Source organism: Engystomops pustulosus, chromosome 1 (assembly GCF_040894005.1).
Source record: "Engystomops pustulosus chromosome 1, aEngPut4.maternal, whole genome shotgun sequence".
Lineage (NCBI taxonomy): Eukaryota > Metazoa > Chordata > Amphibia > Anura > Leptodactylidae > Engystomops > Engystomops pustulosus.
In genome coordinates, this window is record NC_092411.1 from 306,019,686 (window position 1) to 306,163,864 (window position 144,179).

Consider the following 144,179-nt stretch of genomic DNA (forward strand, 5'->3'; position numbering starts at 1 on the left):
TACGGATAAACAACGAACAATATAATGGGGAAACAACAATAACAATACCATGAGCAGCCTGCTGACCACGGAATCCCCGGTAGGTAGTGAGCTAGCTGTGAACTATGCCATTACCCACCCCACCACAACCGTATATTATGCATTATGAAAAAGGAAAGTCAGGGAGAGGAAGAAGGGAAGGAGAGGAAAGGAAAGGAAAGGAGAGGGAAGGAAAAGGAGGAAGAGAAGAAAAATGAGAACTAGAACTTGAGGAGGTAGCCGCAGTTAGAGGCACAGGGCTAAAGCAGACAATGTGAATCTCCTCAGTCGAACAATTATTAACAGCAGCATAGGCCTCTAACAATGTCAATAATATCGACTATAATGGCAATATCGACTTCTCTGACTTGAAGGAGGCCTCCATTCGTATTGTGCAACAGAGCTATCGTCGCGGCCCATATTGTCTCCTCCACACCCGGGTCCACGCCGGGCTCGACGTCTGGGGAGTCTCCCAGGGAGGGTGGGCACCCCCTGCAACAGAACAGGGAAACCTGACCATTCCACTATATCAGGAACAGGAATCTCCAATGCTGCAGCTAGGGCCGGAATCTCGCTCTGATGGCGGATACTAAATCTCCGATCCACTCTCCTTATCTGCAGGCGGAATGGGAATCCCCACAAGTTGATCCTGTGTGGATCGATGTGCCCTATCCAGCTCTAAGGGCGAGTCCACTGGGGCCTCTAGTATGGAGTTAAAGATGTGGCGTAGCGTTTCATGAAGCTGAGGATTTTCCACTGTTTCTGGAAGGCCACGCACCCTAATGTTGTTGCGGCGCCCCCTGTTCTCTGCGTCATCCATCTGATCATTCAGATATTGTAATTGATAAGCATGAGTAGAGAGAGTAGCGTAGTGTGAGTCTAGACATTCGTAACAGCCTGATGAGCCGCTTCCACTGCGGTGACCCGACCTCCAATCTGCCGAACCTCCTCTCGCACGCCATTAAGTTCATTAGCGTAAGATTGCTCTAATCTTGCCATGTAGCACTCCATATCATCTCTGGTAGGTATAGTGCGGAGATAAGAGCTCAGGGCGCGCAACTCAGCAAGAGCGCCCAATTCTTGTGAAAGCAACATATGCTGAGACCCAGGGGTGTCCCCTGGAGAGAAGACTGGATGTGATGCCTGTTGGCCATTATGGGAATTAGGACCAGAGTCCATTCCTAGAAGTTGAGAGGGATCAGGAGTCATGGAAGATGGAGCAGGAGAATGGATCAATGGAGTATTTGGGGCATCGGGGGTGTTGTGTCGTGCTCCTCCGGTGTCTGCTTGAGTCGCACCTGCGCCCATCACAGGGCTTCCGGCTGGAGTGTGCGCTCCTGCGCCACATGTTCCCCTTCACCGAAGGCCCCCGAAGCGGCCGCCATCTTGGCCACGTTTGTCTCCGGCGGGATCCCGGCAGGCCTGCTTCTTCCGACCTGTGGGTCCTGGCTTGTCGGGGATTCCGAGCACCGCTGTGGTGCCGATTCCGACGCCGACTCCTATCTTTTCCCAGCGGTGGGGAGCCCCGGCTGGCTCTCCTCTCCGGGCGTTGTAGCGGCCACCATCTTGGAAGCCTGGGTCCCGGACAAATCGGCCAGGTATCTGCCTATCCCTTGGACACCGGCTCTTCCTGCCGATACCAGGGGTGGCTTCAGTTGTGCCCTCCGTTTAGCACCCATCAGGAGTAAGGGGAGTCGCTGGATACCGATGCTGTACCTGAAGATTGTGGGAGCGCTGTCAATGTGCAGCCATCACTGTCTACAGCCAGGCCACGCCCCCCTCATGATACTGTTATGCTCAGGTCCTGCGAGACCCCTCATATTTCGGAAGCAATTTTATTTTTGTAATTGTTGTTTATTTCTTTCAATAAATGTGGATTAAACTTACTACCTAGCAGGCCAGTTGAAGTTTCTGGGCCCTTGGCTGTGCACCAAGAATACTGACCCCACTGAACAACATTTGGCCTCCTACCTGAACATCCAGTCCTTATGTGAAGGGCTTGAGGGTTCTAATTCATATGAGGGAAGACTCCTACCCGCACATCAAACGGCACGTAAAGTGTGGCAGGCAGCCAAAAAGATTGCCGCGGTTGAAGGAGTCATAGCCCAGACCCCATTATGGGGAAATAGCACACTAACACACTTCTTGTTGGGTATAGGGATAAAGACCCTAGAGGATATATATATTAATGATGTACTGGTCTCCTTTGACTATTTGCGGGAAAGATACGATATCCCCCACAGACAATTTTATAGGTATCTCCAGATCCGTCATGCCCTATCCGCACAGTTCCCAAACCCCGATCTGCATGTCACCAAATACCCATTAATTGGGGTGATATAATCCCAGGGCCTCGCAGGACTTATTTCTTTGATATACTCACATTTGATCAATGCTAAAGCATCCTCCACTCCATTGCAAGCTTTGGATAAGTGGAAATCTTTAATGCCCAGCCTTGACGAGGAGCAGGTGGAAGAGCTGTGTCAGTCACACCTCTTTGTCTCACCTGCTGCAAATAATAGAATGATACAATTGCATGTTATACACCTGAGTTACCTGACACACTATGAAAGGGTATTCCTGAGAGAAACTTTATTTTTAGCTAGGAAAGCCACTGTACTGTGGTGGATGGATCCTAGACCCCCCACGTGCAGCATGTGGAAGGGCTTGGTGAATACAATACCTTATGAAAAGGTGATATACAAACATAGAAACTGTCCTGCGAAATTTCACAAAATATGGGATCGATGGTGCAACTCTTCCATCACAACCCCAGGGCCTGGTGACATGGCAGCCGCTACTGGGAACCGGGTTTAACTGATGTAGGATATATATGTCAAGATACAGACCGAAGATACACTCAGCACAAACTCCCCAAGATGTGACCACATTATATAATCCAACAAGAAACTAGGTCTTCTCAATTGTCTTCCATATTTCATTGACTGGAATGCACATAACAACGTTTGTAAGCAGCAGGTTTGTTAAGATGTTTTATTGTAAAAGGTACAAATCACAATCAGTAGCATTGTTACATGTAATTGCACGTCATATGGCAAGTATACTTGTAATCACTTATTCAAGCTTATTCAAGCTTGTTCCAAGACCTACACGTTTCGGATAAATCACATATCAGTCCTTAGTCATGGTCTAAACTCCAGAAGATATGATACAAACTCACCTGTCCAATCAGACCTGAACAGTCACGCGCAAAAGTCTCTACCAATAATGTGACTCAAAACCAACAAACTGCTAAGCCAATGCCGATACACAAATGTTACTATAACTACATGGTGTCGGTCCGATTATTTAGACCTTCGGGATACCTGGTTTCCAGTTGAAGTATCCAGTATACTTCTCATTTACGTAAATTATGGGTCCTATCTCCTCCCCTTTTTGGGGCTGTCACCCTCTCTATCACTGTAACCCGGATATATCTCCACCATGTGTGGCAGAAATGTTTGGGATATGATCCCACAAGTGATAACCAAGTAGATTTTGGTGTTTTACTCCTACTTGTATATAATGCAGGTGAAACAATGTTGTCTATTGTGCAGGGCCTCCGGGCAACAAGACCGCCATTGCGTAATATCACGTATTGTGTTGTTAGTAGTAAGAATGGGTAGATATTTTATCATGTAAATCCTGACTGTACATGGTGGAAAAACAACTCTGTTCTGTATATTATTATCTGTTCCACTTTTCTTTCGTGACCCCATGAGAAGGAAGCTGCGTTCCGTTATGGTGGCTCTTCCCTGCGCTTTTTCAAATTGTGTTTCATACAACCTCTCCGGGACAGCCTCTATTTAATCCTATCATACTCACGAGAAAAGTTTCTTGATCACTACAACTTTGTCTTGCCCGAATAAACTCACCATAAGACAAATTCTGGATAACATGTCTCGGATGGTTACTGGTAGCATGAAGAACTGAATTACCGGACACAGGTTTCCTATACCTTACATTTATCCACATTAAACCTTGGCAAATGAGGTTTAATGTGGATAAATGTAAGGTTATGCACCTGGGGGCCAATAATCCAAAGGCAAAATATGTCCTTGGGGGAGTAAATCTGGGAGAGTCCCTTGTTGAGAAGGACCTGGGGGTACTAGTAGATCATAAATTGAGTAACAGCATGCAATGTCAAGCAGCTGCCTCTAAAGCTAGAAGGATCTTGTCATGTATCAAAAGTGGTATGAACTCTCGTGATAGGGATGTAATATTACCACTATACAAGGCATTGGTTCGGCCTCACCTGGAATATGCTGTCCAGTTCTGGGCACCGGTCCATAAAAAGGAGGCCCTGGAGCTGGAGAGGGTTCAACGTAGAGCCACAAAAATGATAAAGGGTATGGAGGGTCTTAGATATATATATATATATATATATATATATATATATATATATATATATATATATATATATGGAGGGTCTCAGTTTTATATATGGGGGGTCTCATATATATGGAGGGTCTCAGTTATATGTATGGAGGGTCTTAGTTATGAGGAAAAATAAAACAACTAGATTTATTTAGTCTGGAAAAGAGACGACTACGAGGGGACATGATTAATTTATTTAAATATATGAATGGTCCATACAATAAATATGGTGGTAAGTTGTTTCAGATTAAATCAAATCAAAAGACGAGGGGGCACTGTCTCCGTTTGGAGAAATCAAGGTTTAATCACTGGGGACGACAGGGCTTTTTTACTATGAGAACAGTCAATCTGTGGAATAGCCTGCCTCAGGCGCGGGTCACAGCAGGGACAGTAGAGAGCTTCAAGAAGGGTCTAGATGCCTTTTTAAACCTAAATAACATTGATGGTTATGTCATATAGAATTGTTTCCCCTAAATCCCTTCCTCATCCAATCCCTTCCCTTCCTTGGTTGAACTTGATGGACAAGTTCCTTTTTTCAACCATATAAACTATGAAACTATATAGGGAAGTGTCTACACTGCTGTTTTTCACTGAACCCATCAAGTGAACATATTAAAAATGGCATATTAGTCTGTTCAATGTTGTAAGTAACACACAAGTTATAGTTATTCTGATTAATGTACTTGTATAGACTCTATATTTGATGCGGACCCCCGCCAAACAATGAGGGTATAGTTTATATACCTCCCATACCGTTGTATATGGCAATGGAAGGGGTTGTCTGCACCATGCATCGACAGCTAACCAGTGCATGCTGTGTGGCACTCAGCACTTGTGTCAGAGTGTACTTCTCCGGCTTCATAGTGCACGCTCTGTGCCCTCAGCGCTTGTACCAGGGAGTACTATGGCTTCATAGTGCATGCTGTGTGCCCTCAGCGCTTGTGTCAGGGAGTACTACTCCGGCTTCATAGTGCACGCTGTGTGCCCTCAGCGCTTGTGCCAGGGAGTACTACTCCGGCTTCATAGTGCACGCTGTGAGCCCTCAGCACTTGTGCCAGGGAGTACTACTCCGGCTTCATAGTGCACGCTGTGAGCCCTCAGCGCTTGTGCCAGGGAATACTGCTCCGACTTCATAGTGCATGCTGTGTGCCCTCAGCGCTTATGCCAGGGAGTACTACTCCAGCTTTATAAAGCACGCTGTGTGCCCTCAGCGATTGTGTCCGGGTGTACTACTCCAGCTTCATAGTGAACGCTCTGTGCCTTCAGCGCTTGTGCAAAGGTGTACTACTCCAGCTTCATAGTGCATGCTGTGTGCCCTCAGTGCTTGTGCCAGGGAGTACTACTCCGGCTTCATAGTGCATGCTGTGTGCCTTCAGCGTTTAAGCCAGGGTGTATTACCCTGGCTTTATAGTGCACGCTGTGTGACTTCAGTGCTTGTGCCAGGGAGTACAATTCCGGCTTCATAGTGCAGGCTGTGTGCCCTCAGCACTTGTGCCAGGGAATATCACTCTGGCTTCATAGTGCATGCTGTGTGCCCTCAGCGCTTGTGCCAGGGAATACTACTCCGGCTTCATAGTGCAGGCTGTGTGCCCTCAGCGCTTGTGCCAGGGAATACCACTCTGGCTTCATAGTGCATGCTGTGTGCCCTCAGCGCTTGTGCCAGGGATTACTACTCCGATTTCATAGTGCACACTGTGCGCCTTCAGCGCTCGTGCCAAGGAGTACTACTCCGGCTTCATAGTGCATGCTCTGTGCCCTCAGCGCTTGTACCAGGGAGTACTATGGCTTCATAGTGCATGCTGTGTGCCCTCAGCGCTTGTGTCAGGGAGTACTACTCCGGCTTCATAGTGCACGCTGTGTGCCCTCAGTGCTTGTGTCAGGGTCTACTATTCCGGCTTCATAGTGCACACTGTGTGCCCTCAGCACTTGTGCCAGGGAGTACTACTCCGGCTTCATGGTGCACTCTGTGTGCCCTCAGGGCTTGTGCCAGGAAATACTATAGCTTCATAGTGTGCGCAGTGTGCCCTCATTGCTTGAGCCAGGGTGTATTACCCTGGCTTCATAGTGCAGGCTGTGTGCCTTCAGCGCTTGTGCAAAGGTGTACTACTCCAGCTTCATAGTGCATGCTGTGTGCCCTCAGTGCTTGTGCCAGGGAGTACTACTCCGGCTTCATAGTGCATGCTGTGTGCCTTCAGCGTTTAAGCCAGGGTGTATTACCCTGGCTTTATAGTGCACGCTGTGTGACTTCAGTGCTTGTGCCAGGGAGTACAATTCCGGCTTCATAGTGCAGGCTGTGTGCCCTCAGCACTTGTGCCAGGGAATATCACTCTGGCTTCATAGTGCATGCTGTGTGCTCTCAGCGCTTGTGCCAGGGAATACTACTCCGGCTTCATAGTGCAGGCTGTGTGCCCTCAGCGCTTGTGCCAGGGAATACCACTCTGGCTTCATAGTGCACGCTGTGTGCCCTCAGCGCTTGTGCCAGGGAGTACTACTCCGGCTTCATAGTGCATGCTGTGAGCCCTCAGCACTTGTTCCAGGGAGTACTACTCCGGCTTCATAGTGCACGCTGTGAGCCCTCAGTGCTTGTGCCAGGGAATACTACTCCGGCTTCATGGTGCATGCTGTGCGCCCTCAGCGCTTGTGTCAGGGAGTACTACTCCAGCTTTATAGTGCACTCTGTGTGCCCTCAGCGATTGTGTCCGGGTGTACTACTCCAGCTTCATAGTGAACGCTGTGTGCCCTCAGCACTTGTGCCAGGGAGTACTACTCCGACTTCATAGTGCATGCTGTGTGCCCTCAGTGCTTGTGCCAGGGCGTACTACTCTGGCTTCATAGTGCATGCTGTGTGCCTTCAGCGCTTGAGCCAGGGTGTATTACCCTGGCTTCATTGTGCCCGCTGTGTGACTTCAGTGCTTGTGCCAGGGAGTACTGTTCCGGCTTCATAGTGCACGCTGTGAGCCCTCAGCGCTTGTGCCAGGGGATACTACTCCGGCTTCATAGTGCATCCTTTGTGCCCTCAGCGCTTGTGTCAGGGAGTACTACTCCAGCTTCATAGTGAACGCTGTGTGCCCTCAGCACTTGTGCCAGGGAGTACTACTCCGGCTTCATAGTGCACGCTGTGAGCCCTCAGCACTTGTGCCAGGGAGTACTACTCCGGCTTCATAGTGCACGCTGTGAGCCCTCAGCTTTTGTGCCTGGGAGTACTACTCCGGCTTAATAGTGCATGCTGTGTGCCTTCAGCGCTTAGGCAAGGGAGTACTACTCCGGCTTCATAGTGCATGCTGTGTGCACTCAGCGCTTGTGCCAGGAAGTACTACTCTGCCTTCATAGTGCACGCTGTGCGCCCTCAGTGCTTGTGCCAAGGAGTATTACTCCGGCTACATAGCGCAGGCTGTGAGCCCTCAGCACTTGTGCCAGGTTGAACTACTCTGGCTTCATAGTGCACGCTGTGTGCCCTCAGCGCTTGTGCCAGGGAGTACTACTCCGGCTTCATAGTGCACGCTGTGAGCCCTCAGCACTTGTGCCAGGGAGTACTACTCCGGCTTCATAGTGCACGCTGTGAGCCCTCAGCGCTTGTGCCAGGGAATACTGCTCCGACTTCATAGTGCATGCTGTGTGCCCTCAGCGCTTATGCCAGGGAGTACTACTCCAGCTTTATAAAGCACGCTGTGTGCCCTCAGCGATTGTGTCGGGGTGTACTACTCCAGCTTCATAGTGAACGCTCTGTGCCCTCAGCACTTGTGCCAGGGAGTACTACTCCGACTTCATAGTGCATGTTGTGTGCCCTCAGTGCTTGTGTCAGGGAGTACTACTCTGGCTTCATAGTGCATGCTGTGTGCCTTCAGCGCTTGAGCCAGGGTGTATTACCCTGGCTTCATAGTGCACGCTGTGTGACTTCAGTGCTTGTGCCAGGGAGTACTACTCCGGCTTCATAGTGCACATTGTGAGCCCTCAGCGCTTGTGCCAGGGGATACTACTCCGGCTTCATAGTGCATGCAGTGTGCCCTCAGCGCTTGTGTCAGGGAGTACTACTCCAGCTTCATAGTGAACGCTGTGTGCCCTCAGCACTTGTGCCAGGGAGTACTACTCCGGCTTCATAGTGCACGCTGTGAGCCCTCAGCACTTGTGCCAGGGAGTACTACTCCGGCTTCATAGTGCACGCTGTGAGCCCTCAGCGCTTGTGCCAGGGAGTACTACTCCGGCTTCATAGTGCACGCTGTGAGCCCTCAGCTCTTGTGCCTGGGAGTACTACTCCGGCTTAATAGTGCATGCTGTGTGCCTTTAGCGCTTAGGCAAGGGAGTACTACTCCGGCTTCATAGTGCATGCTGTGTGCACTCAGCGCTTGTGCCAGGGAGTACTACTCTGCCTTCATAGTGCACGCTGTGCACCCTCAGTGCTTGTGCCAAGGAGTATTACTCCGGCTACATAGCGCAGGCTGTGAGCCCTCAGCACTTGTGCCAGGTTGAACTACTCTGGCTTCATAGTGCACGCTGTGTGCCCTCAGCGCTTGTGCCAGGGAGTACTACTCCGGCTTCATAGTGCACGCTGTGAGCCCTCAGCACTTGTGCCAGGGAGTACTACTCCGGCTTCATAGTGCACGCTGTGAGCCCTCAGCGCTTGTGCCAGGGAATACTGCTCCGACTTCATAGTGCATGCTGTGTGCCCTCAGCGCTTATGCCAGGGAGTACTACTCCAGCTTTACAAAGCACGCTGTGTGCCCTCAGCGATTGTGTCCGGGTGTACTACTCCAGCTTCATAGTGAACGCTCTGTGCCCTCAGCACTTGTGCCAGGGAGTACTACTCCGACTTCATAGTGCATGTTGTGTGTCCTCAGTGCTTGTGTCAGGGAGTACTACTCTGGCTTCATAGTGCATGCTGTGTGCCTTCAGCGCTTGAGCCAGGGTGTATTACCCTGGCTTCATAGTGCACGCTGTGTGACTTCAGTGCTTGTGCCAGGGAGTACTACTCCGGCTTCATAGTGCACACTGTGAGCCCTCAGCGCTTGTGCCAGGGGATACTACTCCGGCTTCATAGTGCATGCAGTGTGCCCTCAGCGCTTGTGTCAGGGAGTACTACTCCGGCTTCATAGTGCACGCTCTGTGCCCTCAGCGATTGTGTCCGGGTGTACTACTCCAGCTTCATAGTGAACGCTGTGTGCCCTCAGCACTTGTGCCAGGGAGTACTTTTCCAACTTCATAGTGCATGCTGTGTGCCCTCAGTGCTTGTGCCAGGGAGTACTACTCTGGCTTCATAGTGCATGCTGTGTGCCTTCAGCGCTTGAGCCAGGGTGTATTACCATGGCTTTATAGTGCACGCTGTGTGACTTCAGTGCTTGTGCCAGGGAGTACTACTCCAGCTTCATAGTGCATGCTCTGTGCCCTCAGCGCTTGTGTCAGGGAGTACTACTCCAGCTTTATAGTGCACGCTGTGTGCCCTCAGCGCTTGTGCCAGGGAGTACTACTCCGGCTTCATAGTGCACACTGTGTGCCTTCAGCGCTTTTGCGAGCTTGAACTACTCCGGCCTCATAGTGCACGCTGTGTGCCCTCAGCGCTTGTGCCAGGGAGTACTACTCCGGCTTCATAGTGCACGCTGTGTGCCCTAAGCGCTTGTGCCAGGGAGTACTACTCCGGCTTCATAGTGCACGCTGTGAGCCCTCAGCTTTTGTGCCAGGGAGTACTACCGCGGCTTCATAGTGCATTCTGTGTGCCTTCAGCGCTTAGGCAAAGGAGTACTACTCCGGATTCATAGTGCACGCTGTGTGCCTTCAGCACTCATGCCAAGGAGTACTACTCCGGCTACATAGCGCAGGCTGTGTGCCCTCAGCACTTGTGCCAGGTTGAACTACTCTGGCTTCATAGTGCACGCTGTGTGCCCTCAGCGCTTGTGCCAGGGAGTACTACTCCGGCTTCATAGTGCACGCTGTGAGCCCTCAGCACTTGTGCCAGGGAGTACTACTCCGGCTTCATAGTGCACGCTGTGAGCCATCAGCGCTTGTGCCAGGGAATACTACTCTGCCTTCATAGTGCATGCTGTGTGCCCTCAGCGCTTGTGTCAGGGAGTACTACTCCAGCTTTATAGTGCACGGTATGTGCCCTCAGCGATTGTGTCCGGGTGTACTACTCCAGCTTCATAGTGAGCGCTGTGTGCCCTCAGCACTTGTGCCAAGGAGTACTACTCCGACTTCATAGTGCATGCTGTGTGCCCTCAGCGCTTGTGCCAAGGAGTACTACTCCGGCTTCATAGTGCACGCTGTGAGCCCTCAGCACTTGTGCCAGGGAATACTACTCCGGCTTCATAGTGCATGCTGTGTGCCCTCAGCGCTTGTGTCAGGGAGTACTACTCCAGCTTTATAGTGCACGCTATGTGCCCTCAGCGATTGTGTCCGGGTGTACTACTCCAGCTTCATAGTGAGCGCTGTGTGCCCTCAGCGCTTGTGCCAGGGAGTACTACTCTGGCTTCATAGTGCACGCTGTGTGCCTTCAGCGCTTGAGCCAGGGTGTATTACCCTGGCTTCATAGTGCACGCTGTGTGACTTCAGTGCTTGTGCCAGGGAGTACTGTTCCGGCTTCATACTGCACGCTGTGAGCCCTCAGCGCTTGTGCCAGGGGATACTACTCCGGCTTCATAGTGCATGCTGTGTGCCCTCAGCGCATGCGTCAGGGAGTACTACTCCAGCTTCATAGTGAACGCTGTGTGCCCTCAGCACTTGTGCCAAGTTGAACTACCCTGGCTTCATAGTGCACGCTGTGTGCCCTCAGCGCTTGTGCCAGGGAGTACTACTCCGGCTTCATAGTGCACGCTATGAGCCCTCAGCACTTGTGCCAGGGAGTACTACTCCGGCTTCATAGTGCACACTGTGAGCCCTCAGCTCTTGTGCCTGGGAGTACTACTCCGGCTTAATAGTGCATGCTGTGTGCCTTCAGCGCTTAGGCAAGGGAGTACTACTCCAGCTTCATAGTGCACGCTGTGTGCCCTCAGCGCTTGTGCCAGGGAGTACTACTCTGCCTTCATAGTGCACGCTGTGCGCCCTCAGTGCTTGTGCCAAGGAGTATTACTCCGGCTACATAGCGCAGGCTGTGTGCCCTCAGCACTTGTGCCAGGTTGAACTACTCTGGCTTCATAGTGCACGCTGTGTGCCCTCAGCGCTTGTGCCAGGAAGTACTACTCCGGCTTCATAGTGCACGCTGTGAGCCCTCAGCACTTGTGACAGGGAGTACTACTCCGGCTTCATAGTGTACGCTGTGAGCCCTCAGCGCTTGTGCCAGGGAATACTACTCCGCCTTCATAGTGCATGCTGTGTGCCCTCAGCGCTTGTGTCAGGGAGTACTACTCCAGCTTTATAGTGCACGCTATGTGCCCTCAGCGATTGTGTCCGGGTGTACTACTCCAGCTTCATAGTGAGCGCTGTGTGCCCTCAGCATTTGTGCCAGGGAGTACTACTCTGACTTCATAGTGCACGCTGTGTGCCCTCAGCGCTTGTGCCAGGGAGTACTACTCCGGCTTCATAGTGCACGCTGTGAGCCCTCAGCACTTGTGCCAGGGAATACTACTCCGGCTTCATAGTGCATGCTGTGTGCCCTCAGCGCTTGTGTCAGGGAGTACTACTCCAGCTTTATAGTGCACGCTATGTGCCCTCAGCGATTGTGTCTGGGTGTACTACTCCAGCTTCATAGTGAGCGCTGTGTGCCCTCAGCGCTTGTGCCAGGGAGTACTACTCTGGCTTCATAGTGCATGCTGTGTCCTTTAGCGCTTGAGCCCGGTTGTATTACCCTGGCTTCATAGTGCACGCTGTGTGACTTCAGTGCTTGTGCCAGGGAGTACTGTTCCGGCTTCATAGTGCACGCTGTGAGCCCTCAGCTCTTGTGCCAGGGGATACTACTCCGGCTTCATATTGCATGCTGTGTGCCCTCAGCGCTTGTGTCAGGGAGTACTACTCCAGCTTCATAGTGAACGCTGTGTGCCCTCAGCACTTGTGCCAAGTTAAACTACTCTGGCTTCATAGTGCACGCTGTGTGCCCTCAGCGCTTGTGCCAGGGAGTACTACTCCGGCTTCATAGTGCATGCTGTGAGCCCTCAGCACTTGTGCCAGGGAGTACTACTCCGGCTTCATAGTGCACGCTGTGAGCCCTCAGCTCTTGTGCCTGGGAGTACTACTCCGGCTTCATAGTGCATGCTGTGTGCCTTCAGCGCTTAGGCAAAGGAGTACTACTCCGGCTTCATAGTGCACGCTGTGTGCCCTCAGCGCTTGTGCCAGGGAGTACTACTCTGCTTTCATAGTGCACGCTGTGCGCCCTCAGTGCTTGTGCCAAGGAGTATTACTCCGGCTACATAGCGCAGGCTGTGTGCCCTCAGCACTTGTGCCAGGTTGAGCTACTCTGGCTTCATAGTGCACGCTGTGTGCCCTCAGCGCTTGTGCCAGGGAGTACTACTCCGGATTCATAGTGCACGCTGTGAGCCCTCAGCACTTGTGACAGGGAGTACTACTCCGGCTTCATAGTGTACGCTGTGAGCCCTCAGCGCTTGTGCCAGGGGGTACTACTTTGGCTTCATAGTGCATGCTGTGTGCCCTCAGCGCTTATGCCAGGGAGTACTACTCCAGCTTTATAGTGCACGCTGTGTGCCCTCAGCGATTGTGTCCGGGTGTACTACTCCAGCTTCATAGTGAACGCTCTGTGCCCTCAGCACTTGTGCCAGGGAGTACTACTCCGACTTCATAGTGCATGTTGTGTGCCCTCAGTGCTTGTGCCAGGGAGTACTACTCTGGCTTCATAGTGCATGCTGTGTGCCTTAAGCGCTTGAGCCAGGGTGTATTACCCTGGCTTCATAGTGCACGCTGTGTGACTTCAGTGCTTGTGCCAGGGAGTACTACTCCGGCTTCATAGTGCACGCTGTGAGCCCTCAGCGCTTGTGCTAGGGGATATTACTCCGGCTTCATAGTGCATGCTGTGTGCCCTCAGCGCTTGTGTCAGGGAGTACTACTCCAGCTTTATAGTGCACGCTGTGTGCCCTCAGCGATTGTGTCCGAGTGTACTACTCCAGCTTCATAATGAACGCTGTGTGCCCTCAGAACTTGTGCCAGGGAGTACTACTCCGACTTCATAGTGCATACTGTGTGCCCTCAGTGTTTGTGCCAGGGAGTACTACTCTGGTTTCAAAGTGCATGCTGTGTGCCTTCAGCGCTTGAGCCAGGGTGTATTACCGTGGCTTTATAGTGCACGCTGTGTGACTTCAGTGCTTGTGCCAGGGAGTACTACTCCAGCTTCATAGTGCATGCTGTGTGCCCTCAGCGCTTGTGTCAGGGAGTACTACTCCAGCTTTATAGTGCACGCTGTGTGCCCTCAGCGCTTGTGCCAGGGAGTACTACTTCGGCTTCATAGTGCACACTGTGTGCCTTCAGCGCTTGTGCGAGCTTGAACTACTCCAGCTTCATAGTGCACGCTGTGTGCCCTCAGCATTTGTGCCAGGGAGTACTACTCCGACTTCATAGTGCAAGCTGTGTGCCCTCAGCGCTTGTGCCAGGGAGTACTACTCCGGCTTCATAGTGCACGCTGTGAGCCCTCAGCACTTGTGCCAGGGAATACTACTCCGGCTTCATAGTGCATGCTGTGTGCCCTCAGCGCTTGTGTCAGGGAGTACTACTCCAGCTTTATAGTGCACGCTATGTGCCCTCAGCGATTGTGTCCGGGTGTACTACTCCAGCTTCATAGTGAGCGCTGTGTGCCCTCAGCGCTTGTGCCAGGGAGTACTACTCCGGCTTCATAGTGCATGCTGTGTGCCTTCAGCGCTTGAGCCCGGTTGTATTACCCTGGCTTCATAGTGCACGCTGTGTGACTTCAGTGCTTGTGCCAGGGAGTACTGTTCCGGCTTCATAGTGCACGCTGTGAGCCCTCAGCTCTTGTGCCAGGGGATACTACTCCGGCTTCATAGTGCATGCTGTGTGCCCTCAGCATTTGTGTCAGGGAGTACTACTCCAGCTTCATAGTGAACGCTGTGTGCCCTCAGCACTTGTGCCAAGTTAAACTACTCTGGCTTCATAGTGCACGCTGTGTGCCCTCAGCGCTTGTGCCAGGGAGTACTACTCCGGCTTCATAGTGCATGCTGTGAGCCCTCAGCACTTGTGCCAGGGAGTACTACTCCGGCTTCATAGTGCACGCTGTGAGCCCTCAGCTCTTGTGCCTGGGAGTACTACTCCGGCTTCATAGTGCATGCTGTGTGCCTTCAGTGCTTAGGCAAAGGAGTACTACTCCGGCTTCATAGTGCACGCTGTGTGCCCTCAGCGCTTGTGCCAGGGAGTACTACTCTGCTTTCTCTGCACACTGTGCGCCCTCAGTGCTTGTGCCAAGGAGTATTACTCCGGCTTTATAGCGCAGGCTGTGTGCCCTCAGCACTTGTGCCAGGTTGAGCTACTCTGGCTTCATAGTGCACGCTGTGTGCCCTCAGCGCTTGTGCCAGGGAGTACTACTCCGGCTTCATAGTGCACGCTGTGAGCCCTCAGCACTTGTGACAGGGAGTACTACTCCGGCTTCATAGTGTACGCTGTGAGCCCTCAGCGCTTGTGCCAGGGGATACTACTCCGGCTTCATAGTGCATGCTGTGTGCCCTCAGCGCTTATGCCAGGGAGTACTACTCCAGCTTTATAGTGCACGCTGTGTGCCCTCAGCGAAGGTGCCAGGGAGTACTACTCCGACTTCATAGTGCATGTTGTGTGCCCTCAGTGCTTGTGCCAGGGAGTACTATTCTGGCTTCATAGTGCATGCTGTGTGCCTTCAGCGCTTGAGCCAGGGTGTATTACCCTGGCTTCATAATGCTTGCTGTGTGATTCAGTGCTTGTGCCAGGGAGTACTACTCCGACTTCATAGTGCATGTTGTGTGCTCTCAGTGCTTGTGCCAGGGAGTACTACTCTGGCTTCATAGTGCACGCTGTGTGCCTTCAGCGCTTGTGCCAGGGGATACTACTCCGGCTTCATAGTGCATGCTGTGTGCCTTCAGCGCTTATGCCAGGGAGTACTACTCCAGCTTTATAGTGCACGCTGTGTGCCCTCAGCGATTGTGCCAGGGAGTACTACTCCGACTTCATAGTGCATGTTGTGTGCCCTCAGTGCTTGTGCCAGGGAGTACTACTCCGGCTTCATAGTGCATGCTGTGTGCCCTCAGCGCTTATGCCAGGGAGTACTACTCCAGCTTCATAGTGAGCGCTGTGTGCCCTCAGCACTTGTGCCAGGGAGTACTACTCCGACTTCATAGTGCATGTTGTGTGCCCTCAGTGCTTGTGCCAGGGAGTACTACTCTGTCTTCATAGTGCATGCTGTGTGCCTTCAGCGCTTGAGCCAGGGTGTATTACCCTGGCTTCATAGTGCACGCTGTGTGACTTCAGTGCTTGTGCCAGGGAGTACTACTCCGGCTTCATAGTGCACGCAGTGAGCCCTCAGCGCTTGTGCCAGGGGATATTACTCCGGCTTCATAGTGCATGCTGTGTGCCCTCAGCGCGTGTGTCAGGGAGTACTACTCCAGCTTTATAGTGCACGCTGTGTGCCCTCAGCGATTGTGTCCGAGTGTACTACTCCAGCTTCATAATGAACGCTGTGTGCCCTCAGCACTTGTGCCAGGGAGTACTACTCCGACTTCATAGTGCATACTGTGTGCCCTCAGTGTTTGTGCCAGGGAGTACTACTCTGGCTTCATAGTGCATGCTGTGTGCTCTCAGTGCTTGTGCCAGGGAGTACTACTCTGGCTTCATAGTGCACGCTGTGTGCCTTCAGCGCTTGTGCCAGGGGATACTACTCCGGCTTCATAGTGCATGCTGTGTGCCTTCAGCGCTTATGCCAGGGAGTACTACTCCAGCTTTATAGTGCACGCTGTGTGCCCTCAGCGATTGTGCCAGGGAGTACTACTCCGACTTCATAGTGCATGTTGTGTGCCCTCAGTGCTTGTGCCAGGGAGTACTACTCCGGCTTCATAGTGCATGCTGTGTGCCCTCAGCGCTTATGCCAGGGAGTACTACTCCAGCTTCATAGTGAGCGCTGTGTGCCCTCAGCACTTGTGCCAGGGAGTACTACTCCGACTTCATAGTGCATGTTGTGTGCCCTCAGTGCTTGTGCCAGGGAGTACTACTCTGGCTTCATAGTGCATGCTGTGTGCCTTCAGCGCTTGAGCCAGGGTGTATTACCCTGGCTTCATAGTGCACGCTGTGTGACTTCAGTGCTTGTGCCAGGGAGTACTACTCCGGCTTCATAGTGCACGCTGTGAGCCCTCAGCGCTTGTGCCAGGGGATATTACTCCGGCTTCATAGTGCATGCTGTGTGCCCTCAGCGCGTGTGTCAGGGAGTACTACTCCAGCTTTATAGTGCACGCTGTGTGCCCTCAGCGATTGTGTCCGAGTGTACTACTCCAGCTTCATAATGAACGCTGTGTGCCCTCAGCACTTGTGCCAGGGAGTACTACTCCGACCTCATAGTGCATACTGTGTGCCCTCAGTGTTTGTGCCAGGGAGTACTACTCTGGCTTCATAGTGCATGCTGTGTGCCGTCAGCGCTTGAGCCAGGGTGTATTACCGTGGCTTTATAGTGCACGCTGTGTGACTTCAGTGCTTGTGCCAGGGAGTACTACTCCAGCTTCATAGTGCATGCTGTGTGCCCTCAGCGCTTGTGTCACTGAGTACTACTCCAGCTTTATAGTGCACGCTGTGTGCCCTCAGCGCTTGTGCCAGGGAGTACTACTTCGGCTTCATAGTGCACACTGTGTGCCTTCAGCGCTTGTGCGAGCTTGAACTACTCCAGCTTCATAGTGCACGCTGTCTGCCCTCAGCACTTGTGCCAGGGAGTACTACTCCGGCTTCATAGTGCACGCTGTGTGCCCTAAGCGCTTGTGCCAGGGAGTACTACTCCGGCTTCTTAGTGCACGCTGTGAGCCCTCAGCTTTTGTGCCAGGGAGTACTACCGCGGCTTCATAGTGCATGCTGTGTGCCTTCAGCGCTTAGGCAAAGGAGTACTACTCCCGCTTCATAGTGCACGCTGTGTGCCCTCAGCGCATGTGCCAGGGAGTACTAATCCGGCTTCATAGTGCACGCTGTGTGCCCTAAGCGCTTGTGCCAGGGAGTAGTACTCCGGCTTCATAGTGCACGCAGTGAGCCCTCAGCTTTTGTGCCAGGGAGTACTACCGCGGCTTCATAGTGCATGCTGTGTGCCTTCAGCGCTTAGGCAAAGGAGTACTACTCCGGCTACATAGCGCAGGCTGTGTGCCCTCAGCACTTGTGCCAGGTTGAGCTACTCTGGCTTCATAGTGCACGCTGTGTGCCCTCAGCGCTTGTGCCAGGAAGTACTACTCCGGCTTCATAGTGCACGCTGTGAGCCCTCAGCACTTGTGCCAGGGAGTACTACTCCGGCTTCATAGTGCACGCTGTGAGCCCTCAGCGCTTGTGCCAGGGAATACTACTCCGGCTTCATAGTGCATGCTGTGAGCCCTCAGCAATTGTGACAGGGAGTACTACTCCGGCTTCATAGTGCACGCTGTGTGCCCTCAGCGATTGTGTCCGGGTGTACTACTCCAGCTTCATAGTGCACGCTCTGTGCCCTCAGCACTTGTGCCAGGGAGTAGTACTCCGACTTCATAGTGCATGTTGTGTGCCCTCAGTGCTTGTGCCAGGGAGTACTACTCTGGCTTCATAGTGCATGCTGTGTGCCTTCAGCGCTTGAGCCAGGGTGTATTACCCTGGCTTCATAGTGCACGCTGTGTGACTTCAGTGCTTGTGCCAGGGAGTACTACTCCGGCTTCATAGTGCATGCTGTGTGCCCTCAGCGCTTGTGTCAGGGAGTACTACTCCAGCTTTATAGTGCATGCTGTGTGCCCTCAGCGCTTGTGTCAGGGAGTACTACTCCAGCTTCATAGTGCATGCTGTGTGCCCTCAGCACTTGTGCCAGGGTGTACTACTCCGACTTCATAGTGCATACTGTGTGCCCTCAGTGTTTGTGCCAGGGAGTACTACTCTGGCTTCATAGTGCATGCTGTGTGCCTTCAGCGCTTGAGCCAGGGTGTATTACCGTGGCTTTATAGTGCACGCTGTGTGACTTCAGTTCTTGTGCCAGGGAGTACTACTCCAGCTTCATAGTGCATGCTGTGTGCCCTCAGCGCTTGTGTCACTGAGTACTACTCCAGCTTTATAGTGCACGCTGTGTGCCCTCAGCGCTTGTGCCTGGGAATACTACTCCGGCTTCATAGTGCACACTGTGTGCCTTCAGCGCTTGTGCGAGCTTGAACTACTCCAGCTTCATAGTGCACACTGTGTGCCCTCAGCGCTTTTGCCAGGGAATACTACTCCGGCTTCATAGTGCATGCTGTGTGCCCTCAGCGCTTGTGTCAGGGAGTACTACTCCAGCTTTATAGTGCACGCTATGTGCCCTCAGCGATTGTGTCTGGGTGTACTACTCCAGCTTCATAGTGAGCGCTGTGTGCCCTCAGCGCTTGTGCCAGGGAGTACTACTCTGGCTTCATAGTGCATGCTGTGTGCCTTCAGCGCTTGAGCCCGGTTGTATTACCCTGGCTTCATAGTGCACGCTGTGTGACTTCAGTGCTTGTGCCAGGGAGTACTGTTCCGGCTTCATAGTGCACGCTGTGAGCCCTCAGCTCTTGTGCCAGGGGATACTACTCCGGCTTCATATTGCATGCTGTGTGCCCTCAGCGCTTGTGTCAGGGAGTACTACTCCAGCTTCATAGTGAACGCTGTGTGCCCTCAGCACTTGTGCCAAGTTAAACTACTCTGGCTTCATAGTGCACGCTGTGTGCCCTCAGCGCTTGTGCCAGGGAGTACTACTCCGGCTTCATAGTGCACGCTGTGAGCCCTCAGCACTTGTGCCAGGGAGTACTACTCCGGCTTCATAGTGCACGCTGTGAGCCCTCAGCTCTTGTGCCTGGGAGTACTACTCCGGCTTCATAGTGCATGCTGTGTGCCTTCAGCGCTTAGGCAAAGGAGTACTACTCCGGCTTCATAGTGCACGCTGTGTGCCCTCAGCGCTTGTGCCAGGGAGTACTACTCTGCTTTCATAGTGCACGCTGTGCGCCCTCAGTGCTTGTGCCAAGGAGTATTACTCCGGCTACATAGCGCAGGCTGTGTGCCCTCAGCACTTGTGCCAGGTTGAGCTACTCTGGCTTCATAGTGCACGCTGTGTGCCCTCAGCGCTTGTGCCAGGGAGTACTACTCCGGATTCATAGTGCACGCTGTGAGCCCTCAGCACTTGTGACAGGGAGTACTACTCCGGCTTCATAGTGTACGCTGTGAGCCCTCAGCGCTTGTGCCAGGGGGTACTACTCCGGCTTCATAGTGCATGCTGTGTGCCCTCAGCGCTTATGCCAGGGAGTACTACTCCAGCTTTATAGTGCACGCTGTGTGCCCTCAGCGATTGTGTCCGGGTGTACTACTCCAGCTTCATAGTGAACGCTCTGTGCCCTCAGCACTTGTGCCAGGGAGTACTACTCCGACTTCATAGTGCATGTTGTGTGCCCTCAGTGCTTGTGCCAGGGAGTACTACTCTGGCTTCATAGTGCATGCTGTGTGCCTTCAGCGCTTGAGCCAGGGTGTATTACCCTGGCTTCATAGTGCACGCTGTGTGACTTCAGTGCTTGTGCCAGGGAGTACTACTCCGGCTTCATAGTGCACGCTGTGAGCCCTCAGCGCTTGTGCTAGGGGATATTACTCCGGCTTCATAGTGCATGCTGTGTGCCCTCAGCGCTTGTGTCAGGGAGTACTACTCCAGCTTTATAGTGCACGCTGTGTGCCCTCAGCGATTGTGTCCGAGTGTACTACTCCAGCTTCATAATGAACGCTGTGTGCCCTCAGAACTTGTGCCAGGGAGTACTACTCCGACTTCATAGTGCATACTGTGTGCCCTCAGTGTTTGTGCCAGGGAGTACTACTCTGGCTTCATAGTGCATGCTGTGTGCCTTCAGCGCTTGAGCCAGGGTGTATTACCGTGGCTTTATAGTGCACGCTGTGTGACTTCAGTGCTTGTGCCAGGGAGTACTACTCCAGCTTCATAGTGCATGCTGTGTGCCCTCAGCGCTTGTGTCAGGGAGTACTCCTCCAGCTTTATAGTGCACGCTGTGTGCCCTCAGCGCTTGTGCCAGGGAGTACTACTTCGGCTTCATAGTGCACACTGTGTGCCTTCAGCGCTTGTGCGAGCTTGAACTACTCCAGCTTCATAGTGCACGCTGTGTGCCCTCAGCATTTGTGCCAGGGAGTACTACTCCGACTTCATAGTGCAAGCTGTGTGCCCTCAGCGCTTGTGCCAGGGAGTACTACTCCGGCTTCATAGTGCACGCTGTGAGCCCTCAGCACTTGTGCCAGGGAATACTACTCCGGCTTCATAGTGCATGCTGTGTGCCCTCAGCGCTTGTGTCAGGGAGTACTACTCCAGCTTTATAGTGCACGCTATGTGCCCTCAGCGATTGTGTCCGGGTGTACTACTCCAGCTTCATAGTGAGCGCTGTGTGCCCTCAGCGCTTGTGCCAGGGAGTACTACTCCGGCTTTATACTGCATGCTGTGTGCCTTCAGCGCTTGAGCCCGGTTGTATTACCCTGGCTTCATAGTGCACGCTGTGTGACTTCAGTGCTTGTGCCAGGGAGTACTGTTCCGGCTTCATAGTGCACGCTGTGAGCCCTCAGCTCTTGTGCCAGGGGATACTACTCCGGCTTCATAGTGCATGCTGTGTGCCCTCAGCGCTTGTGTCAGGGAGTACTACTCCAGCTTCATAGTGAACGCTGTGTGCCCTCAGCACTTGTGCCAAGTTAAACTACTCTGGCTTCATAGTGCACGCTGTGTGCCCTCAGCGCTTGTGCCAGGGAGTACTACTCCGGCTTCATAGTGCATGCTGTGAGCCCTCAGCACTTGTGCCAGGGAGTACTACTCCGGCTTCATAGTGCACGCTGTGAGCCCTCAGCTCTTGTGCCTGGGAGTACTACTCCGGCTTCATAGTGCATGCTGTGTGCCTTCAGTGCTTAGGCAAAGGAGTACTACTCCGGCTTCATAGTGCACGCTGTGTGCCCTCAGCGCTTGTGCCAGGGAGTACTACTCTGCTTTCTCTGCACACTGTGCGCCCTCAGTGCTTGTGCCAAGGAGTATTACTCCGGCTACATAGCGCAGGCTGTGTGCCCTCAGCACTTGTGCCAGGTTGAGCTACTCTGGCTTCATAGTGCACGCTGTGTGCCCTCAGCGCTTGTGCCAGGGAGTACTACTCCAGCTTTATAGTGCACGCTATGTGCCCTCAGCGATTGTGTCCGGGTGTACTACTCCAGCTTCATAGTGAGCGCTGTGTGCCCTCAGCGCTTGTGCCAGGGAGTACTACTCCGGCTTTATACTGCATGCTGTGTGCCTTCAGCGCTTGAGCCCGGTTGTATTACCCTGGCTTCATAGTGCACGCTGTGTGACTTCAGTGCTTGTGCCAGGGAGTACTGTTCCGGCTTCATAGTGCACGCTGTGAGCCCTCAGCTCTTGTGCCAGGGGATACTACTCCGGCTTCATAGTGCATGCTGTGTGCCCTCAGCGCTTGTGTCAGGGAGTACTACTCCAGCTTCATAGTGAACGCTGTGTGCCCTCAGCACTTGTGCCAAGTTAAACTACTCTGGCTTCATAGTGCACGCTGTGTGCCCTCAGCGCTTGTGCCAGGGAGTACTACTCCGGCTTCATAGTGCATGCTGTGAGCCCTCAGCACTTGTGCCAGGGAGTACTACTCCGGCTTCATAGTGCACGCTGTGAGCCCTCAGCTCTTGTGCCTGGGAGTACTACTCCGGCTTCATAGTGCATGCTGTGTGCCTTCAGTGCTTAGGCAAAGGAGTACTACTCCGGCTTCATAGTGCACGCTGTGTGCCCTCAGCGCTTGTGCCAGGGAGTACTACTCTGCTTTCTCTGCACACTGTGCGCCCTCAGTGCTTGTGCCAAGGAGTATTACTCCGGCTACATAGCGCAGGCTGTGTGCCCTCAGCACTTGTGCCAGGTTGAGCTACTCTGGCTTCATAGTGCACGCTGTGTGCCCTCAGCGCTTGTGCCAGGGAGTACTACTCCGGATTCATAGTGCACGCTGTGAGCCCTCAGCACTTGTGACAGGGAGTACTACTCCGGCTTCATAGTGTACGCTGTGAGCCCTCAGCGCTTGTGCCAGAGGGTACTACTCCGGCTTCATAGTGCATGCTGTGTGCCCTCAGCGCTTATGCCAGGGAGTACTACTCCAGCTTTATAGTGCACGCTGTGTGCCCTCAGCGATTGTGTCCGGGTGTACTACTCCAGCTTCATAGTGAACGCTCTGTGCCCTCAGCACTTGTGCCAGGGAGTACTACTCCGACTTCATAGTGCATGTTGTGTGCCCTCAGTGCTTGTGCCAGGGAGTACTACTCTGGCTTCATAGTGCATGCTGTGTGCCTTCAGGGCTTGAGCCAGGGTGTATTACCCTGGCTTCATAGTGCACGCTGTGTGACTTCAGTGCTTGTGCCAGGGAGTACTACTCCGGCTTCATAGTGCACGCTGTGAGCCCTCAGCGCTTGTGCTAGGGGATATTACTCCGGCTTCATAGTGCATGCTGTGTGCCCTCAGCGCTTGTGTCAGGGAGTACTACTCCAGCTTTATAGTGCACGCTGTGTGCCCTCAGCGATTGTGTCCGAGTGTACTACTCCAGCTTCATAATGAACGCTGTGTGCCCTCAGAACTTGTGCCAGGGAGTACTACTCCGACTTCATAGTGCATACTGTGTGCCCTCAGTGTTTGTGCCAGGGAGTACTACTCTGGCTTCATAGTGCATGCTGTGTGCCTTCAGCGCTTGAGCCAGGGTGTATTACCGTGGCTTTATAGTGCACGCTGTGTGACTTCAGTGCTTGTGCCAGGGAGTACTACTCCAGCTTCATAGTGCACGCTGTGAGCCCTCAGCACTTGTACCAAGGAGTACTACTCCGGCTTCATAGTGCACGCTGTGAGCCCTCAGCTCTTGTGCCAGGGAGTACTACTCTGGCTTCATAGTGCATGCTGGGTGCCCTCAGCGCTTAGGCAAGAGTGTACTACTCCGAATTCATTGTGTACGCTGTGTGACTTCAGTGCTTGTGCCAGGGAGTACTACTCCGGCTTCATAGTGCACATTGTGTGCCTTCAGAGCGTGTGCAAGTGTGTACTACTCCAGCGTCATAGTGCAATCTGAGTGCCCTCAGCGCTTGTGCCAGGGAGTACTACTCCGGCTTCATAGTGCATGCTGTGTGCCCTCAGCGCTTAGGCAAGAGTGTACTACTCCGAATTCATTGTGTACGCTGTGTGACTTCAGTGCTTGTGCCAGGGAGTACTACTCCGGCTTCATAGTGCACATTGTGTGCCTTCAGCGCTTGTGCAAGTGTGTACTACTCCAGCTTCATTGTGCAATCTGTGTGCCCTCAGCGCTTGTGCCAGGGAGTACTACTCCGGCTTTATAGTGCACGCTGTGTGCCCTCAGTGATTGTGTCCGGGTGTACTATAGCTTCATAGTGCACGCTGTGTGACTTCAATGCTTGTGCCTGGGAGTACTACTCTGGCTTCATAGTGCAGGCTTTATGCCCTCAGTTCTTGTGCAAGGGTGTACTACTCCAGCTTCATAGTGCACGCTGTGTGCCCTTAGCACTTGTGCCAGGTTGAACTACTCTGGCTTCATAGTGCACGCTGTGTGCCCTCAGCGCTTGTGCCAGGGAGTGCTACTCCGGCTTCATAGTGCACGCTGTGAGCCCTCAGCACTTGTGCCAGGGAGTACTACTCCGGCTTCATAGTGCACGCTGTGAGCCCTCAGCTCTTGTGCCTGGGAGTACTACTCTGCCTTCATAGTGCACGCTGTTCACCCTCAGTGCTTGTGCCAAGGAGTATTACTCCGGCTACATAGCGCAGGCTGTGTGCCCTCAGCACTTGTGCCAGGTTGAACTACTCTGGCTTCATAGTGCACGCTTTGTGCCCTCATCGCTTGTGCGAGGGAGTACTACTCCGGCTTTATAGTTCACGCTGTGAGCCCTAAACACTTGTGCCAGGGAGTACTACTCCGGCTTCATAGTGCATGCTGTGAGCCCTCAGCGCTTGTGCCTGGGAATACTACTCCGGCTTCATAGTGCATGCTGTGTGCCCTCAGCGCTTATGCCAGGGAGTACTACTCCAGCTTTATAGTGCACGCTGTGTGCCCTCAGCGCTTGTGCCAGGGAGTACTACTCCGGCTTCATAGTGCACACTGTGTGCCTTCAGCGCTTGTGCGAGCTTGAACTACTCCGGCTTCATAGTGCACGCTGTGTGCCCTCAGCGCTTGTGCAAGGGAGTACTACTCCGGCTTCATAGTGCACGCTGTGTGCCCTAAGCGCTTGTGCCAGGGAGTACTACTCCGGCTTCATAGTGCATGCTGTGAGCCCTCAGCTTTTGTGCCAGGGAGTACTACCGCGGCTTCATAGTGCATGCTGTGTGCCTTTAGCGCTTAGGCAAAGGAGTACTACTCCGGATTCATAGTGCACGCTGTGTGCCTTCAGCGCTTGTGCCAGGGAGTACTACTCTGCCTTCATAGTGCACGCTGTGCGCCCTCAGTGCTTGTGCCAAGGAGTACTACTCAGGCTACATAGCGCAGGCTGTGAGCCCTCAGCACTTGTGCAAGGGTGTACTACTCTGGCTTCATGGTGCACACTGTATGCCCTCAGTGCTTGTGCCAGGTAGTACTATAGCTTCATGGTGCACGTTGTCTGCCCTCAGTGCTTGTGCCAGGGAGTACTACTCCGGCTTCATAGTGCACGCTGTGTGCCTTCAGCGCTTGAGCCAGGGTGTATTAGCCTGGCTTCATAGTGCACGCTGTGTGACTTCAGTGCTTGTGCCAGGGAGTACTACTCCACCTTCATAGTGCACGTTGTGTGCCTTCAGCGCTTGTGCAAGGGTGTACTACTCTAGCTTCTTAGTGCAATCTGTCTGCCCTCAGCGCTTGTGCCAGGGAGTACTACCCCGGCTTCATAGTGCACTCTTTGTGCCCTCAGGGCTTGTGCCAGGGAGTACTATAGTTTCATAGTGCACGCTGTTTGACTTCATTGCTTGTGCCTGTGAGTACTACTCCGGCTTCATAGTGCACGCTGTGTGCCTTCAGCACTTGTGCAAGGGTGTACTACTCCGGCTTCATAGTGCATGCTGTGTGCCCTCAACGATTGCACCAGGGAATACTACTCCGGCTTCATAGTGCACGCTGTGAGCCCTCAGCACTTGTGCCAAGGAGTACTACTCCGGCTTCATAGTGCACGCTGTGAGCCCTCAGCTCTTGTGCCAGGGAGTACTACTCCGGCTTCATAGTGCATGCTGTGTGCCCTCAGCGCTTAGGCAAGAGTGTACTACTCCGAATTCATTGTGTACGCTGTGTGACTTCAGTGCTTGTGCCAGGGAGTACTACTCCGGCTTCATAGTGCACATTGTGTGCCTTCAGCGCTTGTGCAAGTGTGTACTACTCCAGCTTCATAGTGCAATCTGTGTGCCCTCAGCGCTTGTGCCAGGGAGTACTACTCCGGCTTTATAGTGCACTCTGTGTGCCCCCCGTACTTGTGCAAGGGTGTACTACTCTGGCTTCATGGTGCACACTGTATGCCCTCAGTGCTTGTGCCAGGAAGTACTATAGCTTCATGGTGCACGTTGTCTGCCCTCAGTGCTTGTGCCAGGGAGTACTACTCCGGCTTCATAGTGCACGCTGTGTGCCTTCAGCGCTTGAGCCAGGGTGTATTAGCCTGGCTTCATAGTGCACGCTGTGTGACTTCAGTGCTTGTGCCAGGGAGTACTACTCCACCTTCATAGTGCACGTTGTGTGCCTTCAGCGCTTGTGCAAGGGTGTACTACTCCAGCTTCATAGTGCAATCTGTCTGCCCTCAGCGCTTGTGCCAGGGAGTACTACCCCGGCTTCATAGTGCACTCTTTGTGCCCTTAGGGCTTGTGCCAGGGAGTACTATAGCTTCATAATGCACGCTGTTTGACTTCATTGCTTGTGCCTGGGAGTACTACTCCGGCTTCATAGTGCACGCTGTGTGACTTCAGCACTTGTGCAAGGGTGTACTACTCCGGCTTCATAGTGCATGCTGTGTGCCCTCAACGCTTGCACCAGGGAATACTACTCCGGCTTCATAGTGCACGCTGTGAGCCCTCAGCACTTGTGCCAAGGAGTACTACTCCGGCTTCATAGTGCACGCTGTGAGTCCTCAGCTCTTGTGCCAGGGAGTACTACTCCGGCTTCCTATTGCATGCTGTGTGCCCTCAGTGCTTAGGCAAGAGTGTACTACTCCGACTTCATTGTGTACGCTGTGTGACTTCAGTGCTTGTGCCAGGGAGTACTACTCCGGCTTCATAGTGCACATTGTGTGCCTTCAGCGCTTGTGCAAGTGTGTACTACTCCAGCTTCATACTGCAATCTGTGTGCCCTCAGCGCTTGTGCCAGGGAGTACTACTCCGGCTTTATAGTGCACGCTGTGTGCCCTCAGTGATTGTGTCCGGGTGTACTATAGCTTCATAGTGCACGCTGTGTGACTTCAATGCTTGTGCCTGGGAGTACTACTCTGGCTTCATAGTGCAGGCTTTATGCCCTCAGTGCTTGTGCCAGGGAATACTACTCCAGCTTCATAGTGCAGGCTGTGTTCCCTCAGTTCTTGTGCAAGGGTGTACTATTCCAGCTTCATAGTTCATGCTATGTGACTTCAATGCTTGTGCAAGGGTGTACTACTCCAGCTTCATAGTGCATGTTGTGTGCCCTCAGTGCTTGTGCCAGGGAATACTCCTCCGGCTTCATAGTGCATGCTGTGTGCCCTCAGTGCTTGTGCCAGGGAATACTACTCCGGCTTCATAGTGCATGCTGTGTGCCCTCAGCACTTGTGTCAGGGAGTACTACTCCGGCTGTATAGTGCACGCTGTGTGCCCTCAGCGGTTGTATCCGGCTGTACTACTCCAGCTTCATAGTGAACGCTGTGTGCCCTCAGCGCTTGTGCCAGGGAGTACTACTGCTACTTCATGGTGCACTCTGTGTGCCCTCTGGGCTTGTGCCAGGGAGAACTATAGCTTCATAGTGCATGTTGTGTGCCTTCAGTGCTTGAGCCAGGGTGTATTACCCTGGCTTCATAGTGCACGCTGTGTGACTTCAGTGTTTGTGCCAGGGAGTCCTACTCTGACTTCATGGTGCACACTGTATCCCCTCAGTGCTTGTTCCAGGGAGTACTATAGCTTCATAGTGCTTGTTGTGTGCCCTCAGTGCTTGTGCCAGGGAGTACTACTCCAGCTTCATAGTGCATGCTGTGTGCCTTCAGCGCTTGAGCCAGGGTGTATTACCCTGGCTTCATAGTGCACGCTGTGTGACTTCAGTGCTTGTGCCAGGGAGTACTACTCCGGCTTCATAGTGCACGCTGTGAGCCCTCAGCGCTTATGCCAGGGGATACTACTCCGGCTTCATAGTGCATGCTGTGTGCCCTCAGCGCTTGTGTCAGGGAATACTACTCCAGCTTTATAGTGCACGCTGTGTGCCCTCAGCGATTGTGTCCGGGTGTACTACTCCAGCTTCATAGTGAACGCTGTGTGCCCTCAGCACTTGTGCCAGGGAGTACTACTCCGACTTCATAGTGCATGCTGTGTGCCCTCAGTGCTTGTGCCAGGGGAGTACTACTCTGGCTTCATAGTGCATGCTGTGTGCCTTCAGCGCTTGAGCCAGGGTGTATTACCCTGGCTTTATAGTGCACGCTGTGTGACTTCAGTGCTTGTGCCAGGGAGTACTACTCCAGCTTCATAGTGCATGCTGTGTGCCCTCAGCGCTTGTGTCAGGGAGTACTACTCCGGCTTTATAGTGCACGCTGTGTGCCATCAGGGCTTGTGCCAGGGAGTACTACTCCGGCTTCATAGTGCACACTGTGTGCCTTCAGCGCTTGTGCGAGCTTGAACTACTCCGGCTTCATAGTGCACGCTGTGTGCCCTCAGCGCTTGTGCCAGGGAGTACTACTCCGGCTTCATAGTGCACGCTGTGTGCCCTCAGCGCTTGTGCCAGGGAGTACTACTCCGGCTTCATAGTGCACGCTGTGAGCCCTCAGCTTTTGTGCCAGGGAGTACTACCGCGGCTTCATAGTGCATGCTGTGTGCCTTCAGCGCTTAGGCAAAGGAGTACTACTCCGGATTCATAGTTCACGCTGTGTGCCTTCAGCGTTTGTGCCAGGGAGTACTACTCTGCCTTCATAGTGCACGCTGTGCGCCCTCAGTGCTTGTGCCAAGGAGTACTACTCAGGCTACATAGCGCAGGCGGTGTGCCCTCAGCACTTGTGCAAGGGTGTACTACTCTGGCTTCATGGTGCACACTGTATGCCCTCAGTGCTTGTGCCAGGTAGTACTATAGCTTCATGGTGCACGTTGTCTGCCCTCAGTGCTTGTGCCAGGGAGTACTACTCCGGCTTCATAGTGCACGCTGTGTGCCTTCAGCGCTTGAGCCAGGGTGTATTAGCCTGGCTTCATAGTGCACGCTGTGTGACTTCAGTGCTTGTGCCAGGGAGTACTACTCCACCTTCATAGTGCACGTTGTGTGCCTTCAGCGCTTGTGCAAGGGTGTACTACTCCAGCTTCTTAGTGCAATCTGTCTGCCCTCAGCGCTTGTGCCAGGGAGTACTACCCCGGCTTCATGGTGCACTCTTTGTGCCCTCAGGGCTTGTGCCAGGGAGTACTATAGCTTCATAGTGCACGCTTTGTGACTTCAATGCTTGTGCCTGGGAGTACTACTCCGGCTTCATAGTGCACGCTGTGTGCCTTCAGCACTTGTGCAAGGGTGTACTACTCCGGCTTCATAGTGCATGCTGTGTGCCCTCAACGCTTGCACCAGGGAATACTACTCCGGCTTCATAGTGCACGCTGTGAGCCCTTAGCACTTGTGCCAGGGAGTACTACTCCGGCTTCATAGTGCACGCTGTGAGCCCTCAGCTCTTGTGCCAGGGAGTACTACTCCGGCTTCATAGTGCATGCTGTGTGCCTTCAGCGCTTAGGCAAGGGTGTACTACTCCGAATTTATAGTGTACGCTGTGTGACTTCAGTGCTTGTGCCAGGGAGTACTACTCCGGCTTCATAGTGCACATTGTGTGCCTTCATTGCTTGTGCAAGTGTGCACTACTCCAGCTTCATAGTGCAATCTGTGTGCCCTCAGCGCTTGTGCCAGGGAGTACTACTCCGGCTTTATAGTGCACGCTGTGTGCCCTCAGTGATTGTGTCCGGGTGTACTATAGCTTCATAGTGCATGCTGTGTGACTTCAATGCTTGTGCCTGGGAGTACTACTCTGGCTTCATAGTGCAGGCTTTATGCCCTCAGTGCTTGTGCCAGGGAATACTACTCCAGCTTCATAGTGCAGGCTGTGTGCCCTCAGTTCTTGTGCAAGGGTGTACTATTCCAGCTTCATAGTTCACGCTGTGTGACTTCAATGCTTGTGCAAGGGTGTACTACTCCAGCTTCATAGTGCATGCTGTGTGCCCTCAGTGCTTGTGCCAGGGAATACTACTCCGGCTTCATAGTGCATGCTGTGTGCCCTCAGTGCTTGTGCCAGGGAATACTACTCTGGCTTAATAGTGCATGCTGTGTGCCCTCAGCGGTTGTGTCTGGCTGTACTACTCCAGCTTCATAGTGAACGCTGTGTGCCCTCAGCACTTGTGCCAGGGAGTACTACTCCTACTTCATGGTGCACTCTGTGTGCCCTCTGGGCTTGTAACAGGGAGAACTATAGCTTCATAGTGCATGTTGTGTGCCTTCAGTGTTTGTGCCAGGGAGTCCTACTCTGACTTCATGGTGCACACTGTATCCCCTCAGTGCTTGTGCCAGGGAGTACTATAGCTTCATAGTGCACGTTGTGTGCCCTCAGTGCTTGTGCCAGGGAGTACTACTCCAGCTTCATAGTGCACGCTGTGTGCCTTCAGTGCTTGAGCCAGGGTGTATTATCTTGGCTTCATAGTGCACGCTGTGTGACTTCAGTGCTTGTGCCAGGGAGTACTACTCCAGCTTCATAGTGCATGTTGTGTGCCTTCAGCGCTTGTTCAAGGGTATACTACTCCAGCTTTATAGTGCAATCAGTGTGCCCTCAGCGCTTGTGCCAGGGAGTACTACTCCAGCTTCATGGTGCACTCTGTGTGCCCTCAGGGCCTGTGCCAGGGAGTACTATAGCTTCATAGTGCACGCTGTGTGACTTCAATGCTTGCGCCTGGGAGTACTACTCTGGCTTCATAGTGCATGCTGTGTGCCCTCAGCACTTGTGCAAGGTTGTACTACTCCAGCTTCATAGTGCATGCTGTGTGCCCTTAGTGCTTGTACCAGGGAATACTACTCCGGCTTCATAGTGCAGGCTGTGTGCCCTCAGTGCTTGTGCCAGGGAATACTACTCTGGCTTCATAGTGCATGCTGTGTGTCCTCAGCGCTTGTGTCAGGGAGTACTACTCCGGCTTCATAGTGCACGCTGTGTGCCATCAGCGATTCTGTCCGGGCGTACTACTCTAGCTTCATTGTGAATGCTGTGTGCCCTCAGCACTTGTGCCAGGGAGTACTACTCTGACTTCATACTGCACTCTGTGTGACCTCAGGGCTTGTGCCAGGGAGTACTATAGCTTCATAGTGCATGCTGTGTGCCCTCTGTGCTTGAGCCAGGGAGTACTACTCTGGCTTCATAGTGCATGCTGTGTGCCTTCAGCGCTTGAGCCAGGGTGTATTACCCTGGCTTCATAGTGCTTGCTGTGTGACTTCAGTGCTTGTGCCAGGAAGTACTACTCCGGCTTCATAGTGCACGCAATGTGCCTTCAGCGCTTGTGCAAGGGTGTACTACTCCAGCTTCATAGTGGATTCTGTGTGCCCTCAGCGCTTGTGCCAGGGAATACTACTCCGGCTTCGTAGTGCACACTGTGTGCCTTCAGCGCTTGTGCGAGGTTGAACTACTCCGGCTTCATAGTGCACGCTGTGTGCCCTCAGCGCTTGTGCCAGGGAGTACTACTCCGGCTTCATAGTGCACGCTGTGAGCCCTCAGCACTTGTGCCAGGGAGTACTACTACGGCTTCGTTGTGCACGCTGTGTGCCCTCAGCGCTTGTGCCAGGGAATACTCCTCCGGCTTTATAGTGCAGGTTGTGTTCCCTCAGTGCTTGTGCCAAGGAGTACTACTCCGGCTTCATAGTGCACGCTGTGTGCCATCAGCGATTGTGTCAGGGTGTACTACTCCAGCTTCATAGTGAATGCTGTGTGCCCTCAGCACTTGTGCCAGGGAGTACTACTCCGGCTTCATAGTGCACGCTGTGAGCCCTCAGCACTTGTGCCAGGGAGTACCACTCCGGCTTCGTTGTGCACGCTGTGTGCCCTCAGCGCTTGTGCCAGGGAATACTACTCCGGATTCATAGTGCATGCTGTGTGCCTTCAACGCTTGAGCCAGGGTGTACTACCCTGGGTTCATAGTACACGCTGTGTGACTTCAGTGCTTGTGCCAGGGAGTACTACTCCGGCTTCATAGTGCACGTTATGTGCCTTCAGCGCTTGTGCAAGGGTGTACTACTCCAGCTTCATAGTGGATGCTGTGTGCCCTCAGCGCTTGTGCCAGGTAATACTACTCCGGCCTCATAGTGCATGCTGTGTGCCCTCAGCGCTTGTGCCAGGGAGTACTACTCCGGTTTCATAGTGCACACTGTGTGCCTTCAGCACTTGTGCGAGGTTGAACTACTCCGGCTTCATAGTGCACGCTGTGTGCCTCTAGCGCTTGTGCCAGGGAGTTCTACTCCGGCTTCATAATGCACGCTGTGAGCCCTCAGCACTTGTGCCAGGGAGTACTACCCCGGCTTTGTGGTGCACGCTGTGTGCCCTCAGCGCTTGTGCCAGGGAATACTACTCCGGCTTCATAGTGCAGGCTGTGTGCCCTCAGTGCTTGTGCCAGGGAGTACTACTCCAGCTTCATAGTGCACGCTGTGAGCCCTCAGCACTTGTGCCAGAGAATACTACTCCGGCTTCGTGGTGCACGCTGTGTGCCCTCAGCGCTTGTGCCAGGGAGTACTACTCCAGCTTCATAGTGAATGCTGTGTGCCCTCAGCACTTGTGCCAGGGAATACTACTCCGGCCTCATAGTGCATGCTGTGTGCCCTCAGCGCTTGTGCCAGGAAGTACTACTCCGGTTTCATAGTGCACACTGTGTGCCCTCAGCGCTTTTGCGAGGTTGAACTACTCCAGCTTAATAGTGCGCACTGTGTGCCTTCAAAGCTTGTGCCAGGGAGTACTACTTCAGCGTCATAGTGCACGCTGTGAGCCCTCGGCGCTTGTGCCAGGGAGTACTACTCCGACTTCATAGTGCATGCTGTGTGCCTTCAGCGCTTAGGCAAGGGAGTACTACTCCGGATTCATAGTGCACGCTGTGTGCCCTCAACGCTTGTGCCAGGGAGTACTACTATGCCTTCATAGTGCACGCTGTGTGCCCTCAGTGCTTTTGCCAGGGAGTACTACTCTGGCTTCATAGTGCACGCTCTGTTTTGTTCACCGACTTCTAAACTGTTTTGTTCACCGTTGAGTGCTGTGCAACGCTTAATGGTCCAGATGGATGGAGTTGAGGATGGCTGGCTGATGGACACCCCATGCAAACACGGCTACGGCGCCAACAAGAAGCAGGTGGAGTAATGTTTTGGCTGGAATCATGGGGAGTGAGATTGTCGGCCCCTTTAGGGTCCCTGAAGGAGTAAAGATGAACTTCATAATGTATTTGGAGTTTCTCAAACAGCACTTCCTGCTATGGTTCAAGAAGAAGAACTGTGCAATCCGCAGCAGATCATTCTCATGCCTGATAATGCAGCGTCTCATGCTGCAAATAACACATCTGCATCTCTGGCTGCAATGGGCATAAAAGGGGACAAACTTATGGTGTGGCCCCCATGTGGCTCCACTGACCTCAACCCCATTGAGAACCTCTGGAGCATCATCAAAAGGAGTGTCTATGATGGCGGGAGGCAGATCACATCTAAGCAACAGCTCTGGAAGGGAATCCTGTCCTCATGCAAAACAATTGAAGCAGAAACCATCCAAAAACTGACAGATTCAATGGACGAGAGAGTTCAGAAGCTCCAACAAGGATCCAATGTGCAAATGTAGCATCACCTAGAAGACATTTTTGACTTGAAAACTGTTTGATTTCACTTTGTAATAACCGTCCGATGCTTATAATGACACAAATGACCATTTTTTTTGTTCTTAATAAAAATGAAAAGGTTGAAAACTCTGCTGTGCATAATAATTAAGAACAAGCATTTTGAGTATTTATTTTTTAAAAATATATATATACTGTTATCATAGGCTGTTTGTTCAAAAACATTTCAATTATACTCGAATAGATGATGACTGGAAAATTACAATGACTGCAATTCATATAGGTGCGAGGGTGGCTCAAAAAGTCCCTGTGTTTGACGACAGAGGGCGTTACTGAGGGAAGTTGGTGTTATCATCGGGTGCCATCTATCAAACGACGGCAAAACAAATTGCAGACTGATTGATTGGTTGGTTTGGATTTGGCCGCCATTTGTATAAGACGTGTTTTCCGTGACTTTCTCTAAGGTGGAAAAAGCGCAGTATCGTTCAGTAATTCGCCTTTTGTTTTTGGATGGGAAAAAATGCGAGGAGATAAACGCAAAGTTGGAGGCTGTTTATGGGGACACTTCGCCATCTATGACGTCAGATATTGGTTCAACGAATTTAAACGTGGGCGATCATCCGTTTTTGATGAGGAGCGACCAGGACACCCGGCAGACGTGGTTACCGAAGAAATCATTCAAAAAGTACATGACATGATACTCACTGATCGACGATCGAAAGTGCGCGAAGTAGCAGAGGCCGTAGGTTCATCGGCTGGAACTGAAATTAATATTTTACATGATAAGTTGGTGATGCAAAATTGTCCGCCCGATGGGTGCCGTGATTGCTCATGGTGGACAACAAGCGAATGAGGCTGTTGACTTCGGAGCTGTTTTTGGAGCAATTTAAACGAGATCCGAAGGAGTTTTTGCGCTGAGTTGTCACTGTTGATGAAACCTGGATTCATCATTACACACCACAAACTAAGCAACAATCAAAACAATGGATTTCTCCCGGTGAATCTGCTCCAAAAAATGCAAGGACGAAAGGTCATGGCGATTTTTTGGGATGCGAACGGTGTCATCCTCATGTATTTTTTAGAAAAAGGATGAACGATCACTGGACAATACTACAGCGACAGCTGTTGGACAGCTTCAACAAAAAATTGAAGGAGACACGGCCGCATTTGTCGAAAAAGAGGGTTTCACCACGATAACGCACCAGCACATTCATCCTGAGTTGTCGTCGCCAAACTGCATGAATTGCGCTGCACCCCCGTATTCACCCAGTCTGGCACCTTGCCACTGCCGCTCCCCTATATTTACCCAATCCGGCTCCCTGCCACTGCCGCTCCCCTATATTTACCCAATCCGGCTCCCTGTGACTGCCGCACCCCCGTATTCACCCGATCTGGCTCCCTGCGACTGTCGCACCCCCGTATTCACCCAATCTGGCTCCCTGCGACTGCCGCACCCCCGTATTCACCCAATCTGGCTCCCTGCGACTGCCGCACCCCCGTATTCACCCAATCTGGCTCCCTGCGACTGCCGCACCCCCGTATTCACCCAATCTGGCTCCCTGTGACTGCCGCTCCCCCCGTATTCACCCAATCTGGCTCCCTGTGACTGCCGCTCCCCCCGTATTCACCCAATCTGGCTCCCTGCCACTGCCGCTCCCCTATATTTACCCAATCCGGCTCCCTGCGACTGCCGCACCCCCGTATTCACCCGACCTGGCTCCCTGTGACTGCCGCTCCCCCCGTATTCACCCAATCTGGCTCCCTGCGACTGCCGCACCCCCTGTTTTCACCCGATCTGGCTCCCTGCCACTGCCGCTCCCCCCGTATTCACCCGACCTGGCTCTCTGCGAACATGAAGAAATGGCTTTTGGGAAAAAAAATTAGCTCAAACGAGGAAGTCATTGCCGAGACAGAGGCGTATTCTGGAGAGTTCGACAAATCCTATTTTTGGAAGGGTCAAAAATTTAGCAGGAATGTTGGGAGAAGTGAATCTTTCTAAAAGGGGAATGTTGAAAAATAAAAAGTTTTGAAAAAATGGTGTCTTCATTTCCTTTCTGCCATCTTGATGATGTCAAAGACCATTCTGTAACATTTGGCGATACTTCCACTTGTTTGAGAGCCGATTTTGCACTCTCTTTGTTTTGCACCTTTTTGTTTGTGCTCTGTTCTGGTTTGTAAAATCGGAATAAACTTTAGTGTGAAAAAACCACACAACACATTTTTATAATATAATTGGCTTCTCCTCTGTGTGAATCTTCTGGTGTCTCTCGAGATGACCTAGAAGCATGAAGCGTTCCCCACACTCCGGACACGATAATGTCTTCTCTACTGTGTGGCTTCTTAGATGTTCCACAAGTAAGTCTTTATTCATGAAGGATTTTCCACAATCCAGGCATGAAAATGGCTTCGCTCCCGTGTGAATTCTCTGATGTAGGAGAAGACCAGATTTCTGTCTAAAAGATTTCCCACATTCTAAGCATGAAAATGGCTTCTCCTCTGTGTGAATTCTCTGATGTAGGAGAAGACCAGATTTCTGTCTAAAACACTTGCCACATTCCATACATGAAAATGGCTTCTTCTCCAAGCTACTTCGAAAAGGTTCCACAAAACTGGATTCATTGCTAGAACCTTTTGCTCCAGGATATGAATGGGGATGCTCCCCTGTGTGAGTTCTTAGATGTTTAACAAGACCTGATTTCTGGATAAAACATTTCCCACATTCTGAACAAGGATATGGCTTCTCCCCTGTGTGAATTCTCAGATGTTTGATAAGGCTTGATTTGTTAATAAAACATTTCCCACATTCTGAGCATGAATACGGCTTCTCACCTGTGTGAGTTCTCTGGTGTTTGACAAGATATGATTTATAGATAAAACATTTTCCACATTCTGAACATGAATATGGTTTCTCTCCTGTGTGAATTCTTTCATGAGTCAAAAGGTGAGTTTTCTTTTGAAAACATTTTCTACATACAGAGCATGCATATGGCTTCTCCCCTGTGTGAGTTCTCTGATGCTCAACAAGCTTTGATTTGTTTATAAAACATTTCCCACATTCTGAACATGAATATGGTTTCTCTCCTGTGTGAATTCTCTCATGACTTGAAATGTGACTTTTCATTTGAAAACATTTTCCACCTATTGAGCATGAAAATGACTTCACTCCTGTGTGACTTTTTTGATGCAATACAAGATATGATTTCCGAGGAAAACATTTCCCACATACGGAGCACGTGAACGGCTTCTCCCCCGTGTGAGTTCTCTGATGTATGACAAGGTGCGATTTCCAGAGAAAACATTTCCCACATTCTGAGCATGAAAATGACTTTTCTCTTGTGTGATTTCTCTGATGTATAACAAGTTGATGTCTTTCATGAAAGCTTTTCCCACATTCTGTACATGAAAATGGCTTCTCCTCTGTGTGACTTCTCTGATGTATAAAAAGTTTATACTTTTGATGAAAACATTTTCCACATTCTGGGCATGAAAATGGCTTCTCCCCCGTGTGGCCTCGGTGATGTATGACAAGTTTATGTTTTGCATGAAAACATTTCCCACATTCTGTGCATGCAAATGGCTTCTCCCCTGTGTGAATTCTCTGATGTAGGACAAGATGTGATTTCCGGGCAAAACATCTCCCACATTCTGAACATGTAAATGGCTTCTCTCCCGTGTGGCTTCTCTGATGTCTAACGAGATCTGATTTCAAGGTAAAACATTTTCCACATTCTGAACAAGAAAATGGCTTCTCCCCTGTGTGAGTTCTCTGATGCTTAACAAGCCCAGATTTGGAAATAAAACATTTTCCACATTCTGAACAAGAATATGGCTTCTCCCCTGTGTGAATTCTCTGGTGTTTAACAAGCTCTGATTTGAAGGTAAAATGTTTTGCACATTCTGAACATGTAAATGGCTTCTCCCCTGTGTGGCTTCTCTGATGTCTAACGAGTTCAGATTTTTGGAGAAAACATTTCCCACATTCCGAACACGAATACGGCTTCTCCCCTGTGTGAATTCTCTCATGAAGTGAACAGTTACTTTTCTTTCTAAAACATTTCCCACATTCTGAACATGCAAATGGCTTCTCCCCTGTGTGAGTTCTCTCATGTATTACAAGCTCCGACTTATAGGTAAAACCTTTCCCACATTCTGAGCACGTATACGGCTTCTCCCCTGTGTGAGTTCTCTGATGTGTAAGCAGATCTGATTTGTAAGTAAAACCTTTCCCACATTCTGAGCATGCAAATGACTTCTCCCCTGTGTGAGTTCTCTGATGTATGACAAGGTGGGATTTATAAGTAAAGCATTTCCCACATTCTGAGCATGTGAACGGCTTCTCTACTGTGTGAGTTCTCTGATGTATAACAAGCTCTGACTTATAGATAAAGACTTTCCCACATTCTGAGCATGTACACGGCTTCTCTCCTGTGTGAGTTCTCGTGTGTTTGGAGTTTTTACATCCCCCTCTACAATGTTCCCCACACTTAGTACATGGAGACGTTCTCTCCTGTCCCTTTCTTCCAATCCATAGCTGATTATCTTCTACTTTATGACCGGGAAGTGGAAGGAGTTGTCTGCCGGAGCCTCGGATCTGGCCGTTACCTGGAAAAGAAAGAAAACGAGTCCCAGAAATTCTATAGACATATAAGGAGACATATATCCATGTATCATAACTGACTGTGTATCACTGCTAGCGCTGCCTCTACATGGCGCCAATGATGAGGAAGGACCCCATAGTGATGATGAGTAGGACACAAGATGCAGATGAACCTGATGGTAAATTATTTTTGGGGGAGAGAAAGGAAACCAAATGGTTATTGGGTTCATTACAGGAAAGGGAATTTCGAGGAGGGGAGGTAACCTGATCGGGATGGGGGGAGGGGGATTCTCTTTGCAGGTTAGAATTTTGACCTGGAATATCAGAGGTTTAGGAGACTACATTGAGCGCAGGGGGTTAGTCGGTGTCGGGCTGGTATGCCAAGGGCCCACTGGTAAAATTCACTCTTGGGGCCATTAATCACATGGCTGCATGTACAGTTTGTTACACCTTCTATCCATAAAATTGAGGATACTCTGTCCAGCACTAATGCAGGGGGCCACCTCTCTCCAGGACCCTTCACCCGAGAACATTTCCACTTTTACTTCACAGAAGAGGCTGGTTAGTTACTTGTCTGCAGGACACTTTCCTTTCCCTTTGTACTTCATTATTGGAGCAGAACATCTGCCCAGTTATTATTCGGGGCGACTGATAAGCAATTGTAACAAGACGGATCTTTTTGTTTCACCAACAGAACTTTTTTATATTAAAGGCAAAGAAAAATCAAAGCCGTACATTTTCCATTTTTTAAAGGAAAAAGAAACACAATGCACACACACATTGGCATCTCCACGGAGATGGGGAGTCCAAAGACTTGCAAAGAAATGCTCTCCTGACCCAGCCGAGAGGGCCCCATGTGCCCCACCCCGATCCCTGGTTTGTCACTCCTACACCTGTGAAAAGGCAGAACATTGAAGACCCCGGAGCTTGTGCCATTCTATTGGGGATCCTCTTCTACAAGACTGTGATCTCAGTTGTCCCCCGACAGTCTGCACCTCCTATCAAGTCAGCAAACAATGCTCCAGACCATAATCCCAGTGTTGCCAAACAGCAACCCAATATTGCTTCGAATATTTTTATGGCTTTCCTCTTTAAATAGACCTGATATGCGAGGCTAATAATGTTATTCATCTGGTTTTTATATTACATATACATTATATCTTTATCTCCTGGTACAGGGCTCTTTGGATTCTTAGACTAACTGGGTTGCTTATTTCCAAGCAAGGCATAATACCCAGAATACAGGTGTCCACACGAATCCCACGAATCTGAAATTCACCAGACACTAGGGTTACCACCCCTTTAAATAATTGCCCCACTACATGCCCAGAGCGTATGCAGCAGGGTGGCTTTATCATTGTCAGCGAGGGCATTGAGACGTTGATGTCCTGTCTGCTCTATAGATAAGGAACAAATGACTTAACCTTTGGCTCTCGCTAGGGGACAGTTTCAGGTCTTACAGATCATTTCACTGGTCATCTGGAATGGAGACCATGTCCTCTTCCCATTTGTGTCAGAAGGGAAACTGGAATTTGTCTAAATATTTCACCAAAAGAAAGATGTACAGGAACAAGATTCTCCCGATGTCTCTTCTCTTTTGGCAATGTACGTTGACAGAATATTGTTGTCTATTGCAATGGTTCCCCACCCCAAATTGGGCTGTGCCACAAGCACAAATACTGATAGAAGAACCAGTCCTCAAGTCAAATTCATTGTTAATGTTTTCAAGTGTCGCTCCTGTATAACTTGAGCTATAGTAACTACACCTTTTTGTTCCAGCTGGAATAGTTCTGCTAGGTTAGGATTGTGCCACAGGGGCCTGTATTCTGTTACTGGGCCCAGTCTCGTAAGGTCCTTTAAATAAGGCCCAAATACTGGACAGCAATGTAAGGGTAGGTAGTGTGATGGAGCTCGTCAAGCCCAGCTTCTAAGGCATGCAGGAGAGCAGGATACACCGACCAGTGGCCAACCAATCTACATACAATCTTTTCCCCCACCCCTTAAGATGTTGTAACTGGGATGAAATAAAATATAGCCAGGGGTTAGGGAGTGTTAATCTCCCCGCGCACCAGTTCCTTTGTCGGTACTAGTATTTTTTGGGGGCCGCACCTTTTTTCGACACTAGAAATCGGAAAAGACCAAGTGCCTTGTGGAAGTTTATCTTAGGAACCCATATTGGGGAAAATTGGCCAAGTGGCACCAAGATGTCTGACAGATACTCTTTTGGTGTTGCCGAGACTTGGACACTCAGGGACTTAAGCTTACAAATGATCTGAAGTTTTGCTAACGCTAAAACCAAAATTACGGCCTCTTGTATGATGCTGACTATCTCCCCCAGGCACTTTTTCATTGGGAAGGGAGGCCAGTGCTGTCTCCAATTCTTCCAATGTTAAGGAAGTGCAGGTCATTACACTATGACGCTAGGCTAGGAGGTGTGTAGCTTCTTATAAAATCCATACATAATATCCTATATGCCCTCATCTTGCACAGAGTTATTGCATATATAGGTATATATATCTCAACAGACCCATACGGGAGAAGAGAGTACGTTCATAGGGAAAGCGATGCATGCGCGAGGGAGCCATGGGAGCTGGAATATCACGAGTATTGTTTACCTTGGGGGTGACACAGGCACCAGATGTAGCACCAGCCTACCTTGTCCAGGAGTCTAGCCATACTAGTATTGTGGTGCTAGGGTACTACCCCTCTGGTGCAAAATTTGTCCAATTCTGGCCACAGATAACTATTATAATCCCCCACAGAGACGACCGGGACCTGGGGAGACGCTGATACAAACGTCAACACCTTCAGCATGACTTTGCAGTTAAAAGGTGGAGGCACATCGATTGCTGCAATAATAAATAATACCTTAAAGACACAAGAAGCAGCCAACAAATCTCGCAGACCTTCTCAGTCCTTCAAAGTGGAGTTGAGGTCTGGCTTTCCACTAAGAATCTGCAACTTTATTTACCTTAAGTAAAACCGGGCCAAAAATGTGTCGGTCATTTCAGGATTATTGGACAAGCTAACTCTGTAGCCATCTGTCTTAAACTCCCAAAAACATTGAGGGTGCCTCCAGTTTTTCATGTATAATATCTGTTGTTCCTAATCCTTTTCCAGGGCATCGGCTGCCCCCCCCCCCTCCTGACCCTATTGTAGTGGGCCGACAGGGACATTACATTGTTGGAAAGATCCTGGACTTTTCAGAAATCCAAAACAATATCCAATTAAGTGGCAAGGATATGGACCTGAAAATAATTCTTGGGAAACGGTTAACAACACTTGTCCCCCCCAACTAATAAAGGAATTCCACCAAAGATAAACCAAGTCAATCAGCGTCCAGAGGCAGAAAGGAGGAAATGATGTCAGAATCTGCAGAATCTGATGTACTTTTATTATGGACTAGTGGCTGCTGTTTCCCTGTCGTCTTGGGCTGCACTTCTGCTCCTCACCACTGGAGGCTGCAGTATTTGCCCTTCACCCAAGTTGCTGGATTGAATGCATTATGGGGGCCAACTTGTTTCCTGTTTGGGGGCCATCTTGTTTCCTGTTTGGGGCCATCTTGTTTCCTGCTTGGGCCTATAAGAAAACCATGAGGCAATCCTAACATTTCTTGGGTATTGTGACTTTTTCCAGTCTCCTGCTCCCTGAAACGTCTCACCCAGACTGTTCCTACCTACATGTATTATACCTGATCTACTCCAGTACCTGCACCACTGTTACTCAGTCCATACTTGTGCCTGGCTCCCTCCATCTGGCTACTGGATTCCAGACGTGTTCACCAGCATCGTAACAACTACATCCCCCCTAAGAAACAAAACACTTGTCTTGCTCATAGACCCACTGGCTGCTTTAGATACATATCCTGCACATACATCAACACACGTACACACTGCCACAGCAATAACCTGGGCCGAAATGTTGTCATCAGGGCTTTATAAGCTGATGGAGTGATTTACAAGGCGACCTACATCTGTGGGGCAGAATATGTGGGCAAGACAATACAGGGATTCCGACGTCGATAGGAGAACATCTGAGGAATATACAAAACTCACAGGACACCCCCATCGCCAACATGTCCATACTTTTCATCAAGGACAATCTTCTGTCCTCAAGTTCATGGGTATAGATGTGGCACCACCTCTCCCGGCGGGGGGAGAGGGGACTGGGACACAAAGGGGCTACAGTGAGAAGCCAAATGGATATATTCTTATAATTGTATGCATGGTTTAGAGCCACTACCGAACAGAAATCTTCTATGTGGTAATGAGGCACCACTTGTTATCCAGCCCATATGTAGCCTGAATAGATATTATGTTCCCTCTCTCATTTCCTTCATGGTGTAATGATCCTAAATCACGTAATAGCCACTAACTTGCTGCTTTGTAGGTGTAATAATAACAGTTGTCCCTACACTGGACTGTTTACCATGCATTTAAACTGATGCCAAGAGCACTGCTGAGTTAACCGGGAGAGGCCGTGTCCTGCTGCCAAGGCACAACTCTACTTTGCACTCCGCGTCCACACTAGAAGGATATAGTGACTACTTCCTGGAGGTGTGCCCTTCTTCCTGGGGTGGGGTTAGTACACATGGAAAGCGGCCACCTGCTACTAGTGTGAACACTGCCCTGCAGCGAGCAGCCCGAGGGAGGTGGCACTTCTCTCCTCTACCTCCTGCCACAGCTCTTATGCGTCAAGTACCAGTTTCATAAGACTCCATTAAAAGTTACAACGTGCAAGGGAGGAGCGAACTCTATAGGCGAAAGCTCCGTCCCTCCACTGAATATCCCTGGACTACCCTAGAGGACTGACCGGTATGATCCAGCCTTTATGTCTGATATAATGGGATTGTATGTGTGACTGATCTACAGGCAGGAGGCTATTCCCGTCGTCCAGATGATGCTGCCATTTGTATTTGTGCAGTGTTTTTTTGCTTTCTATGTGTATGTATAATAATTTATCTTTTTAAAAATGATTAAAGAATTTTTACTGCGCTTTTCTGCTGTTCTCTAATGAATTTAGTGCAGATCCATCTGAATGCTCTCTTTGTGTGGTTTTAATGACCACATTTACTAAAATGTTTGCACCAGGGATCACATCACTTGGCTATCTCCTATGGCCTAAAAAAAGCTCCAAATCCCTTATGTCATGTCACAGTCACAGTGGAAGTGGTCTCTAATCACCCCGGATGGCCCCTTCACCTTAATTACTGGTAATCCATCATGGGAATGTCTATGGGTTTCTTGGAGGGATTCATCAATGACCCCCGGCAACTTTCCACTTCATGACTACCCCCACGGACTTACGCAACCTGGAGGCTCTTCAGGCTGGTCAGTCTAGCTCCCCCAAGGTAAGTGGGAATACCAACATCTCACTCATTTCTACAAAGTTTCTCAATCTACTCTGAATATCCACAGTAACCTTTCTGATTTTGAAGAGCAATGCCTTAACTCCCCTCCCACGAAGGGTGACATATCACAGATTTATGATATTCTTATTGACATTACCACTTCCACCATTTGCTTGGAGTTGGGAGCTTGAGCTGGGAAAGTCCTGTAGGGCACAGGAAACCAATTATAAGGTGCTGTCTCGATGGTATAGAGTTCCGGCAAAACTCCATGCCCCCTTTCCCTCCTTTTCAGACCAGTGTTGGCGTTGTTCCCAAGACAGGGGCACAATGCTACATATCTGGTGGGGCTTCCCCCGGGATCAGCTGTTTTTGGGACACAGTCCTTGCTCTCACACAATAAATATTGGATGTATAACTGGATAATTATCCAGCTATTGCCTTCCCCTCTCTTTTCCCGTTTCCGCTTAGGAAACCATTGCGCCACCTACGGGTTGCTGTGAGGTCAGTTGTCCCGAGGCGGTGGGAATCGGCGCTGACCCCCTCTTTTGACAAGTGGTTTGCAGAGGTCTCCCGCATTTAGATGCTGGAGAAGCTGACAGCTGAGCTGGGTGGCTCATTTGCTGCCTACCAAGAGTGCTGGATTCTCTTCCAGCAGTTCCCTGCGTTTAAATCAGCAACATGAGTGTCCCTCTTGCCCGACTGGTGCACATAATGGACGAAGTCACTATCCTGTTCACCTTCTTTTCTTACCCATTGTATCCTGTCCTAGTCATGTCCTTTTATTCTGTTGTATATACATTCTCTGAACCCCCACGTGGTCCCATCACCCCCTTATCTGCTATCTCCTATTTTCCATGGAAATATATCCCTATATACATCCCTATCCCTATATACATCTTAAAGGTTAATCTCTGGGCTTTCCTTCTGAAAGGGTATAGTTTCCACCAATGCCCTTCCACCAATATTGATGAGCTGTCACTTAAAGGGAGAGGATATCCGATGCCCCTCATTAAACAACATAGAGATAGGACCATAAACCTTAAGAGATCTGAGTTACTCCAATGTAGTCTGAGAAATAATCTCCAAGTGTATTCCCATAGGTAGCATTATTTTAAAATTTGCCACCTCTGGGGGCGTGGCTAGCTGGCGGGTTAGGACGCACGATCTTAGGCTCTGCTAAGGCCCAGGTAGGCTCAGGGAGGCCAGACACAGTGACAGAAGCCCCCGCATAGCGCAGCCATGCCACAGGGGTGGACATGGCGGCCCGCTAGAAGCAGAGAGACCTTCTAACTACTCAGAGAGAGGACACATAGCTTATAGCCACCACATCTCCTCCTCTCCAGGTTTACAAGCCGTAATAGGGGCGCTCAAGATGAGTCCCCTTCGTGTCATCTCCCAAGAACGCGTGTCATCTCCCAAGGGGCCTTATTTTCTTCAAGGGTTCGGTGCTAATGCACGACCATTAGTTTTATCAGTTCCCACGTAGGGTTGGCAATAGTGTCAGAGGGAGGAAAGGGAAAAAAAAATTTGGCAATAAAAAAAGTTGGCAATAGTGTTGCTTGGTGTATTGCACCTCAGTGTAGATTAGTATTATAGTTGTTGGTAGACCTGGTAGACCTCCCATTCATACGGGGAGCCTAGTATACGGACTGATTTTTCTTTCTTGTTGGAAGTTGTAGTGTGTGGCTTCCCCTTGTCTGTTTTTTCTGTCTTGTTCTGTTTTTTTCTCAGTTCAAGTCCTGTCCTTGTCTACCTTATCTTTTTTTTATATCAAAGAGACTCCACTGTTAATTTGCCTCATTTAATGCTAGGGGCTTAATCAGCCCAAGGAAAAGAGGACAAATTTTATACGGGTTCCATAAAAAACATGTACAAATAGCCATGTTCCAAGAAACCCATTTTAAGGCTTCTTGTGTGCCCAGGTCAGAAGTCCAAGGGAGTCTCCGTGGCATTTCACTCTTCCTTCTCCCCGCAGGTCTTGGACTCCAGGGTAGATCCGGAGGGTAGATTCCTCTTTCTTAAGATCTCTATTGCAGGTTCTATATATACTTTGGCTAACGTTTTATTTCCCTAATTCAGGGCAGATTGTATACAGTATCCGACTATTGGAGGACCTGATAGACTTTGCTGGAGGTTTGGACATCATATTAGGAGGAGACATGAATGTACCACTTTATTCGATCTTGACACTTCTGAAGGTAGGTCCTTAATCTCATATGCAGCCAGCCATAGATTAAGGCAAGAGATAGCTAAATTAAATCTAGTTGATCTCTGGAGGATACTGCATCCAGCACAAAGGGATTATACTCTAATTTATGGTCCGACCACGCGCGTGTGTTGGGTGTTGTTTGGCCTTATTCCCACAAGAGGAAGACATTTTCCTGGCGGCTTAACGATCATTTATTAAAAGACGCCCTCTGCCTCACTGAGATTAAAAATGCCATAGGGGATTTAAAGTCGGCATTTGCATTGACCACTTTAATGCCCCAAACATGTGAACGGGACTAAAATGCGACCTGCGTAGAATATTTATGTGTCTCGGGGCCAGGCTCAAGAGGCAAAATGCCCTTAAACTTAAAAACCTATTATCCACTTTGAACTCTCTTGAATCTGCAAGCAAACGTCAAAGGACTGATGTATTGAGAGCAGAACTGTTCTCTGTTAGACAACAAATTTTGCAAATCTTAGATCAGGAAACCTTATGTGCTAGGGATCGTTTACACTATGGCTTCTTTGAATATGGCAATAAATTTGGGAAATGGCTCTCTAGGGCCCTTCATCCTAGGCTCCTCTCCTCACGGGTCATGCCTATCAATTCCCCCTCCGAAGGTGCACTACACAACCCATCTGAAATCCTTGAGGAATTCAGGGAATTGTACGAATCTCTCTATAATATACCAACGCTCATAGACGCAGACAAGAGGGAGGCCATAGCTACATACTTGTCCAAGTATGCCCCCAAGCGCTTCTCACAGACACTAGCTCAGGGCTTGGAGTACGACTTTTCACCGGAGGAACTCGCACAGGTGATTAAAGAGCTGAAAGTGGGCAAAAGTCTGGGCCGTGATGGCTTCTCTCCACGTTTCTATAAAATGATGAGAGGGGATGTCATAGAGCCCCTCTTAGCCTCCTATAACGCAATAGCGAAAGGGGCCACATTTCCTAATCAATCATTAACATAGCACACATGTCTGTGATTCCAAAACCCGGGAAAGATACCACCCAATGCACCAATTTCAAACCCATTTCACTGATAAATATAGACATAAAAATTTACTAGTTGCTAGCGCAGCGTCTACAAACCTTAATTTCTAGTAGGAGGATTTGTCCTGTGCAGGGAGGCTAGAGACAACACAATTAAAACAGTGTCTCTGATGCATGCTGCTCGGCAAAAGATCCCTTTGGGTTTGCTTTCTGTCGATGACGAAAAGGAATTTGTCAGAGTGAGCTGGGCTTTCATGGAAAAGACACTACAGCAGATGCCTTGGTCCACACATGCTAGCACGCACTATGGCCCTATACCAACATCCGACTGCAATGCAGTAACCCTAACCTTACTGCTTCATTTGCTATAAGCAAACTCATCAGGGGTGCCCTCTTTCGCCATTACTATACATATTGGTGATGGAATCTTTGGCAAATGCTATTAGAGCTGATGGGACATATTTATCAGGACCTCTGCGCCACGTCAGGCACTGAAATAATCGTAAATGCTATCCTATTGCTAGCACTTGCGACTATTTAGCCCTCTCCGCCACCTTCACGCCAGTGGGGCGTGAAGGGGCCTGTGGGGGGGTGGGCGTGGCCGGCCGGGAGTGGGCAGGCGCGTTACTGTCCCCACGCCAGCGTACAGGCCCTGCCTGGCGTAGAATAAACTCAGAGCAGCCTCCTGCCCCGATACATCAAGAGGCTTCCGCTGTGAATATGCGCACAATATGATAAATGTCCCCCAATGACTCTATCAAGGGTCTCCACCTTGGCGGGTTCCTTCACAAAATGGCCATTTTCGCGGATGACTTACTGTTATCCATCAAGCAACTGCATACTACACTCCCAAAAATTATGGCGTTCAAAATTTTTTCCGTTTGATCCGATTTTAAGGTAAATCTCACCAAGTCCAAATTACTCAATGTTAACCTTCCCGACTTCTTGGTGGGAGACATCAAGGCTGAGTTTCTCTTCCGCTGGGCTGAGACTGCCATTACATACCTGGGAGTACAAATTCCAACGGACTTGACTAGTCTTTTTCAAGTTAATTACCGGCCTCTTCTAACTTTCATTGACAAGGAACTTCTTGCGTGGAAGTGGTTACTGCTTTCATGGTTTGGAAGGATTAGCGTGATTAAAATGGACATACTCTATTTCTTCCAAACTATTCCCTTACACGTGGCGCCTCCTTTCTTAAACAGACTTAAACGGGTGATATCTGCCTTTATCCAAACTAAACCTCCTCGCCCGAACTAAAGAGTTAGGAGGGTCAGGATTGCCTGACCTGGGCCTGTATTATGAAGCCTCCTTGTTAGCCTGTCTAGCAGATGCAGTCTTGAGTTCATCCTCCAGGCTCTGGGTGATGCTGGAAGCATCTCTAAATCTGACACCCTTCTTAGCGTCTCTCTGGCTTCCCACCGTGAACCGCAACGTGTCTTCTCCCCACACGCCCTTATACAAAGCACTACTTGGTGGATGGGACAAGATGAGGAAAAGACATAATTTCACCTCCATACCCGGCCCTATGTCACCTATATTTACGGATTCTAGGTGTCCTTTGCGGGATGTAAACCCTGAACTATTTGGGTGTCCCCCCGCCTCGGTGGTACAGGTACGACATACACTCCCTTGAAGGGTGATTCCCCGCAGATTTGAGAGGTGGCAGATGGTTTTTGGCCAATCAATTGAGTAGCTTTTTACAGTCATTAGGTCCCACACAGTCCCTCACACGGGATCTGACATTCATAGAACAGATATTCACGAACGCTACTACTCCTAGGCATATGATTTCTGCAATCTATGGGTGGCTGTTGAGAGAGAGGGCTAAGATAGTGTCAGTCCCATACAGATAAGCATAGGAGAGAGCATTGAATAGAACATTTTCTGAGGAAGAGTGGGATAAGGCGACGGTCTTGACCCATAAACTCTCAGTCTCAACACAATTACAGGAGACTTGGTGGTACCGAACTCCAGCAAAGTTACATAAGATGTTCCCATTGGTATCTGATACCAATGGGAGATGTAGCCAGGAACATGGTTCCATGTTGCATATTTGGTGGTCCTGCCCTGGGGTCAGAGACTTGTGGGGTGAGGTCTTTGCACTCTACAATAAACTATGGTCAGATACTATTACACCTCTTCCAGAGCTTGGGCTGTTGTCTATGATTCCTGGCTCAATTTCAACGATAAAAAAGGGCTTTTTGAGGCACTGCCTTCCTGCCACACGGGAGATAATTCCCAGACTCTGGAGGTCCCAGAGACATTACTATCTAATGTCCCACCAGGGCTCAGTGGGTAGAAGCCCTAAATCACATTGTGAGAATGGAGGAGATGAGAGCCACGGAGGGGCTGGCCGATTCCCAGTTCACTAGATTCAACAAGAATTGATCCCCGTGGATAGATTTCCGTAGCTTGACGGACTTTGCCTCTTGGGTAGTTGGACGTTGACCTCAACCGCGTCATTTGCTTTTTAGGTACAAATAAGCAGTGGACATCTTTGAATTAATTATGCTTTAGTATTTTTCTCTATCCCCCCTCCTCTTCCTTATGTGTTTCCCCTGTAGTTAGTTATTTCCATTTCCCGACCATTCCCGAGTGTTACCCTTTGTCGTTGTGTGTCTTATATGTTTAGTGTGGTAATTGTTGTTTAATATTTGCTCATCAGATGACACAATCTCTTATATATCTTTTATATATCTTTTATACATTCCCCAAAGAGAGTAAGCCCCATTCATTGGCATGAACACTGAAATGTATATTACGAGATTCTCCATATCTACTCCGAGGCTCTTGGATCTGCGATGTCTTTATTTGTATGCTTTAAAATATTTGAGTTTATAGCAACTACCTTAACTCTGTCATTGACTCATTTCAATAAATAAACATAAAAATTGCCACATCTATAGTGATGCATTTCCTAATGTCCCTCAATCCAATTACCTACGCCTTCTATCTATTAGACGTGCACCGAGTCTAGAGGATACATTGGGTAAAGCTGATATAGTTTTGTGCTACTCTTACATTTTCCACTTTATTTCTAGTGACTACTATTGAGCTATTAACTCAGAGTGTAGCTGGAAGAGGTTCCTCACCTATAGTCGGAAGTACTTACCTTGACTATGTAGATTTTCCAAAACTGTTACCTCCTAAGGATCTGATGCCACTAGTACAATCACTATATATTACTTCTCCATTACACAAGATGGTGTGGAATTACTCGCTGTTCTTGTTGGTCCCATTATCCATTAGCTTCAATATAAACCAGGTTTTCCCTGTATTACAAAAACTTCTCCCTCTTACCTTGTGATGTAAGTGACCGGTCCTCCATGATGTCCTGGTACAGATCCTTGTGTCCCTCTATATACTCTCGCTCCTCCACGGAGAAATACACAGCGATGTCCTGACGCCTTATAGGAACCTGAGACACACAATGACACAGTCATCACCCAGACCCCTCCAGTGCCGTTACTGGATCATTTCCCAGAATTCCCAGCAGTGTCACCTCTCCAGTCAGACCGTCTGAGATCTTGTCGATAAGTTCTAGAATCTTCTTCTCATGCATCATGGGTGGAAGGGAAGACCCTTTGTTAGACCCTTGGCTTCTGCTCCATCCTCCTCCTGGCTCAGTGATGGGGCCTGGACTTCTGCTCCTTACTCCTCCTGGCTCAGTGACGTGGCCTCGGCTTCTGCTCCATCCTCCTCCTGGCTCAGTGATGGGGCCTGGGCTTTTGCTCCATCCTCCTCCTGGCTCAGTGATGGGGCCTGGGCTTCTGCTCCATCCTCCTCCTGGCTCAGTGATGGGGCCTGGGCTTCTGCTCCATCCTCCTCCTGGCTCAGTGATGGGGCCTGGGCTTCTGCTCCATCCTCCTCCTGGCTCAGTGATGGGGCCTTGGCTTCTGCTCCATCCTCCTCCTGGCTCAGTGATGGGGCCTTGGCTTCTGCTCCATCCTCCTCCTGGCTCAGTGATGGGGCCTTGGCTTCTGCTCCATCCTCCTCCTGGCTCAGTGATGAGGCCTCGGCTTCTGCTCCATCCTCCTCCTGGCTCAGTGATGGGGCCTGGGCTTCTGCTCCATCCTCCTCCTGGCTCAGTGATGGGGCCTGGGCTTCTGCTCCATCCTCCTCCTGGCTCAGTGATGGGGCCTTGGCTTCTGCTCCATCCTCCTCCTGGCTCAGTGATGGGGCTTCGGCTTCTGCTCCATCCTCCGGGCACACGGGGTGTCACACACTCATCAGGTGGCGTCATCATTACTGTGTCATCCTGTGTACGGGGAGACACTGATCACTACATAGATTCTAAGTCTCCATCATCTTTCAGCCATTTACCAGTTGTATGAACAGAGATAAGAGAGATATTATGTAAGACTCTCACCTCTGCAGTTATCAGGTCCATTATCTCCAGGGTGAGGTGTAAGATCTCTGCAGCCATGTGGTCTCTGTCCTCCTCCATCCTTGGTTGGTGGTCCTCCATCATGATGTCCTGGTAGAGATCCTTGTGTCCCTCTATATACTCCCGCTCCTCCATGGAGAAATACACAGCGATGTCCTGACACCTTATAGGAACCTGAGACACACAATGACACAGTCATCACCCAGACCCCCCAGTGCTGTAACTGGATAATTTCCCAGCATTCCCAGCAGTGTCACCTCTCCAGTCAGAAGCTCTGAAATCTTGTTAACAAGTTCTAGGATTTTCTTCTTATGCATCATGGGGAGAGGGAAAGACACTCTGATGAAGCCTTGGCTTCTGCTCCATGCTCCTCCTGGCTCAGTGATGGGGTCTGGGCTTCTGCTCCATCCTCCTCCTGGCTCAGTGATGGGGCCTGGGCTTCTGCTCCATCCTCCTCCTGACTCAGTGATTGGGCCTGGGCTTCTGCTCCATCCTCCTCCTGGCTCAGTGATGGGGCCTGGGCTTCTGCTCCATCCTCCTCCTGGCTCAGTGATGGGGCCTGGGCTTCTGCTCCATCCTCCTCCTGGCTCAGTGATGGGGCCTGGGCTTCTGCTCCATCCTCCTCCTGGCTCAGTGATGAGGCCTTGGCTTCTGCTCCATCCACCTCCTGGCTCAGTGATGGGGCCTGGGCTTCTGCTCCATCCTCCTCCTGGCTCAGTGATGAGGCCTCGGCTTCTGATCCATCCTCCTCCTGGCTCAAAGATTGGGCCTCGGCTTCTGCTCCATCCTCCTCCTGGCTCAATGATGGGACCTGGGCTTCTGCTCCATCCTCCTCCTGGCTCAGTGATGGGGCCTGGGCTTCTGCTCCATCCTCCTCCTGGCTCAGTGATGGGGCCTGGGCTTCTGCTCCATCCTCCTCCTGGCTCAGTGATGGGGCCTGGGCTTCTGCTCCATCCTCCTCCTGGCTCAGTGATGGGGCCTGGGCTTCTGCTCCATCCTCCTCCTGGCTCAGTGATGGGGCCTTGGCTTCTGCTCCATCCTCCTCCTGGCTCAGTGATGGGGCATCGGCTTCTGCTCCATCCTCCTCCTGGCTCAGTAATGCGGCCTTGGCTTCTGCTCCATCCTCTCGGTACACGGGGTGTCACACACTCAAAAGACGACGTCATCATTACTGTGTCATCCTGTGTACGGGGAGACACTGATCACTACATAGACTCCATCACCTTTCAGCCATTTACCAGTTGTATGAATAGAGATAAGAGAGACATCATGTAAGACTCTCACCTCTGCAGTTATCAGGTCCATTATCTCCAGGGTGAGGTGTAAGATCTCTGCAGCCATGTAGTCTCTGCCCTCCTCCATCCTTCTTGGGTCTTTGATGAATGGAACCAGTGTGTTCCTAAAGAGACTTTAGTTGGGAGAGTCCTATACCTCAGGAACCTGAAAGACAAGAAGAGGAATGACATGAAATGTTACTCCATTGTGTCTCCAGGCTCTTTGATTGTCAGAAGAAGTCAGTGGAAAGGAATAAAATGTTAGAATTACAGAGAAACATGTAAGAGAAGTCATGTGCATGTGGCCCAGTCCTGCCTACTATCTGGAGTCTTCTTTGAGAGTAAGGCGACTCGACCACTCGAATCATTAGAGATCCCTCACAGGATGGACGGACCTTCTTGGCTACCAAAGTGGACCTAGGACCTATTGGGCAAGCTGTGTGCAGTGCTGCAGAATTTGTAGGTGTCTGGGCCTCACAATAGGTCCTGGCATAACATGCGCCTCACAATAGGTCCTGGCATATCATGCGCCTCACAATAGGTCCTGGCATATCATGCGCCTCACAATAGGTCCTGGCATAACATGCGCCTCACAATAGGTCCTGGCATATCATGCGCCTCACGATAGGTCCTGGCATATCATGCGCCTCACGATAGGTCCTGGCATAACATGCGCCTTACAGTAGGTCCTGGCATAACATGTTCCCCTTGCAGGGGGATCTCATAGAAGTTATATTGGATAGATGCATTGCCAGCTATTGTATTAAACAAACTGAACAAATGAATGGGGGAGGAGGATGGGGGAGGGCAGAGGGTTGGGGAGTCTGATACCTTCATTTATTTATAGCATCATGGGTTTTTGTAACAAAACTCAATGTCATTAGTCACAAAAATAGTTTGATTTTATGATTCAAAAAATGTTTGGCCTCTCTAAAGTATGCAGAGTTATCACCAAGATGGCCGCCACTGGAAACTACAATTCCCATGATCCTTTAGTTCTCAGTAACTCCTCCTCCCTCTTATGCTCTTCTCCCAGTGATGATGCAACAGACGATCCTGCGCTGTTACCATAGTTATGATGTGTAACTGCTATCACCACATGCTGGCCATACTGGATGCACTGCAACCAACCAACTACAGCCTAACATAGTGGTGATCACATGACCTGCCCAGGCTGGTGCAGGACATGTGATGTGGACATGTGACCAGCGGCCATCTTCTGTCCCGTGTCTTCTCCGCAACAGACCGCGCTGAGAAAATTAACGGACTGATTGAAGGGCCGGGAGCATATTAATTCTCCATTACAGTCTATGTCAGCAGCATTTTCTGCTAAGGGGAGCAACATTTTAAATAACAACTAATAACATATTAGCTTCTGTTTTAAGGACCCATTTGTATATGAATTATGCCGATTCCTGGAATACCCCTTTAAGGGGACAAAGTCAGAGCCCTCTCAGGGGTAGGTGAACCCTGTGCAGTGATCCATGGGTTTCTAATACCTTCTCATTTAGGTAGGTGTCTGTCCAGGTCGCCTCTATCCTCTCCAATAACACCAATAGGTTCACTGCGGTAATTGACAAATCCAGTTTCCATTTTGCCGCTATATGGATTCTACTTCCCAACGCTATAAACGGAGTCAGTCGATGAGCTTTATTTTTGACCCTTGCAGGTTATTCCCCTAGAAGGAGAACAGCAGGGTTAGGGTTACCGGGGTTACCTTATACAGAGCGGATAGAGAGGGGACTTCAAATTTAGTAATAATTTCATTGCTAGTTAGAATTTTGCCCCCAGACTTCAGGTGCCTTTTGCCTCCCACCACCTGAATACCCCACATTCCATCCCTGGGGAAAGGTGGGGTTAATAAGGAATGGTAGTAATGGAGAGGGGGTTGTAGCTTACGTTGGAATCTAATGGAACGTCAAATTTTTAAGGAGTGTAGTGAGAAAGGGGAAGTGGCTTGTAGTGAGGAAGGCAAGGGACATGCTCAGCACGGATGCTGGGTATACGACTTGGGATCCAAGTGAAATCCATCTGGGGGCATTTTTGAGAGTGGCAATGGTGGCAAATTGAGAAATTTGTGCTGCTTTGTAATAGAAGGCAAAATTAGGAAGTGAGAGGCCACATGGTGGAGGAGGCTATGCGTGGGCATTTGTTGTTCCATACAAATTTGGAAGTGTGCGAGTGAATGAGTTTAAAGGTTTTTACGTGTATGGGATGGGTAATGATCTGAAAAGGTAGAAAAGCCTAGGTTTATTGTGTGAATCCAACCCAGCCAGGAGAGGAAAGGTCAAAAACAGTTATGTGCGCCAAAATGGTACCACTGAAAAGAACAACTCAACACGTAAAAAATAAGCCCTAAACTAACTCTGTCAACCAAAAAATAGTAAAGTTACGTCTCCGAAAAGATGGCGATGCAAAAACAAATGAGATTTCCTCTATATTAGTTTTTATCCAGTAAAATTGTAAAAATAAATGAAAAACTATATAAATAAGGTATCACCGTAATCGTAGTGACCAATAGAATAAAGATAATATAGTATTGTTAGTGAACGGTGTACGAAAAGAAAGTAAACCAAAATTAACAATTTTCTTTTCACCCATACATTCAAGAGTTAATAAAATCTCACCAATAAGCTAATGACCCACTAAAATAAAATATTTGTAAAGTGCATCTCATGTCGCAAAAAATAAGCCCTTATATGTCACAATGGCGCAGCTCCCCCCCATGCCCTGGCGTGTGCCCATACAGCAGTCACCACCACATATGGGGATTGTTATACGCGGGAGGGATTGGGGATCACATTTTGTGGAGCGTTTTTGTAACACATTTAGCCAAAAAAAATTTACTTTCAAAATTGCATCCGATTTTGTTTTAACCCCTGTAAAACAATTAAAGGGTTAACAAACTTCATAAAAGTTGTATCACGTATGTTGAGGGGTGTAGTTTCTATAATGGGGTAATTTATGGGGTTTTACTATTATTTAGGCCTCTCAAATCGCACCTAACGATCAAAGCCCCTTAAGATCCTACAAAAATAAGAGAATGCATAAAAGACCATGTCCACATAAAGTAGACATTCGGTGAATGTTAGTTATAAAGTATTTTTGCGGTTATGACTATGTATGGAAAAAGTAAAACATTTTGAAGTTCGAAAATCGACAATTTTTCCAAATTTTCACCAAATATCTGATTTTCTCATAAATAAATGCAAAACATACCACCAAAATTTTTCAACTAACATGAAGTACAAGGGGTCACGAGAAAACAATTTTAAAATCACTTGGATATGTTTAAGAGTTCCGAAATTATAACCACTTGCAGTGACACAGGGAAGATTTTAAAAAATGGGCCACGTCAGGAAGGTGAAAAGTGGCTTCAGCGTTAAGGGGTTAAAATAGAAGCTGACATAGACTATAATGGAGAATTAAAATGCTCCCGGCCCTTTAACCAGTCCTGTGACTTTGTCCCTGTGGAGCAGACACAGGACAGAAGATGGCCGCTGGTCACATGTCCACATCACATGTCCTGCAGCAGCCTGGGCAGGTCATGTGATCACACTATGTTTGGCTGCACTGCATCCAGTATGGCCAGTTACACATCATTACTATGGTAACAGCGCAGGACCGTCTGTTACATCATCACTGGGAGCAGAGCATAAGAGGGAGGAGTGGTCACTGAGAACTAAAGGATCATGGGACTTGTAGTTTCCAGTGGCGGCATTCTTGGTGATAACTCCACCTACTTAAGAGAGGCCATAAAATGTTGTGAATTATAAAATCAAACTATTTAAGATCCATTTTGTGACTGACATTGAGTTCTGTTACATTCATTTATCTATAGCATCATGGGTTCTGGTATCAGACGTTCATATTCCTGGAATACCCCTTTACGTGTATTCTTTAGTATGTGATATAGTGAGATTGTATTAGGAATCAGTCAGAGCTGCTTGTGTCCTTTACACAAAACTTCGGACTTGTTCATTTTGACCTTAAGTCCTGAGTAAAATCTATTGAGGAGTTGTAGTAAATTTGGGAGAGATGTGTGAGGGTTAGTAATGCGTAGAAGTAGGTCATCTGCAAAGAGACTGACCTTATAGGTATCATCTGTTGTTTGGATGTTGGGATTTGCTCTTCTTGCCGCCGCCAGGAGGGCTGGAGACGATGGGCATCCCTGATGTGTGCCTCCGGCAATCTTAATGGGGGCGGGGTGGAGTGTGGGGAGTTTAGATAAACTACTCTAGGATCCACCAGTAGCCTAAGGGAAGCTATAAGCTCTGGTGGGAACCCAAAGCGTTCAAGAGTTGCAAATAAATAGGGCCAAAGAACCGTATCAAAAGCTTTCTCTATATCTAGGGAGAGCATTAGTAGGGGGGGGGGGGTTTAATGATTTGCTGGATGTTTAGATTCTTTTGGATATCGTCTGGTGCTTGGCGGGATGGGATGAGGCCTACTTGATCTATGGATCAATGCTGAGAGGAATAAGTAAAAGTGTTCTGCTAATATAGAGGTAAACTATTGCAAATCCAAATTTAGTAGGGCAATGGGCCCATAGTTACTCGGGTGACGGGGATCTTTATTTGGCTTGGGTATAAGCGTTACATGTGCAAGGTGCGGCATTTGTTCTCCCTCTAGGAGGGCGTTACCGTAGGTAAGTGGGAGGAGAATGGGAAGTAACTTTTTAGAATATGCGGCCGAGAGGCCGTCTGGTCCTGGAGACTTCCTTAGATTAAGGACTTTAACTTTTCCTGTGATCTCTTCATCTGTGATTGGGGTCGTGGGCGTATCTATTGCTGATGAAGGGAGAGACGGGAGGTCAATTGAATTGATAAAATTTGCTATACTGGGCGGGTCAGGTTGTGTTGATGGGGTGTAGAGGGACTGATAAAACTGATGGAATGCGTTATAAATTGGGTTCGGGATGAGAGGTAATGTTTCCCTCTTGTGTCTTAATGGAAAATACTGAGTTGGTGCGCTCTTATTGCCGCAGATGGTGCGCCAGCATTTGGCTTATTTATCCATATTGCGTCCATTTAAGCGCCCTCACGGTTCTTGTGGTAAGGAGGGCTTTAATCTGGAGTTCAGTGTCACATATGCGTTTGGTTAGATGTAGAGTGGGATGTCGCTAGTTTGCCTGTTCCAAGCGGTGGAGTTGAGCCTCCAGTGAATGTTGTAACTGTGTGCCTTCTCTTTTACATTTTGTCGCCAGTCTTTGTATGGTGTTTGTGGCTTAGCCAGCGATTACCCACCGGCTGGATGGTCTTGGCTGTAGAAGAGAAGTTGGAAGTGCGTTCTATTTCTATTAGTGTGCGCACAGTAGGGTGTACCAATAAGGCTTCATGTGGTCTCCATATGTACAGGGGGTAGAGTTGAGCCCCAAATTTGAAGACTCTGAGGACAGAATCATGATGAGACCAGGATGAAGGTATGTGTCTAGAGTAAAGCATGGACAGGATAGAGGAGGTGTCAGTGAGTATATAATCAATTCTAGAGTAGGTTCTGTATACTGTGGAGAAAGAAGAGTAACCTCGTATATTGCCATGTGACTCTCGCCAGGTGTCAGTAAATTCTGTGTTTTGAGTAATTGCAACAAGAAGCGTCTATCCAGACGTGTCACGTCAGACCTGCTCACAGGTGAGCTGTCCACAGCAGGGTTAAGGTCTTTATCGAGGACGGCTTTAATAGTGGGGAGTTGGAGGGTCGGTGGTGCATAGCAATTCACAATACATATTTGCCTGGACTGTAGTGTTCCCGAAAGTATCAGGAATCGCCCTTCAGAGTCAGAATATGAATCTAGTGGCTGGAAGGGGAATGAATTTTTCAGGAGGGTAGCTACACCCCTCATCTTTCTGGTGCCATGTAAACCCGTCTGTACTGGGAATGGAAATACTTGGGGCTGGAGGTGGTGGAGAAATGTGTCTCTTGGAGGCAGATGATATCAGGGTGATTTTAAGAATAGTCAATCGTGGCTCTACGACGCTTGGGAGTTAAGTCCCCTCACATTATGTGACAGTACTCTACACATTGGGGCTCATTTACTAAGGGTCCGGAATTGTGCACTTTCATCGGGTTTCCTTCCGATTTCCACCAAATAGCCCCGGGATTTTGGCGCACAGGATCAGATTTTGGCGCATCGGCGCCAGCTTTCACGCGACAGAAATAGGGGTGATGTGGCCGTCGGACAACCTGACGTATTCGGAAAAAAACGCAGAATTTAAAAAAGAATTTGTGTCGCAAGATCAGCACTTACATGCACCAGGACGAAGCAAGTGAACTCCGGCGGACCTCGGCGCAGCAGCGACACCTGGTGGATATCAGGCGCACGACCTTAGTGAATCCCGGCAGACCCGAATCAGCGTCAGACAACGCACCACGGGATCGCGACTGGCCCGGGTAAGTAAATGTGCCCCATTTTAGAGGACAAACTGTGAGCTCAAAAGTATTTAACAACCAGACTGAGTAAGATACTGATCTTGTGGTGTTTGATGATCCACCCTGTGGGCGTGTCAAAGCTGGGTAAGTGGGGGAAGGAAGAGAAGGGAGAAAATAACAACCAGGGAAACATTAACATACAAACAGTACGTCCGGATAAAAGGTGTATCATCGGGGAGACTCATAAGTAAGAGATCACCCCACAAATGACACCGCAGAAATCAACATGTTACTAGAGTCATGAGTAGCAATGAGATTGTGATAGATAACAGACATTTGTGTATTTTGTATGCATTAATTGCCAAGGGAACTAAGGAGAAGAACCAGAAAGAAAAACAATATTGGGCAGATATAAGAGGAGTTCTCAAAAACTCACGTTAGCAGGAGTTAGCTTAGGCAAATTCCTGCTCTCTCTGTGCATATAGCAGTTCAGGTGCAATAAGGTGAGCGATCGTTGTGGCGTGGTATGGTATGCCATTGCCCAGATGGTCTAGGGACCCTTTGAGGAAGTGGTGCTTGCTCGGTACAGGGGATCCCAGCTCGTTCAAGGGCTCTGCTACCCTTTCTCCAGAGAGCGAACCAGGAACTGTGAGCCGTTATGTGTAAATGCCAGGTAGAATGGGAATCCCAATGGTATCGGACCTGTGCTTCTTGGAGTGCCACCTTAATATGACGCATTTCTCGGCGTCTGGCTAGCGCAGATATCGGCATACAATTTCAAGGAATCAGTTAGATTGGGTAAAGCCGCAATATCTCTGGAGGCGTTGAGGATCAGATCTCTGGAGTCCTCATGTTGCAGTTTGAGAACCACATCCCTTGGTGAGCCCTCTGGTCCAAGTCGTCCCAGTGCCCAATGAATACTGACAATGTAAAGCAGGTTTGGGTCAACCTGCGGTAGGAGAGCAGAGAATATTTTGGTGACGTCTCCTTGAGGGCTGTGATAGACTCGGGGAGACCCCATATTCGGATATTTCCCCTCCTCTACCTGTTTCTAAATCCTCGCATTTCAATTCCAGTGCTGTTATGCGATTGAAATGGTGTTCCAATTGCTCCTGGTCTTCTTTGAGAGCTTCGGCTGTATGATCCATATGACGCTCAAGTTCGTTGTTGTGGTTGCGATGTCCTGGAGTTGCTTAGTAAAGGTTATCACAGCTGTGGACAATTCCTTGCGGAAGGTTTCCTTAATGGAACGTAGGAACTCCTCGTGGCAATCAATGTCGGCTGTGATGTTTGCCAGTGAGGGTCGTCTCAAAGGAAACGCCTTGGATGAGTGCAGCCTAGCCTGAGGAGGCGGTGTTGTTGCTATAGCAGGTCTGTTTGAGGCCTGGAGTTATTGAAGCTCCGATATAGAGGGTCCTGAAGGAGGCGGTTCCTTCTTTCGCTTTGGCCTTGTCATTCCTCTATGGAGAGTTGCTCAAAGTATTATGCAGGCGGATAAGCTTGTGTTAGCAAATGTCTGTTGGCGGTGACCCTAGGAGCAGGGCTCAGAGGAGGATTTTCAACCCCTCTGGGCTCCCCGCATGTGAGGAAAAAATAGCAGTTGCTAGGGTGGTGGTGGGGTATGTCAGGCGCAAGAAGCTGTTAATGTGGAGAGCCTACTGGCTCTTTAAGAGATGGTTGTTGCGGAAATTGCAGATTGGGCTGGTACCCCGGATGCCCTGTCCTGTTAGATGTGTAACAGGACACCCTAAGGGTCCCCCTTTCGACTGAAGCGCCTGAAGTAGTTGCAGGATACTGCAGGTGTACAAGGCGTTTGATGGATCCAGCTGAACAGGCCTTCTATCTCCTGGTGATACCCGGGTCTCAGATGTGATGGCATAGAGCAGTGGTGGCGAACCTATGGCACGGGTGCCAGAGGCGGCACTCCGAACCCTTTTTGTGGGCACCTGGGCCATTGCCCCAGCACACCAGACAGAATTTTCCTGAAGTTACAAGCAACTTAAAAGATGCTGCTTTCAGTGATATTTTAAACTGATACTTACTTGAGACTGTAGAATGTGTAGACAGGCCTAGTTATCTCTGACGGACTTCCTGCGGGCCCCATGATTCTCTGTATACATAGGGACACTGGAAAGAAGCTACAATGATTCAAATTTTTCCTCCTCCTTTCTACAGTGTTGGTGTCCTCAAGAGGCCAATATGATTGAACATTGTTGAAGAACAGGGAGCAATAAGATACTGCTCTAATTTTGGTTGGCACCTTGCGATAAATTAAGGGGATTTGGGTTTGCAGTTTAGGCACTCGGTCGCTAAAATGTTTGCCATCACTGGCATAGAGTCTCCGGTAAAGGCTGATGTAGATTGCCCTAGTGGTGGTGAGCTGTGCCTGGGCTCCTATCTCGGTCACCAGAGTGTGCCCAAGATGGATCGGAGGCTCTCCCAGGGCAGGGCAGATGCTTTTGGGCCGGATTGACCGATGAGCGGGCCATTTTGGGCCGGATGAGCGGGCCATGTCGGCTAATCGAGGACCCGGCTTTTAGGCCCTATGCAGGCCTCAGCCATTGATTTTCTTTGAGACGCTCCCCGGGGCTCACGGGATGTGCCGGCGGCTACCCTGGGCTTATTAAGTGGCCCGGTGAAGTGATGGAGGTTGCCGATGGGCCTAGATTTTATTGCCCAGCACGGAGCTGCTGGTTGTGCGTCCAGCCTATTCGATGGCTTCCATGATGAAATATTTTTAAGCGAAGGCTGCCATCTGTTCCACCTCAGCAATCAGCCACAAAGAGGTGCCGAAAATGAATAACACACACAAGAATCACATTTATAATGTACATTCAGTCACAGATGCAATTATTGGAACCCATGAAATTTTCCAGACGTTGAAGTATTTCTCCCAGAATATTATTGCAATCACAAGTTATTACTTTGGCAACTTATATTTGTTCTTATTACTTAAAAATTTCCAATTTTACTGTGAAAAGTAAACAGGTAAATTGGACGTAATTACTCAAAAAATGGTCGGAAGAAAATTGTCAAAATTATGTGTAAACAACGTTGTCTGTAGCTTGTTCAGCTCGTTCAGATTAACCGATGGCAAGTAACAGGTGCGTCAAATATAAGAACTACATCTGAATCCAGAGAATTATAGGAGAGGTTGCCTCCATCTTTGCATTGTGTGTCCATGTGTGACACTAACACAGGATATAGAAAGAGGAGATGACGACTGGAGAACCAAAATTGTGATAAAATATCAACTCAAGGTTTAGTCCAGCTGGTGGATAAGCTGCCACAATCACATTCCAACTGTCCTGCAAGCTCAGCGCCAGCAACACCCCAGAGGACCCCACCGAGGAGACCAGACACCTAGAAAACCTAGAGTTTGCCAAAATGTACATGAGGAAGCCAAAATATTTTAGTAATAACTCTTGTGGACAGATGAAACCTAAAAAGGACTTTTTCCTTACACCTTAATAACTGCTGTCTTGGGTTTTTTTTCCTACGGAGCCAGATGATAAAATGTTGGGTCTTACAGGAGTCCGTGCTGGGCTGCCCCTGATTGTGTTTAGAAATGCAAACATCTGGGGGTGGGACTCAGCCCAATCACAATGAAACGTTTGCAATCAGTGACGGTCAACAAGCATTTTACGAGGAGAGCTTACGTTTCTATGACAGTTTATTATATACATTGTAAAGGTTGTCCTGGCAATGTGAATATAAAATGTATAATTTAGCGATCAGCTTGATAAGAAAGGTCTTCCTTTTATTCACCTGGTACCTAGGGTGACTTTCATCACCAAATTTCGGGAGTGCTGCTGCCATTTCTTATCAAGCTCTATGTATCGGACCCCCTGAGCCGGGATTAACAGGTTACGTGCATCCGAATTTGCTTTGAAACATTGGACTTGCACTTTGTACTGTATGCGAATACCAGATTTTGGCATTTGATACCGATACTGAATTGCATACAATTCAATCGGATATGAAACCATACATTTTTGTATACAGAGCTGTTTTCTGCAGGACAAATTGACCATTAACTCGTTCCCAAAAGGAAAACCTGTGCCATACCAATCACCGTGTCTGCAGACATGGCAATTGAGAACTTCCGGTTCCGGCCTCGGCATATAAAAAAATCAGGAGCTCAGTCACTCGAAGACTAATGCAGGCATCCAGTCACAACATTAGTATAGACGAAGAAGAGAGGTGCACTGGTGGATGTTTCCAAGTAAGAAGATCCTAAAGGAAGATGTTCCAGAGGATTTATTATTGCAATTCTATATCTCGTGAAAATATAGAGTTAGAAAAGTTATGCAAATGCCCTGGGGCACTCATGCTACGTCACCCAAGCGCCTCAGGAAGCCTTGTCATTTTATTGTATGCACCCACCGCGAGTGCATACATAGGAGACATGCGGGGGACCACTGGCACTACTGGGGGGTGTATACATTAGAATACAAGGCTCCCTGAGGTGCTTGGATGACGTGGCATGAGCGCCCCAGGGCATTTGCATAACTTTTATAACTCTATGGGGCTTATTTACTAATGGTCCGCGGCCGCACTTTCGTAGAATTTTCCGACGTTTTCGAGTTTTGCATGGCTGTGACAGGTATTTAACAAGGGCTTCCATGCGACACAAATTGGGGACGTGCATTCGGACAATCCGACTGATTCGGACTGAGTGCGGGATTTAACTTTCAAATTGTGTCGCATCCAATGCAGGATATCGGGCGCAGGATCTTAGTGACTCCCCGCACAGCGAATTATACACGGACAATGCACTTACATGCACCAGGAAGAAGAAGGTGAACTCCGGGGACCTGAGCGGGGAAGTGACACATGCAGGATATCGGGCGCAGGATCTTAGTGACTCCCCGCACAGCGCATTATACACGGACAATGCACTTACATGCACCAGGAAGAAGAAGGTGAACTCCGGGGACCTGAGCGGGGAAGCGACACATGCAGGATATCGGGCGCAGGATCTTAGTGACTCCCCGCACAGCACATTATACACAGACAATGCACTCACATGCACCAGGAAGAAGAAGGTGAACTCCGGGGACCTGAGCGGGGAAGTGACATATGCAGGATATCGGGCGCACGATCTTAGTGACTCCCCGCACAGCGCGTTATACACAGACAATGCACTTACATGCACCAGGAAGAAGAAGGTGAACTCCTGGGACCTGAGAGGGGAAGTGACACATGCAGGATATCGGGGGCAGGATCTTAGTGACTCCCCGCACAGCGAATTATACACGGACAATGCACTTACATGCACCAGGAAGAAGAAGGTGAACTCCGGGGACCTGAGCGGGGAAGTGACACATGCAGGATATCGGGGCACGATCTTAGTGACTCCCTGCACAGCGCATTATACACGGACAATGCACTTACATGCACCAGGAAGAAGAAGGTGAACTCCGGGGACCTGAGCGGGGAAGTGACACATGCAGCATATCGGGGCACGATCTTAGTGACTCCCCGCACAGACAATGCACTTACATGCACCAGGAAGAAGAAGGTGAACTCCTGGGACCTGAGGGGGGAAGTGACACATGCAGGAAATCGGGGGCAGGATCTTAGTGACTCCCCGCACAGCGCATTATACACGGACAATGCACTTACATGCACCAGGAAGAAGGTGAACTCCGGGGACCTGAGCGGGGAAGTGACATATGCAGGATATCGGGCGCACGATCTTAGTGATTCCCCGCACAGCACGTTATACACAGACAATGCAATTACATGCACCAGGAAGAAGAAGGTGAACTCCAGGGACCTGAGCGGGGAAGTGACACATGCTGGATATCGGGTGCAGGATCTTAGTGACTCCCCGCACAGCGCATTATACACGGACAATGCACTTACATGCACCAGGAAGAAGAAGGTGAACTCCAGGGACCTGAGCGGGGAAGTGACACATGCAGGATATCGGGCGCAGGATCTTAGTGACTCCCCGCACAGCGCATTATACACGGACAATGCACTTACATGCACCAGGAAGAAGAAGGTGAACTCCGGGGACCTGAGCAGGGAAGCGACACATGCAGGATATCGGGTGCAGGATCTTAGTGACTCCTCGCACAGCGCATTATACTCGGACAATGCACTTACATGCACCAGGAAGAAGAAGGTGAACTCCAGGGACCTGAGCGGGGAAGCGACACATGCAGGATATCGGGCGCACGATCTTAGTGACTCCCCGCACAGCGCATTATACACGGACAATGCACTTACATGCACCAGGAAGAAGAAGGTGAACTCCGGGGACCTGAGCGGGGAAGTGACACATGCAGGATATCAGGTGCAGGATCTTAGTGACTCCCCGCACAGCGCATTATACACGGACAATGCACTTACATGCACCAGGAAGAAGAAGGTGAACTCCAGGGACCTGAGCGGGGAAGCGACACATGCAGGATATCGGGCGCACGATCTTAGTGACTCCCCGCACAGCGCATTATACACGGACAATGCACTTACATGCACCAGGAAGAAGAAGGTGAACTCCAGGGACCTGAGCGGGGAAGCGACACATGTAGGATATCGGGGCACGATCTTAGTGACTCCCTGCACAGCACATTATACACGGACAATGCACTTACATGCACCAGGAAGAAGAAGGTGAACTCCAGGGACCTGAGCGGGGAAGTGACACATGCAGGATATCGGGCGCAGGATCTTAGTGACTCCCCGCACAGCGCATTATACACGGACAATGCACTTACATGCACCAGGAAGAAGAAGGTGAACTCCGGGGACCTGAGCGGGGAAGCGACACATGCAGGATATCGGGGCAGGATCTTAGTGACTCCCCGCACAGCGCATTATACACGGACAATGCACTTACATGCACCAGGAAGAAGAAGGTGAACTCCGGGGACCTGAGCGGGGAAGTGACACATGCAGGATATCGGGCGCACGATCTTAGTGACTCCCCGCACAGCGCATTATACACGGTCACTGCACTTTCTGTTAACTCCTCCGGACAGGTAAGTAAATGTGCCCCTATATTTCCACGATTGTGGGATGTAGAGTGGTAACAAAAGAACATCGGTCCTCAGGCTCTTCTTACTAGGACACATCTACCATTACTAAACTGACGGTAAGTGCCTTTAAAATGTCCCTGTGACGTGTCATTTGGGAAGGGCGATCCATTGCCTTGATAGCCTGTGTCATGCACATCTGATCATGAGAAAAATCCACATGTACTGCCATGTTGTAGTAGGATCAGACAACCTAGGGTTAAAGTACACTAAGCGTCTGAAAAATAGAAGTTAAAAAACCTAAAACTTCATATCGCACCCTCTCCCTAGAACTGATATAATAATAAATCAAATCATGAAGATATTGGGTGTCATAATGTCCCAAAATGTCTGATCCAATTATAATAACGGTTATTCCTGGCGTTGTATAAAACACAACTAATTTTCGCCATTTTGTAACATACAAAATATTATGTAAAAACTGATCAAAAGGTCGTACAGTCCCCAAAATAGTAACAATGAAAAGTTCAGCTCATCCTGTAAAAAATGAGCCTCTCACAGGTTTTACAGCTTCAGGCAGCCCTGCATCCAGCGGGCACGATTATTAAGGTTTTTTTTTACTGTATTTATTGAGATTTTTGAGTCAAGATAAGACCCCAACATAGGGCCTACAGCACAAACAGTAGGTCAAAGACCCAGGGGAAGAAGAGGGGGGGGGGGTCTATTTCATGAGCTCCTCAGTCATAGTTTCTTCCCTATTTTCAGCAGACAGAAGCAGTGGAAGGTCTCGTCTTAAAGGGGTATTATCGTCTGGGCATTCACATTCAGTTTGATAAACTTTCCATATATAAACATTTCTTCAATTAGATGTTATTAAAAAAAATGTTCCTGTGTGAAGATAATTTCTCATAAAAGCAGTCATATGGTCCCTTAGAAACGAGATGGCTTCCTCGGATACGGCCACGTCTGCTGGAGGGATTTCACAAATAAACAAAAAGGTTTTGTACATGAAATGTCTGGGAGTTACTACATGTCCCACAGCCGTCCTGTGGTGATGATCGCTGAATCCAGGTGGTCCAGCAGGGCTCCATACCGCATGTCTGGCCACTGCTGCCAAAATGTGACGTGGTCGTAACCGAGGAAGCCATCTGGTTTCTAAGGGACAACATGACTACATTAATGAGAAATTATCTTCACACAGGAACATTTTTTTTTAATAACATCCAATTGAAGAAATGTTTATATATGGAAGATTAGTGAAACTGAATATGAATGCCCAGACGAGAATACCCCTTTAATGTCTTATAAGGTACGACACATTTGTACGGGTGCTCCCCCCACACCTTAGTCTGTACGGGTGCTCCCCCCACACCTTAGTCTGTACGGGTGCGCCCCCCACACCTTAGTCTGTACGGGTGCGCCCCCCACACCTTAGTCTGTACGGGTGCGCCCCCCACACCTTAGTCTGTACGGGTGCGCCCCCCACACCTTAGTCTGTACGGGTGCTCCCCCCACACCTTAGTCTGTACGGGTGCGCCCCCCACACCTTAGTCTGTACGGGTGCTCCCCCCACACCTTAGTCTGTACGGGTGCGCCCCCCACACCTTAGTCTGTACGGGTGCGCCCCCCACACCTTAGTCTGTACGGGTGCGCCCCCCACACCTTAGTCTGTACGGGTGCGCCCCCCACACCTTAGTCTGTACGGGTGCTCCCCCCACACCTTAGTCTGTACGGGTGCTCCCCCCACACCTTAGTCTGTACGGGTGCTCCCCCCACACCTTAGTCTGTACGGGTGCGCCCCCCACACCTTAGTCTGTACGGGTGCGCCCCCCACACCTTAGTCTGTACGGGTGCGCCCCCCACACCTTAGTCTGTACGGGTGCGCCCCCCACACCTTAGTCTGTACGGGTGCACCCCCCCACACCTTAGTCTGTACGGGTGCGCCCCCCCACACCTTAGTCTGTACGGGTGCGCCCCCCCACACCTTAGTCTGTACGGGTGCGCCCCCCCACACCTTAGTCTGTACGGGTGCGCCCCCCACACCTTAGTCTGTACGGGTGCGCCCCCCACACCTTAGTCTGTACGGGTGCGCCCCCCACACCTTAGTCTGTACGGGTGCGCCCCCCACACCTTAGTCTGTACGGGTGCGCCCCCCACACCTTAGTCTGTCAGTTTGGGTCATGAAATGTTTCGTATCTGTAGTGGGGCTTTCTTCTTGAGCCGTTCACGCTCTCACTGGCTCTGGCTGGTAAAACCCTCCATGGTGTCGCCATGTTTCTTTGCTGTTACCGCTGTATGTTGTTGATATCATAACTAAAGTCTTGTGCCTCTCCCACTGGTTTTTGGGCGCCCGCCTTTGATTCACTATTGTGCCTGGGTGTGGGTAAGGGAAGACCTGGTGCTTTTATTTTTTGAAGTTTCCTTCCTTATCTTCTTTCTATCGATTAGTCTCTGGATCGGCCGCTCCCTACTCATTTCTTCACTACCCACGACCCTTCTCATTTACTTTTCTCCTCTCCGAATCCTTACTCACTTCTCTCTTCCTCCTTTTTCCAAGTCTAGACCTTCCGTTCAGATGATGGCGGCACCTGGCCCAGGGGAAAGGGGGGGCCTAGGGCAAAATAGTGATGGGTTCCCTTAATGTTAAGGTTCTCCAAAGCTCTTTAACTTAATTAGAGAAAGATACAGGTTGCCTTTGTTCAGGAGACTCCTCGTAGTGAGGTGAGAGCATACAATTTTACAGAGAGAAGGTATCCAATGCCTTTAGCAGTTGCACCACTGACCCACGAGCCGGTGGCACCCCAATTTTGATTTTCTCCCCAGTTCAATGGACATTCCTGGTCTCACAGTGCGACTCTGATGTTAGAGCCATTCTAGTCAAAGGTAAAATAGCCAACAGCACATACACATGTGCCTCCCTCTACTTACCAAGCACAGGACAGGCAAAGGCTTCATCTTCCTTTGTAGACCTCAGAGCTGAATTCACAGAGGGAATAATAACCATTGGGGCAATCTTAACCCCTTAACGACTTGGCACTTTTAAGTTTCCATTTTTGGCTCCCCACCTTCAGAAATCTATAAATTCTTTATTTTTCCATTTACAGAGCTGTGTGAGGGCTTGTTTTATGTGTAACAAATTGTATTTTCCAGTGATTTTATCTAAATCCATTATGTGGTGAAATTGGTGGGAAAAAAAAAGTTTGTACCACTTTCTTGTAGGCTCTGTGTCTCGGGTCGCAGGCGCACCCGTGCCTCTCTGTGTGCCCCCATGCCCTGCGACATCTACTCACCCGTCCTCACGTCTGCCTCGCTTAGCTCCTGCCTTCCAAAGGCCCCTTCGGCCTCCTGCTGGGACAGCTGCTGAGGAGCCAATGCAGGTGGACAGAGCTCGACTTTCTCCCCAGCAACGCTCAGGCGACGTCAGGAGGACCTCTGTCTTTGCCACCACACCGTCCCTACGACTACCCTGTTGATCTGGTGCCGGGTACGTCTCCTCCACAGGGTTGGGTATACCCTCTCTCTGTGCCTGAAACCGCAGCAATGTCAGACTATATCAAAGAGAAGGTTCATGTGTAAATCCTCTTCTCCGGCTGGTGCAGGCTTCTTCTTTGTGACCAAAAAGGATTGGTCACTCTGTCCATGTATAGACTATAGCGGTCTTAACAAAGTCACTGTTAGGAACCACTTTCCATTGCCATTGATTACTGAGCTGTTTGACCCTCTACGTGGAGCCAAGGTCTTCTCCAAACTGGACCTTCGTGGGGCCTACAACCTCATATGTATCCGCAAGGGAGATGAGTGGAAGACCGCTTTTAATACTCGTGATGGACACTTTGAGTACCTGGTAATGCCTTTTGGACTCTGTAAAGCACAAGCCTTCTTCCAGGAATTTGTTAATTACATTTTTAGAGACTTGCTATATACCTGTATCGTGGTCTATCTTGACAACATTCTGGTGTTCTCGCCGGATCTTGAGTCCCACCAGTCCCATGTACGCAAGTCCTCAGTCGTTTAAGGGTCAATTCGCCAAAATTGAGAAGTGCCAGTTTCACCAGCGGAGTCTTCCCTTCCTTGGCTATAATATCTTCGAGAGAGGATTCCAGATGGATCCTGCCAAGTTGTCTACTGTTCTTCAATGTCCTCGTCCTGTAGGACTACGTGCAATACAGAGGTTCCTAGGCTATGATAATTGCTATCGGCAGTTTATTCCGGACTTCCCTTCACTGGTATCGCCCATCGTGCACTCACCAGGAAGGACGCCAATCCCCGACTCTGGCCTCAGGCTGCTGAAGAGGCCTTCTATAAATTAAAGACTGCCTCTGTTCGGCCCCAGTACTTACATGGCCAGATACAGAGAGGCCTTTTCACCTGGAAGTTTATGCCTCCTCAGTAGGAGCAGAGACAGTGCGTACCCAGAAAGGGCGGTTTCTTTTCTAAGACTTTCTCCTCTGCAGAGAGGAATTACGTTATAGGATATCGGGAACTTGCCTTGGAAAAGTGACGTTACCTTCTGGAGGGAGCTCATTTTCCAGTCTGTATCTTCATAAATCACAAGAACCTCCTGTATCTCCAGACTGCACAGCGACTCAATCCACGACAAGCCTGTTGGTCACACTTCTTTTTCCGTTTTAATTTCCTTATCCGTTTCCGTCCCGCTTAGAAGAACATCAAGGCTGACGCCCTCTCTCGTGCCTCGGATGTCATTCGGGAACAACTGGCCCCTTGGCTTGTTATCCCTTCTAAGCAATTGGTTCTAGCTGCTCCAGTGGACCTTCGACAGCTACCTCCTGGCAAGGCCTACGTCCAACCTGCTGTTCCGAAGAAAATTCAGACTTGTGGACATTCCCCTTATTTCCTGATTCTATTAATGGCCAGATCTGGTCAAAGATGTAAGGGACTTTGTGGGTTCCTGACCTTCCTGTGCCCTGTCACGTCTCAAGCCTGCTGGTCTTCTTCAGCCGTTGCCGATACCCAGCTGCCCGTGGACTCACGTGTCTATGGACTTTATCACTGATCTTCCACCTTCCTCAGGCAGTACTGTCATCTGGGTGGTAACTGACAGTTTTTCCAAGATGTCCCATTTTGTTCCTTTGCCAGGTCTGCCGTCTGCTCCCCGCCTTGCCAGTCAGTTCTTCCATCACATCTTCCGGCTCCATTGACTTCCCAAGCACATCGTTTCTGATCAGGGGGGTTCAGTTCGTCTCTAAATTCTGGCGATCCCTGTGTAACCAGCTACAAGTACAATTGGACTTCTCTTCCGCCTATCGCCCACAGTCTAATGGTCCGGTGGAGAGAGCTCTGGGCTGTTAACCGCCATTTTGTTTCTACCCGTTAGGACGAATGATCCTCTCTGTTGCCATGGGCAGAGTTTTCTTACAAGTCTTTGGAGTCTGCATCTGCGGGCTCTGCCCCATTCTTCATTAATTACAGACTGCATCCACACCCTTCTCTTCCTCCGGCTGTGGCCTCGGACGTTCCTGCTGTTGAAAAATTGGTGCAATTGGAGCTGAAGTCCATTTGGGAGCAGACTCCCTGTTCCCTGCTCAAGGCTTCTGCTCTGACCAAGTTCCAGGCTGATAAGAGGAGCAGACCCCCTCCTAGCTAAATATACAGTATATACACACACACACACAAACACATCATATACAGTATATATATATATATACACATCATATACAGTATATACACACACACATCATATACAGTATATACACACACACATCATATACAGTATATACACACACACACATCATATACAGTATATACACACACACACACATCATATACAGTATATATATATACACACACATCATATACAGTATATACATACACACATCATATACAGTATATACATACACACATCATATACAGTATATACATACACACATCATATACAGTATATATATATATACATCATATACAGTATATACACACACACACACATCATATACAGTATATACACACACACACATCATATACAGTATATACATACACACACATCATATACAGTATATACACACACACACATCATATACAGTATATACATATATACATCATATACAGTATATACACACACACACATCATATACAGTATATACATATATACATCATATACAGTATATACACACACACATCATATACAGCAGTGGTGGCGAACCTATGGCATGGGTGCCAGAGGTGGCACTCCGAGTCCTCTATATGGGCACCCTTGCCATCACCCCAGGGTAGAGTTTGCCAGACAGGACTAAAGGCCTCTTGCAGTCCCAGGCAACTCAGGACCCTAAAAGGAAGCTACAATCATAATCCAAACTTCTTCTCCTTCTTTCTACTGTATTGGTGTCCTCAGGTGCCTATACAATTTAAACCTGTGAAAGAGCAGGGAGTAATAAGTTACTGCTTAAATTGTCGCATTGGCACTTTGCGAAAAATACGTTGGTTTTGGTTGTAATTTGGGCACTCAGCGTCTAAAAGGTTTGCCATCACTGATATGCAGTATATACACACACACATCATATACAGTATATATACACACATCATATACAGTATATATACACACACATCATATACAGTATACACTCACCGGCCACTTTATTAGGTACACCTGTCCAACTGCTCGTTAACACTTAATTTCTAATCAGCCAATCACATGGCGGCAACTCGTGCATATAGGCATGTAGATATGGTCAAGACAATCTCCTGCAGTTCTCCCGAGCCTCAGTATGGGGAAGAAAGGTGATTTGAGTGCCTTTGAACGTGGCATGGCTGTTGGTGCCAGAAGGGCTGGTCTGAGTATTTCAGAAACTTCACGCACAACCATCTCTAGGGTTTACAGAGAATGGTCAGAAAAAGAAAAAACATCCAGTGAGCGGCAGTTCTGTGGGCGGAAATGCCTTGTTGATGCCAGAGGTCAGAGGAGAATGGGCAGACTGGTTCGAGCTGATAGAAAGGCACAATGCTAGTGGGTGGTGTGAAGGAAGATCTTAATATTATACGTCATGACATGCAAAGGGTCTCAGAGAGAATGGGGGCCCTAGAAGGCAGGGTAGGAAAAGTGGAAGACCAGTTCCCGCCAGTCAAGAGGGATGTTTCACGTATGCATACTTCCATAGCTGCCCTGCTAGCTAAACAAGATGATATGGAAAACAGGCTACGGCGTAATAATGTGCGCCTCATCGGGGTACCGGAGAAGGTGGAAGGCAGAAACCCGGGCGAATTCTTTGAGCAGTGGCTTGTATCTGTTTTTGTCAAAGAAACCCTAACTCCGCTGTTTGCTGTGGAACGTGCTCACAGGGTCCCATCCAGACCCCTGCCACCAGGCAATGCCCCGAGACCGGTGCTCATACGCATTCTACATTACAAGGATAGAGATATCATCCTGAGAAAGGCGAGAGAGAAGCAAAACCTGCGCATTGATGGAAACCGGATCTCAATCTTCCCCGATTTCTCAGCTGAGGTTCAAAAGCAAAGGGCCACATTTATGGGGGTGAAGCAGCGCTTGCGCCAATATAATCTACCATACTCTATGTTCTACCCAGCAAAGCTGAGAGTGGTGGCGCTGCAAGCTACGCATTACTTCACTTCACCGGAAGAAGCTACATCCTGGCTGGATGCTCACGACAACGAACTGCGACGGCGTAGCCCTCAACGTGAATAGGCTGTCTGCCAAACTAGACACTGACCCGGGAGCTGCAAGTATATGCATGTTTGAGTTCTAAAAAATAATTGCAGGGTGCAAATTATTCATAGTTAAAGTTGAATAGCGGGTCATGCTCTACCAGTGACTTTATCTTACATTGTAATGATTTCTTCACTACTGCACATGTTGCGAGCAGGCAAACTGCAGGCCGCAGCTACTTTTTTTCCCCAAGGTTGCGCCTACGGCGCCTGGTTTTGTGTTTATTTGTTGTATGTTGGTTCCTAACCGGGTATTTGCAGAGTATTATTAGGTGCACAGCAAATTTATTTTTAGACCTCTCATATAATGGCGACTAAAGTAAATATAGTAGCCTGGAATGTCAGGGGATTGGGCGATTCCGTTAAAAGGTATGCGGTAGTTACAGCCCTAAAGCAGTATCAGCCTGCAGTAATTTGCCTATCTGAAACCCACTTTACAGACACCAATATAGCTAGCTTGGGACGATCCTGGATGGGAACCGCGTATCACTCTACTTACTCTGTGAGTGAGCATACTGGTACACAGAGCGATGCCTTTCCAGTATATAAGCGGTAGTATCGACCCAGACGGGCGCTTTATTGCTCTCAGATGTATTCTACATGCAAGGGAGATATTACTGGTAGCAGTATATATACCCCCACCTTACTCCTCAACTATATTGAATAAAATTATATCGGTGGCTATGGAATTCCCAGATATCCCTGTACTTTTGGTAGGGGATTTCAATAATTACATTAACCCATACTATGACAGACATCATAGAGGTAACATCCCTGCTAATAGTCCTGACACTTCCTTGGCTAAGGTTCTGGTTGAGGTGGGACTGACGGATATTTGGAGGCATAAATTCCCCACGACACGAAGGTATTCGTGTTATTCGAGCTCCCACAACTCCTTGTCCCGCATTGATCTGGCAATTGGGAACGATAGAATGCTGAACATGGTGGCAGGGGTGGAATACGCTCCTAGAAGTGTGTCTGACCACTCCCCAGTGTTGGTTACGCTTAAAATGGCTGCAGACACTGGGGGGGACAGCGCCTCTGGAAGCTTAACCCCTTCTGGATACCGATCCTGCGACCGACAGATAGGATACCTGGGGAAATAAAGGAATTTCTAAGATTTAACGCTGGCACCACCTCCAGACTGATAGTGTGGGACACACTAAAATCATTCATCAGAGACTGCTTTAATAAAGGCATTATCGCTCACAATTCCAAGCAGAGGGCATATACACAGGTGCTACAAACAAGGGTACAAGACACTGAGCGATGCTTTGTAGACACTGGAACGGAGGAAGCTAAGGCAGACTGGATAGAAGCCCAGGACCTTCTTAAGTCTCACGTAATGGCAACAGCCGAGGCTAAGAAGTTTTTCGTCCAACAGAAATATTTTGAAGGAGGGGATGGTACGGGCAAGCTATTAGCCTCGGTAATAAGAGCACAGAAAGAGTCTAACAGGGTGCGTTCACTGACTTCTATAAGTGGTGTGAGAAAGTGAGAGGTGTTGTGTGGGAAAACCGCTATCTGTCCTACAGGCAGATGAAATGCTGGTGGTAAAAGCCCTGGGTTTGTCTGCAGTAACCCAAGGGTTAATGCAGACATGATAAGCAGGAATAGTCTGTTTTGTCTGTGTTGGCCTAGCTAACACAGACACATTGGTAATGTCCGTACTGGGCCTGCTTATTATGGAGTAGGGGTAGGCTGGTAGTGGGACTCCTACTCCACCCGGGTTTCGGTCCTGGGTTTGTGAATTGCCCACAGGTGCAGGTCACAGGTGCAGGTCACAGGTGCAGGGCACAGGTGCAGGGCACAGGTGCAGGTCACAGGCCTCGTTAGGGTCTGATTTAGTCTGCAGGCCAGAAGCAGTAGGGGAGGCCCTACCTGGAGAGCTGAAAGCGAGATTGCATTCTCACAGCAAAGGTAACTGAGGGTCTCCTGTCTTGCTGCTGGCCAAGAGCGTGTGCCAGGCAGCCTGGTACCCGGATAGCTAGGGTCCTCAAAATGTATTAGACAGCGCCTAGCCGGGCAGGAATTACTTTTATAATGTTTTTGCATGTGCCTAAGCCAAGGCTGAATTTGTGTTCTGTTTTGCAAGTGTGAATAAACACTTAAGTTGGACTTTTAAACCTGCGTGTGTCACTGCTTCCTGCACTGCTACCAGTCAACTACCAGAGCAATTCCCCACAGTGGGGAAATAGTTAATTCAGATCAGGATATTCTAGAGGTCTTCCGGGGATTCTATGAAGACACCTACTCCTCTAGACTTAGGGATAGACCAGAAGATATCGAGAACTTTCTGGAGCCAATCAATATACCCGCACTCTCCAGAGAACAGAGACAGATGTTAGAGGCCCCGATTAATCTGGAAGAATTAGAGGAGGCCCTTAAAACAGTGCAGAATGAAAAAGCTCCAGGGGCAGATGGCTTAGCGGGTGAGGTCTTTAAAACCTATAGCTCCTTACTACTACCAGAATTCCTAGAGGTAATTAAAATTGCCGACAGAATGGGTGAATTACCTGGCTCCATGAGTGATGCCATCATTGTGGTTATACCAAAACCTGGCAAAGACCTGCTGTTACCGGATGCATATAGACCAATATCACTGTTGTGCAATGATGTGAAGTTGATAGCTAAAGTACTGGCAAACAGGTTGGTCAGGGTAATACTGGCACTGATTCATGGAGATCAGACTGGTTTTATGCCGGGCAAGTCAACATCTATTAATCTTCGGAGATTATTTTTAAACCTACAGTTACAGCAAGAGGGAGAAGGGAGCAGAGCAATTTTATCGCTGGATGCCGCTAAGGCATTTGACAGCATTGAACGGCCTTTCTTATGGGCGATCATGAGGAAAATGGGATTTGGACCCAAGTATATTAAATGGGTACAGATGCTATATGGCTCACCCAGAGCACAAATAAGAGCAAATGGGCTTTTGTCTGAGTCTTTTGCACTTCACAGGGGTACTAGAAAGGGGTGCCCACTATCCCCATTCCTATTTGCCCTGGCTATAGAGCCCTTGGCCTGCCTTGTAAGGTCTTCTCCAGACTTACAGGGATTTAGCTATGGAACACTGGAGGAACGCATCGCCCTCTACGCAGATGATATGCTGCTGTTTGTAGGAGACGTGGAGCGCTCTCTGGGCCCAATCATGGCTCTGTTGAATGATTTTGGCCGCTACTCTGGTCTAACAATAAATTGGCACAAGTCGGTACTGATGCCATTAGATCCCATCCCACCCAACCTAGACTTGCACCAAATCCAATCGGTCGTTACTTTTAAATACCTAGGCATCTGGATCTCGCCTAGGGTGTCAGAATATGTAACACTTAATATAGACCCTCTGCTTGTGAGAGCGACATCCAAGGTAGATACGTGGTGTCGCCTCCCCCTATCTGCAATAGGACGGACTAATCTATGTAAAATGGTGCTTATGCCTCAATTTCTATATGCTCTCCACAACTCCCCTGTGTGGATTCAAACTGGAATCTTTAATAAAATACAAAGATTATTCAGAACGCTTATTTGGGGTAAGAAATCGGCCAGGATTCGTTTAGAAACCCTACAAAGAGCTAAAGACCAAGGGGGGTTAGCGGTCCCAAATCCGTGGTTGTACTTCTTAGCGGCGCAACTTCAACACCTGAAAGGTTGGAGTCTAACAAATGCTAGATCTTCTTCTGAAAAACTACGGAGATACCATGGCGGTGGTAGACCTCCGTTACACTTGCTAGAACTGGGAGCACAGGGTAGACCACCCGACCGTATACACACTGTGACACTGATACGTAAATTATGGCAGAAAATTAAGAGTATACTCGGAATGAACGGTTTTACGCGGTTCACACCACTGTGGCAAAACCCTGATCTACAAGAAGTAACACAACTAGAGGGCTTTCAGAGGTGGGAGAGTAAAGGCATACACGGGATACATCAGCTGTACCTGGAGGGTGTTCTCAAAAGCTTCGATCAATTAAGGGAGGAATTTCATCTTACACACGATTCCTTTTATCAGTACCTGCAGCTAAGGCATGGAAACTCAAAATATGGCTGAGACCATACATATAGTAACACATGAGCTGACTGAGGATATACTGGCTACAGATGGCACAAAAGGATATATATCTAGGGTGTATAGTATGCAGGGAGGCCCCTCACCATTAGAGGAAAATGGGAAGAAGATGTAGGACCTTTGACAGATGATCAGTGGACTGAGGCACTTTCCATCGTCCCCTCATTATCTCTATGTGAGGCTCACCGGCTCTCACAGGGTATACCGTACTCCTCACTGGCTATGTAGGGTTGGTTTGCGTGAAGTGGACTTGTGTCCCAGATGTGGTATGGAGGGCGCACACATACTTCATATGCTGTGGGAATGTAGAAAACTCTAAAGGTTTTGGGGAGAAGTATTAAGGCTGATTACTAAAGTGTATGGAGTGACACTGACGGCTTCCCCGGTAGTTTGCCTGCTAGGTCTGTTGGGACAGGATGACTTGGAGGATGGAGTAACTGTAGGTATCAGTAGAATGCTGTATCAAGCGAGGAAGCTTATTGCTATGTATTGGCTTCGTCCCTGTGCGCCAAGGCTGGAGACATATGTTAAAAAACTGAACAACATTATAAGGTTGGAAAAGTCTGTTTATTGTAAACGTAAAGCAAATACAAAATTCGAACGCATTTGGGGCCCCTGGCTGGATACGCCGGGACTCCCCTCGATACACTTGAGGCGTCATCCCCTATCAGCATTCATGTAGAACATGTGTACTGTTAATAATATGATATTTTGTAATTGCTAAATGCTGTGTATTTATTAGCTGTGTATCCATTTTTCACTGAACTCCTGTAATGCCATTATTACTATGCAATTGCACCGGAAGGGTATGGGTTGGGGGGAGGGTATCTGTGTTAGAGGGTGGGAAGGGAAAGTGGGAAGTTGTGGTTATGTATAAAATGTTTTAAAAAAAACAATAAAAAAAGATTTGATTAAAAAAAAAAAAAGAACAGGAAACTGAGGCTACAATTTGCACAAGCTCATGGAAATTGGACAGTAGAAGATTGGAAAAACGTTGCCTGGTCTGATGAGTCTCGATTTCTGCTGCGACATTCGGATGGTAGGGTCAGAATTTGGCGTCAACAACATGAAAGCGCGGATCCATCCTGCCTCGTATCAGCGGCTCAGGCTGGTGGTGTCATGGATCCATCCTGCCTTGTATCAGCGGCTCAGGCTGGTGGTGGTGGTGTCATGGATCCATCCTGCCTTGTATCAGCGGGTCAGGCTGGTGGTGGTGGTGTCATGGATCCATCCTGCCTTGTATCAGCGGTTCAGGCTGGTGGTGGTGGTGTCATGGATCCATCCTGCCTTGTATCAGCGGGTCAGGCTGGTGGTGCTGGTGTCATGGATCCATCCTGCCTTGTATCAGCGGCTCAGGCTGGTGGTGGTGGTGTCATGGATCCATCCTGCCTTGTATCAGCGGGTCAGGCTGGTGGTGGTGGTGTCATGGATCCATCCTGCCTTGTATCAGCGGCTCAGGCTGGTGGTGCTGGTGTCATGGATCCATCCTGCCTTGTATCAGCGGGTCAGGCTGGTGCTGGTGGTGTCATGGATCCATCCTGCCTTGTATCAGCGGGTCAGGCTGGTGGTGGTGGTGTCATGGATCCATCCTGCCTTGTATCAGCGGCTCAGGCTGGTGCTGGTGGTGTCATGGATCCCTCCTGCCTTGTATCAGCGGGTCAGGCTGGTGGTGGTGGTGTCATGGATACATCCTGCCTTGTATCAGCGGGTCAGGCTGGTGGTGCTGGTGTCATGGATCCATCCTGCCTTGTATCAGCGGCTCAGGCTGGTGCTGGTGGTGTCATGGATCCATCCTGCCTTGTATCAGCGGCTCAGGCTGGTGGTGGTGGTGTCATGGATCCATCCTGCCTTGTATCAGCGGCTCAGGCTGGTGGTGGTGGTGTCATGGATCCATCCTGCCTTGTATCAGCGGTCAGGCTGGTGGTGGTGGTGTCATGGATCCATCCTGCCTTGTATCAGCGGGTCAGGCTGGTGGTGTCATGGATCCATCCTGCCTTGTATCAGCCGGTCAGGCTGGTGGTGGTGGTGTCATGGATCCATCCTGCCTTGTATCAGCGGCTCAGGCTGGTGGTGGTGGTGTCATGGATCCATCCTGCCTTGTATCAGCGGGTCAGGCTGGTGGTGGTGGTGTCATGGATCCATCCTGCCTTGTATCAGCGGGTCAGGCTGGTGGTGGTGGTGTCATGGATCCATCCTGCCTTGTATCAGCGGGTCAGGCTGGTGGTGGTGGTGTCATGGATCCATCCTGCCTTGTATCAGCGGGTCAGGCTGGTGGTGCTGGTGTCATGGATCCATCCTGCCTTGTATCAGCGGGTCAGGCTGGTGGTGGTGGTGTCATGGATCCATCCTGCCTTGTATCAGCGGGTCAGGCTGGTGGTGGTGGTGTCATGGATCCATCCTGCCTTGTATCAGCGGGTCAGGCTGGTGGTGGTGGTGTCATGGATCCATCCTGCCTTGTATCAGCGGCTCAGACTGGTGCTGGTGGTGTCATGGATCCATCCTGCCTTGTATCAGCGGGTCAGGCTGGTGCTGGTGGTGTCATGGATCCATCCTGCCTTGTATCAGCGGCTCAGGCTGGTGGTGGTGGTGTCATGGATCCATCCTGCCTTGTATCAGCGGGTCAGGCTGGTGGTGCTGGTGTCATGAATCCATCCTGCCTTGTATCAGCGGGTCAGGCTGGTGGTGGTGGTGTCATGGATCCATCCTGCCTTGTATCAGCGGGTCAGGCTGGTGGTGGTGGTGTCATGGATCCATCCTGCCTTGTATCAGCGGCTCAGGCTGGTGGTGCTGGTGTCATGGATCCATCCTGCCTTGTATCAGCGGCTCAGGCTGGTGGTGGTGGTGGTGTCATGGATCCATCCTGCCTTGTATCAGCGGGTCAGGCTGGTGGTGCTGGTGTCATGGATCCATCCTGCCTTGTATCAGCGGCTCAGGCTGGTGGTGCTGGTGTCATGGATCCATCCTGCCTTGTATCAGCGGGTCAGGCTGGTGGTGGTGGTGTCATGGATCCATCCTGCCTTGTATCAGCGGCTCAGGCTGGTGGTGGTGGTGTCATGGATCCATCCTGCCTTGTATCATCGGCTCAGGCTGGTGGTGGTGGTGTCATGGATCCATCCTGCCTTGTATCAGCGGCTCAGGCTGGTGGTGTCATGGATCCATCCTGCCTTGTATCAGCGGGTCAGGCTGGTGGTGCTGGTGTCATGGATCCATCCTGCCTTGTATCAGCGGCTCAGGCTGGTGGTGGTGGTGTCATGGATCCATCCTGCCTTGTATCAGCGGGTCAGGCTGGTGGTGGTGGTGTCATGGATCCATCCTGCCTTGTATCAGCGGTTCAGGCTGGTGGTGGTGGTGTCATGGATCCATCCTGCCTTGTATCAGCGGGTCAGGCTGGTGGTGCTGGTGTCATGGATCCATCCTGCCTTGTATCAGCGGCTCAGGCTGGTGCTGGTGGTGTCATGGATCCATCCTGCCTTGTATCAGCGGCTCAGGCTGGTGCTGGTGGTGTCATGGATCCATCCTGCCTTGTATCAGCGGCTCAGGCTGGTGCTGGTGGTGTCATGGATCCATCCTGCCTTGTATCAGCGGCTCAGGCTGGTGGTGGTGGTGTCATGGATCCATCCTGCCTTGTATCAGCGGTCAGGCTGGTGGTGGTGGTGTCATGGATCCATCCTGCCTTGTATCAGCGGGTCAGGCTGGTGGTGGTGTCATGGATCCATCCTGCCTTGTATCAGCCGGTAAGGCTGGTGGTGGTGGTGTCATGGATCCATCCTGCCTTGTATCAGCGGGTCAGGCTGGTGGTGGTGGTGTCATGGATCCATCCTGCCTTGTATCAGCGGGTCAGGCTGGTGGTGGTGGTGTCATGGATCCATCCTGCCTTGTATCAGCGGGTCAGGCTGGTGGTGGTGGTGTCATGGATCCATCCTGCCTTGTATCAGCGGGTCAGGCTGGTGGTGGTGGTGTCATGGATCCATCCTGCCTTGTATCAGCGGGTCAGGCTGGTGGTGCTGGTGTCATGGATCCATCCTGCCTTGTATCAGCGGGTCAGGCTGGTGGTGGTGGTGTCATGGATCCATCCTGCCTTGTATCAGCGGCTCAGGCTGGTGGTGGTGGTGTCATGGATCCATCCTGCCTTGTATCAGCGGGTCAGGCTGGTGCTGGTGGTGTCATGGATCCATCCTGCCTTGTATCAGCGGGTCAGGCTGGTGGTGGTGGTGTCATGGATCCATCCTGCCTTGTATCAGCGGGTCAGGCTGGTGGTGCTGGTGTCATGGATCCATCCTGCCTTGTATCAGCGGGTCAGGCTGGTGGTGGTGGTGTCATGGATCCATCCTGCCTTGTATCAGCGGCTCAGGCTGGTGGTGGTGGTGTCATGGATCCATCCTGCCTTGTATCAGCGGGTCAGGCTGGTGGTGGTGGTGTCATGGATCCATCCTGCCTTGTATCAGCGGCTCAGACTGGTGCTGGTGGTGTCATGGATCCATCCTGCCTTGTATCAGCGGGTCAGGCTGGTGCTGGTGGTGTCATGGATCCATCCTGCCTTGTATCAGCGGCTCAGGCTGGTGGTGGTGGTGTCATGGATCCATCCTGCCTTGTATCAGCGGGTCAGGCTGGTGGTGCTGGTGTCATGGATCCATCCTGCCTTGTATCAGCGGCTCAGGCTGGTGCTGGTGGTGTCATGGATCCATCCTGCCTTGTATCAGCGGCTCAGGCTGGTGCTGGTGGTGTCATGGATCCATCCTGCCTTGTATCAGCGGCTCAGGCTGGTGCTGGTGGTGTCATGGATCCATCCTGCCTTGTATCAGCGGCTCAGGCTGGTGGTGGTGGTGTCATGGATCCATCCTGCCTTGTATCAGCGGTCAGGCTGGTGGTGGTGGTGTCATGGATCCATCCTGCCTTGTATCAGCGGGTCAGGCTGGTGGTGGTGTCATGGATCCATCCTGCCTTGTATCAGCCGGTAAGGCTGGTGGTGGTGGTGTCATGGATCCATCCTGCCTTGTATCAGCGGGTCAGGCTGGTGGTGGTGGTGTCATGGATCCATCCTGCCTTGTATCAGCGGGTCAGGCTGGTGGTGGTGGTGTCATGGATCCATCCTGCCTTGTATCAGCGGGTCAGGCTGGTGGTGGTGGTGTCATGGATCCATCCTGCCTTGTATCAGCGGGTCAGGCTGGTGGTGGTGGTGTCATGGATCCATCCTGCCTTGTATCAGCGGGTCAGGCTGGTGGTGCTGGTGTCATGGATCCATCCTGCCTTGTATCAGCGGGTCAGGCTGGTGGTGGTGGTGTCATGGATCCATCCTGCCTTGTATCAGCGGCTCAGGCTGGTGGTGGTGGTGTCATGGATCCATCCTGCCTTGTATCAGCGGGTCAGGCTGGTGCTGGTGGTGTCATGGATCCATCCTGCCTTGTATCAGCGGCTCAGACTGGTGCTGGTGGTGTCATGGATCCATCCTGCCTTGTATCAGCGGGTCAGGCTGGTGCTGGTGGTGTCATGGATCCATCCTGCCTTGTATCAGCGGCTCAGGCTGGTGGTGGTGGTGTCATGGATCCATCCTGCCTTGTATCAGCGGGTCAGGCTGGTGGTGGTGGTGTCATGGATCCATCCTGCCTTGTATCAGCGGGTCAGGCTGGTGGTGGTGGTGTCATGGATCCATCCTGCCTTGTATCAGCGGCTCAGGCTGGTGCTGGTGGTGTCATGGATCCATCCTGCCTTGTATCAGCGGCTCAGGCTGGTGGTGGTGGTGTCATGGATCCATCCTGCCTTGTATCAGCGGGTCAGGCTGGTGGTGGTGGTGTCATGGATCCATCCTGCCTTGTATCAGCGGCTCAGGCTGGTGGTGCTGGTGTCATGGATCCATCCTGCCTTGTATCAGCGGCTCAGGCTGGTGGTGGTGCTGGTGTCATGGATCCATCCTGCCTTGTATCAGCGGCTCAGGCTGGTGGTGCTGGTGTCATGGATCCATCCTGCCTTGTATCAGCGGGTCAGGCTGGTGGTGGTGGTGTCATGGATCCATCCTGCCTTGTATCAGCGGGTCAGGCTGGTGGTGGTGGTGTCATGGATCCATCCTGCCTTGTATCAGCGGGTCAGGCTGGTGGTGGTGGTGTCATGGATCCATCCTGCCTTGTATCAGCGGCTCAGGCTGGTGGTGGTGGTGTCATGGATCCATCCTGCCTTGTATCAGCGGCTCAGGCTGGTGGTGGTGGTGTCATGGATCCATCCTGCCTTGTATCAGCGGCTCAGGCTGGTGGTGGTGGTGTCATGGATCCATCCTGCCTTGTATCAGCGGCTCAGGCTGGTGGTGGTGGTGTCATGGATCCATCCTGCCTTGTATCAGCGGCTCAGGCTGGTGGTGGTGGTGTCATGGATCCATCCTGCCTTGTATCAGCGGGTCAGGCTGGTGGTGGTGGTGTCATGGATCCATCCTGCCTTGTATCAGCGCCTCAGGCTGGTGGTGGTGGTGTCATGGATCCATCCTGCCTTGTATCAGCGGGTCAGGCTGGTGGTGCTGGTGTCATGGATCCATCCTGCCTTGTATCAGCGGGTCAGGCTGGTGGTGGTGGTGTCATGGATCCATCCTGCCTTGTATCAGCGGCTCAGGCTGGTGGTGGTGGTGTCATGGATCCATCCTACCTTGTATCAGCGGGTCAGGCTAGTGGTGGTGGTGTCATGGATCCATCCTGCCTTGTATCAGCGGGTCAGGCTGGTGTTGGTGGTGTCATGGATCCATCCTGCCTTGTATCAGCGGGTCAGGCTGGTGGTGCTGGTGTCATGGATCCATCCTGCCTTGTATCAGCGGCTCAGGCTGGTGGTGGTGGTGTCATGGATCCATCCTGCCTTGTATCAGCGGCTCAGGCTGGTGGTGGTGGTGTCATGGATCCATCCTGCCTTGTATCAGCGGCTCAGGCTGGTGGTGGTGGTGTCATGGATCCATCCTGCCTTGTATCAGCGGGTCAGGCTGGTGGTGGTGTCATGGATCCATCCTGCCTTGTATCAGCGGGTCAGGCTGGTGCTGTTGGTGTCATGGATCCATCCTGCCTTGTATCAGCGGCTCAGGCTGGTGGTGGTGGTGTCATGGATCCATCCTGCCTTGTATCAGCGGGTCAGGCTGGTGGTGGTGGTGTCATGGATCCATCCTGCCTTGTATCAGCGGGTCAGGCTGGTGGTGGTGGTGTCATGGATCCATCCTGCCTTGTATCAGCGGGTCAGGCTGGTGGTGGTGTCATGGATCCATCCTGCCTTGTATCAGCGGGTCAGGCTGGTGGTGGTGGTGTCATGGATCCATCCTGCCTTGTATCAGCGGGTCAGGCTGGTGGTGGTGGTGTCATGGATCCATCCTGCCTTGTATCAGCGGGTCAGGCTGGTGGTGGTGGTGTCATGGATCCATCCTGCCTTGTATCAGCGGCTCAGGCTGGTGGTGGTGGTGGTGTCATGGATCCATCCTGCCTTGTATCAGCGGGTCAGGCTGGTGGTGGTGGTGTCATGGATCCATCCTGCCTTGTATCAGCGGCTCAGGCTGGTGGTGGTGGTGTCATGGATCCATTCTGCCTTGTATCAGCGGCTCAGGCTGGTGGTGCTGGTGTCATGGATCCATCCTGCCTTGTATCAGCGGCTCAGGCTGGTGGTGGTGGTGTCATGGATCCATCCTGCCTTGTATCAGCGGGTCAGGCTGGTGGTGGTGGTGTCATGGATCCATCCTGCCTTGTATCAGTGGGTCAGGCTGGTGGTGGTGGTGTCATGGATCCATCCTGCCTTGTATCAGCAGGTCAGGCTGGTGGTGGTGTAATGGATCCATCCTGCCTTGTATCAGCGGCTCAGGCTGGTGGTGGTGGTGTCATGGATCCATCCTGCCTTGTATCAGCGGCTCAGGCTGGTGGTGCTGGTGTCATGGATCCATTCTGCCTTGTATCAGCGGCTCAGGCTGGTGGTGTCATGGATCCATCCTGCCTTGTATCAGCGGGTCAGGCTGGTGGTGCTGGTGTCATGGATCCATCCTGCCTTATATCCATCAGCGGCTCAGGCTGGTGGTGGTGGTGTCATGGATCCATCCTGCCTTGTATCAGGGCTCAGGCTGGTGGTGGTGGTGTCATGGATCCATCCTGCCTTGTATCAGCGGCTCAGGCTGGTGGTGCTGGTGTCATGGATCCATCCTGCCTTGTATCAGCGGCTCAGGCTGGTGGTGGTGGTGTCATGGATCCATCCTGCCTTGTATCAGCGGGTCAGGCTGGTGGTGCTGGTGTCATGGATCCATCCTGCCTTGTATCAGCGGCTCAGGCTGGTGGTGGTGGTGTCATGGATCCATCCTGCCTTGTATCAGCGGCTCGGGCTGGTGGTGGTGGTGTCATGGATCCATCCTGCCTTGTATCAGCGGCTCAGGCTGGTGGTGGTGGTGTCATGGATCCATCCTGCCTTGTATCAGCGGCTCAGGCTGGTGGTGGTGGTGTCATGGATCCATCCTGCCTTGTATCAGCGGCTCAGGCTGGTGGTGGTGGTGTCATGGATCCATCCTGCCTTGTATCAGCGGCTCAGGCTGGTGGTGGTGGTGTCATGGATCCATCCTGCCTTGTATCAGCGGCTCAGGCTGGTGGTGCTGGTGTCATGGATCCATCCTGCCTTGTATCAGCGGGTCAGGCTGGTGGTGGTGGTGTCATGGATCCATCCTGCCTTGTATCAGCGGCTCAGGCTGGTGGTGGTGGTGTCATGGATCCATCCTGCCTTGTATCAGCGGCTCAGGCTGGTGGTGGTGTTATGGATCCATCCTGCCTTGTATCAGCGGGTCAGGCTGGTGGTGGTGGTGTCATGGATCCATCCTGCCTTGTATCAGCGGTTCAGGCTGGTGGTGGTGGTGTCATGGATCCATCCTGCCTTGTATCAGCGGCTCAGGCTGGTGGTGGTGGTGTCATGGATCCATCCTGCCTTGTATCAGCGGCTCAGGCTGGTGGTGGTGGTGTCATGGATCCATCCTGCCTTGTATCAGCGGCTCAGGCTGGTGGTGCTGGTGTCATGGATCCATCCTGCCTTGTATCAGCGGCTCAGGCTGGTGGTGCTGGTGTCATGGATCCATCCTGCCTTGTATCAGCGGCTCAGGCTGGTGGTGGTGGTGTCATGGATCCATCCTGCCTTGTATCAGCGGGTCAGGCTGGTGGTGCTGGTGTCATGGATCCATCCTGCCTGTTATCAGCGGCTCAGGCTGGTGGTGGTGTCATGGATCCATCCTGCCTTGTATCAGCGGCTCAGGCTGGTGGTGGTGGTGTCATGGATCCATCCTGCCTTGTATCAGCGGGTCAGGCTGGTGGTGGTGGTGTCATGGATCCATCCTGCCTTGTATCAGCGGCTCAGGCTGGTGGTGGTGGTGTCATGGATCCATCCTGCCTTGTATCAGCGGGTCAGGCTGGTGGTGCTGGTGTCATGGATCCATCCTGCCTTGTATCAGCGGCTCAGGCTGGTGGTGGTGGTGTCATGGATCCATCCTGCCTTGTATCAGCGGCTCAGGCTGGTGGTGCTGGTGTCATGGATCCATCCTGCCTTGTATCAGCGGGTCAGGCTGGTGGTGGTGGTGTCATGGATCCATCCTGCCTTGTATCAGCGGCTCAGGCTGGTGGTGGTGGTGTCATGGATCCATCCTGCCTTGTATCAGCGGCTCAGGCTGGTGGTGGTGGTGTCATGGATCCATCCTGCCTTGTATCAGCGGCTCAGGCTGGTGCTGGTGGTGTCATGGATCCATCCTGCCTTGTATCAGCGGCTCAGGCTGGTGGTGGTGGTGTCATGGATCCATCCTGCCTTGTATCAGCGGCTCAGGCTGGTGGTGGTGGTGTCATGGATCCATCCTGCCTTGTATCAGCGGCTCAGGCTGGTGCTGGTGGTGTCATGGATCCATCCTGCCTTGTATCAGCGGCTCAGGCTGGTGGTGGTGGTGTCATGGATCCATCCTGCCTTGTATCAGCGGCTCAGGCTGTTGGTGGTGGTGTCATGGATCCATCCTGCCTTGTATCAGCGCCTCAGGCTGGTGGTGGTGGTGTCATGGATCCATCCTGCCTTGTATCAGCGGGTCAGGCTGGTGGTGCTGGTGTCATGGATCCATCCTGCCTTGTATCAGCGGGTCAGGCTGGTGGTGGTGGTGTCATGGATCCATCCTGCCTTGTATCAGCGGCTCAGGCTGGTGGTGGTGGTGTCATGGATCCATCCTACCTTGTATCAGCGGGTCAGGCTAGTGGTGGTGGTGTCATGGATCCATCCTGCCTTGTATCAGCGGGTCAGGCTGGTGTTGGTGGTGTCATGGATCCATCCTGCCTTGTATCAGCGGGTCAGGCTGGTGGTGCTGGTGTCATGGATCCATCCTGCCTTGTATCAGCGGCTCAGGCTGGTGGTGGTGGTGTCATGGATCCATCCTGCCTTGTATCAGCGGCTCAGGCTGGTGGTGGTGGTGTCATGGATCCATCCTGCCTTGTATCAGCGGCTCAGGCTGGTGGTGGTGGTGTCATGGATCCATCCTGCCTTGTATCAGCGGGTCAGGCTGGTGGTGGTGTCATGGATCCATCCTGCCTTGTATCAGCGGCTCAGGCTGGTGCTGTTGGTGTCATGGATCCATCCTGCCTTGTATCAGCGGCTCAGGCTGGTGGTGGTGGTGTCATGGATCCATCCTGCCTTGTATCAGCGGGTCAGGCTGGTGGTGGTGGTGTCATGGATCCATCCTGCCTTGTATCAGCGGGTCAGGCTGGTGGTGGTGGTGTCATGGATCCATCCTGCCTTGTATCAGCGGGTCAGGCTGGTGGTGGTGTCATGGATCCATCCTGCCTTGTATCAGCGGGTCAGGCTGGTGGTGGTGGTGTCATGGATCCATCCTGCCTTGTATCAGCGGGTCAGGCTGGTGGTGGTGGTGTCATGGATCCATCCTGCCTTGTATCAGCGGGTCAGGCTGGTGGTGGTGGTGTCATGGATCCATCCTGCCTTGTATCAGCGGCTCAGGCTGGTGGTGGTGGTGGTGTCATGGATCCATCCTGCCTTGTATCAGCGGGTCAGGCTGGTGGTGGTGGTGTCATGGATCCATCCTGCCTTGTATCAGCGGCTCAGGCTGGTGGTGGTGGTGTCATGGATCCATTCTGCCTTGTATCAGCGGCTCAGGCTGGTGGTGCTGGTGTCATGGATCCATCCTGCCTTGTATCAGCGGCTCAGGCTGGTGGTGGTGGTGTCATGGATCCATCCTGCCTTGTATCAGCGGGTCAGGCTGGTGGTGGTGGTGTCATGGATCCATCCTGCCTTGTATCAGTGGGTCAGGCTGGTGGTGGTGGTGTCATGGATCCATCCTGCCTTGTATCAGCAGGTCAGGCTGGTGGTGGTGTAATGGATCCATCCTGCCTTGTATCAGCGGCTCAGGCTGGTGGTGGTGGTGTCATGGATCCATCCTGCCTTGTATCAGCGGCTCAGGCTGGTGGTGCTGGTGTCATGGATCCATTCTGCCTTGTATCAGCGGCTCAGGCTGGTGGTGTCATGGATCCATCCTGCCTTGTATCAGCGGGTCAGGCTGGTGGTGCTGGTGTCATGGATCCATCCTGCCTTATATCCATCAGCGGCTCAGGCTGGTGGTGGTGGTGTCATGGATCCATCCTGCCTTGTATCAGGGCTCAGGCTGGTGGTGGTGGTGTCATGGATCCATCCTGCCTTGTATCAGCGGCTCAGGCTGGTGGTGCTGGTGTCATGGATCCATCCTGCCTTGTATCAGCGGCTCAGGCTGGTGGTGGTGGTGTCATGGATCCATCCTGCCTTGTATCAGCGGCTCAGGCTGGTGGTGGTGGTGTCATGGATCCATCCTGCCTTGTATCAGCGGCTCAGGCTGGTGGTGGTGGTGTCATGGATCCATCCTGCCTTGTATCAGCGGCTCAGGCTGGTGGTGGTGGTGTCATGGATCCATCCTGCCTTGTATCAGCGGCTCAGGCTGGTGGTGCTGGTGTCATGGATCCATCCTGCCTTGTATCAGCGGGTCAGGCTGGTGGTGGTGGTGTCATGGATCCATCCTGCCTTGTATCAGCGGCTCAGGCTGGTGGTGGTGGTGTCATGGATCCATCCTGCCTTGTATCAGCGGCTCAGGCTGGTGGTGGTGTTATGGATCCATCCTGCCTTGTATCAGCGGCTCAGGCTGGTGGTGGTGGTGTCATGGATCCATCCTGCCTTGTATCAGCGGTTCAGGCTGGTGGTGGTGGTGTCATGGATCCATCCTGCCTTGTATCAGCGGCTCAGGCTGGTGGTGGTGGTGTCATGGATCCATCCTGCCTTGTATCAGCGGCTCAGGCTGGTGGTGGTGGTGTCATGGATCCATCCTGCCTTGTATCAGCGGGTCAGGCTGGTGGTGGTGGTGTCATGGATCCATCCTGCCTTGTATCAGCGGCTCAGGCTGGTGGTGGTGGTGTCATGGATCCATCCTGCCTTGTATCAGCGGGTCAGGCTGGTGGTGCTGGTGTCATGGATCCATCCTGCCTTGTATCAGCGGCTCAGGCTGGTGGTGGTGGTGTCATGGATCCATCCTGCCTTGTATCAGCGGCTCAGGCTGGTGGTGCTGGTGTCATGGATCCATCCTGCCTTGTATCAGCGGGTCAGGCTGGTGGTGGTGGTGTCATGGATCCATCCTGCCTTGTATCAGCGGCTCAGGCTGGTGGTGGTGGTGTCATGGATCCATCCTGCCTTGTATCAGCGGCTCAGGCTGGTGGTGGTGGTGTCATGGATCCATCCTGCCTTGTATCAGCGGCTCAGGCTGGTGCTGGTGGTGTCATGGATCCATCCTGCCTTGTATCAGCGGCTCAGGCTGGTGGTGGTGGTGGTGTCATGGATCCATCCTGCCTTGTATCAGCGGCTCAGGCTGGTGGTGGTGGTGTCATGGATCCATCCTGCCTTGTATCAGCGGCTCAGGCTGGTGCTGGTGGTGTCATGGATCCATCCTGCCTTGTATCAGCGGCTCAGGCTGGTGGTGGTGTCATGGATCCATCCTGCCTTGTATCAGCGGCTCAGGCTGGTGGTGCTGGTGTCATGGTGTTGTTGCTGCCCATGTCCATCCCTTTATGAGCACAATGTACCCTGTAACATGTGATGGCTACTTTCAGCAGGATAATGCACCATGTCATAAAGCTGGAAGCATCTCAGACTGGTTTCTTGAACATGACAATGAGGTCACTGGACACAAATGGCTCCACAGTCACCAGATCTCAATCCAATAGAGCATCTTTGGGATGTGGTGGAACGGGAGATTCGCATCATGGATGTGCAGCCGACAAATCTGCGGCAACTGTGTGATGCCATCATGTCACTATGGACCAAAATCTCTGAGGAGCTTCCAGCACCTTGTTGTATCTATGCCACGAAGAATTGAGGCAGTTCTGAAGGCAAAAGGGGGTCCAACCCGTTACTAGCATGGTGGACCTAATAAAGTGGCCGGTGAGTATATACACACATCATATACAGTATATATACACACACACACATCATATACAGTATATATACACACACATCATATACAGTATATATACACACACACATCATATACAGTATATACACACACACATCATATACAGTATATATACACACACACATCATATACAGGATATATACACACACACACACATCATATACAGTATATACACACACACACATCATATACAGTATATATACACACACACACATCATATACAGTATATACACACACACACACACACACATCATATACAGTATATATACACACACACATCATATACAGGATATATACACACATCATATACAGTATATACACACACACATATACAGGATATATACACACATCATATACAGTATATACACACACACATATACAGGATATATACACACATCATATACAGTATATATACACACACATCATATACAGTATACACACACATCATATACAGTATATATACACACACATCATATACAGGATATATACACACATCATATACAGTATATACACACACACATCATATACAGTATATACATATATACATCATATACAGTATATACACACACACATCATATACAGTATATATATACACACATCATATACAGTATATACACACACATCATATACAGTATATATACACACATCATATACAGTATATACACACATCATATACAGGATATACACACACATCATATACAGTATATACACACATCACATACAGGATATACACACACCATATACAGTATATACACACACATCATATACAGTATATATATACACACACATCATATACAGTATATATATACACACATCATATACAGTATATATACACACATCATATACAGTATATATATACACACATCATATACAGTATATACACACACATATAGAGTATATACACACACATCATATACAGTATATTCACACACATCATATACAGTATATACACACACATCATATACAGTATATACACACACATATAGAGTATATACACACACATCATATACAGTATATTCACACACATCATATACAGGATATATATACACATCATATACAGGATATACACACACATCATATACAGTATATATACACACATCATATACAGTATATACACACACATCATATACAGTATATATACACACATCATATACAGTATATATACACACATCATATACAGTATATACACACACATCATATACAGGATATATACAAACATCATATACAGTATATACACACACATCATATACAGGATATATACACACATCATATACAGTATATTCACACACATCATATACAGTATATACACACACATCATATACAGTATATACACACACATCATATACAGTATATACACACACATCATATACAGGATATATACACACATCATATACAGTATATACACACACATCATATACAGTATATATACACACACATCATATACAGTATATACACACATCATATACAGTATATATACACAAATCATATACAGTACAGTATATACACACACATCATATACAGGATATATACACACATCATATACAGGATATATACACACATCATATACAGGATATACACACATCATATACAGGATATATACACACATCATATACAGTATATACACACATCATATACTGATATATACACACATCATATACAGTATATTCACACACATCATATACAGTATATACACACACATCATATACAGGATATATACACACATCATATACAGGATATATACACACATCATATACAGTATATACACACACATCATATACAGTATATACACACACATCATATACAGTATATACAAACATCATATACAGTACATACACACACACACATCATATACAGTATATATACACACATCATATACAGTACAGTATATACACACACATCATATACAGGATATATATACACATCATATACAGGATATATACACACATCATATACAGTATATACACACACATCATATACAGTATATACACACACATCATATACAGGATATACACACACATCATATACAGGATATACAAACATCATATACAGTACATACACACACACATCATATACAGTATATACACACACATCATATACAGTATGTATACACACATCATATACAGTATATATACATACACACACATCATATACAGTATATATACACACACATCATATACAGTATATATACACACACACATCATATACAGTATATAATATACACACACATCATATACAGTATATATACACACACACATCATATACAGGATATATACACACACACATCATATACAGGATATATAAACACATCATATACAGTATATATACACACATCATATACAGTATATATACACACACATCATATACAGTATATACACACACACACATCATATACAGTATATACACACACATCATATACAGTATACATACATCATATACAGGATATATATACACACATCATATACAGTATATATATATATACACACATCATATACAGTATATATACACACACATATACAGTATATATATACACACATCATATACAGTATATATATACACACATCATATACAGTATATATACACACACATCATATACAGTATATACACACACATCATATACAGTATATACACACACATCATATACAGTATATACACACACACATCATATACAGTATATACACACACACATCATATACAGTATATACACACACACATCATATACAGTATATACACACACATCATACACAGTATATACACACACATCATATACAGGATATATACACACATCATATACAGTATATATACACACACATCATATACAGTATATATACACACACATCATATACAGTATATACACACATCATATACAGGATATATACACACATCATATACAGTATATACACACACATCATATACAGTATATATACACACATCATATACAGTATATATACACACATCATATACAGTATATATATACACACATCATATACAGTATATATACACACATCATATACAGTATATATACACACACATCATATACAGTATATATATACACACACATCATATACAGTATATATATACACACACATCATATACAGTATATACACACATATACAGTATATACACACATATACAGTATATACACACATATACAGTATATATATATATATATATATATATATACACACATCATATACAGTATATATGTATATATACACACAGTGCACAGCATTCAGTATAAGTATACGGTAGGGATGTCAGTACACTATAGAATGTGCAGATATAACAGTATAAGACATATACAGTATATACACACATCATATACAGGATATATATATACATCATATACAGTATATACACACACACATCATATACAGTATATACATACACACATCATATACAGTATATACACACATCATATACAGTATATACACACACATCATATACAGTATATATATACACACACCATATACAGTATATACACACATCATATACAGTATATATATACACACACATCATATACAGTATATACACACACATCATATACAGTATATACACACACACATCATATACAGTATATACACACACACATCATATACAGTATATATACACACACATCATATACAGTATATACACACACATCATATACAGTATATACACACACATCATATACAGTATATATACACACATCATATACAGTATATATACACACACATCATATACAGTATATATATACACACAGTGCACAGCAGTCAGTATAAGTGTACGGTAGGGATGTCAGTACACTATAGAATGTGCAGATATAACAGTATAAGACATATACAGTATATACACACACACACATCATATACAGTATATATACACACACACACATCATATACAGTATATATACACACACATCATATACAGTATATATATACACACAGTGCACAGCAGTCAGTATAAGTGTACGGTAGGGATGTCAGTACACTATAGAATGTGCAGATATAACAGTATAAGACATATACAGATTAATACATTTCCCAATACTCCCCAAACATGAAGGAATTATCAGTGTGTTCTATATGGAATCACTACACTGTGCGAGAATCACCTACCGGCACCTACCGGAGCACAAGCCGAGGACCTGCCATGACGTCACCACCATGTGACAGGTGCCGGGGAGGAGCTCAGGGGCTGCAGGACCTGTCATGACGTCACCACCATGTGGCCGGTGCCAGCGCGGAGCTCAGGGGCTGGAGGACCTGCGATTGCGTCACCGCCATATGACCGGTTCATAAATGAGGATCTTAGCGGTTGGAGGACCTGTGCTGATGTCAGGATCCTTTGACAGGTGCATGGGGCGGAGCTCTTGGGGTGAAGACCTGTAAGACGTCACCACCGATTGAACAATACGTGAGGGGCAGAGCTCAGTGGCTGGAGGTCCTGTGATGTTGTGAGGGTCATGTGACCGGTACAAGTGGGAGGAGCTCAGGGGCTGGAGGTCCTGTGATGTTGCGAGGGTCATGTGACTATAAGTGGGAGGAGCTCAGTGGCTGGCGGTCCTGTGATGTTGTGAGGGTCATGTGACCGGTACAAGTGGGAGGAGCTCAGGGGCTGGAGGTCCTGTGATGTTGCGAGGGTCATGTGACTATAAGTGGGAGGAGCTCAGTGGCTGGCGGTCCTGTGATGTAGCGAGGGTCATGTGACCGGTACAAGTGGTTGGAGGTCCTGTAATGTTGTCAGGGTCATGTGATCGGTACAAGTGGGAGGAGCTCAGTGGCTGGAGGTCCTGTGATGTTGTCAGGGTCATGTGACTGGTACAAGTGGGAGGAGCTCAGTGGCTGGAGGTCCTGTGATGTTGTGAGGGTCATGTGACTGGTACAAGTGGGAGGAGCTCAGTGGCTGGAGGTCCTGTGATGTTGTCAGGGTCATTTGACTGGTACAAGTGGGAGGAGCTCAGGGGCTGGAGGTCCTGTGATGTTGTCAGGGTCATGTGACTGGTACAAGTGGGAGGAGCTCAGTGACTGGAGGTCCTGTCATGTTGTGAGGGTCATGTGACTGGTACAAGTGGGAGGAGCTCAGTGACTGGAGGTCCTGTGATGTTGTGAGGGTCATGTGACTGGAACAAGTGGGAGGAGCTCAGTGGCTGGAGGTCCTGTGATGTTGCGAGGGTCATGTGACTATAAGTGGGAGGAGCTCAGTGGCTGGCGGTCCTGTGATGTTGTGAGGGTCATGTGACCGGTACAAGTGGGAGGAGCTCAGGGGCTGGAGGTCCTGTGATGTTGCGAGGGTCATGTGACTATAAGTGGGAGGAGCTCAGTGGCTGGCGGTCCTGTGATGTTGTGAGGGTCATGTGACCGGTACAAGTGGGAGGAGCTCAGGGGCTGGAGGTCCTGTGATGTTGCGAGGGTCATGTGACTATAAGTGGGAGGAGCTCAGTGGCTGGCGGTCCTGTGATGTAGCGAGGGTCATGTGACCGGTACAAGTGGTTGGAGGTCCTGTAATGTTGTCAGGGTCATGTGATCGGTACAAGTGGGAGGAGCTCAGTGGCTGGAGGTCCTGTGATGTTGTCAGGGTCATGTGACTGGTACAAGTGGGAGGAGCTCAGTGGCTGGAGGTCCTGTGATGTTGTGAGGGTCATGTGACTGGTACAAGTGGGAGGAGCTCAGTGGCTGGAGGTCCTGTGATGTTGTCAGGGTCATTTGACTGGTACAAGTGGGAGGAGCTCAGGGGCTGGAGGTCCTGTGATGTTGTCAGGGTCATGTGACTGGTACAAGTGGGAGGAGCTCAGTGACTGGAGGTCCTGTCATGTTGTGAGGGTCATGTGACTGGTACAAGTGGGAGGAGCTCAGTGACTGGAGGTCCTGTGATGTTGTGAGGGTCATGTGACTGGAACAAGTGGGAGGAGCTCAGTGGCTGGAGGTCCTGTGATGTTGCGAGGGTCATGTGACTATAAGTGGGAGGAGCTCAGTGGCTGGCGGTCCTGTGATGTTGTGAGGGTCATGTGACCGGTACAAGTGGGAGGAGCTCAGGGGCTGGAGGTCCTGTGATGTTGCGAGGGTCATGTGACTATAAGTGGGAGGAGCTCAGTGGCTGGCGGTCCTGTGATGTAGCGAGGGTCATGTGACCGGTACAAGTGGTTGGAGGTCCTGTAATGTTGTCAGGGTCATGTGATCGGTACAAGTGGGAGGAGCTCAGTGGCTGGAGGTCCTGTGATGTTGTCAGGGTCATGTGACTGGTACAAGTGGGAGGAGCTCAGTGGCTGGAGGTCCTGTGATGTTGTGAGGGTCATGTGACTGGTACAAGTGGGAGGAGCTCAGTGGCTGGAGGTCCTGTGATGTTGTCAGGGTCATTTGACTGGTACAAGTGGGAGGAGCTCAGGGGCTGGAGGTCCTGTGATGTTGTCAGGGTCATGTGACTGGTACAAGTGGGAGGAGCTCAGTGACTGGAGGTCCTGTCATGTTGTGAGGGTCATGTGACTGGTACAAGTGGGAGGAGCTCAGTGACTGGAGGTCCTGTGATGTTGTGAGGGTCATGTGACTGGAACAAGTGGGAGGAGCTCAGTGGCTGGAGGTCCTGTGATGTTGTGAGGGTCATGTGACTGGTACAAGTGGGAGGAGCTCAGTGGCTGGAGGTCCTGTGATGTTGTGAGGGTCATGTGACTGGTACAAGTGGGAGGAGCTCAGTGACTGGAGGTCCTGTCATGTTGTGAGGGTCATGTGACTGGTACAAGTGGGAGGAGCTCAGTGGCTGGAGGTCCTGTGATGTTGCGAGGGTCATGTGACCGGTACAAGTGGGAGGAGCTCAGTGGCTGGAGGTCCTGTGATGTTGCGAGGGTCATGTGACCGGTACAAGTGGGAGGAGCTCAGGGGCTGGAGGTCCTGTGATGTTGTCAGGGTTATGTGACCGGTGCAAGTGGGAGGAGCTCAGTGGCTGGAGGTCCTGTGATGTTGCGAGGGTCATGTGACCGGTACAAGTGGGAGGAGCTCAGTGGCTGGAGGTCCTGTGATGTTGTCAGGGTTATGTGACCGGTGCAAGTGGGAGGAGCTCAGTGGCTGGAGGTCCTGTGATGTTGCGAGGGTCATGTGACCGGTACAAGTGGGAGGAGCTCAGTGGCTGGAGGTCCTGTGATGTTGTCAGGGTCATGTGACTGGTAGAAGTGGGAGGAGCTCAGTGGCTGGAGGTTCTGTGATGTTGTCAGGGTCATGTGACCGGTACATGTGGGAGGAGCTCAGTGGCTGGATGTCCTGTGATGCTGTGAGGGTCATGTGACTGATACAAGTGGGAGGAGCTCAGTGGCTGGAGGTCCTGTGATGTTGTCAGGGTCATGTGACCGGTATGGGTGGGAGGAGCTCAGGGGCTGGAGGTCCTGTGATGCTGTGAGGGTCATGTGACCGATACAAGTGGGAGGAGCTCAGTGGTTGGAGGTCCTATGATGTTTTGAGTATCATATGACCGCTACAAGTGTGAGGAGCTTATTGGCTGGAGGTCCTGTGATGCTGTGAGGGTCATGTGACTGGTACAAGTGGGAGGAGCTCAGTGACTGGAGGTCCTGTCATGTTGTGAGGGTCATGTGACTGGTACAAGTGGGAGGAGCTCAGTGGCTGGAGGTCCTGTGATGTTGCGAGGGTCATGTGACCGGTACAAGTGGGAGGAGCTCAGTGGCTGGAGGTCCTGTGATGTTGCGAGGGTCATGTGACCGGTACAAGTGGGAGGAGCTCAGGGGCTGGAGGTCCTGTGATGTTGTCAGGGTTATGTGACCGGTGCAAGTGGGAGGAGCTCAGTGGCTGGAGGTCCTGTGATGTTGCGAGGGTCATGTGACCGGTACAAGTGGGAGGAGCTCAGTGGCTGGAGGTCCTGTGATGTTGTCAGGGTTATGTGACCGGTGCAAGTGGGAGGAGCTCAGTGGCTGGAGGTCCTGTGATGTTGCGAGGGTCATGTGACCGGTACAAGTGGGAGGAGCTCAGTGGCTGGAGGTCCTGTGATGTTGTCAGGGTCATGTGACTGGTAGAAGTGGGAGGAGCTCAGTGGCTGGAGGTTCTGTGATGTTGTCAGGGTCATGTGACCGGTACATGTGGGAGGAGCTCAGTGGCTGGATGTCCTGTGATGCTGTGAGGGTCATGTGACTGATACAAGTGGGAGGAGCTCAGTGGCTGGAGGTCCTGTGATGTTGTCAGGGTCATGTGACCGGTATGGGTGGGAGGAGCTCAGGGGCTGGAGGTCCTGTGATGCTGTGAGGGTCATGTGACCGATACAAGTGGGAGGAGCTCAGTGGTTGGAGGTCCTATGATGTTTTGAGTATCATATGACCGCTACAAGTGTGAGGAGCTTATTGGCTGGAGGTCCTGTGATGCTGTGAGGGTCATGTGATCTGTACAAGTGGGAGGAGCTCAGTGGCTGGAGGTCCTGTGATATTGTGAGGGTTATGTGACCGTTACAAGTGGGAGGAGCTCAGTGGCTGGAGGTCCTGTGATGTTGTCAGGGTCATGTGACTGGTAGAAGTGGGAGGAGCTCAGTGGCTGGAGGTCCTGTGATGTTGTGAGGGTCATGTGACTGGTACAAGTGGGATGAGCTCAGTGGCTGGAGGTCCTGTGATGTTGTGAGGGTCATGTGACTGGTACAAGTGGGAGGAGCTCAGTGGCTGGAGGTCCTGTGATATTGTGAGGGTTATGGGACCGTTACAAGTGGGAGGAGCTCATTGGCTGGAGGTCCTGTGATGTTGTCAGGGTCATGTGACTGGTACAAGTGGGAGGAGCTCAGTGGCTGGAGGTCCTGTGATGTTGTCAGGGTCATGTGATCTGTACAAGTGGGAGGAGCTCAGTGGCTGGAGGTCCTGTGATGTTCTGAGGGTCATGTGACTGGTACAAGTGGGAGGAGCTCAGTGGCTGGAGGTCCTGTGATATTGTGAGGGTTATGGGATCGTTACAAGTGGGAGGAGCTCATTGGCTGGAGGTCCTGTGATGTTGTCAGGGTCATGTGACTGGTACAAGTGGGAGGAGCTCTGTGGCTGGAGGTCCTGTGATGTTGTGAAGGTCATGTGACTGGTACAAGTGGGAGGAGCTCTGTGGCTGGAGGTCCTGTGATGTTGTCAGGGTCATGTGATCTGTACAAGTGGGAGGAGCTCAGTGGCTGGAGGTCCTGTGATGTTCTGAGGGTCATGTGACTGGTACAAGTGGGAGGAGCTCAGTGACTGGAGGTCCTGTCATGTTGTGAGGGTCATGTGACTGGTACAAGGGGGAGGAGCTCAGGGGTTGGAGGTCCTGTGATGTTCTGAGGGTCATGTGATGGTACAAGTGGGAGGAGCTCAGTGGCTGGAGGTTCTGTGATGTTGTCAGGGTCATGTGACCGGTACAAGGGGGAGGAGCTCAGGGGCTGGAGGTCCTGTGATGTTCTGAGGGTCATGAGACCAGCACATGATAAATATAATCTTTATATATCGCCCTCACACTTCATGGTGCTGTACAGATGTTGGTGTGGAAAAGTTTGATGAAGAGAATGGAGTAAAATTGTTTCCGCTGTCGGTGCCGGATTATTGGGAATTTTTCTGTATTGGCCTCTGAGGACGCGGCCAGGACCTTCCTCCAGGATCGGTGAGCAGATAACTTTTCTTTCATTACTGCTACTAGAAACAAGGGGCCCGACCCAATGTGTCTGAACAGTAGAGCGGCGTCATGGGGGCCCGACCCAATGTGTCTGACTGATAGAGCGGCGTCATGGGGGCCCGACCCAATGTGTCTGACTGATAGAGCGGCGTCATGGGGGCCCGACCCAATGTGTCTGACTGATAGAGCGGCGTCATGGGGGCCCGACCCAATGTGTCTGACTGATAGAGCGGCGTCATGGGGGCCCGACCCAATGTGTCTGACTGATAGAGCGGCGTCATGGGGGCCCGACCAAATGTGTCTGACTGATAGAGCGGCGTCATGGGGGCCCGACCCAATGTGTCTGAGCAGTAGAGCGGCGTCATGGGGGCCCGACCCAATGTGTCTGACTGATAGAGCGGCGTCATGGGGGCCCGACCCAATGTGTCTGAGCAGTAGAGCGGCGTCATGGGGGCCCGACCCAATGTGTCTGACTGATAGAGCGGCGTCATGGGGGCCCGACCCAATGTGTCTGAGCAGTAGAGCGGCGTCATGGGGGCCCGACCCAATGTGTCTGACTGATAGAGCGGCGTCATGGGGGCCCGACCCAATGTGTCTGAGCAGTAGAGCGGCGTCATGGGGGCCCGACCCAATGTGTCTGAGCAGTAGAGCGGCGTCATGGGGGCCCGACCCAATGTGTCTGAGCAGTAGAGCGGCGTCATGGGGGCCCGACCCAATGTGTCTGAGCAGTAGAGCGGCGTCATGGGGGCCCGACCCAATGTGTCTGAGCAGTAGAGCGGCGTCATGGGGGCCCGACCCAATGTGTCTGAGCAGTAGAGCGGCGTCATGGGGGCCCGACCCAATGTGTCTGAGCAGTAGAGCGGCGTCATGGGGGCCCGACCCAATGTGTCTGAGCAGTAGAGCGGCGTCATGGGGGCCCGACCCAATGTGTCTGAGCAGTAGAGCGGCGTCATGGGGGCCCGACCCAATGTGTCTGACTGATAGAGCGGCGTCATGGGGGCCCGACCCAATGTGTCTGACTGATAGAGCGGCGTCATGGGGGCCCGACCAAATGTGTCTGAGCAGTAGAGCGGCGTCATGGGGGCCCGACCCAATGTGTCTGAGCAGTAGAGCGGCGTCATGGGGGCCCGACCCAATGTGTCTGACTGATAGAGCGACGTCATGGGGGCCCGACCCAATGTGTCTGAGCAGTAGAGCGGCGTCATGGGGGCCCGACCCAATGTGTCTGAGCAGTACAGCGGCGTCATGGGGGCCCGACCCAATGTGTCTGAGCAGTAGAGCGGCGTCATGGGGGCCCGACCCAATGTGTCTGACTGATAGAGCGGCGTCATGGGGGCCCGACCCAATGTGTCTGAGCAGTAGAGCGGCGTCATGGGGGCCCGACCCAATGTGTCTGAGCAGTAGAGCGGCGTCATGGGGGCCCGATACAATGTGTCTGAGCAGTAGAGCGGCGTCATGGGGGCCCGACCCAATGTGTCTGAGCAGTAGAGCGGCGTCATGGGGGCCCGACCCAATGTGTCTGAGCAGTAGAGCGGCGTCATGGGGGCCCGACCCAATGTGTCTGAGCAGTAGAGCGGCGTCATGGGGGCCCGACCCAATGTGTCTGAGCAGTAGAGCGGCGTCATGGGGGCCCGACCCAATGTGTCTGAGCAGTAGAGCGGCGTCATGGGGGCCCGACCCAATGTGTCTGAGCAGTAGAGCGGCGTCATGGGGGCCCGACCCAATGTGTCTGAGCAGTAGAGCGGCGTCATGGGGGCCCGACCCAATGTGTCTGAGCAGTAGAGCGGCGTCATGGGGGCCCGACCCAATGTGTCTGACTGATAGAGCGGCGTCATGGGGGCCCGACCCAATGTGTCTGACTGATAGAGCGGCGTCATGGGGGCCCGACCAAATGTGTCTGAGCAGTAGAGCGGCGTCATGGGGGCCCGACCCAATGTGTCTGAGCAGTAGAGCGGCGTCATGGGGGCCCGACCCAATGTGTCTGAGCAATAGAGCGGCGTCATGGGGGCCCGACCCAATGTGTCTGAGCAGTACAGCGGCGTCATGGGGGCCCGACCCAATGTGTCTGAGCAGTAGAGCGGCGTCATGGGGGCCCGACCCAATGTGTCTGAGCAGTAGAGCGGCGTCATGGGGGCCCGACCCAATGTGTCTGACTGATAGAGTGGCGTCATGGGGGCCCGACCCAATGGGGCAGATTTACTTACCCGGTCCAGTCGCGATTCTGCGCCGCGTTCTCTGCGCTGGATTCGGGTCCGGCCGGGATTCACTAAGGCAGTTCCTCCGCCATCCACCAGGTGTCGCTGCTGCGCTGAAGTCCGCCGAGGTCCGCTGGAATGCCCTGAAACTCACCGGCCTATACTTGGTGAAGGTAAGTGCAATTTTCGCAACACTTTTTTTTTTTTAAATGCGGCGGTTTTTCCGAATCCGTCGGGTTTTCGTTCGGCCATGCCCCCCGATTTCCGTCGAGTGCATGCCAGCGCCGATGCGCCACAATCCGATCGCGTGCGCCAAAATCCCAGGGCAATACAGGGAAAATCGGCGCAAATCGTAAATATTTGGGTAACACGTCGGGAAAACGTGAATCGGGCCCTTAGGAAATGACCCCCAATGTGTCTGACTGATAGATCAGCATCATGAGGGCCGACCCGATGGGGCCGATTTATCAAGCTGTCTGAAAGTCAGAATATTTCTAGTTGCCCATGGCAACTAATCACAGCTCCACTTTAAAATATTCATGAGCACTTGTAAAATGAAAGCTGAGCTGTGATTGGTTGTCATGTGCAACTAGAAATATTCTGACTTTCACTTGAAGCAGGAGATCAGACCGGAAGCGGCATGATGTGAGCGTGTCGTTCACCGCTCCTCCCCCACGCATGGAAGCCCTGCGATACCTGCCCTCCAGCGTTCCGGAACTCCGTCGACAGCGCGGATGATAGCCGGCGACCGATACCGCTGCTGCTGCCTGGACGGTGAGCTCCCGGACCTAACGGATCCGAGCGGGCTCCGGAGGTAAAGTGACACGAGAGAGCCGATACTGGGGGCAGGCAGACGAGACAATCGACAGCCCCCCCGGGAGCCCGAAATGAGCGACACTCCTAGCGGAGTGGAGAAACGGACGGGATCAGGATTGGGAGTGGCGACTTCCCGCTGATGCAGGACATCCAGATAGGAACACAGGAGGCACCGGCTGCCGATGGAGGAGCTAGCAAAGACCGCAGTCTGAACAACACTTCACTCTGATGAAGACACTCGTGGAAGCCTGAGGGGATCGGTGTGTAACCCAAGGCCAGCGGGATGAAAGTGGTGAGACTTTGCGACTATAACTCACATACTATAAGTTTATGGCTTGTATCCATTGCATCATTGGGTTAAAGTGGACATAGTGAAGGCTGTTGAATTTATTTTCCTGCGCTTCCTCCGACTGCGTTGTGGTGACTTTATCTACTCAGCCTTCTAGCAGCCTACTAACATACTGTCCTTGAGCAAGTCCAGGGAGAAGGGAGTTGTGTGGGCATTAATAATATCTGTACGCTATTAACATCATAAGCCTAAAGCTGCAGGAAGGATTGATTATGCTATTAACATGCTATGCTATGCTATTGACCTGCACCACTATTACTAACATCAAACATGCTATTAACAATACACACCTAAAAGTGGGAGGAAATATTGAAGCGTATTGGTACTGCTAACATAGACTATGTTTTAACGAATCAGGCTCAAGGCGAAGGAAGTATTGTTTTGATTTGGTACTACTAATTTTGAATATGCGACTAACAACTTTCGCCTAAAGTTGCAGCAATAAGCGATCTGCACCGGCTCCACTAACACTGTTTATGCTATTAACACCCACGCTCAAGGCTGTAGGAAGAATTGACTTGGATTGGTCCAACTAACATTGACTTTGCTACTAACAAAATTTGTCCAAGGATATATGAAGAATTGGTCCCACCAACATTGACTATGTTATTAACAAATCTTGTATGAAAAATTGACTCATATTGTCTATTGACTATTACTGTCTATGTCAGTTAACAACATATTCCTAAGGTGATAGCAGATTTGTGATGATATTGGGCCCACAACCCCCTGTGTTTGTTGCTAAGGTCTTATGCATAGGATACGGGAATTGTTGGCCGGTATTACTAATAATGGTCTAAATTTATTATATACTGTTTGAATTTTTGAACACAGATTGTAATATAAGAGAAGGTTTAGTTCCGATAAGAGATATGCTATTTAGAGGATAGAAGTGGTGAATTGCCTTTATTCCGGTCCCCTCTCCCCAGTGTAACTACTAGTGTCTTCCTCTAAACGGGCAATGTCATGCAATGGTCTAATGTGAAGTAAAATAGGGGGAATAGGAGCACCTCAAGGCCCAAATTCTTCCCAGCACCGATTGCCTTATCAGTGACTATACGTTCTGATTTGGCTTCCGCGGAGCGTGGTGAGAAAATGGCGCCAAAAATAGACAAATCAGATAAAATGAAATCACAGGGTGCTGTCTCGCCCAAGGACAAGCGAACCAGTAGGAATGAGAATAAATTGGAAAAATTATGGCAATCACCACAGACGAGGACAAAAGCTAACCAGAAGCAAGCCGTAGAGCCTAAAGGCCAAACTAGAGCTAATGCCGAAGAATCGGCTCAGGAAGAACAGAGAGCGAGTATAGAGGAGGCTGGCATAGAAAGCAGCCCATCCACTAACGTAATGTTAGATAAGAACGCGGCCTCTGAAATCTTGCAGGCAATTAAAAATTGCAACGCCTCTATCCTGGACCTGACAAATAAATTTGACACAGAAAGCACATTTATGAGGGGGGAAGTAAAAAAAATAAGAGAAAAACTAAAAGAGAATGAGAATAAGATAGCAGACCTGACAAAAGAGGTTAGTAACCTGAAAAAAGAGGTCAACCTCCTCAAGGAAGGGAAGGGCACACTGCAAAAAAAATTGGACCAGATGGAAGATAGATCTCGCAGGGCCAATATACGGGTGGTTGGCCTGCCGGAGGGGACAGAGGGGGGAAACCCCGTGGACTGTATGGAGAAATGGTTACAAGAGGTAACGGGGAAAGAACACTTATCTTCTGTGTTTTGCGTAGAGAGAGCGCATAGAATACCTGGAAAGCCACCACCACCGGGAATGGGCCCTAGGCATCTAATAGTTAAAGTGTTACTGTCTAAAGACAGAGACAAAATACTAAAGAAAGCAAGGGAGAAAGGTGATGTGTTCTATGAGAAATCTAAGGTGATGTTATTTCCAGACTATTCAAGGGCCACACAAGTGAAAAGGAAGAGTTTCTATGATGTGAAAAAGAGACTACAGAAGGCAAACCTAAGATACTCTCTCCTTTTTCCTTCAAAGCTAAGAGTGATTCATCAAGATAAAGAACAATTAATGGAGTGGCTAGACTTGAAAGGTCTATGAGAAACTAAGATTAAATAAGGATACTGGTTGTGGTGGGTCTTATTGAAGTGTTTTTGGTGGAGGGCCAGGTAGTAGCGGGGTGGCGAGGGGGATTAATGGAGGGGTTAGGTCTTAGTGGAGAGGCCTATGAAAGACAGTAGTGGGCCAAATAGAGGGCTAGGGTACTCGGTAAAAAGGGTTTATTTTTTATTTTATTTTTTTTCCTTCTTCTTTTCTGTTAAATGAATACCAAATTAGTGATATGGAATGTTAGGGGCCTGTCGGAACATATCAAAAGAACTGCCATCTTTGATTGCATCAATAGGCATCTCCCAGCAATTATAGTTTTACTTGAAACCCACTTGACCCAGGATACAATCTGGAGAGTAAAACGGAAATGGAGTGGCTCTCAATTTCACTCGTGTTTCAGCAACCTCTCAAGGGGGGTGAGCGTACTGATCCATTATAAAATCGACCTTAAGGTACTAAAATCTAAAGTAGACGAGTACGGCCGATTTGTTTTTATTGATGGCATTTTAGAAGGTTTAAGGTGTGTACTGGCCTTTGTATATATCCCTCCACCATACTCATCAGATGTCATTAGACACCTATTTCTCTTTTTGGAAAACTGCCCAAATTGTCCTGTATTCTCTTGCGGGGATTTCAATTGCATAATGGACCCAGATTTTGATAGAGTTTCAAGGGATCCCACTAGAAAAATAGGAGGATCGCCACTAAAAAAAATATGTGATGAAGTGGGCCTTATAGACATATGGAGGCAGAAATACCCCAAAAGAGTAAATCACATAAAGGGATGTCTAGGATAGATCTTGCACTAGGGAATAGTACTTGTATGGAATATGTGGCAAAAATGGCTTATGAGCCAAATAGCATCTCGGATCATTACCTGGTAGTGCTTGACATTAGGAATAAGAAAGTGATAGGGGAGTATTCAATTCCATATAGAATTAATGCCCATTGCTTAGCAATATTGGATATAGACCTGGATTTGATGGAAGAGATAAAGAGGTTCTGGATTGAGAATAAGAAAGACACAGACATAAGGTTGGTCTGGGACTCACTGAAATCACATATCCCTGGGTTCTTATTTAGTAAAATACAATGGGCAAAAAAAGCAAAACGTAAGCAGGAGGAAAAGCTTAAAGAGAATATTCAGAAAAGTGAGGAGAGGTTTAGCACCATGCCTAATAGTGAGAACTACGATAAATTACAAATAGCCCATAAAGAATTAGAGGACATGTTGCTGTTTTTTTCGCAGGATATAAGAAATATTTTGAAGGGGGCAAACCCGGCAAGATGCTGGCAAAGGTGGTACAAAGCCAAGAACACAACCCAGGGATAAATATAATTAGGACAAGCCCCGGGAGCATAACAAGCGATAAAATGGAGATACGGAATGAATTTGTTAAATTCTTTTCGGATCTATACTCATCCAGTATATCACAGGGAGCAGATAATGTAAAGGAATATTTAGAGGGGATTGAATTACCACAGTTGTCAACACTGGATAAAAGAAAACTAGATGAACAGATTACGGAGAGGGAACTTAACGAAGCTCTTAGTGCAATAGCAGGCAACACGGCCCCGGGATCGGATGGGATACCATTTGAGATATACCGTAGGGGGGGGAAGGTACTACTACCCATCCTCCTGGAGGTCTTAAACTTTTCATTAAAGGAGGGAGGATTACCGGCCTCTATGAGGGAAGCCATAATCACATTAATCCCGAAGAAAAACAAAATAGAAACAGAGGTGGAGTCATATCGCCCTATATCCCTAATAAATACCGATGTCAAGCTTTTTGCTAAAGCTTTGGCAATTAGACTAAAATCGGTTGTGGGTGAGCTCATACACATAGACCAATCGGGATTTATTCCCGGTAGGCACGCCTCCAATAACATTAGGCGGATATTTGCGGGGATTCAGCTCGGCCGGGGGGGGGACCCGCTCCATCCTGTCGATTGACGCAGCTAAGGCTTTCGACAGGGTGGAGTGGACCTTCCTCTGGGAGGTGCTGAGAGGATTCGGTTTCGAGGCACAGTTTGTGAAGTACATCCAGCTGCTGTATGCAGACCCAAAGGCCAGAATCAGAATTGGACAATGTCTGACTGAGGTATTTGACATCTCAAGAGGAACTCGACAGGGTTGCCCAGTTTCCCCTGTTCTATTTGTATTATTCCTAGAACCGTTGGCAATCAGGTGCAGAAGCAACGCAGGGATCCTGGGCTGGGGGTGCAATGGAACACAGGATAAAATGCTATTGTATGCAGATGACATACTATTTACTGTTGAAAGAACAGAGGAATCTGTCCCAAAAATAATGGAAACAATAGCAGAATTTAGTAAGCTCTCCGGGTTAGAGGTGAACTGGAACAAGTCATGTCTTCTTCCAGTGGATGATTTTACAGTCAGGAAGTGTGGGGAGCTGATAGTTCTGGATAGAGGGGACACGATAGACTACCTAGGGATAAAAGTGTCTGGGACCCCTGGAACGTATATTGATCAGAACCTAATACCCTTAATCCAGAAGATAATACACGTATGGGTGAAATTGCCATTATGCGCTTATTAAAATGATCTTACTGCCGCAAATACTGTATATTATTATAGCCACTCCAATCTGGATTAGCAGCAAATATTTTAAAATCATTGAAAGACTTCTAAATGAGCTCATTTGGGGAAGAAAGAGAGTCAGACTTAAACTACAATATTGGTGTAAACCGAAAAGGAAGGGGGGCTGGGCCCTGCCTAACTTTTTTCTATACTTTGTTTCTGCTATTTTGCGATATATATTAGGGGGTAACGACGATATAATTATTAATGCGATAGCCAAAAAGGTTAACTTAGATATTAAGAATGGCTTGACATTTTTGGACTCTGGGGTTCTGGATTCTACAGAATTAGCTCAGGTACCAATCTGTAGGTGCTTTAGGAGAACTTGGGACTGGGTTAACAATAGCACTACACAGGCTCCACTATGGAATAATCTCCATCTAAAAGAGATGAGGCACTTTAAGGGGCGCTTCTTTTGGGAGGGCAGGGGGATTGATCAGATTGCACATATTTTTTTGAATGGCAGATTGATATCCTTTGATATGATGAAAGACACACATAAATTAGAGGAGAAACACTATTTCCAATATATACAGTTACACCATAGGGTGAACAGTGTAAGAGAAAGACAATATTTAAAGGTAGAAAAGCACCATATAGCGGAATTTCTGGGTAACATAAAAGGGAAGAACAAATCACTCTCAAAAATTTATAGATATTTGTCAAGCAGCTTTTATGACGGCATGATACACAGTAGTAAAAAAAAATGGGAAGAGAATATTGGCACCCTATCAGAGACTCAATGGGCAAGTATACTCCAGAATGCGGGCAGTATGGCTAGTCCTGAATCCCACAGACTAATGCAGATTAAAATCATATACAGATTATACTACACCCCAAAACAGATAAACTATTATAAGAAAGAGCAGAAAGAGAGATGCCTCAGATGCCAGGAGATAAGCGCAGACTTTCTACATATGGTCTGGAATTGTTGGAGGATTTTGCAATTTTGGGAAGAAATTTACATAGAGGTGGTAAAATTCTCAGGATTGGATATCCCAAGGTCACCAGACGTCTTGGTGCTTGGCAATACAGCAGAAATAAAGGGGTCTAGAAACCAAATACAATGGCTGTTGACTGTACTGCAGATTGCTAGAACTATGTTGATTTATGGATGGAAATCATCTAGCACCCCCGACATTAAAGAATGGCACAATAGAGTGAATAGAATAAAAAGATTGGAAAAAATAAAGTATGAAGCAGCAAGGAAAGAGAGGGCATGGAAAAAAAGATGGTTATGTGATAAGGAGGAGGACTTCCAAGGTCAATAAGAAAATTTTTTTTTTTTTTGCCGAGTAGGGGTGGGGGGGATTGGGGTGGGGGGTTTATAGGGTTATAGATGGTAAGATTTAACCAGTGGAGGGAACACGATGAAGAACATAAGCTGTGGAATATGGTCGACTATAAATGTAATATAAAAATGGTATGTGTAGATTTATGACCACTGTATAGATAAAAGCTGTTTCCTCCACAATGTTTTGTATGACGGTTTGACAATGTAAAGAAAAAAACTTTGAATAAAAAGAATTTAATTAAAAAAAAAAAAAGAAATATTCTGACTTTCAGACAGCTTGATAAATCTGCCCCAATGTGTCTGACTGATAGATCGCTGTCATGAGGGCCGACCCAGTGGGGCACATTTACTTACCCGGTCCATTCGCGATCCAGCGATTCGGGCCCTTAGTAAATGACCCCCAATGTAATGAGGGCCTGCAATGTAACTGCAATGTATAACTGCAGCATACTTGTCAGAATATTATACTACAATGTATAACTGCAGCAGCATACTTGTCAGAATATTATACTGCAATGTATAACTGCAGCAGCATACTTGTCAGAATATTATACTACAATATATAACGGCAGCAGCATACTTGTCAGAATATTACATTGCAATGTATAACTGCAGCCTCATACTTGTCAGAATATTATACTACAATATATAACGGCAGCAGCATACTTGTCAGAATATTACATTGCAATGTATAACTGCAGCAGCATACTTGTCATAATATCATACTGCAATGTATAACTGCAGCAGCATACTTGTCATAATATCATACTGCAATGTATAACTGCAGCAGAATACTTGTCAGAATATTACACTGCAATGCGTAACTGCAGCAGCATACTTGTCAGAATATTATACTGCAATGTATAACTGCAGCAGCATACTTGTCAGAATATTATACTGCAATGTATAACTGCAGTCTCATACTTGTCAGAATATTATACTGCAATGTATAACTGCAGCAGCATACTTGTCAGAATATTATACTGCAATGTATAACTGCAGCAGCATACTTGTCAGAATATTATACTGCAATGTATAACTGCAGCAGCATACTTGTCAGAATATTATACTGCAATGTATAACTGCAGCAGCATACTTGTCAGAATATTATACTGCAATGTATAACTGCAGCAGCATACTTGTCAGAATATTATACTGCAATGTATAACTGCAGCAGCATACTTGTCAGAATATTATACTGCAATGTATAACTGCAGCAATATACTTGTCAGAATATTATACTGCAATGTATAACTGCAGCAGCATACTTGTCATAATATTATACTGCAATGTATAACTGCAGCAGCATACTTGTCAGAATAATATTCTGCAATCTATAATTGCAGCAGCATAGTTGTCAGAATATTATACTGCAATGTATAACTGCAGCAGCATACTTGTCAGAATATTATACCGCAATGTATAACTGTAGCAGCATACTAGTCAGAATATTATACTGCAATGTATAACTGCAGCAGCATACTTGTCAGAATATTATACTGCAATGTATAACTGCAGCAGAATACTTGTCAGAATATTATACTGCAATGTATAACTGCAGCAGCATACTTGTCAGAATATTATACTGCAATGTATAACTGCAGCAGCATACTTGTCAGAATATTATACTGCAATGTATAACTGCAGTCTCATACTTGTCAGAATATTATACTGCAATGTATAACTGCAGCAGCATACTTGTCAGAATATTATACTGCAATGTATAACTGCAGTCTCATACTTGTCAGAATATTATACTGCAATGTATAACTGCAGCAGCATACTTGTCAGAATATTATACTGCAATGTATAACTGCAGCAGCATACTTGTCAGAATATTATACCGCAATGTATAACTGCAGCAGCATACTTGTCAGAATATTATACTGCAATGTATAACTGCTGCAGCATACTTGTCAGAATATTATACTGCAATGTATAACTGCAGCAGCATACTTGTCAGAATATTATACTGCAATGTGTAACTGCAGCAGCATACTTGTCAGAATATTATACTGCAATGTGTAACTGCAGCAGCATACTTGTCAGAATATTATACTGCAATGTATAAGTGCAGCAGCATACTTGTCAGAATATCATACTGCAATCTATAACTGCAGCAGCATACTTGTCAGGATATTATACTGCAATGTATAACTGCAGCAGCATACTTGTCAGAATATTACACTGCAATGTATAACTGCAGCAGCATACCTGTCAGAATATTATACTGCAATGTATAAGTGCAGCAGCATACTTGTCAGAATATCATACTGCAATCTATAACTGCAGCAGCATACTTGTCAGGATATTATACTGCAATGTATAACTGCAGCAGCATACTTGTCAGAATATTACACTGCAATGTATAACTGCAGCAGCATACCTGTCAGAATATTATACTGCAATGTGTAACTGCAGCAGCATACTTGTCAGAATATTATACTGCAATGTATAAGTGCAGCAGCATACTTGTCAGAATATCATACTGCAATCTATAACTGCAGCAGCATACTTGTCAGGATATTATACTGCAATGTATAACTGCAGCAGCATACTTGTCAGAATATTATACTGCAATGTATAACTGCAGCAGCATACTTGTCAGAATAATATACTTGTCAGAATATTATGCTAAGCAAACAAAGAATGCAAGCGTCTAAATCTTCCGCCCTTCTTGCTTTGGCCATGATTGCCTCTTTCAATGTAAAGTCATGTATACAGCATATGACATCTCTTGGCTGGGAGGACGGAGGGCCCGTCGCTGGAGTACCCAGGAGCTTATACTCTAGAGCCTGCGGGACCTCTGCGGGTCAGACCTTGAACCCGGACATTATTTTGCCTCCCCCGGTTAGGAACATTTTTTTTTAATAACTGAAGAAATGAATAATTAATAATTAATTGAAGAAATGTTTACAAATGGCAAATGAATTTAATTAAATGTAAATGCCCAGATGGGAGAATCCCTTTAAGTGGCACCCAGTTCTTTCAGTTTGCCAAGCTCAATCATTTCTTCATGGGCTCCGTGCATAATGTCACATTGGAGACAAAATAAATTTGCTGTCTGGAAGAAGAATGGAGATGGGGCGCTCCTATAGTGCAGTATCCTTAGAAACAATTGGCATATGCAAATAGTAGTAGAACTACTAACCTGGTATAGTTGTGCTGGCAGGCACAACTCTGTGTATTCATTTTAAGGTAGAATGACCGTTGGCGTCCTCGTGCAGCCTCGCTCCCGGTGTCAATCCTTACTCCTGTTGGGGATTCACGACTCCGGATAGAACATAGACAGTGCGACGCATCAAAGATGCGCATATGGTAGAGCGATAAAATGGCGCTAGGACTAATCGGTGTGGAAATTAGAGACAAAAGACTAAACATTTGTCATAACCTTACACAAAATATCGATTCAATACTAGGCCAGTTAATAATATACCAAAAAACATCTGAATTTATTAAGGTTAACTCTAACATTAACTGTAGACTGCAAAAACTGGAACATGAACTAATACACAAAAAAGTACAGAAACTCAAACGTGACAGACAAGACCTTAACGACAAAGTTTACCGAGATTGGTTCAAAAATAAGAACAATAATAAACACCACGCACCCAATACAAATACCACTACTAGGAAATACGATCAGAAAAACAAACCGATTTACAACAAAAATGATAAAAAAGTTCCATGCAAATATGGTAACAAGCATACCACGTTTGATTCCCACAAAAACACCACTACATTCTTTAACTCCAACACTCGCCAGCCCATAGACAAATGTGGATCTTCCAAAGTCCACATTGTAACAACACACAACATAGAAATACATCTATTATACCCACACAAAACCCTTTTGTAACTAACAAGGACACCCCTTTATCTGTACCCATCCCCCACTGTATATCATCTACAAGATCACCAAAAGACAAACTTGATGAATTTGTCTCTACTGTACATACCTTGAGAGCTGAAGTGCGCAAATATATATCAAATACAGGTACACCCCAAACCCCTCAAAAGATCAAAGAGACCATGGCCCACCTTAAGATCCTCTCAGGCCGTAGCACCAGCCCAAAAAAACCCTTCCAGTCCACATCATCCACTGAAAATATAAATTGGTCCTTCATTACTACACACGAAGAACTAACACCCTCAACACCCTCCACATCCACTCAAAGAACACAGTTGGACCCCCCGAGCCTATATAACCTAGGGAGCACATCGAATGTCTCTACACCCATCCCTACCATACAAGTATCAAACACCAAACTATCCCAGGATGAAAATACCGACCGCCAACATTTTTTAGGAGACAGCAACATCCCATCGAAACCAATATATTCCTTCTTCCAACCATCAAAACCACGAAAAAGAAAAAACTCAAACGAGGTAAACGGGGAGGCAAAAAAAGAAAAAACAACCTAACCCCCATCAATGCTGATAATAAATCCACAGTAAAAAATCTTTAACCTTACGGATTATATATTGAAACCTGCTGAAAAGACTCTCTTAGAAAAAGGTCTATCGTTCTGTCCAAACTCTAACCCTAACGAGTTTGAATTATTTCTGGACTTTAATCAATTTGTTAGAAAACTAACTCTCAAAAGATTCTTTCTAAAGAAAGAAAAAGAAAATTTATCACAAAAAGATCCGAGAAAAACAGATAGTAAAGCCACAAGTACTATTAATATTAAAAATAAATCTAAATTTTATCCAGTAAAGGAACAAAGTCATAATATAAAAACGTTCCACCAACTAGTCTTAAAAGAATTTAACATACTAACAAGCTCTCAAGATAAAAATAAAAATATGCAATGTGTGACCAAAAACCGAGTAAGAAATAACCTCACAAGAAAAGAAATGACAGCCCTCAAGTCACTTCAAAAAAACTAAAACCTGGTCATACGCGGAGCCGACAAGGGAGGCAGCATTGTTATCCTTACTTTCACCGCGTACCATCAAGAAGCCCTCCGCATTCTTAGTGACACGAAATATTACAAAAAGATCACCACCAGAGACCCTACTCCTGATATACAAAAAAAGATCAAGAGCTTTCTAGATACATCACAAAAAAGAGGTCAAATCACAAAGGATGAACTATCCTTTCTATATATCCCCTTTCCATCCACAGCATACTTCTATTTCTATTTCTATTTTACCCAAGGTGCACAAAAATGAGGAGAAACCCCCGGGGAGGCCCATCATCTCTGGAATTGGATCTTTCACCAGTAATATTTCACATTTTTTAGATTTGCATCTTCAAAAATACGTTATTGATCTTCCAAGCCTCCGACCAGCTCATCGGGGAATTGTATGAAATGGCTTGGAATGACAACATCATTTTCATCACTATGGATGTTATTGCCTTATACTCCAATATTAATCATCACAAAGGCATTAAATGTGTCAAATCCTTCCTAGATAAAGACCTTCATCTTCCGGAGGATAAAAAAACCTTTCTACTAGATTGCCTCAAGCTTGTTCTTGAGAACAATTACTTCACATATGGGAAAGATCTTTACCACCAGGAATTAGGTACGGCGATGGGCACCAGAGTAGCAAACACATATGTGAATCTCTTTATGGGAGCCTTTGAAGAAATTTTTATCTCGAATACCAATAATCCCTTTGCCCCTTACATCATTAAATATAAAAGAAATATAGATGACCTGTTCTTTTTGTGGACAGGACCTCAAGAAAAGATAATGGAATTTTTTAACTATGTCAATCATAATGATTGGGGTATCTCTTTCACCCTGGAAACGAACGAGAAGCAGATCATCTTCCTAGATCTTGAAGTATATCATGAAGATCACACCTTCAAAACGAAAACTCACTTCAAAAAAGTTGATTCGAACAACTACCTGGAATACTCGAGTGCACACCACAAGAAATGGATAAAAAATGTGCCTTACTCACAGTACAAGAGAATTAGAAAAAATTGCACAAATGTCACCTCTTTTGAAGAACAAGCCAAGATCCTTCAAAAACGTTTCAGGGAAAAAGGGTATCCTAAAGATCTCTTGAAAAATGCATACCAGAAAGTGAAGCCTTTGAATCAAATCGAGTGCATATCTAACGATGGATGCACAGAGAAAAGCAATACTGATACAAAACAAAATCGATACGAAACTAATTTCATTACAAAATATAATGACAAGTTCAGGGAAATACGCGGCATTATGCAAAAACACTGGCATATTCTAAAAAATGACTCTCTTTTGAAAGAATACCTCCCAGTGCACCCAAAGTTAATCTATAGAAAATCAGCCACGATCAGGAACATCCTAGCCCCCAGTATCGTCAGACAACATAAAGAAACAACACTCACAAGCGACCAAGGTTTTGTCAAAAAGTGTGGCAAGCCAAGATGTTTATGCTGTACATCTATAAGAATAGGCTCCACCTTCACATGCACCAACACCAAAGAGACAGTCACTATAAAAACCCAAATGTCCTGTCAGAGTAAATATATCATCTATTTAATAGAATGTAAAATATGCAGCCTTCAATACGCAGGCAGAACAGTTCAATCCCTACGTATCGGGAGAATATTAAAAACAACTTTCTCCTACAAGGGGTTTCGAAACATTGTGCCCTCTCCCACCCTGGCAAGCCATTTCCTATCACTATCATGCCCATTGATCATATTGCAAGTACTACACCCAACCGTTTTCCCACTCTCTGCAGGAGAGAAGTTTTTTGGATGTTTAAATTAAATACGCTGTCCCCTAAAGGGCTCAATGAGGTGAACGAAACTATCCTGTAATACATATACACTATACGTACGTACCTATCTCTTTTCGTTGCTACCAGTAACCCGTCTCTCCCAGCCGTTCACCAGTCACCAATTGACGTTTTTTGATCCTCATCGGCTTCCGTAGTCTCATTCCTTCATATAGTAAATCTGACCCATTTCTCTCTCCGTACTTGTAGTTCCAGTAGTTCCCGACACCTTCTCGTCATCCCGAGAAGTTTACTCCTCCCGTCTGTCCGGTTACCGGATGTTGTCTGTCGCTCCACAGCACTGTTCTTTCTTTTTATTCTCATTCCATCATATATTTATTTTGTACAGATATTTGTATTTATATATATATATCATTGTGTATCTTATGTTTGCATTTTATTGTTATCCCACATGTACCTTAATTTTATGTTTCCAATGACCCTATCCTAAACCGGAAACAGCCATACGCTGCCCACGGATATAAGAGACACCCTATACGCCACACCACTATAGGAACCTGACGAAGCGCTCAGTCCGAGCGCGAAACGCGTTGTTCATATTTTAATCTCCCCCCCCCCCCTTCCCATTTGTTCTTATACATTGGTTTTATTGGTTTTAATATATTGCCAAATAAAATCCACATTTCCACACCGATTATTCCTAGCGCCATTTTATCGCTCTACCATATGCGCATCTTTGATGCGTCGCACTGTCAAAATAAATTTGCTGACTTACTGACTCCTCTGCAATGTAAGGGGCTGTATCGCTCCCAGACGGGCTCTGGCCTTCTCCGGGTGGTCGCGCCTGTTGGTGGACGCCGACATAGGGCAGAAAATCTTGAAGGGGTTTCAAAATGTACAACAAGCAATAATTAATGAGGTGTTGAGAGGCATCACGTCGTGCCCCAACAACAAGCCCCGACAACTGATCTGTTACATGTGTTATGGGAATGTCCACAGTTCCAGAGATATTGGGAGGAAATAAGAGGAACGGGAGAATGTGGGGTAGAGAGGAACCACGGCACCCACTCACCTATTTCACTACGACGCTCAGAGAGATCGAGAAGAGGAAGCGAGTCGGGGGCACCCAGAGCTGTTTCATGCGCTGTGTCCGGTAGCCCACCAGTGTCTCCTGAGACCCCCGTATACCAACGCAACACATGGTGATATCACAAAAGCTATTTCATCTGGAAAGGCTTGAAGCAGAACGCAGGAAATCTGCAGGAGTTTCACCAGGGAGGAGGGAGAAGCCTCGGTGCAGCCATTTACACCTACCCAATGGTATCTACTAGAACGATTGGAAGGGGCTGGACAAGATGGGGAGTGGGGGAGAGTGAGAAGGGGCGGCCGGGGGTGGGAAGAAGTCTGTCTTTAAGTGAAATAGGAGTTGGTGAAGATAAGACTTAGGATGACGTCGGGGAGGATAACAATAAGTGTTGGGTTCAGGTTGATAACAATGGGGCACATTTACTAAGGGTCCACAGACCGCGATTCAGTCAGGTTTTCCCGAATATTTCCGTTTTGTGCCGAATTGCCCGGGTTTTTGGCACACGCAATCGGATTGTGGCGCATCGGTGCCGGCTTGCACGGGACTTGCAAATTGGGGGTTGTGGCCGTCGGACAACCCAACGGATTCGGAGAAACCGTGAGATTTAAAAAACGAAATGTGTGGCAAGATCAGCACTCACATGCACCAGGAAGAAGCAGGACCTCAGCGCAGCAGCGACACCTGCTGGGACACGGACGCACAATCTTAGTGAATCGCGCCGGACCCGAATCCTCATCGGGCAACGGGAGCGGGTAAGTAAATGAGCCCCAATATGTTCATGAGAATAATACGAACGGCGAGATCTTAATACTCTGTTTAGGATGAGCCGTTCTCGTAATCTATGTGTGGATGTAACGTCCTGCGAGCCAATGATGTTCTAAATAATAATTACATATATAAAAATGACCAGTAATTGACTAAGAATGTGAAAACATAAGCTTTTTTGTCATTTTTTCAATTAAAGTGTTTTTCAACAAGTAGTAAATTTTACCAAAATATGTAATAAATCTGTCCAGCACTATTCCACCCCCTTCCCCAGGTTCAGCTACAGAGGCAGAGGGTGCATGTACTTCTGCAAAGTGAAAGTCTCCTGCAGCTTCTTCTACATTCTCCCATCAGCTGAGCGGCTGGAGGGGTCACACTACAAGCCCCCACCTCCTGAGCCCTGGCACTTAGGTTCCCCTTTCATATGATTGTGTCTGGATTCTTACCAGAACTGGAGATGTCCGCTCTTTAAATTACACGCGGCAGTTACACGCGGCAGTTACACGCGGCAGTTACAAGCGGCAGTTACACGCGGCAGTTACACGCAGCAGCAGGAAGCTAGAGCTTTATTTATAAATGTCCTTACGATAATCTGTCACCATAAAAGCTGCCGGATATATATAGCGGAGCAGTCGTGAAAGAGAAGCGCTGGCTATAGACATTACTCCTCCTCCCGGACAATTCTTATTTATTTATTTTTTTTTTAAATCAAATAGTTTTCATTAACATTTTTTCAAGAAAAATACAACAAATACAAAACGGAAAAAACATAGAATACAACCGACAAAGGGCGTCTCACCCGCCATTTCCAAACCGTATCTCTAACCCCCAGACCCATTGGAGTACAATGAGAGAGAACTGCTTAAAGGGGTTTTCCCAAAATTATAACCCCGCAGTGATGTTACACAATGAAGATCATTTTTACCCCTTACTTTACTCAGTGTTATTGGTGTTTTAGCTCCTATCACTCAGTGAGGGTTGGTGTAAGAGTGTGATTGTGAGCGGGGACTCTCTGAGCAGACACTTCATGATCCCTTTGTGCTGTGAGCGGGGACTCTCTGAGCAGACACTTCATGATCCCTCTGTGCTGTGAGCGGGGACTCTCTGAGCAGACACTTCATGATTCCTCTGTGCTGTGAGCGAGGACTCTCTGAGCAGACACTTCATGATCCCTCTGTGCTGTGAGCGGGGACTCTCTGAGCAGAAGCTTCATGATTCCTCCGTGCTGTGAGCGGGGACTCTCTGAGCAGACACTTCATGATCCCTCTGTGCTGTGAGCGGGGACTCTCTGAGCAGACACTTCATGATTCCTCTGTGCTGTGAGTGGGGTCTCTCTGAGCAGACACTTCATGATCCCTCTGTGCTGTGAGCGGGGACTCTCTGAGCAGACACTTCATGATCCCTCTGTGCTGTGAGCGGGGACTCTCTGAGCAGACACTTCATGATCCCTCTGTGCTGTGAGCGGGGACTCTCTGAGCAGACACTTCATGATCCCTCTGTGCTGTGAGCAGGGACTCTCTGAGCAGACACTTCATGATCCCTCTGTGCTGTGAGCGGGGACTCTCTGAGCAGACACTTCATGATTCCTCTGTGCTGTGAGCGGGGACTCTCTGAGCAGACACTTCATGATTCCTCTGTGCTGTGAGCGGGGACTCTCTGAGCAGACACTTCATGATCCCTCTGTGCTGTGAGCGGGGACTCTCTGAGCAGACACTTCATGATTCCTCTGTGCTGTGAGCGGGGACTCTCTGAGCAGACACTTCATGATCCCTCTGTGCTGTGAGCGGGGACTCTCTGAGCAGACACTTCATGATTCCTCTGTGCTGTGAGCGAGGACTCTCTGAGCAGACACTTCTTGATCCCTCTGTGCTGTGAGCGGGGACTCTCTGAGCAGACACTTCATGATTCCTCTGTGCTGTGAGCGAGGACTCTCTGAGCAGACACTTCTTGATCCCTCTGTGCTGTGAGCGGGGACTCTCTGAGCAGACACTTCATGATTCCTCTGTGCTGTGAGCGGGGACTCTCTGAGCAGACACTTCATGATCCCTCTGTGCTGTGAGCGGGGACTCTCTGAGCAGACACTTCATGATTCCTCTGTGCTGTGAGCGGGGACTCTCTGAGCAGACACTTCATGATCCCTATGTGCTGTGAGCGGGGAGTCTCTGAGCAGAAACTTCATGATCCCTCTGTGCTGTTAGTGGGGGCTCTCTGAGCAGACACTTCATGATTCCTCTGTGCTGTGAGCAGGGTTTCTCTGAGCAGACACTTCATGATTCCTCTGTGCTGTGAGCGGGGACTCTCTGAACAGACACTTCATGATCCCTCTGTGCTGTGAGATGCTGTGAATGGGGACTCTCTGAGCAGACACTTCATGATTCCTCTTTGCTGTGAGCGGGGACTATCTGAGAAGACACTTCATGATTCCTCTGTGCTGTGAGCGAGGACTCTCTGAGCAGACACTTCATGATTCCTCTGTGCTGTGAGTGGGGACTCTCTGAGCAGACACTTCATGATTCCTCTGTGCTGTGAGCGGGGACTCTCTGAGCAGAGACTTCTTGATCCCTCTGTGCTGTTAGCGGGGACTCTCTGAGCAGACACTTCATGATCCCTCTGTGCTGTGAACGGGGACTCTCTGAGCAGACACTTCATGATCCCTGTGTGCTGTGAGCGAGGACTCTCTGAGCAGACACTTCATGATTCCTCTGTGCTGTGAGCGGGGACTCTCTGAGCAGACACTTCATGATTCCTCTGTGCTGTGAGCAGGGATTCTCTGAGCAGACACTTCATGATCCACCTGTGCTGTGAGCGGGGACTCTCTGAGCAGACACTTCATGATCCCTCTGTGCTGTGAGATGCTGTGAATGGGGACTCTCTGAGCAGACACTTCATGATTCCTCTGTGCTGTGAGTGGGGACTGTCTGAGCAGACACTTCATGATTCCTCTGTGCTGTGAGGGACTCTCTGAGCAGACACTTCTTGATCCCTCAGTGCTGTGAGCGGGGACTCTCTGAGCAGACACTTCATGATCCCTCTGTGCTGTGAGCGGGGACTCTCTGAGCAGACACTTCATGATCCCTGTGTGCTGTGAGCGAGGACTCCCTGAGCAGACACTTCATGATCCCTCTGTGCTGTGAGCGGGGACTCTCTGAGCAGACACTTCATGATCCCTGTGTGCTGTGAGCGAGGACTCCCTGAGCAGACACTTCATGATCCCTGTGTGCTGTGAGCGGGGACTCTCTGAGCAGACACTTCATGATCCCTCTGTGCTGTGAGATGCTGTGAATGGGGACTCTCTGAGCAGACACTTCATGATCCCTCTGTGCTGTGAGCGAGGACTCTCTGAGCAGACACTTCATGATCCCTCTGTGCTGTGAGCGGGGACTCTCTGAGCAGACACTTCATGATTCCTCTGTGCTGTGAGCGAGGACTCTCTGAGCAGACACTTCATGATCCCTCTGTGCTGTGAGCGGGGACTCTCTGAGCAGACACTTCATGATTCCTCTGTGCTGTGAGCGGGGACTCTGAGCAGACACTTCATGATCCCTCTGTGCTGTGAGCGGGGACTCTCTGAGCAGACACTTCATGACTCCTCTGTGCTGTGAGCGAAGACTCTCTGAGCAGACACTTCATGATTCCTCCGTGCTGTGAATGGGGACTCTCTGAGCAGACACTTCATGATTCCTCTGTGCTGTGAGCGGGACTCTCTGAGCAGACACTTCATGATCCCTCTGTGCTGTGAGATGCTGTGAATGGGGACTCTCTGAGCAGACATTTCATGATTCCTCTTTGCTGTGAGTGTGGACTATCTGAGAAGACACTTCATGATTCCTCTGTGCTGTGAGCGAGGACTCTCTGAGCAGACACTTCATGATTCCTCTGTGCTGTGAGTGGGGACTCTCTGAGCAGACACTTCTTGATTCCTCTGTGCTGTGAGCGGAAATTCTCTGAGCAGACACTTCATGATCCCTGTGTGCTGTGAGCGAGGACTCTCTGAGCAGACACTTCATGATTCCTCTGTGCTTTGAGCGGGGACTCTCTGAGCAGACACTTCATGATCCCTCTGTGCTGTGAGCGAGGACTCTCTGAGCAGACACTTCATGATCCCTCTGTGCTGTTAGTGGGGGCTCTCTGAGCAGACACTTCATGATTCCTCTGTGCTTTGAGCGGGGATTCTCTGAGCAGACACTTCATGATCCACCAGTGCTGTGAGCGGGGACTCTCTGAGCAGACACTTCATGATCCCTCTGTGCTGTGAGATGCTGTGAATGGGGACTCTCTGAGCAGACACTTCATGATTCCTCTTTGCTGTGAGCGGGGACTATCTGAGCAGACACTTCATGATTCCTCTGTGCTGTGAGTGGGGACTCTCTGAGCAGACACTTCATGATCCCTCTGTGCTGTGAGCGGGGGTTCTCAGAGCAGACACTTCATGATCCCTCTGTGTTGTGAGCGGGGTCTCTCTAAGCAGACACTTCATGATCCCTGTGTGCTTTGAGCGAGGACTCTCTGAGCAGACACTTAATGATCCCACTGTGCTGTGAGCGGGGACTCTCTGAGCAGACACTTCATGATCTCTCTGTGCTGTGAGCGGGGATTCTCTGAGCAGACACTTCATGATCCCTCTGTGCTGTGAGCGGGGACTCTCTGAGCAGACACTTCATGATCCCTCAGTGCTGTGAGCTAGGACTCTCTGAGCAGACACTTCATGATCCCTCAGTGCTGTGAGCTAGGACTCTCTGAGCAGACACTTCATGATCCCTCTGTGCTGTGAGCGGGGACTCTCTGAGCAGACACTTCATGACTCCTCTGTGCTGTGAGCGAGGACTCTCTGAGCAGACACTTCATGATCCCTCAGTGCTGTGAGCGGGGACTCTCTGAGCAGACACTTCATGATCCCTCTGTGCTGTGAGCGGGGACTCTCTGAGCAGACACTTCATGATCCCTCTGTGCTGTAAGTGGGGATTCTCTGAGCAGACACTTCATGATCCCTCTGTGCTTTGTCATGTCCGTAGCGACCTTGGCCAAGCATCTATTACATTGTTACACCCGTATTGTCAGAACTAACTAGTGATTCCTGACTCCCAAAATGTAATAGAAAGCGATCAAAGAGTCAGATGTACCCTATAATAGCACCAATCTAACCGTTACCTTCCAGCAAAAAACAAGCCCTAATAACTCTCTTGTGATTGAGGAATAACAAAGTTCTAGCTCTCAGAAAAGGAAAATGCGCTTTCCATATAAAGTTTTATTTGCTCAAGTAGTAAAATATAAGAAAGCCTGAACATGTTTAGTATCTCCGTAATCGTACTAATTTATTATCCTGTACAGTGAACTGAGTACATGAGCAAAACAGCTGTTTTATTCCGTACTGTTGCAGGAAAGAGTTAATAACTTGGAATCATCATAAAAATTAACCATTGGAAAATACAAATCTTCCTGCAGAAAACAAGCCCTTATATGCCCATGTCAGATAAAAAATGAAGTTATATCTTGGAATTTGAGCAGGAAAATAACCCTAATGTAAAAAAGGTCTGTGTCCTTAAAGGGTTAAGACACTTGTCTTTGTGGGAAAACCCCTTTAAGTAGGACGCTGACCTAAGAAGCTTCCTATAGTGGAAAAACAGTAGAATGGCGCTCACCACAAGTCTTCCTTTTTCAATACGGATTATTAGTGATACTCACAAAACCATGACGGGGGGAAGACGCAGGGACTCACAAAGTAACAAGGTGCAGCAGCGCGCCGTCTGCCTGTGGTGAGCGCCATTCTACTGTTTTTCCACTATTTCACGATTGTCGTTTTTGCCTGAATAAGAGCAGCACCCTGCGGTTTACTCCATACACAAGTCTGACACTTATTGACTGGAAACCTCGTTATACGAAGTAGAGCCACTCGAACAATTCTTAGACTCCTGTACTCCAGGCAGCAATATTACAAGGGGGGGTGACAAGGTGCCCTCCCTGCTAGTACCCCAACTACGGGATGAGCAGGGTAGATCTGCAGACGCTCTGACCGCTCAGGGACATAGGACATCCTATCATCTACCTAAAACATTACCGGATCCTCCTGCCAGCGAGACCGCGTGTAGCCACGTAATCCAAGATGGAATCTCCCTCCACTTCACTTGGAGGCCTGGGTCGCCTCAAATAAACCTATGGAAGAATGGACCGGTACTGGTAAAGCTCCAGGTCCGGGTGGACTAACATACCAGAAATATCAGTTCTATTGTCTCATTTATTAAACGTATTTACTGCTTTCCTAAATTGGCCCCCCAATACCCAGACCTACAATACCCAGACCTACGATACCCAGACCTACGATACCCAGACCTACGATACCCAGACCTACGATACCCAGACGTACGATACCCAGACGTACGATACCCAGACGTACGATACCCAGACGTACGATACCCAGACCTACGATACCCAGACCTACCATATCCAGACCTACGATACCCAGACCTACGATACCCAGACCTACGATACCCAGACCTACCATACCCAGACGTACCATATCCAGACGTACCATACCCAGACCTACCATACCCAGACCTACCATACCCAGACCTACCATACCCAGACCTACGATACCCAGACCTACCATACCCAGACATATGATACCCAGACCTACCATATCCAGACCTACGATACCCAGACCTACAATACCCAGACCTACGATACCCAGACGTACGATACCCAGACATACAATACCCAGACCTACCATACCCAGACCTACGATACCCAGACCTACGATACCCAGACATACAATACCCAGACATATAATACCCAGACCTACGATACATAGACGTACGATACCCAGACATATAATACCCAGACCTACAATACCCAGACCTACGATACCCAGACATACAATACCCAGACATACAATACCCAGAGAAATGGCCAATTCCTGCATCAGTTTCTAATTCCTGAACCAGCAAAGATCATCCTGACTGTTCCCATTATTGGCCCACAGTGTTGTTACATGCGGACTATAACATTTTCACTAAAATATTGGCGGACAGGCTAATCTTCTGGCTTTCTCCCATGATTCCCAAAGACCAAGTGGAATTCATCCCTTGTAGGGGGAAGGGGGGGGTGACATCGGACGTGCCATGGACCTGATTGAGGTGTCAATGGGATAAGGTAACTGGGATCCCAGTTGGCCAATACCTTAGAGCCAGGAGAAATTGCTAATACGAAAACGACTTTGAGAGAGAGTGCCAAACACTGCTCCATTGTTTTAAAGAAAAGGGATACCGAAAAAGAGTGTTAAAGCGTGCTTACAAACGTTCAAAAAATACAGAGATATCCTTATAAACGACGGGGCCAGAAGAAACGAGACGGAAAAAAAGGAATTACGATGTATTGACGCTTACGCTGAGGACATTAGGAAGATCATGGACAGATTTTGGCCACTACTTCAGGCAGACTCAGATCTCACCAAAGTGATAGGGAATAAACCCTCTTTCACATACCGGCAGGGCAACAATTTGAAAGATAGGCTGGTATACAGCCATTTTGATGCAGGAATAGACGGATTTCTTCTCACTTAAGCTCGGTTCGCACCTTTAAAGATACATCACTAGCTAGACATGTCAGATCACATCAATCACATCACAGAATGGACCATCTGAAATTCTGGGCTATCGACCAAATAAAAACAGGTCCCCGGAAAGGTAATATTGATAAAAAACTCTTACAACTGGAAGCCCGCTGGATAGACCGTCTGGATAGTCTGAGTCCAGAGGCCTAAATGAGGGCTTTACATTCGCTGCCTTTCTGTAGAATAATTACCATGTTGTTGGCAAGAAATGAGACAAAAGAAACTTAGGGCATTGAAACTAAATACTCTTGTGATCCTACTCAAAACATTGCCTCAACTTCATAATGACTCCTTAGGGGGTTATGGTTGTCCATTATATATACTTATACACATATGAATACCTTCTTTTCTTTGATTTAGTAAATAGGGCATTGGCCTAATACCCAGACATTACCTCTATTCACCTGTCCAATCGCTGACAATTTACAAACCCCAGTTTTGTCAATTCCTTCTCCGTTATCCTTGGTACAATCTATTCTAGTTTCCCTAGTGATACCTGACTCCTACTGGCGATGCATGCTGTCCCTCTCGTTCTCCGATGTGGCATCTGCGACTGATTCGATGTTGCGTTCTGGTCAGCAAATGTCGACAGACATCACGACATTCTAAGTCTGGATGCATGCGCACATAAAATATTATCCGTGGAGACTTTCAAGTCCGGGCGCATTCGCCTCGGGGCAATACAGCACACGGAAGTGTAAGATCCGGGCGCATGCGCACTATACTCTCTTCCCGGGAATTTCTTCTAACAATTCAAGCAGCCGCGATGCCCCTAAAAAATAGTCGGATAGAAAGTTCTCCCGCATTCGCAAACTCACTTGAGTGACCGGCATATCCACCAATCAACTACAGATATGTACCATCCTCGGTTGAATACTGACAATGAATGGTGAAAGCCCTTTGAGAAGGAACTGACGTCAGACAAATCGGAGGTTATATAGGTCAGCACACTTCACTTTTTATTCACACTTAGCCCCGGCATCCCTGAGGACGCCACTGCTGTCGGGGGGCTTTGTTGTTCCTAGTTTTATTTAGCAGTCAGAGAGCCAACAAAAATGTATAATAGCTAGACTAGAACTTAGGAAAAAAACGTGAGATAGTGTGTGTATGAGACGCTGGTATGATTTTGGGGACACAAATTCCAATCCGAGAGAGACTGCTAAAGTGTTGGGAGTCATTCCAGCTTTGAATCTCACGTGTGGCGGACGTATGCTGAATGGTTACACTGTTTCGTACATCTGAATAACAAAACGAGCGACGATAGTTACTTTGCATCAATCTTAATAACTGGAAGTGACCGTATACTAGTGACGCCTAGTGTCCGAACCACAAAGTGCCCCTAAATCAATTTACAGTAAAGGGATATACTGGATTAAGGTAACCAAATACAGTGAAGGAACACACTGAACAAAATAACAGTATCACCATTTCATTATTTCTCTACAAGCAAACTGTAATTGAATAACATACCAACATCACACACAAATTTCTAGATATACTCATATAACTTCAATAAAAGACATACATTGTTGGCCCTACTTAATGTAGATTTTGAACTTTTTGTGTGCAGTGGTATTTCCATTGACTCTTTTTTAAAAAAAAATATAGAAATAAAGATATATGTTTTTATTACACAGTTGTTTTCTTTCTTATCAATGGGTCCTAGTGAGGCCATCTTTAGGCCTTTTTTGTATAAAATGCATACCGCCATGTAGAATAAACTGCATACAGTGTGCCACCATGTAGTATAAAATACATATAGCGTACCGCCATGTAGTATAAATAGCATACAGTGTGCCGCCATGTAGTATAAATTACATATAGCATACGCCATGTAGTATAAAATGCATACAGCGTGCCGCCATGTAGTATAAAATGCATACAGCATACCGCCATGTAGTATAAAATACATATAGCGTACCGCCATGTAGTATAAAATGCATACAGCGTGCCGCCATGTAGTATAAAATACATACAGCATATCGCCATGTAGTATAAAATATATGAAGTGTGCTGCTATGTAGTATAAAATGCATACAACATATTGCCTTGTAGTATAAAATGCAAAAAGCATGCTGCCATGTAGTATAAAATGCATACAGTATACCACCATTTACTATAAAATGCCTACAGAATATTGCCTTGTAGTATAAAATACATACAGCATATCGCCATGTAGTATAAAATACAAAGTGTGCTGCTATGTAGTATAAAATGCATAAAGTGTGCCGCTATGTAGTACAAAATGCGTACAGCATACCGCTATGTAGTATAAAATGCATACAGCATATTGTCATGAAGTATAAAATACATACAGCATACCGCCATGTAGTATAAAATGCATATAGCGTGCCACCATTTACTATAAAATGCATACAGTATGCCTCCATGTAGTATACAATACATACAGCATATCAACTTGTAGTATACAATGCATAAAGTTTGCCGCTATGTAGTATAAAATGCATACAGCATACCCCCATGTAGTATAAAATGCTTACAGAGTACCACCATGTAGTATAAAATACATACATCGTGCTGCCATATGGAATAAAATGCATACAGTGTGCCACCATGTAGTATAAAATACATATAGCGTACCGCCATGTAGTATAAAATGCATACAGCGTGCCGCCATGAAGTATAAAATGCATACAGTGTGCCGCCATGTAGTATAAAATACATATAGCGTACCGCCATGTACTATAAAATGCATACAGCGTGCCGCCATTTACTATGAAATGCATACAGTATGCCACCATGTAGTATAAAATACATACAGCATATCGCCGTGTAGTATAAAATGCATAAAGTGTGCCGCTATGTAGTATAAAATGCATACAGCATACCCCCATGTAGTATAAAATGCATACAGAGTACCACCATGTAGTATAAAATACATACATCGTGCTGCCATGTAGAATAGAATGCATACAGTGTGCCACCATGTAGTATAAAATGCATACAACATATCGCTATGTAGTATAAAATGTATAAAGTGTGCCGCTATGTAGTATAAAATGCATACAGCATACCGCCTTGTAGTATAAAATGCATACAGCATGCCGCCATGTAGTATAAAATGCATACAGCATACCGCCATGTAGTATAAAATGCTTACCGTGTGCCGCCATTTACTATAAAATGCATACAGTGTGCCACCATGTAATATAAAATGCATACAGCATACCACCATGTAGTATAAATTGCATATAGAGTACCACCATGTAGTATAAAATGCATACAGCGTACCACCATGTAGTATAAAATGAATACAGCGTGCCACCATGTAGTATAAAATGCATACAGCATATCGTCATGTAGTATAAAATACATACAGCATACCGCCATGTAGTATAAAATGCATACAGTGTTCCACCATGTAGTATAAAATACATACAGCATATCGTCATGTAGTATAAAATGCATACAGCATACCGCCATGTAATAAAAAATGCATACAGAGTGCTACAATGTAGTATAAAATGCATACAGCATACCGCCATGTAGTATTAAATGCATACAGTGTGCCACCATGTAGTACAAAATGCATAGTGTATGCCGCCATGTAGTATAAAATACATACAGCGTTTCCCCATGTTGTATAAAATGCATACAGCGTACCACCATGTAGTATAGAATGTATACAGAGTGCCGCCATGTAGTATAAAATGCATACAGCGTACCGCCATGTAGTGTAAAATGCATACAGCATGCCGCCGTGTAGTATAAAATGCTTACAGCGTGCCGCCATGTAGTGTAAAATGCATACAGTGTACCACCATGTAGTATAAAATGCATACAGAGTGCAGCCGTGTAGTATAAAATGCATACAGCATACCACCATGTAGTATTAAATGCATGCAGTGTGACGCCATTAAGTATAAAATTCATACAGCGCATTGCCATGTAGTATAAAATCCATACAGCGTACCGCCATGTAGTAAAAAATCCATACAGCGTATAGCCATGTAGTATAAAATGCATACAGCGTGCCGCCATGCAGTACAAAATGCATACAGGGTGCCGCCATGTAGTAGAAAATGCATACAGCGTGCCGCCATGTAGTATAAAATGCATACAGCATACCACCATGTAGTATTAAATGCATGTAGTGTGACGCCATTAAGTATAAAATGCATACAGCGCATTGCCATGTAGTATAAAATCCATACAGCGTACCGCCATGTAGTAAAAAATACATACAGCGTATAGCCATGTAGTATAAAATGCATACAGCGTGCCGCCATGCAGTACAAAATGCATACAGGGTGCCGCCATGTAGTACAAAATGCATGCAGCGTGCCGCCATGTAGTATAAAATGCATACAGCTTACCGCCTTGTAGTACAAAATGCATAAAGCTTACCGCCATGTAGTACAAAATGCATACAGCATGCCGCCATGTTGTATAAAATACATACAGAATACCACGATGTAGTATAAAATGCATACAGTGTACCGCCTTGTAGTACAAAATGCATACAGCGTACCGCCATGTAGTATAAAATGCATACAGCATGCCGCCATGTAGTATAAAATGCATACAGATTACTGCCTTGTAGTACAAAATGCATACAACGTACCGACATGTAGTACAAAAGGCATACAGTGTACCGCCATGTAGTATAAAATGCATACAGTGTACCGCCATGTAGTATATAATACATACAGAATACCACCATGTAGTATTAAATGCATACAGCGTGCCACCAGGTAGTATAAAATGCATATACTGTACAGTCAAGTAGTATAAAATGCATTCAGCTTACCGCCATGTAGTATAAAATACACACAGAATACCAACATGCAGTATAAAATGCATACAGAATACCACCATGTAGAATAAAATGCATACAGAATACCACCATGCAGTAAATAATGCATACAGCGTACCACCATGTATTATAAAATGCAAACAGAATACCACATGCAGTAAATAATGCATACAGCGTACCACCATGTAGTATAAAATGCAAACAGAATACCACATGCAGTATAAAATGCATATGGTGTACAGTCAAGTATTATAAAATGCTTACAGCGTACCGCCATTTAGTATAAAATGCATACATAGTAGCGCCATGTAGTATAAAATACATGCAGAGTGCCACCATGCAGTATAAAATGCATACAGTGTACCACCATGTAGTATAAAATGCATACAGTATACCAACTTGTAGTATAAAATAAATACAGAATACCACCATGCAGTATAAAATGCATAGAGCGTTCCGCCATATAGTGTAAAGTACATGCAGAATACTGCCATGTAGTATAAAATACATATAGTGTACAGTCAAATAGCATAAAATGCATACAGCGTTCCGCCATGTAGTATAAAATGTATACAGTGCACTGCCATGTAGTATAAAATGCATACAGAGTACGACCATGTAGTATAAAATACATACAGAATACCACCATGCAGTATAAAATGCATACAGCGTTCAGCCATGTAGTATAAAATGTATACAGTGCACCGCCATGTAGTATAAAATGCATACAGAGTGCCGCCATGTAGTATAAAATGCATACAGCATACCACCATGTAGTATTAAATGTATGCAGTGCGACGCCATTAAGTATAAAATGCATACAGTGCACTGCCATGTAGTATAAAATACATACAGCGTACCGCCATGTAGTAAAAAATACATACAGCGTATAGCCATGTAGTATAAAATGCATACAGGGTGCCGCCATGTAGTACAAAATGCATACAGCGTGCCGACATGTAGTATAAAATGCATGCAGCGTGCCGCCATGTAGTATAAAATGCATACTGCGTACTGCCATGTAGTATAAAATGCATACTGCGTACCGCCATGTAGTATAAAATGCATACAGCTTACCGCCTTGTAGTACCAAATGCATACAGCATGCTGCCATGTAGTATAAAATACATACAGAGTAACGCCAAGTAGTATAAAATACATACAGAGTAACGCCAAGTAGTATAAAATACATACAGAATACCACCATGCAGTATAAAATGCATACAGCGTTCCGCCATGTAGTATAAAATGTATACAGTGCACCGCCATGTAGTACAAAATGCATACAGAGTACCGCCATGTAGTATAAAATACATACAGAATACCACCATGCAGTATAAAATGCATACAGCGTTCCGCCATGTAGTATAAAATGTATACAGTGCACCGCCATGTAGTATAAAATGCATACAGAGTACCACCATGTAGTTTAAAATGCATACAGCATACCACCATGTAGTATTAAATGTATGCAGTGTGACGCCATTAAGAATAAAATGCATACAGCGCACTGCCATGTAGTATAAAATACATACAGCATACCGCCATGTAGTAAAAAATACATACAGCGTATAGCCACGTAGTATAAAATGCATACAGGGTGCCACCATGTAGTACCAAATGCATACAGCATGCCGCCATGTAGTATAAAATGCATGCAGCGTGCCACCATGTAGTATAAAATGCATACTGCGTACTGCCATTTAGTATAAAATGCATACTGCGTACCGCCATGTAGTATAAAATGCATACAGCTTACCGCCTTGTAGTACAAAATGCATACAGCGTACCGCCATATAGTACAAAATGCATACAGCATGCTGCCATGTAGTATAAAATACATACAGAATACCACCATGTAGTATAAAATGCATACAGTGCACCGCCTTGTAGTACAAAATGCATACAGCGTACCGCCATGTAGTATGAAATGCATACAGCGTGCCGCCATGCAGTACAAAATGCATACAGGGTGCCGCCATGTAGTACAAAATGCATACAGCGTGCCGCCATGTAGTATAAAGTGCATGCAGCGTGCCGCCATGTAGTATAAAATGCATACAGCTTACCGCCTTGTAGTACAAAATGCATAAAGCTTACCGCCATGTAGTACAAAATGCATACAGCATGCCGCCATGTTGTATAAAATACATACAGAATACCACGATGTAGTATAAAATGCATACAGTGTACCGCCTTGTAGTACAAAATGCATACAGCGTACCGCCATGTAGTATAAAATGCATACAGCATGCCGCCATGTAGTATAAAATGCATACAGCTTACTGCCTTGTAGTACAAAATGCATACAACGTACCGACATATAGTACAAAAGGCATACAGTGTACCGCCATGTAGTATAAAATGCATACAGTGTACCGCCATGTAGTATATAATACATACAGAATACCACCATGTAGTATTAAATGCATACAGCGTGCCACCAGGTAGTATAAAATGCATATAGTGTACAGTCAAGTAGTATAAAATGCATTCAGCTTACCGCCATGTAGTATAAAATGCATACAGGATACCGCCATGTAGTATAAAATACACACAGAATACCAACATGCAGTATAAAATGCATACAGAATACCACCATGTAGAATAAAATACATACAGAATACCACCATGCAGTAAATAATGCATACAGCATACCACCATGTAGTATAAAATGCAAACAGAATACCACATGCAGTAAATAATGCATACAGCGTACCACCATGTAGTATAAAATGCAAACAGAATACCACATGCAGTAAATAATGCATACTGCGTACCACCATGTAGTATAAAATGCAAACAGAATACCACATGCAGTATAAAATGCATATGGTGTACAGTCAAGTATTATAAAATGCTTACAGCGTACCGCCATTTAGTATAAAATGCATACATAGTACCGCCATGTAGTATAAAATACATGCAGAGTGCCACCATGCAGTATAAAATGCATACAGTGTACCACCATGTAGTATAAAATGCATACAGTATACCAACTTGTAGTATAAAATAAATACAGAATACCACCATGCAGTATAAAATGCATAGAGCGGTCCGCCATATAGTGTAAAGTACATGCAGAATACTGCCATGTAGTATAAAATACATATAGTGTACAGTCAAATAGCATGAAATGCATACAGCTTTCCGCCATGTAGTATAAAATGTATACAGTGCACTGCCATGTAGTATAAAATGCATACAGAGTACCACCATGTAGTATAAAATACATACAGAATACCACCATGCAGTATAAAATGCATACAGCGTTCAGCCATGTAGTATAAAATGTATACAGTGCACTGCCATGTAGTATAAAATGCATACAGAGTGCCGCCATGTAGTATAAAATGCATACAGCATACCACCATGTAGTATTAAATGTATGCAGTGCGACGCCATTAAGTATAAAATGCATACAGCGCACTGCCATGTAGTATAAAATACATACAGCGTACCGCCATGTAGTAAAAAATACATACAGCGTATAGCCATGTAGTATAAAATGCATACAGGGTGCCGCCATGTAGTACAAAATGCATACAGCGTGCCGACATGTAGTATAAAATGCATGCAGCGTGCCGCCATGTAGTATAAAATGCATACTGCGTACTGCCATGTAGTATAAAATGCATACTGCGTACCGCCATGTAGTATAAAATGCATACAGCTTACCGCCTTGTAGTACAAAATGCATACAGCGTACCGCCATGTAGTACCAAATGCATACAGCATGCTGCCATGTAGTATAAAATACATACAGAATACCACCATGTAGTATAAAATGCATACAGTGCACCGCCTTGTAGTACAAAATGCATACAGCGTACCGCCATGTAGTATAAAATGCATACAGCGTGCCGCCATGCAGTACAAAATGCATACAGGGTGCCGCCATGTAGTACAAAATGCATACAGCGTGCCGCCATGTAGTATAAAATGCATGCAGCGTGCCGCCATGTAGTATAAAATGCATACAGCTTACCGCCTTGTAGTACAAAATGCATAAAGCTTACCGCCATGTAGTACAAAATGCATACAGCATGCCGCCATGTTGTATAAAATACATACAGAATACCACGATGTAGTATAAAATGCATACAGTGTACCGCCTTGTAGTACAAAATGCATACAGCGTACCGCCATGTAGTATAAAATGCATACAGCATGCCGCCATGTAGTATAAAATGCATACAGCTTACTGCCTTGTAGTACAAAATGCATACAACGTACCGACATATAGTACAAAAGGCATACAGTGTACCGCCATGTAGTATAAAATGCATACAGTGTACCGCCATGTAGTATATAATACATACAGAATACCACCATGTAGTATTAAATGCATACAGCGTGCCACCAGGTAGTATAAAATGCATATAGTGTACAGTCAAGTAGTATAAAATGCATTCAGCTTACCGCCATGTAGTATAAAATGCATACAGGATACCGCCATGTAGTATAAAATACACACAGAATACCAACATGCAGTATAAAATGCATACAGAATACCACCATGTAGAATAAAATACATACAGAATACCACCATGCAGTAAATAATGCATACAGCATACCACCATGTAGTATAAAATGCAAACAGAATACCACATGCAGTAAATAATGCATACTGCGTACCACCATGTAGTATAAAATGCAAACAGAATACCACATGCAGTATAAAATGCATATGGTGTACAGTCAAGTATTATAAAATGCTTACAGCGTACCGCCATTTAGTATAAAATGCATACATAGTACCGCCATGTAGTATAAAATACATGCAGAGTGCCACCATGCAGTATAAAATGCATACAGTGTACCACCATGTAGTATAAAATGCATACAGTATACCAACTTGTAGTATAAAATAAATACAGAATACCACCATGCAGTATAAAATGCATAGAGCGGTCCGCCATATAGTGTAAAGTACATGCAGAATACTGCCATGTAGTATAAAATACATATAGTGTACAGTCAAATAGCATGAAATGCATACAGCTTTCCGCCATGTAGTATAAAATGTATACAGTGCACCGCCATGTAGTATATAATACATACAGAATACCACCATGTAGTATTAAATGCATACAGCGTGCCACCAGGTAGTATAAAATGCATATAGTGTACAGTCAAGTAGTATAAAATGCATTCAGCTTACCGCCATGTAGTATAAAATGCATACAGGATACCGCCATGTAGTATAAAATACACACAGAATACCAACATGCAGTATAAAATGCATACAGAATACCACCATGTAGAATAAAATACATACAGAATACCACCATGCAGTAAATAATGCATACAGCATACCACCATGTAGTATAAAATGCAAACAGAATACCACATGCAGTAAATAATGCATACTGCGTACCACCATGTAGTATAAAATGCAAACAGAATACCACATGCAGTATAAAATGCATATGGTGTACAGTCAAGTATTATAAAATGCTTACAGCGTACCGCCATTTAGTATAAAATGCATACATAGTACCGCCATGTAGTATAAAATACATGCAGAGTGCCACCATGCAGTATAAAATGCATACAGTGTACCACCATGTAGTATAAAATGCATACAGTATACCAACTTGTAGTATAAAATAAATACAGAATACCACCATGCAGTATAAAATGCATAGAGCGGTCCGCCATATAGTGTAAAGTACATGCAGAATACTGCCATGTAGTATAAAATACATATAGTGTACAGTCAAATAGCATGAAATGCATACAGCTTTCCGCCATGTAGTATAAAATGTATACAGTGCACTGCCATGTAGTATAAAATGCATACAGAGTACCACCATGTAGTATAAAATACATACAGAATACCACCATGTAGTATAAAATGCATATAGCGTTCAGCCATGTAGTATAAAATGTATACAGTGCACCGCCATGTAGTATAAAATGCATACAGAGTGCCGCCATGTAGTATAAAATGCATACAGCATACCACCATGTAGTATTAAATGTATGCAGTGCGACGCCATTAAGTATAAAATGCATACAGCGCACTGCCATGTAGTATAAAATACATACAGCGTACCGCCATGTAGTAAAAAATACATACAGCGTATAGCCATGTAGTATAAAATGCATACAGGGTGCCGCCATGTAGTACAAAATGCATACAGCGTGCCGACATGTAGTATAAAATGCATGCAGCGTGCCGCCATGTAGTATAAAATGCATACTGCGTACTGCCATGTAGTATAAAATGCATACTGCGTACCGCCATGTAGTATAAAATGCATACAGCTTACCGCCTTGTAGTACAAAATGCATACAGCGTACCGCCATGTAGTACCAAATGCATACAGCATGCTGCCATGTAGTATAAAATACATACAGAGTAATGCCAAGTAGTATAAAATACATACAGAATACCACCATGCAGTATAAAATGCATACAGCGTACCGCCATGTAGTATAAAATGTATACAGTGCACCGCCATGTAGTACAAAATGCATACAGAGTACCGCCATGTAGTATAAAATACATACAGAATACACCATGCAGTATAAAATGCATACAGCATTCCGCCATGTAGTATAAAATGTATACAGTGCACCGCCATGTAGTATAAAATGCATACAGAGTACCACCATGTAGTTTAAAATGCACACAGCATACCACCATGTAGTATTAAATGTATGCAGTGTGACGCCATTAAGAATAAAATGCATACAGCGCACTGCCATGTAGTATAAAATACATACAGCATACCGCCATGTAGTAAAAAATACATACAGCGTATAGCCACGTAGTATTAAATGCATACAGGGTGCCGCCATGTAGTACCAAATGCATACAGCATGCCGCCATGTAGTATAAAATGCATGCAGCGTGCCACCATGTAGTATAAAATGCATACTGCCTACTGCCATTTAGTATAAAATGCATACTGCGTACCGCCATGTAGTATAAAATGCATACAGCATGCTGCCATGTAGTATAAAATACATACAGAATACCACCATGTAGTATAAAATGCATACAGTGCACCGCCTTGTAGTACAAAATGCATACAGCGTACCGCCATGTAGTATAAAATGCATACAGCGTGCCGCCATGTAGTATAAAATGCATACAGCTTACTGCCTTGTAGTACAAAATGCATACAGCGTACCGCCATGTAGTACAAACTGCATACAGCTTGCCGCCATGCAGTATAAAATGCATACAGCGTACCGCCATGTAGTATAAAATGCATACAGTGCACCGCCTTGTAGTACAAAATGCATACAGCGTACCGCCATGTAGTATAAAATGCATACAGCGTGCCGCCATGTAGTATAAAATGCATACAGCTTACTGCCTTGTAGTACAAAATGCATACAGCGTACCGCCATGTAGTACAAACTGCATACAGCTTGCCGCCATGCAGTATAAAATGCATACAGCGTACCGCCATGTAGTATAAAATGCATACAGTGCACCGCCTTGTAGTACAAAATGCATACAGCGTACCGCCATGTAGTATAAAATGCATACAGCGTGCCGCCATGTAGTATAAAATGCATACAGCTTACTGCCTTGTAGTACAAAATGCATACAGCGTACCGCCATGTAGTACAAACTGCATACAGCTTGCCGCCATGCAGTATAAAATGCATACAGCGTACCGCCATGTAGTATAAAATGCATACAGTGCACCGCCTTGTAGTACAAAATGCATACAGCGTACCGCCATGTAGTATAAAATGCATACAGCGTGCCGCCATGTAGTATAAAATGCATACAGCTTACTGCCTTGTAGTACAAAATGCATACAGCGTACCGCCATGTAGTACAAACTGCATACAGCTTGCCGCCATGCAGTATAAAATGCATACAGCGTACCGCCATGTAGTATAAAATGCATACAGTGCACCGCCTTGTAGTACAAAATGCATACAGCGTACCGCCATGTAGTATAAAATGCATACAGCGTGCCGCCATGTAGTATAAAATGCATATAGCTTACTGCCTTGTAGTACAAAATGCATACAGCGTACCGCCATGTATTACAAACTGCATACAGCTTGCCGCCATGCAGTATAAAATGCATGCAGCGTGCCGCCAGGTAGTATAAAATGCATATAGTGTACAGTCAAGTAGTATAAAATGCTTACAGCGTACCGCCATTTAGTATAAAATGCATACATCGTACCGCCATGTAGTATAAAATACATGCAGAGTGCCACCATGCAGTATAAAATGCATATAGTGTACCACCATGTAGTATAAAATGCATACAGTATACCAACTTGTAGTATAAAATAAATACAGAATACCACCATGCAGTATAAAATGCATACAGCGTTCCGCCATATAGTGTAAAATACATGCAGAATACTACCATGTAGTATAAAATACATATATTGTGCAGTCAAATAGCATGAAATGCATACAGCGTTCCGCCATGTAGTATAAAATGCATACAGTGCACCGCCATGTAGTATAAAATGCAAACAGAGTACCGCCATGTAGTATAAAATACATACAGAATACCACCATGTAGTATAAAATGCATACAGCATTCCGCCATGTAGTATAAAATGTATACTGTGCACCACCATGTAGTATAAAATGCATACAGAGTACCGCCATGTAGTATAAAATACATACAGAATACCACCATGCAGTATAAAATGCATATAGCGTTGCGCCATGTAGTATAAAATGCATACAGCATTCCGCCATGTAGTATAAAATGTATACTGTGCACCACCATGTAGTATTAAATGCATACAGCGTGCCGCCATGTAGTATAAAATGCATACAGCATACCACCATGTAGTATTAAATGTATGCAGTGCGACACCATTAAGTATAAAATGCATACAGCGCACTGCCATGTAGTATAAAATACATACAGCGTACCGCCATGTAGTAAAAAATACATACAGCGTATAGCCATGTAGTATAAAATGCATACAGGGTGCCGCCATGTAGTACAAAATGCATACAGCGTGCCGACATGTAGTATAAAATGCATGCAGCGTGCCGCCATGTAGTATAAAATGCATACTGCGTACTGCCATGTAGTATAAAATGCATACTGCGTACCGCCATGTAGTATAAAATGCATACAGCTTACCGCCTTGTAGTACAAAATGCATACAGCGTACCGCCATGTAGTACCAAATGCATACAGCATGCTGCCATGTAGTATAAAATACATACAGAGTAACGCCAAGTAGTATAAAATACATACAGAATACCGCCATGCAGTATAAAATGCATACAGCGTTCCGCCATGTAGTATAAAATGTATACAGTGCACCGCCATGTAGTACAAAATGCATACAGAGTACCGCCATGTAGTATAAAATACATACAGAATACCACCATGCAGTATAAAATGCATACAGCGTTCCGCCATGTAGTATAAAATGTATACAGTGCACCGCCATGTAGTATAAAATGCATACAGAGTACCACCATGTAGTTTAAAATGCATACAGCATACCACCGTGTAGTATTAAATGTATGCAGTGTGACGCCATTAAGAATAAAATGCATACAGCGCACTGCCATGTAGTATAAAATACATACAGCGTACCGCCATGTAGTAAAAAATACATACAGCGTATAGCCACGTAGTATAAAATGCATACAGGGTGCCGCCATGTAGTACCAAATGCATACAGCATGCCGCCATGTAGTATAAAATGCATGCAGCGTGCCACCATGTAGTATAAAATGCATACTGCGTACTGCCATGTAGTATAAAATGCATACTGCGTACCGCCATGTAGTATAAAATGCATACAGCTTACCGCCTTGTAGTACAAAATGCATACAGCGTACCGCCATGTAGTTCAAAATGCATACAGCATGCTGCCATGTAGTATAAAATACATACAGAATACCACCATGTAGTATAAAATGCATACTGCGTACCGCCATGTAGTATAAAATGCATACAGCTTACCGCCTTGTAGTACAAAATGCATACAGCGTACCGCCATGTAGTATAAAATGCATACAGCGTGCCACCATGCAGTATAAAATGCATATAGTGTACCACCATGTAGTATAAAATGCATACAGTATACCAACTTGTAGTATAAAATAAATACAGAATACCACCATGCAGTATAAAATGCATACAGCGTTCCACCATATAGTGTAAAATACATGCAGAATACTGCCATGTAGTATAAAATACATATATTGTGCAGTCAAATAGCATGAAATGCATACAGCGTTCCGCCATGTAGTATAAAATGCATACAGTGCACCGCCATGTAGTATAAAATGCAAACAGAGTACCGCCATGTAGTATAAAATACATACAGAATACCACCATGTAGTATAAAATGCATACAGCATTCCGCCATGTAGTATAAAATGTATACTGTGCACCACCATGTAGTATAAAATGCATACAGAGTACCGCCATGTAGTATAAAATACATACAGAATACCACCATGCAGTATAAAATGCATATAGCGTTGCGCCATGTAGTATAAAATGCATACAGCTTTCTGCCATGTAGTATTAAATGCATACAGCGTGTAGTATAAAATCAAAAATCTGATGTAAATACTTTTGTGTAAAAACTACAAAAGGGCTTAAGGAATGATACCTTTATTGGCTAACCAGAAAAATTATATTTGGTGCAAGCTTTCAGGGCACACAGGCCCCTTCTTCAGGCATTGATACAAATGAAGTACTGAGAGAAAAACACAATATTTGAGGGATGTTACAACAAGATAATTAATGCATATGGTGAGACTCAATGAAGATAAGCTGGGGCAATAAAACTGGAGGTTATGTTACACAGAGAAGGGTGAAGGGCAGGAGGGGGGTAGGCTAGGATGACAGGGGTCTGGAGTCAGGGGGTAGCCTAGGATGGCAGGGTCTGGAGTCAGGGGGTGGCTTAGGATGGCAGGGGTCTGGAGTCAGGGGGTGGCCTAGGATGGCAGGGGTCTGGAGTAAGGGAGTGGACTAGGATGTCTGGAGTCAGGGGGTGGCCTAGGATGGCAGGGGTCTGGAGTAAGGGGGTGGCCTAGTATGTCAGGTGTCAGGTGGTGGCCTAGGATGGCAGGGGTCTGGAGTAAGGGGGTGGCCTAGGATGGCAGGGTCTGGAGTCAGGGGGTGGCCTAGGATGGCAGTGGTCTGGAGTCAGGGGGTGGCCTAGGATGGCAGGGTCTGGAGTCAGGGGGTGGCCTAGTATGGCAGGAGTCTGGAGTCAGGGGGTGGCCTAGGATGGCAGGGGTCTGGAGTCAGGGGGTGGCCTAGGATGGCAGGGTCTGGAATCAGGGGGTGGCCTAGGATGGCAGGGGTCTGGAGTAAGGGGGTGGCCTAGTATGTCAGGTGTCAGGTGGTGGCCTAGGATGGCAGGGGTCTGGAGTAAGGGGGTGGCCTAGGATGGCAGGGTCTGGAGTCAGGGGGTGGCCTAGGATGGCAGTGGTCTGGAGTCAGGGGGTGGCCTAGGATGGCAGGGTCTGGAGTCAGGGGGTGGCCTAGGATGGCAGGGTCTGGAGTCAGGGGGTGGCCTAGGATGGCAGGAGTCTGGAGTCAGGGGGTGGCCTAGGATGGCAGGGGTCTGGAGTCAGGGGGTGGCCTAGGATGGCAGGGTCTGGAATCAGGGGGTGGCCTAGGATGGCAGGGGTCTGGAGTAAGGGGGTGGCCTAGTATGTCAGGTGTCAGGTGGTGGCCTAGGATGGCAGGGGTCTGGAGTAAGAGGGTGGCCTAGGATGGCAGGGTCTGGAGTCAGGGGGTGGCCTAGGATGGCAGTGGTCTGGAGTCAGGGGGTGGCCTAGGATGGCAGGGTCTGGAGTCAGGGGGTGGCCTAGGATGGCAGGAGTCTGGAGTCAGGGGGTGGCCTAGGATGGCAGGGGTCTGGAGTCAGGGGGTGGCCTAGGATGGCAGGGTCTGGAGTCAGGGGGTTGCCTAGGATGGCAGGGTCTGGAGTCAGGGGGTGGCCTAGGATGGCAGGAGTCTGGAGTCAGGGAGTGGCCTAGGATGGCAGGGGTCTGGAGTCAGGGGGTGGCCTAGGATGGCAGGGTCTGGAATCAGGGGGTGGCCTAGGATGGCAGGAGTCTGGAGTCAGGGGGTGGCCTAGGATGGCAGGGGTCAGGTGGTGGCCTAGGATGGCAGGAGTCTGGAGTCAGGGGGTGGCCTAGGATGGCAGGGCCTGGAGTCAGGGGGTGGCCCAGGATGGCAGGGTCTGGAGTCAGGGGGTGGCCTAGGATGGCAGGGGTCTGGAGTCAGGGGGTGGCCTAGGATGGCAGGGTCCTGGAGTCAGGGGGTGACCTAGGATGGCAGGGGTCTGGAGTCAGGGGGTGGCCTAGGATGGCAGGGGTCTGGAGTCAGGGGTTGGCCTAGGATGGCAGGGGTCTGGAGTAAGGGGGTGGCTTAGGATGGCAGGGGTCTGGAGTAAGGGGGTGGCTTAGGATGGCAGGAGTCTGGAGTCAGGGAGTGGCCTAGGATGGCAGTGGTCTGGAGTCAGGGGGTGGCCTAGGATGGCAGGGTCTGGAATCAGGGGGCGGCCTAGGATGGCAGGAGTCTGGAGTCAGGGGGTGGCCTAGTATGGCAGGGGTCAGGTGGTGGCCTAGGATGGCAGGAGTCTGGAGTCAGGGGGTGGCCTAGGATGGCTGGGTCTGGAGTAAGGGGGTGGCCTAGGATGGCAGGGTCTGGAGTCAGGGGGTGGCCTAGAATGGCAGGGGTCTGGAATCAGGGGGTGGCCTAGGATGGCAGGGTTCTGGAGTCAGGGGGTGACCTAGGATGGCAGGGGTCTGGAGTCAGGGGGTGGCCTAGGATGGCAGGGGTCTGGAGTCAGGGGTTGGCCTAGGATGGCAGGGGTCTGGAGTAAGGGGGTGGCTTAGGATGGCAGGGGTCTGGAGTCAGGGGGTGGCCTAGGATGGCAGGAGTCTGGAGTCAGGGGGTGGCCTAGGATGGCAGGGGTCAGGTGGTGGCCTAGGATGGCAGGAGTCTGGAGTCAGGGGGTGGCCTAGGATGGCAGGGTCTGGAGTCAGGGGGTGGCCTAGTATGGCAGGGGTCTGGAGTCAGGGGGTGGCCTAGGATGGCAGGGTCCTGGAGTCAGGGGGTGACCTAGGATGGCAGGGGTCTGGAGTCAGGGGGTGGCCTAGGATGGCAGGGGTCTGGAGTCAGGGGTTGGCCTAGGATGGCAGGGGTCTGGAGTAAGGGGGTGGCTTAGGATGGCAGGGGTCTGGAGTAAGGGGGTGGCTTAGGATGGCAGTAGTCTGGAGTCAGGGAGTGGCCTAGGATGGCAGTGGTCTGGAGTCAGGGGGTGGCCTAGGATGGCAGGGGTCAGGTGGTGGCCTAGGATGGCAGGAGTCTGGAGTCAGGGGGTGGCCTTGGATTGCAGGGTCTGGAGTAAGGGGGTGGCCTAGGATGGCAGGGTCTGGAGTCAGGGGGTGGCCTAGGATGGCAGGGGTCTGGAGTCAGGGGGTGGCCTAGGATGGCAGGGTTCTGGAGTCAGGGGGTGACCTAGGATGGCAGGGGTCTGGAGTCAGGGGGTG

General features: G+C 48.2%; 1 protein-coding gene across 2 annotated transcripts; it reads right to left on the reverse strand.

Annotated features, from left to right (window-relative positions):
* Nucleotides 1-33,677: 33,677 nt before the first annotated feature.
* Nucleotides 33,678-95,268, reverse strand: LOC140085055 (uncharacterized). 2 transcript variants are annotated; one of them, XM_072126505.1, is made up of 7 exons: nt 94,952-95,268; nt 52,310-52,465; nt 51,283-52,206; nt 51,008-51,199; nt 50,141-50,896; nt 49,939-50,056; nt 33,678-38,086 (listed from the first exon to the last, which is right to left on the reverse strand). In XM_072126505.1, the coding sequence occupies exons 2-7, from the start codon at nt 52,385-52,387 to the stop codon at nt 35,706-35,708; spliced, it is 4,449 nt and encodes a 1,482-aa protein (XP_071982606.1). In that variant the 5' UTR covers nt 52,388-52,465; nt 94,952-95,268; the 3' UTR covers nt 33,678-35,705. The 2 variants fall into 2 exon arrangements, with proteins under 2 accessions (XP_071982606.1, XP_071982605.1); XM_072126504.1 differs by having other exon boundaries at nt 94,942-95,268.
* Between the last annotated feature and the right edge of the window lie 48,911 nt (nt 95,269-144,179).

Bases quoted from the DNA above. Each gene is read 5' to 3' on its own strand.
- LOC140085055 (XM_072126505.1), bottom strand. From the start codon at position 52,387: ATGGAGGAGGGCAGAGACTACATGGCTGCAGAGATCTTACACCTCACC. The intron at 50,057-50,140 runs GTGACACTGCTG...TGTGTGTCTCAG, and splicing joins CAGACGGTCTGACTGGAGAG to GTTCCTATAAGGCGTCAGGA. The intron at 38,087-49,938 runs GTAAGAGGGAGA...TTTCTTTTCCAG, and splicing joins CCGGTCACTTACATCACAAG to GTAACGGCCAGATCCGAGGC.